Source organism: Diadema antillarum, unplaced genomic scaffold, assembly GCF_040938485.1.
Source record: "Diadema antillarum isolate AM-2024a unplaced genomic scaffold, OU_Dant_1.0 scf00000008, whole genome shotgun sequence".
NCBI classification, from domain to species: domain Eukaryota; kingdom Metazoa; phylum Echinodermata; class Echinoidea; order Diadematoida; family Diadematidae; genus Diadema; species Diadema antillarum.
This window is the reverse complement of record NW_027270897.1, coordinates 1,199,566-1,343,744: the sequence shown is the minus strand read 5'-3', so window position 1 is coordinate 1,343,744 and position 144,179 is coordinate 1,199,566. Positions and strand designations below refer to the sequence as shown.

At 38.1% G+C, this 144,179-nt stretch overlaps 3 protein-coding genes and 1 pseudogene across 3 annotated transcripts; 3 read left to right on the top strand and 1 right to left on the bottom strand.

Annotated features, from left to right (window-relative positions):
- Positions 1-12,740: 12,740 nt before the first annotated feature.
- On the bottom strand, positions 12,741-18,038 carry LOC139718425 (C-signal-like). Its single transcript, XM_071629899.1, has 5 exons — positions 17,913-18,038; positions 17,007-17,058; positions 16,004-16,191; positions 14,090-14,236; positions 12,741-12,974 (listed from the first exon to the last, which is right to left on the bottom strand). The coding sequence occupies exons 1-5, from the start codon at positions 18,036-18,038 to the stop codon at positions 12,741-12,743; spliced, it is 747 nt and encodes a 248-aa protein (XP_071486000.1).
- A 25,075-nt stretch (positions 18,039-43,113) lies between these two features.
- LOC139717742 (4-hydroxyphenylpyruvate dioxygenase-like) lies at positions 43,114-66,547 on the top strand. The gene is made up of 13 exons (XM_071629250.1): positions 43,114-43,152; positions 43,248-43,274; positions 43,446-43,508; positions 52,971-53,075; positions 53,548-53,599; positions 54,727-54,809; positions 56,700-56,789; positions 57,644-57,747; positions 62,408-62,485; positions 63,325-63,487; positions 63,864-64,052; positions 64,751-64,873; positions 66,324-66,547. The coding sequence occupies exons 1-13, from the start codon at positions 43,150-43,152 to the stop codon at positions 66,396-66,398; spliced, it is 1,155 nt and encodes a 384-aa protein (XP_071485351.1). The 5' UTR covers positions 43,114-43,149; the 3' UTR covers positions 66,399-66,547.
- Positions 66,548-91,966: 25,419 nt separating this feature from the next.
- Positions 91,967-118,718, top strand: LOC139718414 (uncharacterized; annotated as a pseudogene).
- Positions 118,719-137,350: 18,632 nt separating this feature from the next.
- LOC139718404 (uncharacterized) lies at positions 137,351-138,460 on the top strand. The gene is made up of 3 exons (XM_071629880.1): positions 137,351-137,630; positions 137,756-138,121; positions 138,312-138,460. Exons 1-3 carry the CDS (start codon positions 137,351-137,353, stop codon positions 138,458-138,460), a joined length of 795 nt encoding a protein of 264 aa, XP_071485981.1.
- Positions 138,461-144,179: the final 5,719 nt, after the last annotated feature.

Here is a 144,179-nt window from a genome sequence, read left to right as displayed (position 1 = left end):
AGTTCGAATCCCGTGTAGTCCTTGTGTGTGTGACCCTGATCTTTTACCCCCAATGTCCCTCTTGATCCAGGCATAAATGACTACCCGGCAATCACTTTAAGTTCTGAAACTCTGTACCCAGTATAACCAATTTACAGTTGTTCATATATATTATGTAAAAGTCTGAAAATCATCAGGAGGTCTCCTTTAAAAAGCAAAGACCAAGGTGATAACAGAGAAAAAAAAACAACAACAACACACAAATTGGAATTTGTCCAACTTCGTACACATGGTACTGAGCCTATTTTCAAGGGTGCTATCTCATACATGTACTTTGATATTTTGTAGGTCTATAAATATTAGGGAAATTACAGTATGCGGCATTTCCTCCCCTGTGATGTAAAATGCCAGTAAAGGGTATAAATTAGTTCGTTACATGAAGATTATTAGTGCGAATAGAAGCTAAATCTTTATGCTATAAGGAAAAGTATGTAGTATTGTGTATATGCGTATAAATCTATATCTACACTATATGCATATACAAGATAAACTTGCAAAGAAGCGGGGGTGGTTAAGAGAGCATTGACTAAACCAACCATGAGCACTAAGCCTATCCCCCCGCCGGAGCACCTCCATCCCAAACACACTAAAAACGTCCTTGCATAAATTATGATAATCGTTAGCGCAGTTTGTATACATCATCAGTGATGACTTCAATGACAATATAGCTACCAATACACTATATATACGACGTTTATATAGCAGTAACTGTTGTACCCGGTTGGTTTCAGAGCTCATTACGCTCGAAACCATTCACGGCTCGAAGAGTTTAAAGGGATGATAATATAGTATTGGCGGAGATGAAAATTGCATGGGCTTTTAAGTTTTTGCGAGATATCAAGAAACCACTTATGAAATAATACACCGCATACCATCCTAAGAGGAATTCAAAGTTTATTGGATGAAAATTGGTTTTAGAATGGCTGAGACATCCAGAAACAAAGTAAAAACAAAGCAATCCTAATAAAGGGTGAATCCCATCTTTTATTAGGATCGCTCTGTTTTGGATATCTCAGCCATTTCAAAACCAATTTTCATCAAATAAATGTTATCCCTCTTGTAATTATATGCTCTTTCACATTTGATCGGAGCAGGGAGGTGAGACTCACCTCCCTGATCGGAGGTTTCTCATTATCTAATCAAAAATGTTAGAAACCAGAAGTTAGGTCTCAACCAAAACTAAAGAATCCCTTTAAGAGCATCAGCTAGAAATTGTTCATTGAAGCAATTTCGTTTTATCGGTCGGGAAAAAGAAAAACACCCGTCGGATGATAAAAGCGATGAGCTATCAAAATGAATTCTTGGGGGCGAATGACAAGCTTCGTCAGTCTCGATTCAAGTCATATAATGGGAGACTCGCTGGGTCAACCTTATTCCATTAAAAAGCTTAAAGGGACATTCCAAACAATCTTTATAACTCGTTCAAAAGATATGTATTTTTAACATTTCTGTGCAGTCACTGCAGGATGAGAAGACTACTGCCGTTTATGACGTCACATGCGTAAAACGATATAAAGGAAATGTTAGGAAATACCACAAAATTCCAGGGTGTTTTTTTTCTTCAAAAGAGTATATATTCCCTCAAATTGTTACTGACTTATGTTAATGGTAAAACGTGTATTATTTCCCCTACTTTCTGAAAGAGACAAAAAGTGAAAATATGTTGAATTGATCTTTATAGTTCCTCTATATCGTTCTAATCATGTGACTTCAAAAGCTGTAGATGTCTTCTCATCCAGCGATGGCCGCAATGAAACTTCAAAGATTCAACTTTTTAAACAGATTGTCTGCTTTTCCTCAAATTTTCACTGATTTGTTCTACCATCATTGCTGCATTCTCTCAATCATCGTGTATATCAAGGTAAACTTGTCCTTTAACGCGAACACTAGAACTTGGACAGATACATCAACAAAAATATAGGTCTATTATTTAAACATTGAAAAATCGACTTCAAAGGCATGGAGATCCATGGGTGTTTTGATTGGCTTGAAGTCATGTTGCTGGGACCGTTCCGATAAACTATTATTTTCTTTCGGGGGGGGGGGGGAGTGAGGGTTGGTCGACTTTAAAAAAATGAAAACATTATTGTTGTTGTTACAATTACACTGACGAAACGTGACGCGATATTTTCTTTTACTGGCCCCAAATTTTGGAACTCTCTCGATGATAGTATGAAACAAGTTTTAAGTTTAAACACATTCACATTTAAACTGAAGAAGTTGTTTATGAATTCTTATATAGACACAGTGGCGTATCTAGGGGGGGGGGCAAGGGGGGCACGTGCCCCGGGCGCCACTCCTTGGGGGCGCAAAAAACGAAAAAAAAAAAACGAAGAAGAAGAAAAAAAAAAAAAGAAAAAGAAAAGAAGAAGAAGAAGAAGAAGAAAAAAAATGTCGCCCGGACCCCGGGGGGGGGGGGGGGGGGGGGGGGGTGGGGGCAGAAAACCAAATCAAACAAGATAAAAACAAAACATGATGATGACGCGGACAGAATTACAATGTTTATTGTGTTCACACAAGAATTCCATGTTTTATAAGCTGAAATACAAAAAAAAAAATTCACACATGCCATCGTTAGAAGGCAAAATGTTACACGGAGCAGCCGCTGCAATTTCTTTCGTTCTGAAGCGATCGCCGATTGGATCAAAGAGGGCGCCAACGGTTTCGCACATGGGGAGGGGGGGGGGGCGCAAAAAACCCCCACCAAATCAAACAAGATAAGAACAAAACGTAATGATGACGCGGAAATATACAAATTTCGGCTCACTCGCGCTTACTAATTTACAGTATTTTTTCAAGTCCTCAGTTTGTTGGTTTAAATCGTTATCTATAAGGCCGTCACTATATCTTGATTAGAATTGTAAGATTTAATAAGCAAAAAATGACAAGAATTCCATGTTTCGTAAGCTGAAATATAAAAAAATTCGGCTCGCTCGCTGCGCTCGCTCGCCAAAAATTTATCAAAAAAAAAAAGAGATAAGAGCAAAATGTGATGATGACGCGGAATAATATACTAATTTCGGCTCACTCGCGCGTACTAATTTAGAGTATTTTTTCAAGTCCTCAGTTTGTGACTATAAATCGTTATCTATAAGGCCGTCACTATCTTGATTAGAATTGTAAGATTTAATAAGCAAAAAATGACAAGAATTCCATGTTTTGTAAGCTGAAATACAAAAAAAATCGGCTCGCTCGCTGCGCTCGCTCGCCAAAATTTATCAAAAAAAAGAAGAAGATAAGAACAAAACGTGATGATGACGCCGAAATATACAAATTTCGGCTCACTCGCGCGTACTAATTTAGAATATTTTTTCAAGTCCTCATTTTGTTGGTATAAATCTTTATCTATAAGGACGTCAATATATCTTGACTAGAATTGTAAGACTTAATAAGCAAAAAATGACAAGAATTCCATGTTTTGTAAGCTGAAATACAAAAATTTTCGGCTCGCTCGCTACGCTCGCTCGCCAAAATTTATCAAAATCTATTACATTTAAAACACCCTCAAAAGACCCCTTTTAAGTGCTTGAAAAGGCATATCATGTGGACTTTTTTAAAAGTCCCTACCGGGATGGAGTTGGGGTTGAACACTTTTTCAGAAATTAGGAGCGCAATTTTCGCGCTTGCCCCGGGCGCCGTTTTCCCTAGATACGCCACTGATAATATAGTTGAATGAGTTATATTTTAATTAGCCTTAATTTTGAGCTTTCTTTTTTATTCGTCATACTCATGTTGTTTTTGATTTGTCTGAATAAATACAATACAATACAATACAATACTCATTCTTTTCTTTTATCTATTCCTTTCCTACATTACGTACATATATCTCGGTGATCCATCGCACCATGTGCCTCGCGTGTGCTGGTATAGACCCTTCATCTCTTCTCCTTTCTCGCCTTTTTCCTGTCCTCTTGTCTCTTTCTGTTTCTTCTTTCAGAATAGTTTCCTCTTTTCCTCTTTTTCCTTCACTTTTTTGTTTTTCTCTTTCTATCTTTCTCTTTCCAAGAGAGGTTACTTGTGTTTGTTTGTCCGTCTGCTTGTTTGTTTGTTTGTATAGGTCTGCATGTGTTGCGCACGTTGTCTAGCTAATTACTTTTTTATGTTATTTAGTCTTTTTGTCTACGAGGAGACTGCAAAATACAAGCTTAGCTTTTTAGCATTCATTCATTCATTCATTTAATTTTGTCACGGTACCGGGCTCAGCCGGCGGCTGTTTTTCAGCCAGTCAGTGAATGTCTCCTCCATTTCCTGCAACTTTAGTTTTAATTCAATTTTCATTTGATTTTGTAATGCGTACTATTGTTAAGGTCATGTATTTTTCTTTGTTACTATATTATACTGACGTTGTGTTATCTTGTGTATGAAAATGTTGTTGGAAATGAAATAAATGAAATGAAATGAAAGATGTTGTTTGAATTCCGACGGATTGAATGTCAAGTTTATTTGGTCTGCATGATTTCGGCATGATAACAGTTTACATGGGGTATGAGATTTCTTCAATGTGTCTTCCTCTGAACAAATATTTGTAAGATCGCAGTTGCTGATCTACACTCTTTTAACAAACATGCCAGGAAATTAGAATGTATATCAGCAGTTGCAATCTTACAAACTTTGACTGTTCAGAGGGAGAAGAAAAATTCATAATACCCCATAAAACTGTCTTCTTTACATTTCTGTTTTGAATGATCTCTTGCTTTCACAACAGTTGATATCAAGGGCCCTGATGAGATGTGTTGTAATGGCCCGGCCTAACGAGACTGCAGCCATGATATTGTGTGTATCATAATTATCCGGGAGGGAGGGCGAGCACAACTTTTATACACAGGTTATCAAAAAGCTACAACACGGAACCATATGCTGTAATTACCTTGCAACATAACAGCTTTAAAGTAATACACACGGCTTCAAGTAGGTTTCGACATCTTATTTTTGTATATACCAATTCTGTTTGACTATACCGGTTATTTTTAATGGTAATTTCTAACTAGGTGGCGGCAAGTATGCCTAACAAAAGATAATTAATTATTATGCACGGACATATCAACGCACCTGGCTCTTTACATAACCGTTGAAAGTGGTTTTGTTCTTTGCAAGCCCGCCAGTCATGGCTGCCATAAGTTATACAGTGCTTTGAAGTCGGATTCATCTACATTCACCCAAAGGAAAATCTGACGAGAGATTTGTTATACCCGCCTTCGATCATGTCAACAAGATGGCATACAAAAGTCGCACACCTATAAAGAAAATTACATCGTGTTCGGGAAAAGAGATGTATTACTGTATAAAGAAAGTCGTGTGTGTGCAAATCGTCCGTTAAAGTACGTTTGTTGTATATTTTTCTAGTAGAAAATAGGCAAGAGTTCCATTACAATGTATGATACCAAGAAGCTCCTTATTTATATGAGTACGTTCCCGTCGAACCCCCACAAAACAGTTCATACAGCCATTTCGAGCTCAAGCATGTCAAGGATCACGATAAAATGGTTAGGATTTGAAAAGAAGAGTTGGGGTTCTATTGATGAAGCACTCAAGCAATTCGGAATCCTTCAGAATATAGACCAGGGTTTGTGCTGGTGTTGGAGTATCAAGGAAGACTTTCCCCTTTCTCTCACCCCTTGTACCATCTTGTAGTAGTACCAATCGAAGAAAGGCGCGCGTCGTGCAATGAAAAGACTTGTGATAGAGAGTTACAATGGAAGGGGGTGGGGAGGGGGCGTGTATAGTTTTACGCTCCTTGATTCGGTCCGCGACGAAAAGGTTGCAATGTGTGCGCTGCTCGCAAGCCTCACTCGACTTTCTCGAGCGATCTGATAGAGAAATATAGCTTGTGATGAAAGACATGAACACACTACAAAAGAGAGCCCATCATTAGGTTTCCTTATCGTCAAATGAGCAACTCACCTTGTCTCTCACGAGTACTTTCCTCTGTGATTGCACATCCGTCAGTTGGCCACTGTTGGTTGCACACACAGTGAAGGGGCAGGGAGCCTCTGATATGGTAGAGAGCAGGCGTCAGGAGTATTGTCAGGTTTCTCCACACACCTACAGCTATCAAGCGTTTTGTCACATGCTGGCGTGCATGCACTCGTGCTTTATATTCCCTCGCAACAATGGTGTCTCCACATTCGTTGTGTAATCGATGACATTCATTCCGTATTAGAACTTCAATCGCATATTTGTTACCAGGAATTGCTCCTCACAAGGCGTGGTTGCGTAATTTCCGCTATAGACGCGTAATCCAGCTTCTCACGTGCTGTCAATACACTTTGTACCGATACACATGTTATGACAGAGCGATTACAGTATATAATCCAGTTAATTTCGTGATTAAATCGGAAGAAACTGGAAAAAATGAAAACCTGCGTTTCAATCGAAATTACACCCTATTAACTTTGAATTTCTGATTCAGGTTTGTATAGTGACTTCTGTTTTACCCTCCCCATTGTCCCAAATATAAAGGAAAAAAACGCGCTCACATATTTATATCATATGGTTGACAAACAATGATTATGTTACAAGTTTGGTTCTCAAAATGAAATCCTCGTTATGCGTTGTCATATAGTGAAATCTATATAATTGGCTTGATAGTATTCGTTCTAACCTAATATATCAATCGAAGGATACAACTAGAAATGTCGCTGAGGCGACTGGTATGCCTCCGCCACAATGCAAGATTCTCCTAATAGGTCTAGATAGTATACATGTGGACAATGTGTGATTACATTTTCACAAAATTGGCAAAATATTAAAATGACAAGTTTGTCACAAATGTGTTGAATGTTCACTTTCCTTGACCTAGGTTTAATCGGATGAATAGGAGAGCATGTATTTGGGGATATAAGGACTTTAACTTGACTTTGAACCATTCATAAGTTTCTTCATTGAGTAATTTTCAAGGTATAGAGAAAAAGCGCAACTTCTTTATTGAATAGTACATTGTTACCATTTTCATCTGGCCTTTGACCCTAAAATTCATAGGATAATCACTGTCAGGCAGAACATGCATAAATATGTAGTAAGTTTCAAGATAACTTGAGCCACTTCTGAGATATGGAGGAAAAAGTTAGTTCAGCACTTTCCCTTGATCTCTGACCTTTTGACCTTTGAGGCAAAAAAAAACCCAAACAAACAGAAGAAAATTTCCAGAGAATCTCTATTAGGTTATACACGCATACACAAAGTGTTTAAAAAATGATGATAATCCTGCTGGCATTGCATAAATATGGGGAAATAGTAAAATTTTGAAGTGTTGCCCTTGACCTTTGACCCCATGAACCCTAAATTCTCTAGATAATCACTGCCAGTCAGTACATGTATAATACTATGTTCCATGAAGATACCATGAACAATTTCCAAGGTACGGAGAAAAAAGTGAAGTTTTGATATTTTTACTTGACCTTTTGACCTTTAACCTTTGACCTCATGACCCCAAACTTTCACCAGAAAATCTTAATTGGGTAATGCATGTACACACTAAGTTTCAAGAAAATATCTTAAGGCATTGCATAGATATGGTGGAAATAGTGAAATTTTACGTATTTGACCATGACATTTTGACCTTTGACCTCGATCATGTGCCCCCAAAAGTTGATAGGCACAACTTCACCCCCTAATACACATACATGCCAAGTTTCATTAGGATACCTCAACAGGTTATTTAGTTACGCTGTCCACAAAATTCATTACGGACGGACGGAAGGACGAACGGACGGACGGACAACCCGAAAACATAATGCCTCCGGCACCACTTCGCGGCGGAGGCATAAAAAATGCAGTATAGAAATCACGTGTAGGTGGTGGTGTTACATGTTACATTATTGAGAGGAAAAAAAGGAGAAACTTGAAATGTAACTACGAAGGAATGTTATGGATCAAAATACGTATGTAAGTTCTGATAGAGCTGTTCTGCTATAGGGGTAGTATATCGCAAGCCTGGAAACAGGAAGGTTATTTCGAAAATTTGGAAGATTGCATTGACGAAGTACAACAATGCACACCTCAGTGGACGATGTTTGTATACTCAAGGACGGCGATTTAAACGTAATTACAGTGTATTGCGATAAGTGGCCAGAAATCGATGATTTTTTTTGTAGTTTAGCTATTAAGATCTCAATCAGAGACCCAATACTCCCATTCCTCCATAGCACAACCTTCATAGACCTCATAATTCATATTTATGCATAACTATACCTAAAGACGTTTAGGCCACTCCCGTCTGGAGTCCAATCCGTGTGTCTGAGCACGGACTCTAATGGTAGGGTCCATTGTCTGAGTGACCATTCACTCATTTCTAGGTCAGTAGGCCTAAAGTCAGTCTTGCCATCACAAGATGAAGCCTCACCGTTATTCATCTTTTCGTTCTGTCCGATTCTTACAATTCTTTTCTGGTTGACTTGAGACCAATCACTCAATGTAAAGATGTTCTAGAAAAAAGATATCGGCGTAGACAATCATAGTGGTTTAAATAAAATCCTTGCATTGTCCCTCAGAGTTTGTGACTAAGGTCTTGCTCAGGAAAATGGCTGGAGGATTGATCCTGGATTAAAGACTGGTTTAAGAAACAAACATTCATTGGTCGAATAGAAAAAGACCACTCCTTGGAACAACATCAGGAGGTTCGTAGGAAAGCTAACAACCTCAAGTAGCATTATAAGCTATACGTTTATGAATATTTATTCATTAAATTACGTTAACAGCTGTATCATCCAGAATTAATAACAACGTTTCTGGCCTACATACTCATTCAGACCGAATGTAAAACGCCATAAACTTTAATAACAACGACAACAAAATCAACGCCAACAAGAACAACAAGAACAACAACAACAACGAGAACAACACTCAGTATGCAGTATGCATGAAATACTTTACCTTGCACACTATCTGAATCCCGTGATAATTCAGTCTTGGAATGTTCTGAACAATTTTCTAACTAATTCCCCCCCCCCCTCCAAAAAAAAAAAAGAAAGAAACGTTCAAGACACAAAAATCATTGCAGATGGAGAGACTGATACCGTCTACTTCAAGATTTCTAATGACATCATTCAGTGATTCATATCGTTGTAAGAGAAATATGAATGAATGCATGAAAGAACGAATGAATGAATGAATGAATGAATGAATTAATTAATTAATTAATTAATTAATTACGATTTGCGTTTATTCGGTGTTCATATTTGAGGAAGTTACAACAAAGCTGGCACAGAAAGAGCTGAAGGAAATAGAATGCAACAAGAGCATGGGGCCTGATGAAATTTACCCAAGGCTTTTTAGTAATGGGGATCTAAATGTTTATTTATCAAGCTAAACCCTCTAAACCTCCTTTCACATACTCGTCACGTACCTATAACGAGTTGAAACTTGGAAATGACTATTCAAATAAAAAAAAACCAGACCTATATCTATTCGTAGTCATTATTCTATAAAAAACAAAAGACGTTGTTCATGCACATACAACGACTCTACACCGGCAACACCATCTTCAGAATAGGCTAATTGACTGGTTTAGAAACATAAAATTATTCAAATTCATGGATGTTTCTTCCTTTGTGACGTAGTAACGAGCTATTTCAGTAACCTGTGCTTTCAAAACACTTTACAATAGCTGGAATTCAATTTGCATATAGGCCTATTACTTGTTGCTATGTTGGGCAAACCTACGGCAAGCTTTCAGGTTGTCAAGATGAACCATCGTCAGAAAGGCATACATGAAATTTGGTTATATAGTATAAGACTGGTATGTATATTTACAGACTTGTTCAATTCTAATGCATGTAAAATGTACCACAATGACTATTCCTTAAAACAAGAAAGCTTGCAAGGTCTTGACTAAATAGATAATGCTTGCAAAGGGCATTCCAAGTGTTGAAATGCCTTGGATAGATGGATGGAAAATCCAAATTTAATTGCCAAGTTCCTATAGGAAAAATATTCCTAAAATTAATTGGATCCGAGTTGATAAAAGCAGAATTACATTGTACATGTAGTAACATAATTATCTTTTAGTCGAAATAAAAGTTATCCAGAACTTGTACTTGCAATGTATGTTCGTTCTACCAAAAGCCGTCAATGAGGCTCTGACATCACGCAAAAAAAGGAACGGTAGAAAGCAGTTCACTGCATTCCGATTGTTTGACAACAACTGGAGGCTCTCCAAAGCAGCAAAAGCAAGCTATTTACGAATTTATCAAGAAAGACAATGTAGCAAAGGCTCATTGTATCATTTCAGCTTAAGTACACTATTGAAAGAGCAACAAGAGTATCTATCACCATATAGTTTTCACTTTAAGCTCGATTGTTCTCTTTTGATAAAACATTCAAAGAAAAGACAATATTTTAACCCTTTTTACTTTTTTTTGCGTTACCTGTTTTCGCTCACGCTATTTTTAATTTGTGTATTGTAGTGTAAAATTATCACTCTCTCTCTATATATATATATATATCTTTCTCTCTGTCCTATAAGACACACTCCACTGTAATTTTCTCTTTTGAGTTGGTCCATGTTCTCTCTCTCTCTCTCTCTCTCTCTCCCTCTCTCTTCTCCTTTCCTCCTTTCTTTACCAAGCCACTCTTTCTATCTTCTTTTGTTTCTTTTGATAACTACATATTATGTATTACATACTCGTCAGTGAGGCCGGATTTGTGTATTTTTTTTTTCCTTTGAAGTTTGACAAGCATTTTCTACGAAACTGGAAATTGAGTGCGGTGATTGATCATCATAGTGAAGTAAAGAAAGACAAGAAAACTTTATGCAAATTTTTTTTATTATTATTTTTTTTTTTTTTTGGAAGGAGGGAGGGAGGTGGCGCAACCAATCTAATTTTTTGGCACGCTCTGAAGTGCAATGATAGCTAAGCGTGAGTAATTTGGAGAGAAAACGCGTATGCATGTGACCAGACAAAGATTTCGCCTAATGAAACAGTTTTAAAAAAAAATGATATCCATTATTTATGAAGTAAACCGAGAGTCTAAGTCGACACAAAATAACAAATTGGTTGAAATAGATCAGTTCGACTTAGAATTACAAGGACAGATCGTCATTGCAGTACAACTAAAGTACACAAAGATCCTATACTTCAGAGTTGCTGAACACGCTTTGGTCCTTCAGAGAAACAAATACGAGTTATAACAATAAAATCTCCACTTACTCAAGGATTCCAGTCGTATAGTGCTTACGATATTGTAATTGTGTGACAACTATACAGCATTCTAACTTACATAAGAAGTTTATTGTCACATTATGCAGAGAGCTAAAAGCGAGGATGTTTCGATTCTTTATTTCCATACGGTAGGTTGATTATATTCACTACTCTTTCAGACATACATACATTATGATGCAAAGTTTGCCATCTTGGAGAGCAGTAACTCGGAGTCGATTGCGTTTTATCCAGATTTTTACTTTCTCGACTAAAGGTGGCGTTAATCACACTATCTCTCCCTCGGTCTCTCTTGGGTTTATTCGAGAATTCACTAGTAGTGCAGAAAAGCGAGTTATGAGAATAAAGGTACAGTGTATTTGCAACAGCAAAAACAGAAAACCTCTGTAATTACATAAATCCCTGTCTTTCTTACAACTCGTTTTATACTACACGTAGTGGCGAATGAGGTATGAAATAGACGAAAAGAGAGTAAAAGGAGGGAAAACTCTGACATTGGGTAATCGTTCAAACATCATCATGTCACTATCAAGTACCGGCAGGTTCGAATCCGATGCTTGTTTTTTCACTTGGTGCTCATGATGAACGACGAACCGAGCATGCGATCATTATATTCTACAGAGTAGCAGCTAAAAAAACAAGACGATATAAAATGTATGCAGTGTTACATTTGTTTCAAGAAAAAAAAGAATCGATGTTTGTTTGTTTGTTTATTTGTTCGATTTATTTTCTTCTACATGATTTCATGCATGAATCAGAATTTTCAGTATTACCTCAAAGAAAACATCAATATATCATAGATTGCAACTGATTGACAAATTGCCCTACATCGACGTAAATAAGCACTGAATTGATCAGTGTTTTAGTAGTAGCCATGATAAAAAATCACGGGCGTACATACTCGAGCAGGATTCGAACCCACGACCTCCTGATCACCGAACATGTACGCCCGTGATTTTTTATCATGGCTACTACTAAAACACTGATCAATTCAGTGCTTATTTACGTCGATGTAGGGCAATTTGTCAATCAGTTGCAATGAAAACATCACGACGGAAGAACTTCATAAATTTGAATATCATAGATTACAATGTACATTATTCAAACCCTTGCCATTATTTTCTTTCTGTTAGAAACTCTCTACGATATCATGCAAATTAAGCGATTCTTTTTATATGCTTGTATTTTTGTGGGCTCTTATCATGACTAATATCAACACGCGTACAACCAGAATGAAATCGAGGAAAAATCTTTTAAGGGTCTACACGCTCTATATTAACATGTATGATAAATATGTACCTGGATGTCTAATGTTTCCTCACTTTTTATCAGTATGATGAATTCAACTGAAATGCAAGTGTCCCTTTAAGTCAGTCTTTCCATTTCCCAAAGTCATAATACTGTTCTAGCGCAAAACTATTTGCATAGACCGGCTTGTGTCTGTAGATTCTGTCTGTGAATTATGTCGAGTTGACGTGGTCGTGGTCGTTGTTGTAATTGAAGAACAAATAAAGCGTGATAACGTGTTGTTATTTTGCTTTTCTCTCAAAAAGCTAGCACAACGATAGGCAGTCCGCGGTTAGAGAGGAAGAGCCCGTGTTCCTTCTCGGAGACCGTGGCGAAGATTTCCAGCAGGCCCGAGACGGCTCCCGCCACGGTCTTCTTAGCGTTGCTGCCTCCCAAATCGGTCTGCACCCAGCCGGGACACTGGGAGAAGACCAGAATCTTCTCCTTCTTCAACACGATGCTCAGGCTCTTAGAGAACATGTTGAGGGCGGCCTTTATCATTTGGACACGACGGGACAAGAAAGAAGAAGAATGAAAAAAAAAATAGATTAGATATTATACCTTTTTTGACATTCCCCAAATCCAATACTTCAATAGATTATATACCAAACACATCACACATTGTATTTGAAATCTAGCGATGTGAACAAACATTGTTGCATCACAAAGTTCCTGTATGTGATAATGCACGGTCAACCCTCTTTGTAACAACGTCACGTGACCAGGGGAAATAAGGTCATAAAATCGAATTCCGGCAGTCATTGTGTCATCTCCCAATTCTTCGTGACAAACTGTTGCTTTGTTGGGTCATCAGCAGGCAATACTAAGAGGAATTGTCATCTTTTACGCATTTCATGAAACAACCATACTAAATTCGAAAACTGTTTTTTTTTAATGGATTGTTTATCATCGTATTGTGTACTCACTCGGGTCTGCAAGCTTTGAAATCTACTATTCTTTAAACTCTGAGATACCCCGTCGCTCTCTTCGACAGCGTAGCAACATGTTCATTAAAAGTATGATAATATTCTGTTCTCTGTTTAAATAAGCGTTAATTTCCTGAACTATGATAACCTAGTCGGCGCAATTTCCATCTAATTTTCTTGGGCGATCTAATTTGATACATATCTAAAGGAGTTAGTTTTTAATGAGTCCGCACTTCCCTCGGTAATCCATCTCGTAATCTATCAAGTCACAGAAATCATAACCATTGGTTTTGGTCTGAATCTTTTTATCTCTCATTGCCATCATTTCCTGAGGTAGAACTTTTTTTTCATCTGAACCCTATCTTGGTTATGTTATATGTTATGGTCGTTCATATCGGTAGCAGAGTTGTCAATCGCTAAATACACAACTGAAATTGACAACACATTTGAGAAGATAAAAGTTCCTGTTTATTTCTCAAAATGGCATTTTTCTATTTTCTTTCTGATATACATAATGCAGATGTACGAGTTCAAGAAGTTCCATATTTTTTCCATTTGTAAGACATGCAGCAAATTTAAGAGTTGCCAATTTGAAGGGTGGCAAGATGATAATTTCTGCAGTAAAACTGCACATTATAAGATCTTATGGGCTAATGCATATTCATGAATGTCGTCATTTACTTTGCTTTCCCTGTACCCGGGGAAACCGCCTGAGCACTCGGTGATGCCGCCCATGCCGGAAGAGATGTTGATGATGGCCGCTCTGTCCACGCTGAACTTCTTTATCGGGCTCCGCTTGGCCGCCAGTTTTAACAGGGGTAGAAAGGCCTTGCGGTGGAATTAGAATAGAACGTATATAGAAGAGACAATTATTAATTCTAACAACTTACAAAAAATTAATGAGCTGGGTTGGACGCTAGATGGCGCTACAGAATACACCTCTACTTGTATCATCGGCGAGGACAAACGCTCGCTCCAATGAGGTTAAAAAAAATCAATGGTGAATATTAATGAAGTGAACAGTTGAAAGATCATTTAAGAAACAAGCATCATGGAATGTCAATGGGATGTGAAAATCTAAACGGATAAGTAATCATGACAACGAGGAGGTTTTACGTAGGCATCAGAAAAAAATGAATCCATAAAGTGACAAGTTAAAAGGAAATTGCGGTGATGCTTTGATATCGGTCATCAGCGCGGTATCATAATACAAGAGGAGAATCCACAAGCAACTTAGGGCAGTTCTTCAAAATAATCGTCGTTCTGTGCTGAAAAGTCACATCTGAATGACCGGTCTATCGTAAAAATTAATGTTTGCTTGTAAGATACGTCGACTTTGGGATGCAGACCACTCTTTATAGATGTAACAACCATATCACATTTGGGAGAACAAAATTTGTATATTTAATAGAACCACCCTCAGTTATTTTCCTCTACAATTTATTTTGTTTATCATAGCTTGTTACAAGCGGAAGGTCATTTGCCAAGTCGTTGTTTGGCTGTTAAAGACCAAGAAGAGTGGGAATGTATATCTGGCCCGAATTATTCGCTGCTCCAGGGTACATTCGAAAACCACAAACGAGATAGCATCGGTCAGCGAATGTGTGCATCGAGGCCTATCGATATCATACGATCATCGGTAACGGTCGACTCCAGTTAAGATTCTTTGGCTATGATGTCTGTATACAGGGGATGGCTAGTAACTGATCAGTGGGAATCAGTGGGAATGCTGAGGGATGATTGTTCCAATCCTTGTGGGATTCATTTAAGAGTACATTATATATCTATTGTTGTGTGAAAATTATTTGCTTCAGAATGGTCTCATATTCAAGTAATGTGCAGTTAAATGTTTCCAGGTTAGCGTGCCTGGTCAGTGACGGGGCATTAATCTGCACATTACTTGAATATGAGACCGTTGTGAAGCAAATAATTTTCACATCCCTCAGCATTCCCACTGATTCCCACTGATCGGTTACTAGCCATCCCCTTTATATAGAGATCAATGATATTAGCTACAGTCCTATACACAATTCGTTATGGGGATTATCAAATAATGTATAATATCCGATCCGGGCCAGTCTTCCCACTCTATGATATCCCAACACTAGCCGGGTCTTTAGAGGGATGGTATGGTTTCGGTTGAGACCTGGCTTCAGGTTTCAAACTTTTTTTTTGGTGAGATATAATGAGTAATCTCTTATGACATGAATATGAAAGAGCATGTAATACCAAGAGGAATTCAACGTTTGTTCGATGAAAATTGGTTTTGAAATGGCTGAGATATCCAAATTAAGCAATCTCGATAATAGGTGGGATCCAGTTTTTATTAGGATCACTTTGTTTTACTTTCTTTTTGGATATCTCAGCCATTTCAAAACCGATTTTCATCAGTGTATATAAGCGTTGAATTCCTCTCAGAATGGTATGCTTTGTAATATTTCATAAGTGGTGTCTTCGTAACTCGCAAAATATTGAAAGCTGAATCCTCACCCTACCGATACTCTTCACATCCCTTTAAGTGGCTATAATAGAAAAATGAGAAGAAAAACTGCAAGAACAAAGAAAAACAACGGCGATCAGAAGCTGACGTCACACCTGCGTCAACATCATAGGGCCGATGAGGTTGACATCCAGTATGGTGGTCAACTCTTTCCTAGTGATCGTGTCGTACTTCTCTCGCGTGGCCATGCCCGCGTTGTTGATAAGGAGGTTGAGCCCCTCCTCGCCCAGGTGCTCCGATACCGTCTTGACAGCTGCCATGATCGTAGCTTCATTTTGGACGTCTGGGCATTCAAACAATTCGCGAAGAGGAAACATATAAATCTTATTTAAACCGAGTAACAACTCGAGCCATTGAAACGCAGCTTGGCGAGTTTGAACTTCCAAGTATTATTAGCTTCATGTCGTCATGGTGCAACCAAACTCTCAATATCACATATGAGTGTAATTATACATCCTTACACTATCACATCTTGAAGGAACTTGTAAACGTGAACATGTAAACTGTAGGTTAAAAGCTACACAACGTATCTCCACAATGGGCAGCGGAATATATATACTAAATACTTTTGACTGAAAAAAGTAAACAAAATATAGATAAAGAAAACGAGATATGCTTTTCTATAGATTACCACTAGGTTTTTGTTGTTATTTTTAGAAATGATAACCAAGACATTAAAACTAATAACGATGAAATATTTATAAGTCCTGATGTACTACCATGGTATGAATGGTTTGAATGTGTTTTCGAGATAATTCAGAATAAACAGGGTGATTTAGCATAATCACCGAAATTATGTACAAACAAAACATATTTTCTGTAAAGGGGGACACATTATCTGACTGAACTATTTGAAGCATCCTTGAAGGGTTCTTGATGCATGAGCCCAGACTACAGTATATTTCACTTTGCCCTGGGTTCCGCTATGTACATTTTCCTTTAGATTTTACTGGATTTCTTTTTCCCCTCGCTGTGTTTTTTTTTTCACTGCATATAGGACTGATATCCTTACCATACCATCGATATGATATACCCGCACAATGGAAGGACTTGCAAACTAAAACCAAAAGAAAAGAAAGAGTGAATGTATGTGCTTACCTATCTGAATAATCTTTACATTGTCGTTTTGGGCTGCTAGAGCTTGCAGTTCCTGCGGTAAAGAAAATGATAGGGGTTACATTGTAGAAAAGTTCATAGTTGATAGGTCATACGTGAGTGCTTGCTGTCAACATTGTTACGTGCGTATAGCTGCTTAAATCAGAACTTCTCCCTACTTCTTCTTTACATGTCTGCCAAAGTATTGAATATATAAAAAGTTGATTCTTGGCGTAATTGTAAGCATTTCTAACGCTTGTTTGGGACAGGAACCTCAAGTCTCTTTCCAGGCATTTGCATAACGACCAACCCAATGTTGGATGACTCGGGTTTTGTCTGATGCGTGTCGAGCGACTAGTGAAGCCGATGTGCAAATACGAATTGCGTAATCACTGTACATTTCAATAAAGCGGAGTCCTTTCGAGCATGTCGAAAAAGCAATTCAGCATGACTTGCAAAATGTTGTTTAGTCTCAGCAGGGAGGCTACCTCCCTGGTCTCAGCATCAGTAGTGATGGCACATATGCGCAATGTTATAAACGAAAACGTTTATACAAAGAAACTGCGAAATTAGTATTCACTGAATGATCAAAGATTGATTGGGCCGTTATGTGTGTTATATTGGTTCAAACTTATTTGCTTGACAGTAATCAAATCACAATCTCCTAGCAAGAGAATCCAACATTTGAAAGGTTTCAAAAAAGTGCATGATTTGACCTCATTATTGATATGCCCTTACTCGAGTCATCAGTTTGCCCATGACAGGCAAGTTCAGTACGTGTAAACGCATAATGGTAGACCCTATACCTACATAGGTGCTCTTTGCGTCTCATGTCCTTTACGCCGAGGAAGACTTGGAGAAAATTGAAGAGAAAACGATATAATTAATATCACAATGACAAGAGTTTACCTTTGCATTGTCTGGGTTTCTGCACGTGGCGAAGATGTGAGTGAGTTTCGGCGAGCGGCTGGCCAGCTGACGTACCAGCTCTAGCCCGATACCCCTACTCGCCCCAGTCACCAACGCGCTCTGCATGGCACCAGATGAAGACGTCGTCGACGATGCAATGAAATATACAAAAAAAAAGGTAAAATTATTCAAAAGTTAGGAAATCCCTTGCAGCACACAAACAGGTATGTTCATAAACCTCACGGATGACACTTTCTCTCTCGGTAGTACGATTTTTTAATACAATGACCTGACAAGAGGAGTACAACAATAAGAGGTATACGAGACGTTCTCCCCAGCGATGCTGAACAATGGTATCGGATGATGAGAAGGTTGTTTATCTCCCACCCCGCTGATTGTTCTATGAACACACGACTACTGAAGGGACGTAGTGCATAGTTTGCTGGTCTGACCATGAAGCTACTAATAGCCCCATAGTTTGACCAGGGAGGTGGAGGAGAGAGACAAAGGACGGACATTACCTCGCCCACTACCTCGATCCTTGGTCAGACCTCGACCGTGCATTAAAACATTTGTTCGGCGCAGTGAAGATACTGTTCTATCTCTATGATTCGTTTCTACGATCATCGAAGCCTTACTTCAGAATATTTATGACATTCATTCGAAATACTAAATCTCTTTAAGATTTTTCCATTGATCGTGTACAAAAAATGACGAAAATTCAATGTATCTGCCATTAAAGTCTGAAACAAGATGTTATTCCTAGTTTATTAACTTCAGAATAGTGATCAATTAGATATGTCAGGATTTGATCATCGGGCATAATTGCGTTTGAATGAAAAACTGGAAACTTCAAAATTTAATATACAAACTATATCACAAATGGCAACTTGTGAGGGGATGACATGCTGACGTTGCCATTTGCATATTCATATTGACCGTTCAAGAACTGTTTCCTGAAAAATTAGCGAAACTTCAAAATGTCATAACTTCCTTATTTTTCATCCGATTTTCTGTCAAATTTTTACCGTTGAACTCGTAAGATTTTACTCTTTTTTATCAGACTCATTTATATTTGGACTGGATTTACCCTTTAAGGAGATTGCTTAGTGGCAATCTGTGATAGGTGTCGTAAAGTGAAAACAACCAAGACAACGCCACTTTAGGGACTCTTCATAATCTGTTTAACGGCATTATTGGACATAGAAGAACATGAGCGAAGAAACCAAATACTCATTAGCTAAAAGGTAAAACGAGATCGTCTAATATAGCGGGGTTCGACGTTAACGGTGACCCGGTGGCCCAGGGCCGCTAATTTTTCAAAAAGGCTATCTTTTCTGAGCGATCAGGTAGCTGAAATTAATTTTTTTTTCCTTTTTTATCATTTCGGGTCAGTATATTTCTTTTTCGAGGCCACCAAACTTTCAAAGTTCAACATGTTAGTGGCCCAAACGGACCACCACAAGAAAAAAAGTTTGGATTGAGCCCTGCCTATATAGCCTATAATTGTAGTATCGCTACTCACAGAATCATGATTGAGTCAATTTAGTATGACGGATCGAGCGCCGTCATGAAGTGCAATGCTATATCATTATGATAAAAATCGAGACGAATATTGCGGTTTTATCAAAGTGTGACATTCAATTCAAATTCAATTCAAAGGTTTTATTTTCACTTCTTTCAACAGAATGTACACAAAGTATCAATTCGACATGCGTTTCAAGGAATGATACATAGATAGCAAAGAATAACATTTGTCAATAGTCATTACAAAATGAGGCATTTTTCATACAAGCATATTTATACATTCTGTGAAAAAAAAAGTGGAGGTACCCACTCAAAAGACTATGCTTGTACAATGTGGGCACCTCACAGGAGACATGACTGCAGAACGTACCGGGTTGTTATAGGGACACCGTGATCAGTATATTGCAACATTGTACTTCCATCTCAGAGGTGGCGATGTGGTCACTTCACAAGTCCCAGATTGAACTGTATGCAAATCTTCTCCAAAATTCCTCTTGGATATGAAATAGATGATATGTTTCCCTCGCGTTAAATCGTAGACACTGAGCGCAATGTCAGAGCAAAGATGATTAAAGGAAAATGAAACATAAATATAATGTGTGGATTGAGTGCATTCAACAATGTAAGTATATCCCATGAGTCATTAAAGGGGCTGTACAGTACTGGCTGAGAAGGGGATTCATGTTTTGAACATTCCTAAGTGAGATAATGAGAAACCTCTAATAAAATGTGAAAGAGCATGTCATTTTGTTTGTTTGTTTGTTTGTTTTTATTTCTGCATTCAATCAAATACAATTTGAATACAAACTCCAAAAAGTACAAAGACAAAGAATAACAAGTGCAGTGAAATAAATCGATAACAGTACATAAATAGATACACATAGGTGATTGCATTGAGCAATGTAGATACACAGAAACATAAAATGAGATATACAGTATTTTTCAGTAAACGACAGAGATCATTGAATTTTAAGCAGGATTCAACGTTTATTTGATGAAAATTGGTTTTCAAATGGCTGAGATATCTACAGAATTGATAATAATAAAAGGCGACAGGCCACATCTTTTGTTAGGATCTCTTTGTTTCACCTTGTTTTTGGATATCTCAGCCATTTTAAAACCGATTTTCATCTAATAAACTTTTTATACCCCTTAGAATCGCATGCTCTTTGACATCTCATAGAGTGATTTCTGAAAATCCTCACCTCAACCAGAACTGTGCACACCCTTTAACCCTATAAAGCCCAAGGGGGGGGGGGGGGCACATTGTGCCCCCTACCAGATTTTCATTCTCCACTCCTTCGCCCTTAATCCAATTTTAACCAAATTTAGTGACTTTTCCTAAAATCTTCTTCCGAACATTTTGATATATAATTTAGGTATATTTGATATTGCTGGTTGCCATGGCAACCATAAACTGACAACCATGTCAGTCAGATTTTGCGTATTTTTCTGTTACATTTCCAATTAACAATATTATAATGTATGAAAATGGGCGTTTCTTGGCTGAAATTTGCTGAAGAACCAAAATGTGAAGTAATTATAGCCCTGAAATGTTTTTCCTATTATTTCCTTTGTTTTTCTGTGACATAGGCATGAAACAATATATATAATAGAGATACTAGAAAAAAACAGTATTTTCCTAAGATTGCTGTTCTATTTTGTGTCATTTTTTTCTTCACCCAAGTTATACCTCTAATATCACTTGTTAATCACATTATCAATCTGCAAACTTAAAATTCCAATATTATGGGAATATGAAATAGGATAACTATGCATATACCTATCCCAAACAATACATCACAGGTCTCATAATGTATTTCTTTATTTTGTTATGAATAGCACCCCCAAGTGGTGACCTTGAGAAATTTCAACCATAACAAACAATGAGCTTTGACTTGCACATCATTTGTGGCAAATATGAAAAATATTGGACTATGATAAGACATATATACTGGGGATAAAGAAATTATACAGAAAAATCATGTTTTTAGCATATTTCCTATGTATATCTTTATATCTTGGTAAATAGCGCCCTCTATGGGTGACCTTGAAAAGAATTAAGCATGCGATCATGTAGAGTATGAGTTGCTCTAACCATGTGCCAAATATGACGATGAAACATAAAACAATAACACCCCCCCCCCCCTTGGGCCTCGGAAGGGTCAAAATAGCTTGGGCTTTATAGGGTTAATGGGGGCGCTGTGGTATAGTGGGTAAGACTCGGAGAACCCGTGTTCGATTTCCGCCCTGCTTACGTCCTTGGACAAAATGTTTTTACCCACCATGTCCCTCTCGACTTAGGTGTACAAATGGGTACCTGGCAACGCTACGGTACTGATAATGGCAGGGTTCTCTAGTAGAGCCGGGACAACACTGAAGAAGCTACACTGGACAAAGAAGACCTTATAATAATAATGATAATAATAATAATAATGATAATTATAATTATTATTATTATTATTATTATTATCATTATTATTATTATCATTATTATTATTATCATTATTATTATTATTATTATTATTATTATTATTATTATTATTATTATTATTACTATTATCATTAGTGTCATTATCATTGGTGAAGTTTAAGGAACATCGGACAATCAGTTGAAAAGAATTGTGAGTTTTGAAATTTCACGGTTTTACCATTCCCTTTTTTCTGAAAGCGGGAGTCCGATGCTTTTTCAATATCCTAGAGAAGTGAAAATGATTATTTTGAATTGTCTTTTCTCCTTATAACTGTTTTTATTCATCACGATGACAGAACGCCATGCATGGGTGAAGAAGCTAAGAGGAGACCAATCAGAGCGTGTGAGAACCGTAAAAAAGTATGTCATTGTAGTGTTGTTCATATCACGTCCGAGTGCCCTCATTTAATCACAATAACAAACTTACAATGAAGTAGATTGTACCTAGAAAGTATATTGTCCAACATAAATTGGGAACTTTCTTTGTGATCGGTCACACATTAACACACACAATAACAAGAAGATAAAGAAGAAGAAGAAGAAGAAGAAGAAGAAGAAGATAAAGAAAGAGAGAGAGAGAGAGAGAGATCGATCAAGAGGACAGAAGAAAGAAACATAGGAAGACGTAAGACAAAAAGGCAAGACACTATTATGTGTACCTCGGGGTTTATATCTGTCAATGCACAGAAGCCATAGCGAAATTCTCAGGTTTTTCGGAAAAGGGTTTCCGTTTGTACCTTTTAGGCAGATGTGATAATTAAGATGCACGAAAGAATTTCTGCATCTTGGATTGTCATCAGATGCTTTATTCAATTAAGGACGAGGAACATTATCATTTATCAAGACTGCGAACTGACAGTTTGACGGCATAACAAGCCTGCTGTGTATGAATCAGTGTGTACAATCAGTCACATTTTAGTCACAAAAAAAATCATGAACCAGAGAGGTGTTAGAAAAGGAGATACAACTCTTCGTAATTCATGCAAACACGTTTTGGTTCAAAGCGTTACAATGGGATGTCTAGCATTCCACTATACGCTTTGAAGTCATGCTCTGCACCGCTCTAGTTGCAAGGCGAAGTTCGGAGACGAAGAACGCATTTCACCTTTCGTTGAATTACAAGCTTTATTTCCCCGTAAAATATTAAATGAAATACTCGAATTAATTAAGAGTAGTTTAGGAAAGAATTCTATATTATAAATATGTATTTCTAGTTTCTTTGTAATGTAAAAATTAGGCCATCTTAAAAACCTAATATTTTTCTATAATGCGCACATTTCCGCATGTTATTTTTCTATCCTTTAATCTGGGATATTTTGATCTTTCAATAAAAGTACTCCGCTAAAGCGTGCACCAGCGTGCTTTTTAACTATTTGCTGTTAAAATTGTCAGTTTTACACTGCATTTTGATTCGCTGCTCCAATTCAAGGTACATAAATTCATTGTTGCCATCACATTGAAAGAGAGAGAGCGAAATGCAGTAGGGAAATGCAGTTTCTAACACATCCCTGCATGAACCGAAGTGTTTTATGAATGATAGACATGACGACCTGTGTCGTGGTCGTTACACAAAAACACACATTTACTAATTGTATACGCACATATTAAAACCCACACACGCACCTATTTATCAAATATACACATACGTATGTATAATGCATAATGCATGAATATGCGAGTATGTGCACGTATGCCTGTGTGTATAAACCCCTTCTCACTTTTCTCATATAAAAGGTGAAGTCATCTTCGACAGCTGCACTTTTCATATCCGACAACGCAACCAGTCCGGGCAGATGCCCCCTCTTTACCCAGATAGGAGTAATTACTCACTCATAATCAACCCCTGCTGATCTGTCACGGTTGAGTGTTAAGACGGAGCGGGGCTCCCCTGCATGAAAGAACTCCAAGAAGTGTCGGTCATGCGCAAAAAGTATCCGTTATGACCAGCAGTGATTATTTTATCTAACGGGTTTACGCTTACCACAATTCATCGGTAACTAAGAGCGACCTGGAAAACGTGAGCGAGGAAATTTCGTCCTATTCTTCTGCGACTGATAAACACTTTAATCCGTTCACTTGTGATTACGGAGCATCCTTGCCGAGGAATTAACCATTCCCTAATAGCGGCATCTAGCGCAGAATCAACACGCATGTTATGATATAGTAAGTGAGTTCCTTGATACTACGTATTCTGTATGCTACTTAGTGGACATGGATGCATGAGCGATTCACAATTACCCTCGTCGAAGTGCTCGAGGACATTCGTCGCATACTGTGACAGAACAAGTGCATCTTGTAGCTTGGCAAAATGCATTTCATCAAGCGCTACCGCAAGTCTGTCTTGGTATTAATGTTTCTTCTTGGAGTTACAAACGTGGTTTTCATACTAGTGGTGTATGGGCCTAGAAAAGTCGTTCGAGAAGATATCAGATCAGGTGACTTTGCCAGGAGTACGTATCCACCGCTGCGACGCCACGTAGTCACCATAAGCAAAACAAGTCATGTGCCTAGCTCCAAAGCTGCCATAATATCACCACCCCCATCGCAGGACCAATCGACGTCTTATGGGGATATCCGCGTGGCATGCGACAACGCCACATACATCATTGCCCTAATAGCATCACTCCCTGAAGATGTCGGGATGAGAAAGGCTATCAGGGAGACTTGGGGTCATGTGACAGCACGTCAAAGCCAGAGAGTCAAAATGGTCTTCGTTACAGGCACCGGGTCAGCAATTGTTGACCACGTACTGGAGACAGAGGCGATGGAATATGGGGACATCTTGCGTGGATCCTTTTTGCATGCAGATAAGGAATGCACCACTCTCCCAATTCTTCTTGGAATACAGTGGGCGACAAAAATGTGTTTAACCCACCGCTATATCTATTTTGGTCTTGACAGTACTGTGGTTAACTTCAAGAAAATGATTGAACGGTTGGAGTACTCTGAGAGACATGGAATAATAAGTAAGTGTTCTTGGACAGGGAAAATATCAGAAAAGCTTTCTGAACGTAAAAATGAATCCCCTCAAATGGCAGAATCAGATGACAGTCATCCTTTTTGTCCTGATAAAAATGGATATGTGTTAGACAGTGGTGCGGGAAACGAATTGATTGAGGTGATCAAAGATCCCTCGGTGACCCCAAGAGCCCAGGAACTTTTGCGACACTTAGCGCACGAAAGAGATTGGACATTTGTCATCGACAACGCCTACACTGACACCGAGTTCGTGAAACACCCGTGTGCATTTAGAGCTATGGTGACAATGAACGGACCGGAGAGTCGAGATGGACTTCTGCAAGCTTGGACCAATCACACTCGTCGGCTTCGAGAGTGTATCGACCCTGACCTGGACCTCGTCCTGCCTTCCAACGTTGACAACCGTCTCTATCTGCAAAGGGTTCTTGCTTCCAAGTTTGATAACTATGACATCTGCCACGACAAGTTGAGGGGCATCTTCATCATTGCCTTGGTCAACACTCCACCAGAAGCAGGCGAAACGCGAAAAGCGATCAGGAGCACGTGGTGCAAACAGCGCATCATTCTCGGTATGTTTATTCGGTGTGTGTTTCTCATGGGAGTCTCGCGACGCGACTCGCAGAAGATGAGAGACCGACTCCGACAGGAGTTTGTCCAATACGGGGACATCATCCAAGGAAATTTCGTCGATTCTTACAAAAACCTCACTCTCAAGGTGATACTAGGATTGAAATGGGTGACAAAGTATTGCGCGCATGCCACCTATGTCTACAAGGGCGATGCAGACGTGTTTGTCAACTTTAGGAACATCGCATCTCTATTGGTATCACTCAGGAATCGAAATGAAAGTTTTGATAAATTTTATATTGGCTTATTGCAATCTGCCAGTATCCGTTTCTCTCCGAGTATACCGGAACACCATTTGTACTCGAGGTACCATGTTCCCGACACCATGTATTACGGGCGCTTCTACCCACCCTATTGTAGCGGAGGCAGTTACGTAATATCCGCCGATGTCGTGCCACAACTTATTCAGGAAGCCTTGACAACCGTCATCATTAACATCGAAGATGCTTTCGTGGGGATTTTAGCGAAGAAAATCGGAATGACCCCCGTTGATCATCAAGGCTTTAAGAACTATGGCGGAAAGCATGATGTATGTTCCCTAAGAAATGCTATGACGGTCCATGGTGTGGGTAAATCTGAGCTGGTAAAACTATGGCGCGTTTACACAGATGCAAACATAGTATGTAAATTTGACTTCTCCTGAGCTAGTACTGAGTGTTGACAGTTTTGATTTCACGGAAGAGAATATATCAATCTCCCATTATAAATCTTCTTTTGACAGAAGTGAAATTGTGATGATATCTTATGGACACGAAACCACTTCTTGATATTAGTCGTGCATAGAGCATACAGGTTCATATCCACAGGTCATCAGCACGACAGTGGTCTGGAGTCAAAGGTCACTTCCTACCATTTCTGTTTGGTATAGGGGAAGGCGGGGTATATTGAGTCAATTTTTGCTTATGGCGTGTTACAACGAAAATGACTGATTTTCTTGCAGAAATTAATATTCTGCCATCTTATTTGATACTTTGGAAACATTTTGTAGCTATTTTTTACTTACTATCCCCATGCCAACACAGAAGGTCAGTATGACCTTTGAAAAAAAAAGACAGAGGTCAAATGGCTCAACTTGCTCCGCCTATGGGGTAAGTTGATTCAACATCTGGGGTAAGTTGAGCATTGATCTAGATAAAGATAAATGAAGCACAACAACATTGGATTTTTTTTCTTGAAATTATTTTTAATGTCAACAGTTTCAGCAAAATGATTACCTTCTGTTCTTCGTTGTACATGAAGTACTAGGTGTTTCAAAAAACATTTCCCACTTTTGATCATTAATAGTTCAAAAACTATTCATCCAATAAAACTTTCATTGATATGAGTAATAGCTGGATAGTGTACAATTTGGTTGGAGGTGATTTGGACGTGAAAGCATAAATCAGTTTCATTAAATCTAAGATTGATTTTGAAGTAAGGTTTCAGATTTTGGTCAAATTTTAACCCTCTGTACAAAAATTGAACTTCGCACTGGAACCAATGATGTGTATGTGAGTGTGTGCTGACAATGGCCCTGAACAATGGACATGCCTGAACCACCTGTTGACTAGGCGTCAGTCTCGCGCTCCCTGGCACGTGAATGCTTAATCAATAATTCATGTGGGTTGCCCTGGGCACTGCTAGTCTGAATTCATGCACGGTAAAGTGCTTGCAAACACCACATTTTATTCCAGCTGGCCCTCATTTTCAAATTTTGCTTCACATATCACTAAATTTTTGATATGAATAAGAATAAATGGTCTTCAGTTCCTCCTTTCAATAGAACTGTCTACTTAATTAAATAGTCTGACAAAATTTTCGCTTTTTCGATAAAAAGAGATCATTTTTGTTAAAGAGTTCAGCAGCATTTATCATTGGGGCGATTTGTTTCACAGTAGATTTATTCAAGGCTCCATATACACAAGTGTGGATTCTCTAATTGATTTTCTTTGCTTCCTGTCACCACGTTTATGATAGAACAGAAGGTATTCATTGTAATTTCGTTTTTCAGAAGTAGGGAGAGCACTGTCGCGACTCAACGACAGTATGTGGCAGGCGTTTGACTTTACACAGATACTGCCAGAGGCTGAATAAAGACTAGTTGTGATAGTGGAATTTCTCATGAATAAATAATGAAGCATTCATACCCTGGCCATTGTTCAGGACCATTGTCAGGGTTTAACCACACACTCCCATACACACCCATTGACCCCTGTGCAAAGTGAAATTTTGTACAGAGGGTTGAAAATAGAGCAAAGTCTGGAACCTAACTGTGAAATTAATCATGGATTTCATGAAATTGGTTTATGCTTTCATATTTAAACCACCTTCAACCAAATTGTACACTATTCAGCTATCACTCATATCAATGACAGTGTTATCTGATATATATTTTTTGAATTATCAAGAATCAAAAGTGGGAAATGTTTTTTGAAACACCTAGTACTTTGTAATTACCACTTGGTAACAAATTGAGTCACTTTCATACTACCATAGATTAACAATTAAAGTGAAGATCGTCAACTTGGTACGAAAAGTCAGCTCCATCCATGCTGTCATAGTTTCATGTCTGATTAAACAAACCATCTCCCACTTTTGACCACTAGCTGAAGCAAACTTCAAATATCGTTAATGCTGCGGCCACAGCAATGAATGAAATATTTCAACACTTCCGGTACTCAGTGTTCCTATTTCAATAACAAAGGGTATCCCATGTAGTAGACGATTGCCCCAATAAACATAAGGAAAGTACAAAACTATTGTTTCGTCTCGAGAAAAAACAAAATTTCGTTACTACAAGATTGAGGATATTATTACTTTGTGTCCCTGTACAGAGTTTCAAACAAATTAATTCTTTGAGGTAATTTTCGCAAAATCTCCTGTTCTCCCGCTTGAATTTCAAACTCTCCCTCTCTAGGCTAGTTGCGTGTCTCCTGCTAATTACGAGTTTTCTCCCTCCAAACTTTAGTTTTGTCGTCATAAAATATTCAAAAACATAGCAGCAGAGAGCATCTATGAAGATCATGGACCGTTTCTCTTGCATTCGTGGACATTATTAATTGTGTTCGCGCCATCAGTTTCTAGTTTTCTCAATGGGGGTCCATACAGCCGAGATATTTTTTAGTGCTTGGCAAGGTTGGAGTCTCTGCAGTCACGCTGCAGCTATTTACATGAATTCAAGGCAGCAACTTGTATCCGTCACATCGATTTCATTGGTCACGTGGGTAAGCGATGTCATCATTTCAAGATGATGATCTTATTTATGAGATAATGATCGTTTATTTTTCGTACTTTGTAATGTATATATGCTTACGAAAGAAATCCTGATTTTTTTTTTAGTTATGTTTGTTGGAAGAAAAATAAGAATGAAAATTATTGAACTGAATTGAAATTGAATCTTTCGAAATGGAAAGTGATCGCGCTTAACTACTGTACCGCAAGATTCGTTTCAAACATTTCAAAACATACCTGTAAAATGGTTCCATGAAATTTGCTCCGGCGACAATTGCTCTTATGAAAATCTGCACACTATGTAGAAAGTCAAACATAAATTCCACCCACTAACATAATCGTAACCACAATCCTAATCCCCACATCACACTAAATCTAAAACCCTATCACAACCCTAACCTTGACCCTCAGTGCTTGGAGAAAATAGGATCAGAGCAGTTTGTCACAGGAGCAAATGTGTCACCACCTATAGATAAATCCGACTTCAGAGCAATCTATAACTTATGGCGGTCATGACTGAGGGGGGCTTGCAAAGAAGAACAAAATCACTTTCAATGGGTTCAGTGCAATGAGCCAGGTGCGTTGCTATGTCAGAGCATAAATTATCTTTTGTTAGGCATATTTGAAGCCCCCAGTAGGAAATTATATTAAATAAAAAAACAGTACCCAACTGTTGGTGACGTACATGGCATTTTCTCCTGCCACATAGACTGGACTTTCACTTCAGATTTTTGAATTCTATTAATAATACTATGTACTAGGTGTTTCAAAAAACATTTTCCACTTTTGATTCTTGATAATTCAAAAACTATGTATCAGATAACACTGTCATTGATATGAGTGATAGCTGAATAGTGTACAATTTGGTTGAAGATGGTTTAAATGTGAAAGCATAAATAAGTTTCATGAAATCCATGATTAATTTCACAGCTAGGTTTCAGACTTTGCTCTATTTTCAACCCTCTGTACAAAATTTCACTTTGCACAGGGGTCAATGGGTGTGTATGGGAGTGTGTGGTTAACACCCTGACAATGGTCCTGAACAATGGCCAGGGTTTGAATACTTCATTATATCATGAGAAATTCCACTATCACAGCTAGTCTTTATTCAGCCTCTGGCAGTATCTGTGTAAAGTCAAACGCCTGTCGATACTCTCGTTGAGTCGCGTCAGTGCTCTCCCTACTTCTGAAAAAACAAAATTACAATGAATACCTTCTGTTGTATGGTAAACGTGGTGACAGGAAGTAAAGAAAATCCATTAGAGTATATATACACTTGTGTATATGGAGCCTTAAATAAATCTACTCTGAAACAAATCGCCCCAATGATAAATGCTGCTGAACTCTTTACCAAAAGAGATCTCTTTTTATCGAAAAAGCGAAAAATTTGTCAGACTATTTAATTAGTAGACAGTTCTACTAAAATAAGGAACTTTAGATCATTTATGCTTATTTATATCCCAAATTTAGTGATATGTGAAGCAAAATTTGAAAATGGTTGCCAGCTGGAATGAAATGTGGTCTTTGCAAGCACTTTACCGTGCATGAATTCAGACTAGCAGTGCCCAGGGCAATCCACATGAATTGCCCTGGGCACTGCTAGTGACAGGGAGCGCCCGACTGACGCCTAGTCAACAGGTGGTTCAGGCATGTCCATTGTTCAGGGCTATTGTCAGCACACACTCACATACACATCATGGTTCCTGTGCGAAGTTCAATTTTTGTACAGAGGATTTGACCAAAATCTGAAACCGTACTTCAAAATCAATCTTAGATTTAATGAAACTGATTTATGCTTTCACGTGCAAATTACCTTCAACCAAATTGTACACTATCCAGCTATTATTCATGTCAATCACAGTTTTATCGAATGAATAGTTTTTGAAATATTTATGATCAAAAGTGGGAAATGTTTTTTGAAACACCTAGTATGTATTGAGATGATCATAATGCAGTGCCTGACTCTATACAACTTTGTCAAAATCACCTTGTTGATTTTGCTGTACCTGAAATGCGTTTGTTTCAGTGTATGTTAGGCGTTTGCTTGTTTGTTAGTTTGTTTTTGTTTGCTTTTTTAAAAACTATTAATGTCGAGTTAGGTTTACTGCAACGGTACTACTGATGTACACAGCCACATGGTATTGCCTGTTATTTTGCCATTTTCATCAACCTTTCTGTCAAAACGCCATTCTACATTAAAAAGTTCGTTCGCTGTAAACCATGACAGCTGTGCATAATAATCGGGCACGTCCGGCCAGGGAGACACAATACACGTCATGTACTGTAAAACGAGGTAGCCAACAATCTCGAAATGCACGTGAAAGTTCTTGTCTACATTATATTATGTTCACTGAATGCCAGTGGCAATTCGCGAAAATGTCATGCTGCGAAAAAGACCGTCGGCTCCAATTCGAAATATTACAATATAATTTTACAATACACTGTAAATGTACTTTACGATATACTGTATATCGCGAGTGAAATGCCCCGCTTTCCGGCCTCTTGAGGTTTGTGAACTGTTGGGGTATCTATTGATAAATAAAGTGTTTCAACAGAACATTGTTTAAAAAAAATGGAATCGATGTTTGTCTTCACTATTCGTGTCTGTCTAGTCAGCTTGGTGTACAGGTGTCCTTTGTGGTGTGGTTGGAGCTACAAATAATACAATATCACGAACGACCCAACAGGTATGGTCCATGGTTATAACCATGGCTGATTATGCAGCAACCCCCCCCCCCCCCCCCCCATATGAGAAGGAAATCATTATGATAATAATAGATTAAATTATAAATAATAGGCAGTGCTTTCATATAGAGCCTTTTCCACTGGATACAAAACGATACGAGATGTCAAGAGATACTGCGAGAAGCGTTGTTAAAGGGATGATATAAGTTTGGGTTGAGATAGGGAATCAGATTGTATTTTTTCTTAGGTAATTAGAAACCATTTATATAACATATTCAAATGCATGCAATTCTACGATGAATCAAAAGTTTACATGATGAAAACCATTGGTTTTGAAATGGCTGAATATCCAAAAACAAATTACTAGTAAAACAAAGCGGTCCTTAAAGGGGGATCCATTTTTTCCGAGTATCTTGCTAGGATACTGACACACGGCAACGGTTGTAATACATTTTATTTAAGTCATGTGAAAAACATGCAACTACAGAAAATGTCAAGATTTGTGTAGGTATTAAAAGACAGACTGGATAAAGTATCACGACTATACATGCAATGTGTATATAAATAACCATACACTGTAAAAACATCGGTGTTAGATTTAACACCCATGGTGTTAAATCTAACACCGATGTTTTTACAAACTTCAATAGAGGACCACACCAACAGGTGTAGAAAATGTATTGTGACGGTGTTAAAAAGTGTTCACCTGACACTTCGTGGTGTTAATTTGACACTGTGGCTGGTGATATTTTTGAAACTGCGCTAGAGTTAATTCAATAATGACACCGCATGGTGTTGATTTGATATTGGTGGTGTTAATTTCAATGGTTTAACTTCCGTCCAGCTTCAATAGGTTCGGTGTAAAAATGGCAGAGGTAAAAATGGCAGAGGTAAAAATGGCAGAGGTAAGAATGGCAGAGGAAAAAATAGCAGAGGTAAAAATGGCAGAGGTAAAAATGGCAGGGGTAAAAATGGCAGGGGTAAAAATGGCAGAGGTAAAAATGGCAGAGGTAAAAATGGCAGTGGTAAAAATGGCAGGGGTAAAAATAGCCGGGGCAAAAATGGAAGAGGTAAAAATGGCAGAAGTAAAAATGGCAGAGGTAAAAATGGCAGAGGTAATAATGTCAGAGGTAAAAGTGTCAGAGGTAAATAATTATCATGTCAGTGGTAAAAATGTCAGTGGTCAGTGGTCGTAATGTCAGTGGTCAAAATGCCAGAGATAAAAATGTCATTGCTAATAATTTGGTTGTATAAATACAAGAGGACGAGGTAAAAGTGACAGAGATTTTTTTTTCTTCATGTTTCTGACACTTTTCTCGCAATACGCGCTTTTCGTGCCTTCTCCTGAAATAAAGCACGGTCGAGACGGGGGAGAAATATGGGACACTCATGTAACTTGAAAAATGCTCGGCCAGTCAACAATCCAATTATATCAATGAAAAGATGAACCTCGGTACACCTGAAAATGGACATATTAACCACTATATACAGCTCTACAGGTATCTTGTCAGTAAAATATCAAACTTACTATAGATCTGGTAGGTCCTATAGGTATTCTAATAAGTGTGCAAACTTCTGAAAATAAAATTGATTGATACAGACATGCAGGTATGAAAAATTCGCAGGGATCTCTTACTGTTTCTGTTACCACTGAGAGTAATTTAATAGGCCAGTGTTACATTTCTCCCCGCGGCACATGTAAATCCTATTTTGGTCATGATGGTTATCCAATTTCTCTCCAGGTTGTCTCATTTCTCCCCGCTTGATGTCCCATCCCCCCCTAAATTAGGGGTTAAACAAATCATTAATTTCACGAAAATGTTTGTATATATATAGGGATATCACTATGTACTCTACTATAAATTTCAGAACCTATACTACATAATTATGATTATGACCTAGTTTGACAAAATATTTTAAAAGTTACAAGGAATCTTTCATGATGATGCTAAAATGTCCCATTTCTTCCCGGTCTCCCCTACATTTTCCTGCATTTTTTTCTCACGGATAACCTCTGCGTTTTAATGGAAAGGACCAAACCTCCCACCCACCCAGCCGCCAACGTCTCTAAAGTATTGCAAATGGAGGATGTATATACAAAAATTGTCCAGAATGAAAACTGTATTCCTTCACGACCAGTAGGGCCTACGTACATGTACAAAATATTTCCCTCGTTTTCCTCACTTGCAGGTAGAATGCATATCGTCTCACCTGGTTTTCTTTCTGGTTTATTCGAAACATTTTCATCGGGTTATGAGATAGAGTGCATAAACCGTCACGTAAATGATGTACGTTATTATAAACATTAAAACGGGGGAAAAAAGTATACGTGTGCATAATGATCACAATCGATCTTTCTCAAGGCAGCACAAAAAGAAGAACTTATTCACATTCATAGACAGTGTGCGTGTTTGCATGATCAATATGGGGTTGGTTCATGCAGAAAAGAAAGTAGGCGTGTACTTATATTTGTCATGCACCCGGGGGTTGAATTGTTTAACTGTTGGTTTCCTTTTCACTGTGTTATTACTACATTAAATTTAGCATGACTCCAAAGTCTTCAAAATAAAAAATTCATGCACAACACCAGATCGTAGTACCCATGTTATTTCAAACTTTCACACCCTCTCGAACGAGGGAGGGGTAAATACCCCATCCAATGAAGACTTTAGACTAACATAGTGACAGCGAACTGCCTGCAAACAGGTTTTCTTCCATGGTTATTTTATGTTATTTTCTGTGACCCACGTGTATCAAAGGATATCCTTTTTGTGAGAAATTTGTCATTTGTATACATTTAAGGAGCCTTATTTTAATCAATAATGAAAAATAGCTTTAATTCATTTTCCATGATTACTTCTCATGGAGCAGAAGTGTTGTAATCGATCTCATATATCAATGCAGGACAGAGCTCTGAATTTGCTACACGAGCAAACCCCGGAAATGACTATTCAAACTGAACAGCTGATAAAATAAAGATTTCTCCACCAAATTGATTCTGATGTTATTTCAATGAAGAATGGATGCTCCACTCAACAAGCTAAACTACTATCGCATTTTATCCCAGCAAAGTCCTACAAACCTGCTGTTCAAATTTTTGGGGCCACCCTGTATAGTGTAAGCTCACAGTGATATTGTCGTTTATCTATTTGCATCTAATCATCAAAGTGCCACAGTTTTCGTAGCATTGTGGTCTTTCCAAGCAAGTGTAAATGGCCCTATAATAATAGTACAAACTCTGCCAAATTTAGCGACTTCCCAGGAAAACGAGTAGCATTAGTTCTCACCTTTAAACTGGAATGGTGCAATCTGTATATTATAGTCACTGTAAACAGTTTTTGAATGCATACATTATAAATCAAAATCTGGAAGTCAATCACGAGCCCCAAATGTTCTTACACTCCTGTGCTACATACTACTTAACTACCCCCCCCCCCCGAAAAAAAAAATGTTTGTGAATCTATAATGAAATGTTTTTAACGATCAGAATGGTAAAATCTTCGTTTGACACCTGGGTATATCTATATTTTTGCTAAAAAAATATCAACGAATTTTGAGCTTGTATATTTTTGTTACTCCCCTTTTGTAATTTCAGCTGAAAGATTCGTTTTACTTTTTAGTGAAGTTTTCTTACTGTTGTTGTATAACGAGGGAACAACGTCATTTTCGGAGGCTGAATCTACCAATCTTCACCAACACACCATGTTGATAAATTTACTACGTTAATCACAATGGAATCTGACTTTGGAGCAACAGCTAAGTTTGAAAGGCATCAAACATTTACATTTTTTTCGCCTGCAGATTCGTTCAACAATAATTGAAAGAAATCCCATGGCAAACTATCGGTTTTTACTCTCACTAGAACAGTCTATTGCTAATGTTCGTCTCCACTTTTAATAGGCATAAGTTTGTAAAGTGACCACAAAGTGTTCATTAAACTTCGAGATATTTGTTTTTGCGCCATGTGATACTTGAACAATGTAATAAAATATTTTGCAAGAGCTTACTTATGTCTGCCGTTACATCTGCTGTAGTTTGTTTTTTGCGTTTTGTATGTTTGCTTCTACATTATGTCGTGATCAGGCCTTGTGAGATAAATAGGCTCCTATACGAAACCTGAATGTGAGAAAATAACATAAAACAGGTGAAAAATTAGCGGTTTACTTCGACTATGTCTCCTTCACTTCTTTACACTAAACTGTTAGAAACTGGAAAATAATGACATTATACTAGCCTGGACGTGAGCGGAATTCGTTTGTGTAAGAGTGTGTATGTGAGAGTATGTATATCTGCGTATAGAAGTATATGTTTATACCAAAAGTAGGTTCCTGCGTGTGTGTGTGTGTGTGTGTGTGTGTACGTGTGTGATAACTTCATTAGGCGAAACAACGTAGGATACTGTTTAAGGGGTTTGCAGCATTGTTGGAACCTCCATTATAATGACAAATAATAGTAATAATAATAATATTATTAATAATAATAATAATAATAATAATAATAATAATAATAATTTCCCATAGGCCTAATAGGCTCTTAGCTGGTTTAATATTCCTCTGAAAAGACAGATTACGCCACTGCACTTGAATTAAACTCAGAATAATGAGAGTGATCTATAAAAAAAAAACCATAATTCCATAAATATTCTTCAAACCTGCAGTTTGGATTTGATAATTCGATAGATACACTTTGCTCTGGCTAGGTTATTATTCAAAACCTCTTCATACGTTTACCTCTGAAGAAATCGCTCTCATTACTTTTGACATTTTTACCTCTGACATTAACTCTTGACATTTTTACCTCTGTCATTAACTCTTGACATTTTTACCTCTGACTTTTTTACCTCTGACATTATTACCTCTGACATTATTACTTCTGACATAATTACCTCTGCCATTTTTACCTCTGCCATTTTTACCTCTGCCATTTTTACCCCTGCCATTTTTACCCCTGCCATTTTTACCCCTGCCATTTTTACCTCTGCCATTTTTACCTCTGCCATTTTTACCTCTGCCATTTTTACCCCTGCCATTTTTACCTCTGCCATTTTTACCTCTGCCATTTTTACCCTGCCATTTTTACCTCTGCCATTTTTTTCTCTGCCATTTTTACCTCTGCCATTTTTTCCTCTGCCATTTTTACCTCTGCCATTTTTTACCTCTGCCATTTTTACCTGGCACCCTTCAGGTTCGGACCACACCAACTGGTGTTACTGTGGTGTAAATGTGTTTACACATTTTTTCAAAAATCAAGTACTTTATCGGAAAATTCTTTATCGTCTTGTTGAAGTTACAAATTAACAAGAAGTGCAGTAACTAAGAATCTATTCAAAAAACAATTTCAAATTTTGAAATGACACCCGGAGGTGTTAATCTAACACCATGAATGAGCACCGGAAATTTAACATCAGCTCGGTGTTTCATATTCAATACCGGACTTTTTGCAGTGTATGTGTTTGCATGATATATTATCGGGCAATTTCAATTGCTAAAATTTGATATATACATGTAGTTACCACTTTACGGATGACTTCCTAATCTCACTTAGGTCCAATTAAACGGAAACCTCTTCCCTTTTTTAAATTTATTTCACTGTATGACAAAACCAACCTAATCGTGATTAATTGCTGTTGAAGTGCACATTGCCAGCAATTAGCTTATTACTTGAGTACAAGTTGTAGTATCCGAATTCCCTCAAATCCAATTTAAAAGTTCACTTTCTCAAAACAGGAAAGTGCTTTACCAAGATGTGTTCACCTCGTCTTTGTGTTGACTTTATAAAGATCGAAAACGATGTCACATACTTTGTAAAGACAAGTGAAATTTTTGTGCAGCATTTTATTTCATTTGTTTTATTTACCGTTTTCATGATTTCAGGTCAAACCTTTTACGGCACCGGGCATTCCCACAGAATTCTACACACAGTGTAGAGTTCTGTGGGGATTCCCAGAGCACAAAAACCCAGAGCCCTCAACGGCCAACTAAGTTGTACACGTTAACAAGAACCTTGTCAATGAGAACAGTGGCGTATGTAAGGGGGGGGGGGGGCAAGGGGGGCACATGCCCCGGGCGCCACTCTTTGGGGGCGCCGAAAAAAAAAGAGAGAAAAAAAAAACGAAGAAGAAGAAAAGAAAAAGGGAAAAGAAGAAGAAGAAGAAGAAGAAACTCGCCCGGACCGGGAAGGAGGGGGAATTGGAGGGGGGGGGGGGGGGGGAGAGAAAACCACATCAAACAAGATAAAAACAAAAAATGACAATGTTTGTTGTGTTCACACAAGAATTCCATGTTTTGTAAGCTGAAATTTCGGCTCGCTCGTTGCGCTCACCAGCCAAAATTCATACATATATATAAAAAAAAGATAAGAACAAAACGTGATGATGACGCGGACAAAATGACAATGTATGTTGTGTTCACACAAGCCATCGTTAGAAGGCAAAATGTTACACGGCTGCAATTTTATTTCTTTCGTTCTGAAGCGATCGCCCATTGGATCAAACGAGGGCGCCAAAGGTGTAGAACATACGGGGGGCGCAAAAAACCAAATCAAACAAGATAAGAACAAAACGTATAATGATGACGCGGAAATATACAAATTTCGGCTCACTCGCGCGTACTAATTTAGAGTTTTTTTTTTTTTTTCAAGTCCTCAGTTTATTGGTATAAATCGTTATCTATAAGGCCGTCACCATTGATTTTCTTGATTAGAATTGCAAGATTTAATAAGCAAAAAATGACAAGAATTCCATGTTTTGTAAGCTGAAATACAAAAATTTTCGGCTCGCTCGCTGCGCTCGCTCGCCAAAATTTATCACAAAAAAAGAGAGATAAGAACAAAACGTGATGATGACGCGGAAATATACAAAAATTTTCGGCTCGTTCGCTGCGCTCGCTCGCCAAAATTTATCTAAATTTATTACATTTAAATCACCCTCATCTATAAGGCCGTCACTATATCTTTATTAGAATTGTAAGATCTAATTAGTAAGCAAAAAATGACAACAATTCCATGTTTTGTAAGCTGAAATACAGAAATTTTCGGCTCGCTCGCTCAAATTATCAAAAAAAAAAAAGAGATAAGAACAAAATGTGATGATGGTGCGGATATATACAAATTTCGCTATAAATCGCTATAAATATTATGAAAGAGTACATAATTCTACGACGAAGTCAAAGTTTATTTGATGAAACTTGGGTTTGAAGTGGCTGAGATATCCAAATCAAAGCAATCCTAATAAAAGGTGGGACCCATTTTTTTTTTTATTAGGATCGCTTTATTTCACTTTGTGTTTTGATATCTTAACCATTTTCATCAAATAAACTTTGAATTCCTCTTAGAATTGCATGCTTTTTACATTTCATGAAGTGGTTTCTAAGTATCTTGCAAAAATATAAAAGCTGAATCCTCACCTCAACCAATACTACATGTATACTACATGTACTACATAATCATCCTTTTAAATCCCCTTGCATTTTCATCCGTGGCATTTTCCCCTGATATTTTTACTCTGACAGTTTTACCCCCGGTATTCTAACTCATGACATTTTCCTCTGACATTATTTACTCCTGAAGTATTTACCACTTTCATGACATATTTGCCTCTCACATTATTTTTTTACCCAGCGCCGAAATTACTCTCTCTAGGGTAGTCTACCCGATAAATCAAAGGGGTTACAATAAACTATAATAGATGCGTACAATGCGTCCATTATGCAACCCATGAATAAAATAATATATACTGGAAGTATGAGGTAACGATCAGCACCGAACAAATCCCCCACTGACCTCCGCAGAAATCAGATTACCAGTGCTTATGTTACTGAAAAATCAAAAGGACTAGATTGCATCCATTCTGGTATCATTATCATTATTATTATAACGTTACATTTATTATCATCATTATTATCATTATCATCATTATTACTATTACTATTATTATTTTTATTATTATCATTATCATATACGAGTAGGCCCTAATAGCTATAGTACAGTTAGTAGTATAGTTGAAGTAGTAGTAATTTTTTTTGTGTGTGTTCAATTTCTAGATGTTATTGACGGATATTTGAGTTAGAACTGTCACATCAACAAGTATTTGTCTTCTTTACGAAGTAGTATCCATAAAACTATTGGTATTTTGAATAGACTTGTGAGGCGTTTATTTTTCCCATATAACCACTGTGCATTTTATTAGTAAATTAATAAAGCACTATTATAATTTTCCAATCTGATATTGTATTTCTGCATGCGGGAAATGCGCATTGTATTTATTGAATAGAGTGTATGTTTTTGTATTTTACAAAAGGCTGCAGTACGTATAGTAACAATTTCATATCTTTTAACACTCACTAATTTACTTTTCTAGAAATTAAATAATACTCAGAGTTACTCCTCTTCACTCTTTGACAAGCAGCTAGTTTTATGTATAACACTCAAAAGGTCATTTACCTAAAATTTTTGCAGTTGCTATTGTTCTTAATACTTCGATCTGTATAAATATGAAACTCCGAATGCGTGCAACATATACTTATGTTCCGTTTTTATTGATATAAATATCTAAACGCAACATAAAATTTGTTGGTCCAAAATTATGGAGAAATATAAAAACAGATTTAAAACAAAGTTCAGCACATGTTTATCATCCAGAAGAAAATATAATAGCTGATTATAAAAAAATTTGCATAATGTGTAGACTTATATTGTCAAGTGTTATATAAGATGTCCCTTTTTCATTGGTATATGTTGTTTTGTCCCTTATAAGTACTAGTCCATCTGACCCTCTGGTTGTTACGTCGTGCATGTTCCCTTGCTGATTATTCTGTAATATCTTATTTGATTGATGACTGATAGGTCCTCATGTGTCATTTTCAGTGGTTCATTATTCTTACTCTAGGGCTAGCTGTCTAATGGAGTTCGGCTGTTCGATGGTAAATGGCCTAGCGCAATAATTGCGGTTCCTTTCCACATTCTCACTCTGGCCCTAAGCCACATACTTTAATTTCTTATGTGTACATTACTATTATGCCAGTGATCGTCTTATTCTGTACCGGGGAGGCCGCGGTGGGCTCGAGAGACATTCCACCGCCCTGTTCTGTACATAATGCTCTGATGAAATCCCACATTGATTTCATACTTTTAATGAGGAGCGGGAAAAAGTACAACTTGAAACTTGAAGTTGTTGGGCCTACTACTAGTATGATTAATACTGTCATGTACTACTCCTTGACAGTAGACCATGGAATGTCGGTTACAGTTCTTTATTCCGAATGTTCGCTAATCCGAAAATGATAGGGTTGATATAGGAGTTAAGGTTCGTAAGTACGCGCACTATATTTAGGCCTATAAAATGCAGTCTGTACATTTTCGGTTGAACGAATCTGATTTCATTTTCGGAAAATAACGAATAACCTTTGGTCCGACCAAGGAGCTTCAAACACCAAAAGTGTTCGAGATTAACGAACCCTTTTTCATTTTCTAGGTATACGGAATTTATGTGTTTTGGAATGACGAAACTTAGCAGTGGCGGATCCAGGAGGGGCGCACTGCCCACCGGCGCATCCAGGATTTACAGGGAGGCGGTTAGTATGCGAGGGAGCGAAGCTAGCGAGGGGTGGGGGGGGGGGGGGGGGGGGGGGGGGGGGGGGGGAGTTGGTGTGGAAGGAGGTGTCCCCCCTGGCACGGTGAGAACTTTTTGCATTTTAATGTTGTAAATGGTGCACTTTGATGCATGCTTTTGCGTGTTTTATCGACTTGAAACAGTCCCACTACCCAACACTAAATTGTTTAAGGTAGCAGTATATTTTGATATAGATTACTATTGAACAATTTGCCTACAAAATGTTTTCATTCAAATAAACTTCTTGTATTGATTCTTACAATGAATATTATGAACGCTGTCTGTTAAGCCATCAAACAGAAAAAGCATGCACACGAGGTTGTAGACAAGGGGTATTTCTCCTTCCACACGAAAGTGATTTTGCAATTTCAGACCTGGTGCAAACTTTTGGAGCAATACTTCTAGCCCCCCCCCCCCTCCCCATAAAAATAATGGAAATAAATAGGGTTTATTCAGGGAAGTGTCAATAGCTAAATCACGGAATTTAGCATCTCATTCCACGTGTGCATCATCCGTGTGTATGTACAAAGTCTAGTGAGGTAGAGGGGGGGGGGTGTGGGAGGGGGGTGCCACTCCCACTCGAGCTTTTGCGTTTTTAGAATTGAAATAAAGCGATCTGAAGCACAATTTTTGTGGGAATTTCGGAAATTGTCATCCCCCAAAGTGTACTAAGTCTATAGAGGGGACCAAGCAATGGGAGGGTGGCAAGATACCTCTCCCATATTCGAGGGAGGGTTTTTTTTTTCATTTTTGAACTGAAATAAAACAATATGGCGCACACTTTTGTTGGGATATGTGGAAATTTGTCAGAGAAGTGTAGCAAGTCTGTGGAAGCCGACAAAGCAGGAGGATGTGGGAGGGGATAAGCCTTATTCCACCTCCTATACGAGGGAGATTCCGTATTTTCTGATTGCTGTTAAACGTTTTGGTGCACACATTTTGTGGCATATTTGGAAAACTGTATATGTTCAAAGTGTAGCAATAGTCTACTTGAATGCATGGGAGGGGGAGGGGGCGAGCAGGGAAAAAGCGTGGGAGAGTACTATCCCCACCCTTCCCGTACGAGGGAGCTTTTGCCTCTTTAAAGTTGAAATTGAGATATCTCTTATACGCTATTTGATGGAATATTTGGGAAATCATCAAAAAAAAAAATGATCGGGGGAACTGAGCAAGGAAAGGGTTGATTAAAAGGGGATATAGAGCCTACCCCTTGCACATGAGGGTACTTTTGAGTTTTCGGAATATAAGTGATAAGGTCTTGTTACCTCGGTATTATTTAGAATTTTTTGTAAATCTGAAAAGTGTAGGCCTACTAAGGCTAGGGAAAGGGGCACAGAGGGGAAGGGTTTGGGAGGGGGCATCCCCCTCCCAAGCCAGAGAGATTTTGCAATTTCAGAAGTGAAATTCAACGATCTGGCACACACTTTGAGTGAAATATTGAAAAATTATGATTTTACTTGATAAAAGGTTGAAAGGGAGACCCGCTTCATGCACATGCATACAGTATACACGCAATGTTTCATTTTTTTTTTCCGCCTTCCAAATTCCCGGTCCAAATCTTGGGGGGGGGGGGGGGGGGCGACCGCCCCCATCGCCCCCCCCCCCCCCCCTTGTTAAAACAAAAGAAATGAAAGAAAAATGGAGGGGGGCACGTCGCCCCCCCCCCCCCCCCCCCCTTACGGAATTCTTGGATCCGCCCCTGCTTAGGAATGTTTACAGAACTTACTAGCAGTACTTATTCCATTTTCGGATTTAATTCGGAATAATTACTAGTAATCCATATCGAATACCATGCATGATAACGAAAAAAAAAAAATCTCACATTGCGCTCCGTGAGTGACTTTCACGCACACTGCACTAGTGCACTTGTATTACAAATCGTGCTTCAAGTGCACGATTCGCTTCCCCGAGTCACGCGCACGCGATTTTACACTCCACATCACAATTCCTAGATCCTCTGCTGACTTGCCATCCCCACTGTCACGTGTGTGTCCATACGTACTGCACAAGCACTGCACTGCACAAGTACTCATCGCGCGCTAAAGCTACTAGTGTAGAATTGGCGTTGACGAAATACGACAACCGCTCGACTACTCCGAGGAATCAGTGGCTGACGTACTGCGAAAGAAATGGTAAATAAATGACATTTTGCACCGGTTCCTGTGTTTTTGAAGTAGTGATGAATACTGTATTCATAACACTTTTCTTTCTTCTCTTTCCCTCACAGACTACCTACGAGAACAAGGGTCCCAAGGTGAGTTAATAACAGATTCTTTTACCCGCCGAGCTTCGTTTTCGTTCATTCTCTCTCTCGTCGTGCTGCATGTTTTGTACCGGTGTAGTGTAGTATTGCGCCGCTGACACGAAGAACACTACACAGCCAACCTTTTCTTGAATTCACCGTTTTGCATGGTTCTCGTTACAGCCGGATGCCGGCAGATTCGTTGCTTTCCATCACGTGAGCTTCTGGGTTGGAAATGCTCTACAGGTGAGTGATTTTGTATCATAAACATACATACGGATCGTACGTAATTTTCACCCAAGAGTCAAGACCCCTCACGTTTGTCTGTGATATATCGATACAAATGTTCATAAAAACAGGGGTTGTACGATGGTGGTTTGCTCATACAGCGCACACAGTACATACCGGCGAGCACGCAATGCGACTCCATCCTGTAATACTACGTAGACACCACAGTGTGACGGGGCCCAGGAAGTACGCAGCGCTGATTGGTCGCTATGGGTGGTGTGTCTGGGGGCTTGGCAAAGACCCATGTGTGGTTTATCACTGTACTGCATACTGGGCAGTGCTTAGAGTGGGATTTTTGCCTAAGTCTTGTGTTGAAATGGTTAAATTTTACTTTTCTTTTTCACGCACATCATCATGCACTAGTACGTAGTAGGTACTTAACCCCAGTACCTGTCTGTACTAGTAGTAGTAGCTAGCTGTCTATTTCTCAGTTGCTACACATACAATTAGACTAGACTAAGCTTGTTCTATACTATAGCAATGTAGCTATGTAGGGGCCCAGGCCCATATAGAGCGGGACTAGTACTAATAGTACTAGGGCCAGGGCAGAGAATTATTCTATGCAATATGGACAGGTGTGAACAGGTATGACTGATTTTAAAGTAAAACGATACATGTGTTGCCAATTGGTAAGCTACACCTGTATGAACCAAAATTATTGCCATAAATTATTATCACCAAGTGATTGCAGACGTCAGACAGTAATTTCATGTAGGATATCTTGCAGTAGGTTGCTGATTTTTTCTTTTTTTCCCCCATTCTTTTGTGTTTGTGTTCCCTGTGGTATGCAGGTCCATCAGGGTATAGTTTACCAACCTTGGTGATACACACGGTGTACACTTCAGTTGCATGGCAGTGGATATTTCTAGGTTGATCTCTCCTCTATTCCCTCATTTGGAGTGACAAATAAAGGGAGAGAAAAATAGAAAAACCAAGAACAAACGAACCTGTGACAACGTGCCAAGGAGAAATTGCTGCCATTTGCCCCACAGTTCAGAAGTGTCATAAACTATAAAAGCTGTTATTTTTGCATACAAATATTTTCGTGAATTACATGGTAAGAGGTCACAGATATTTTTGTGAATTACATGGTAAGAGGTCACAGATGTTTTTGCAAGATGTTGTTTTCACAATTTGACACTGAGGCTATCGTATGTGCACCACTGCCTCTCTGTTCACTCCATTTCCGCATGTTAAATTTGCAGCCCAACTCATCTGTGATTTACCTGTACCTGTGATGCAAATAATGGGATCTGAGCTTTACCTTACATCATATAAATCCATGTGTATGTACATGTACAACTGTATTTATTTGGGTGATGTGAACAAAAGACTCGCATACAGACCTTTGGTTCACAGACACATACATGTAGATCGTAAGACTTAAAAGCAGCACTTTCCTAGAAAAAGAAGGTACATGTATTGCTATTCATCTAATGGTAAACCTAGCAGAGTATAATTTTTATGCCTCCGCAACGAAGTGGCCGGAGGCATTATGTTTTCGGGTCGTCCGTCCATCCCGTTTTGTTTTTGTCGATATCTCAAGAACCGTGTGGTGGTTTTACATCAAACTTGGTATGAGGGTATATCCTTGGGGGATAATACTTTGTGTGGATTTTAGGGTCACTGGGTCAAAGGTCAAAGGTCACAGGTTATTTTGTGGAAAAAAAAATTTGAAATTTCATGATGTTTTTCTCCATATCTCGCAAATGGTTCAAGGTATCTTCATTGAACTTAGTATATATGCTTGTACCGATGGGCAGTGATTATCTAGGGAAGTTGGGGGTCATGGGTCAAAGGTCAAGGGGGTCAAAGGTCAAGGTCAACTCCTCAAAATATCACTACTTTTTAAAATGCAATATGCCTGAAGGTTTTTTTTTTTTTTTTAACTTGATGTATGGCATGTATTACCCAATATATTTTTTGGGGGAAGTTTCTTGCCAAAAGGTCAAAGGTCAAAAGGTAAAAGGTCAAGTAAAAGTGCTAAATTGCACTTTTTCCTCCATATCTCAAAAGTAACTGAAGGTATCATCATGAAACTTACATATTTATGCATGTTCAACCTGACAGTGATTCTCTTTGGAACTGTGAGGTCAAAGGTCAAAGGCCAGGTTTAGATAATGCTATTTTCCCATTTGATACTGAAATTATACTTTTTCTCAATACCTTGAAAATTACTCAATGCATAAACTTATAGTGGGGTGGCTTAGTGAAATTATCGTGACACGGCGGACAAAAGCATGATTTTTTTCACCAAAGGTACTTCATGATGTACCTTCTCCAAAAATAGGGTGCTCCAAGAAAATTGATGCTGGGAAGGAGGTCAGAGGTCAAAGGTCAATGACCTTTATTTGTGAAATAGGTTTTTTGGCTATTTCTCAGGTCAGGAATATCCAATCTGGATAAAACTTGGCAGGAAGAATATTGAGAACAAGTAAAATATTTTGATTGAATTTGGAGTGAATTTTCCAAAGGTCAAAGGTCAATGAACTTTTTCTAAAAATCATGTTTTTGTTTATTTCTCCAGGTAGGAAGATTCAATTTTCACAAAATTTGATATGAACGTTGTATAGAAGGTACCAAGAGTATAAACCAGGGGTCAAATATAATTGTTGATTTGTGCATTGCCATGGCAACCCAAAACTAGGGTCTTTAATTGAAGTTAGTTACAGGAGGCTATTTTCCAGTTTGGAAGAGATTCCATTTGAATAGGTACAACTGATCGACGGGATGTATAGAGGTTTGAAATACTTTTCATTAGTGTTAAGTGGTATGTTGCCATGGCAACTACTTCAATTATAGATTTTGGTTAAACTTAAAGGATTTTGAATTTGGAGAGATTTCCATCAGGGTTGGTATAATTGATCAACAAAAAAGTCGCCAGACAAAGATTTGTCACCTTTATAGCATGTGGGTTGAGTGAATGCAGCAACAATAGTAGAACACATCAGTGAGAGTTTGAGGAAAATTGGACAATCCGTTCTAAAGTTATGAATTTTTGAAGTTTCTGCTCATGCAGTCGAGGCTGGATGAGAAGACTACTATACCTTGTAATGTCACATGTGTACAACGATATAAAGAATGAATAAAGAAAATTCAACATAAATTATTTTCGCTTACAAAAGGATACTCGACTTCTCTTTCAGAAGGCAGGGGGAATAATATTACCCTTGACATACGTCAGTAGCAAGTCAAAGAAACTATGTGAACTTTATTCAAAAAGTATGGTTTTGTGAAATTCTCATTTTATTTTCCTTAGAATGTGCGCATGTGACATCATACACTGTGGTAGTCTTTTCATCCAGCCGCGACTGTGCAGATACCTTAAAAAATCATATCTTTTGAATGGATTGTACGATTTTTTCCAAGCTTTCTGTGATGTGTCCTACTAATATTGTTGTATTCACTGAATCCACGTGTGCATGAAGGTGGACTTGTCCTTTAAGGACAGATTCTGAAAGAGCAGACTGTAAGCTTTAAAATGATGTATCACACAATTCAAAGGGATTCCCCTAACCTATCTAAATAATAATACCGGTACTGGAAAGAAAGCACACACTCTGGATAAGTATGAACTGAGAAAAGAGGCTGCATTGTCTATTTTAGCGTTTAATCTTTACCAAGCTGTCTCATGTCATTATGTTCATCTTTTCTTCCCCCCTCCATTTTTAGCTCACCTGAGCCAAAGGCTCAAGTGAGCTATTGCGATCGCCCTTCGTCCGGCGTCCGTCGTGCGTCGTGCGTCGTGCGTCGTGCGTCGTGCGTCGTCCGTCGTCCGTCGTGCGTCGTCCGTCGTCCGTCGTGCGTCGTGCGTAAACTTTTTACATTTTCATCTTCTTCTTGAAAACCCCATGACCGATTTTCATCAAACTTGGCAGGTAGCATCCCTAGGGGGTTAGGAACTCAATTTGTTAAAATGGGCACCATGCCCCACCCAGGGGGCCCCCAGGGGGGCCCAAACCCCCCAAAATTAAGGAATCTGTAAAAATCTTCTTCTCTAGAACCAGAAGTGATAGAGCTAAGTTAATACTATGAGTTAGTACATTGATGACTGTAGTTTCAAGTTTGTTCATGGCAGAATCAGGGGTGCCCCCCTTGGGACCCAGGGGAGGGGGGTGGGGAAGGGTTCTAATGGGGCCTATTAAATTGTACATTTTCATCTTCTTCTTGAGAACTCCATGACCCATTTTCACCAAACTTGGCAGGTAGCATCCCTAGGGGGTTAGGAACTCCATTTGTTAAAATGGGCACCATGACCCACCCAGGGGGCCCCCAGGGGGCCCAAACCCCCCAAAATTAAGGAATCCGCAAAAATCTTCTTCTCTAGAACCAGAAGTGATAGAGCTAGGTTAATACTATGAGTTAGCACATTGATGACTGTAGTTTCAAGTTTGTTCATGGCAGAATCAGGGGTGCCCCCCTTGGGACCCAGGGGGGGGGGGGGGGGGGGTGAGGAGGGGTCCTAATGGGGCCTAAATTGTACATTTTTATCTTCTTCTTGAGAACCCCCTGACCCATTTTCACCAAACTTGGCAGGTAGCATCCCTAGGGGGTTAGGATCTCAATTTGTTAAAATGGGCACCATGCCCCGCCCAGGGGGCCCCCAGGGGGCCCAAACCCCCCAAATGAAGGAATCTTTAAGAATCTTCTCTAGAATCAGAAGTTATAGAGCTGAGATAATACTATGAGTGAGTACATTAATGACTGTAGTTTCAAGTTTGTTCATAGGAGATCCAGGGGTGCCCCTCTTGGGGGTAGGGGGGGGGGGTGGTTGGAAGGGTCCAAATGGGGGCCTGAATTGTACATTTTCATCTTCTTCCTGAAAACCTCATGATGGATTTTTGTCAAACTTGGCAGGTAGCATCCCTAGGTGGTCAGGATCTCAATTTATCAAACTGGGCACCATGCCCCACCCAGAGGGCCCCAGGGGGCCCCAATTCCCCCAAATTAAGGAATCTTGAAAAAATTGGGCCCTTATTGTACATTTTCATCTTCCACTTGAGAATGCCTCGTCAAATTTTGGTAGAGCTGTGAATAATTTAGATTAGTGACTGCGTAAAAGGTGAACTTGCGATACTCAGGTGAGCGCTAGACCCGCGGGTCTCTTGTTCATTTGAGTTTGTCATTATTGATTTTTTATGATAAGAACGATGCCACAAGGCATTGTTTCTTAAAAATGCTTCAACTGCTCCTTCAGGTCCAAAATCTACATCAATATATATAATTTTCCTGATCTCCTCAACATTTTCCAAAAATAAAGCATACACCTTTTATGCATTGAGTCCTCCTTTTTGTGGATAATTACAGGCCAAAACCCAAAATTAGTGCTTGAAAATTATTCTTAAGTGTGAGTTACGGATAGAAAGAACCTCTGTAAAAAAATGAATCTGTATAATCAATGTTAAGTATTGTTAATAACACAAAATATGAACAATATTTCTATGATAACATGTTTCCAGACTAAACCGTCCGAATTTATGCTTTAATGAGAAAAATATTGATATCTCTTTATATGTTTGCTTTGATTGCAAAAACTGTATATGGTAGGATGTCTTGTGATACAACAGGGGGGGGCATTTCATGAAGTACACTGTAGTTTGGTCAGATATTTTTCTGACAAACTGTTACAAACTACAGAAATCCTTGCATCTGATTGGCAGAGAGCAAATTTGTCCGACAACTTGTCGGACAAAATGCTTCATGAAATGCCCCCAGACCTACACATATTATGCATAAAATGTGATATCCTGAACATTTTTTTCAAGTCACTCTCCCAAAAGTGTATATATAGGACTTTAAGTTTTTCTTTTGTTTGTTCCTGGCAGATTACTAGTACACAAATGCTCCAATCCATGATGACCTAACGGAAATTAAGGAAATCAAAATGAATATACTGAAAACCAAAACTACAGATACTAATAACTTACTTCATTCTTCTCTCCCCACCCCACCCCTTCTTTTTGGTTTCTTGATATACTAGTAGATCTAGCTGACTTTGATAATTGTCATTATGTAACATCATCTTCAATTGACAATGCGATAAAACTTAACAATCATTTCATTATGCTGCTGGACTAATAGGGTTAGTTGAACTATATTGTTTTTAATGTACTATACTTTTTCCTCCTATCAATCACATGTATTTTGGGTGGAATGTATTTTGACATAAAGCATCATAGAATCAACCGCCTTTGGGGTCGGGAATTTTGTCATATTATATTGTGATTTAGATTCTGCTCTATGCCGATTTTGTTTTATTTCTATCAACTTTTTAAACTTCCCCATAGACTTTGTTCACCAGCCAACTACATCCCACCCTCTTTGGATAATGTGAACCAATCAAACATTGCTTTTACTTTTTAATAACATGTCTATACATAGCTATCAGAACAAAAATATTCAAGCCGCTTTAAGTCTTTATGAGTGAAATTACAAATATCAATATATTTTTAAAAATATTCAAATTGTCTAAATTCAACTTCATCGATGAAAACAAACTTTTAACCTTTTTAAACATTTGAATAACCCCCATAAGAAATAAGAAACATATAGAGAGGGGAAGTGCGGACTATAAAAATTGCTTATGGGAACCAGGTAATCCCTGCGCTAAACCTATGGAATTCACACAATCTTGGAGGAAACGGGTTAAATTTGTTAGGAAATAGGGCAATACCCCAAACCTTAAGTTCTCAATGGAATATGCAGCTCTTCTACTGGTAAACTAGTAGTTCTGGGAGAGAAAATGAGCTGTGACATAGTCCTACACCTGGCTCAGTCATTGCCCAAGATTTAAAGTATCTGAGCCAGAGTCACATGTCACTCTTTGCCATTTCTCTACAGGAGGTAGACAGTACTAAAAAGATCCTTTACCAGAAATTATATCAAATTATTTAATGAAAAGGTGCTTAAGAAAACTGGACTATTCCAACACACCTCCTTCAGGTCTGCAACACAGACTAACCACCTGTTACCAGAGGAAAACCAGTATTACTGTAAACATGCACATAATATGTCGTATTATGGGTCTGAATTTTAAGACTAGCAACCATGTACATTGCATTGCATTGTACAGAAACCTGGCGAATGCCCTGTGTATAGTCTTTGAATTCAGACATTATTGTTATGTACAAATTAAGGGCATTTTCTCATTTTTTCTGTTAGCGGATTTCTTGGAGCACCCCCTAATTTTGATCCTCATATATATACAAATGTCTGAGGAAAAAATGACACTTTTGTCCGGCGTGTCACGATTATCAGTATATTTGTCACTAAGCCACCCCACTATTATAAAAGGGTCAAAAGTCAAGTAAAAATCATCAGTTCCCCAAATACTTGCACTCTGACATTTTAATCATTCATCCAATTGAACCTAGTTCTAGGAAAGTGAACATTCAGCACATTTGTGTCAAACCTGTCATTTTAATATTTTGCCACTTGTGTGAAACTGTCATCACACATTGTCAAGACATTGTACTATAGACCTATTAGGAGAACCATGCATTATGGCGGAGGCATATCAGTAGCCGTAGCGATATATCTAGTTTATACAATATATTTGCCTGTGCATGTGTGGGTGTGTGTGTGTGCTATAACCATTCATTATAGTACTTATAGATATTTCGTATTTATATTAATCAAGACACCGTCTTTGCAATGCCTTTGTCAGTTTTTTATATATTATACAGTATATCTAAAAAAAATTACAATCGGATTTTGCGTTGATAACACCCAATATGATCAAACCGTCTAAATGCTACTTCAGGGTCTTAAAACATCTTAGATATATTTTGCAGAAAACCCCATTCAATTTGGTTAAGCGGTTACAAGGAAATGTGGATTGTTGTAAAGCATGTCATGAGTCTGATTCTTCCCAGTTTAGCACTTGGATGCTCTTGGAACTGCATGTGTAAACACCATAGACAGAGCTTGGAGGGAAAGGATTCCCGACATGCTGTTCAAAAACCCTCATTTCTCTTTTACCACTGAAGCAAATTGAATGGGGTTTTCTGTAAGATGTGGGCAATGAGTTATAGTTTCATACCCTGAAATTGTGTTTGAATTGATTCACTATTTTTAAAGTTATCATTGTGGAGAGTACTGTTATAAAATATGGGGGGACATACGGTATATTATAATTGTATGTACAATGTATTGGGTTTTTTTCTTCTTCTTCTTTTTTATGCCAGTGGAGGGCGAATTCCTGTATAACATGTATTCATTTAAACAGACAATAAAGTAGGCCTACCTTGTCTCTTGTATACAATATGTGGTATCTTTTCTATTAAGTAGCTGATCCTCAGACAGGTTCCTACAGATAAGGAATAAAGATTGTCTGTGTCTTAATGATCTGCACTTGATTAATTTTTTTTTTGTGTGTGTGTTTTAACCTTTTTAGGGAGGAGGTAAACATATACCAGTTTGGGGGACCCTTTGGCACATGAGCAGAAAAAGGGTCACTTGTACCAACACATCATGTACATGTACTAGATTTTTTTTTTTAACTTAATGAGTATGATGTAATGATTGAAAAATTCAAGTAGTCCTTATATGGTGCTTGCTGGCACAGCCATCTGACATTTAAAGTTGTATATTGGCAATATTAACAGAAAAAATGATTGTTGATACATTCAGTGCAAAATCACAAAATAATGCTTCCCCAAGTGTAAATTTATCGACCATGTCCTTTGTCCTTTGTTTGAACATGAGTGATGAATTCCATAGATTGTTACATCAGGCAAGCCTACAGTGTCTGCATAATTTCGCTTTTCAAACGAGTGATGAGCCTAACCAACTGAGAAAAAGAGAGGTCACTTGTACGCATGTGCACCATGAGTAATGGTAACTCCCAACTGACTTTATTGCTTGTAAATTTGCATGACTCACATAGTGAGCTGTAGGTAGCCACCATTAAAAGACAAAGCATAACAAAACAAAAAACAGAAAACAAATGACAACTACAAACAAAACCAGACCAAACTTTAAAAAAAATGTTTGATTTGATTGCCAACAGGAAACTGGGATGAATATCAGAGACAAAGTTTTGCCAGAATGATTAATTGTAATGATGAATGTTGACAGAAATATTGCAGCCAAAATAATGAATGCAGGCAACATAAATTCTTTCCAGAGTGGTGATGTTTCTAGATGCAAACTTTGGTGATCACATAATTGTCTTCTTTATCAATTTGCAATGTTCTTCATTTTCCAGGGGCAGATTAGCCAGCCAAATTTCTCTCTCTCTCCCTCTCTGTCTATCTGTCTCTCTCTCTCTGTGTCTTCAAGCCTTACAGAGCTCTTTTTAAAGTTCACAAAGGTTTATTTCTAGGTTCACAAGCTCAGTCCATTTAATGACTACCAGTAAATATCAAGTCTTCCTGTTTATGGTTATTGATATGACTTATGTGTCTGATCTCACCACAGGCGGCCACGTTCTACTGTGTTCGAATGGGCTTCCAGCCCTATGCTTACAGAGGCTTGCAGACTGGGAGTAGGGAAGTCTGCACTCATGTTGTGCGTCAAGGAAAGGTACAGATGCACCTGATTTTTGCTCCCAAGCCACTTTGCATGGATGCAAATCTATGGATTAAAAAAATAATAATAATAAAAGTTGCTTTGTTCCACCCATTACCACTGGATCCCTCATTTTGATAAAGAGGCCATGAGGCTTGCTTCAGTGAAAAACATGCAATTCATCATCCATAGAGCCTTTTGAAATTACTTTATGTGACAGTTAGGTTAATGGAGAGACATTTGATTGCCTTCAGACATTTCGTTTTTCATTTGCTTCTATATCTTTAAGCACGACTTGATGCTGTTGTGATTAAAAGGAAAATGTTTAAAGTGATTAGCTGAAGATTGTCTGATAACTGCAGTTATAAGCACATCGGTTGTATAATGTGCAATAAGAATTAGAAGATCAAGAAAAGTCCTCAAAAGCAGAAATGAAAAGTTTGATGATGGCACATTTACAAAATTACTCTTTTTCTTCCAACACCAGGCCATGTTTGCCTTTCATTCTCCACTCAACCCCTCTGGAGCTGTCTCTGAAGGTAGACACTTAAAGTTGTTGTTTTCATATTGCTCTGTGTGTGGGGGTGTGTGGGTGGGTGTGTTTGATAAAATCTTGGCTACCCAGGGTAGCCTCTTCAGTGTAATCATTGTCTGTGTATTGCCCCCTGCTGTTGTCATTGTCAATAGAGATAGATACAATAGATAGATATACACTGTAGATAGAAAGGTAAATAGAGAGATAAAGAGAGGGATGGGGGGGGGGGGGGGGGAGAAAGAAAGAATATGCATATTATATGTCTTGTGCATCAGGCATGAGAGCTCATTGAAAAAAACAACAACAAACAACAAAAAACCCTCATAGTATGGATGTCCTTTATCAAAACACCTGTGGTTTTTAAGTAGATTAAAAACACTAGAGATCACAAAAAAAAAGTTAAAAATCATATCAGCTTATTGTGCTAGTGTTCATTGAACACATGATTTCAGATGCAATGCTCTTGTACAATTTATGTATTACAGTGTATGTAATCATTTGTTTACATCAAGTATTTTTTTCAAACTACAACACCCCAAGATTATTCTGAATGTTTAAGTACACACAAAGCAGTGTACATTTGTATTTAACTTGTTTGTATCAGTGTGTACCTATGTCAGTGATAAATACGTCTGTTGAGAATGAGAAGGGCGTTAAGTGGTCGTGAACACTATGGGTTTAGTTGCAACTTAACGCCCTTATCATTCTCAGCCGACGAATATCATTTTCTTTATCAAAGTTCAATAGACATATGACAAACAAAGGTTTATACTACAAAAGTATGTTAAACATCCTGTTTGGATCATACTAATTTCGTGGACATTTGCTTTATTTTACAATTACCAAGCCAATACACCAATAGGAATTTGAATTACCTCAAAATGACTTAGATTTTAAAAAAAAAAATGAAAAAGAGAAAAACATAATTATCTAATCAAACATCCATTTATGTGCTTTTACATGAAAAGTACCTGTGATTTAAAAAAAAACAAACAAACAAAAATCAAATGCATTTGGAAGAAAATAAATTGTGCTTTATGCCTCTCTTTGTACCCCCTCCATCCCTCCTTTGTGTATCATCCAATACTGAAAAATATTGATAGTCTGTTGTGGCTTTTTTTCTTCCACCAGAGATGGGTCGTCATCTACAGGTCCATGGGGATGGTGTGAAGGATATTGCCTTTGAAGTGGAAAATCTGGCTGCCATTGTCGAAGTATGTGGACTTTTGTTGTTTTCTCATGTCTTTATTTTTTCATGACAATGTGGCTTGATTTACCATATTAGATTTTGTGTTTTATGCTTTGTTAGGTTGACTTGATTAGGCACTTTAGGTTGATTCTGTCTCTGTGGGGTAAAGGAAATACACAGCATGATTACCAGCATTGCACACTAGTATCCTATTACCATACATGTTGAAGCAACTGATTTGTTTAAGTCAGGAGAGGGGATAAATAAATTTACTGCTTTGATAAGTTTGCAGTACCAGATAGTGTACATAGAATCACCATCAGAAGATCAAAAGCACAGCAGAAAAGCTGGAGTTGAAAGTTGTCAGCTAGCAAGTGTTTGTGTATAGTTTTCATACCATTTTGATGCACTGTGTAAAATGTCCTATCAAACTTACACTTTAACTTTGGTGTACTGTATGATAGTGTATGTTCATGTGTGGGAGTGTTTGGGTACATTTGGTTAAAGCATCTCATCACAAAAGGAATCGTCTCTTCTTGTCAATTTTTTTTTTACACAGATTTATTGCAATTGCCCTCAAATCTTTCATTCAGTGTCTAAGTATGTTACCCTTTATACACCATGGTCTGCCACTTGTTAATATCAAAGCTCTTGAAGCAGTACAGTGTATTTACTACAGTGTTTAGGTAATTTTGGAAGCAGCTGCATTTATTGCTTAATCAAAGTACTTCTTTCCATCACACAAATGTGTATGATCAATCATATTGATGGCACAGAAGGGGGATATAAATTATGTATCAGAATTACTGGTACCTTTCTGTCATACAGTTTGTAAATATGTAATTCTTAGTACCGATCGCATGGCAGTGAATGATACATGTACAATTGTATGTACTATGCACACCAAAAATCATGCGGTTTGCATATGATTGTGAACAAATATCAACAACTGGCAAACAAACATTGACACACACACATACACACATATTAGCTCACATGTATGCAAATGTGCATATCTATGGCAAGAATTCATTAAGCTATCTTAAATACCATAAGGTTCTAACCTGTTGTAAGTTAACAGAGGTTACTTACAGTTGTACACTGTAATTGCAGTGGATGAATTTTTATGTGTACACTTCACTTCTCTGACTGCCGTGAATTTTTAGTCTGCAACATCTGAACTCTTTCTCAAGACTGGTGCTATCTTACAGCTGTCAGTGAATATCTAACAATACAAGCCTTTATTTGTCTTCCAAAAAATTTGTGTAGTTATCTTTGGCAGACTGCTGTTGTTTATTTAGCCGTGGAAAGTTTCCTTATGGTCTCTGCTTTCTTTCTTTCTTCACTCCTGGATTTACATTTGTACCTCTGCCATGGAGATTTTGTTTTTCTATTTTCTGCCAATGCTTCTCTGTTTGCATGTAAATCTATTGGCAATTTCATGCAAATTATAATCAGATTTAGTTAACATTCATAGGAGAGGTTGGAAATCTTCCAAGGCACAAGTGTTTAGGTTTTGGCAGTAACCTCTGACCTGGATCGTCGTCTGAATCCAGGAATGTTTTGAAGGATTTTTTTCGTGACATGATAGAGATTTAAACAGCTCTCAAATGTACCTAATCAAAATATGACCAGGATGCTTAATCAGAGAATAGAGGGCAACCTCAATGAGTCTTCATGACACTGCTAACTTTGATGCAGATATTGACAATATGCTTGAGCTCATGGTCCAGAAGAGTTAAATTGTGAGATATGTGAAAAACTTGGCAATAAAGTTGCAGCATAACATTGGGGAGGGGGGGGGGGGGCATTGGACAAAGCTGCCTCGAAGGGAGTCTGTTCTCTTGAAGCACTGTCAGCTGTGGCATTGTGACAGTGAGTCTAAACTGTGTTCACCTGTCTGCTTCCCATGTAGAAAGCCAAGGAGAGGGGTGCAAAGGTACTCAAGGAACCCTGGGAGGAGGAAGATGAGACAGGAGCAGTCTTGTATGCCCAGATCAACACGGTGAGATGTATTCAAATTAATGAAATTATTGCATTGAGTTGTTTTTGAATTGTTACTGATTGACAAAGTGCCATTACATTGATGTGAAAAAATAATCTAAAAAAATAGCACTGAAGTAATCAGTGTTTTAATTGTAGCCATGGTGAAAAAACATAGACTTACATACTCAGACTTCATTCAAACCAACAACCTCTTCCTACTCGATGGACAGGTGTCTTATCCACTGGACGAGCAAGCTTCTCCCTGACAGCCAGTGCTGGTTCTAATCTTTATACCACGCAGTGGTTACTCACTAATTATTCAAATCAAAGAATGCCTGTGAGCTTTGCAGTCGCGTACTGTGACTACCTTCTCTCTGTTAAAGGTTTTAAAGTGCCAGTGCAATTGAGATGGATACCAATTCATTTATTTTTTATGTTAATCTATTTTGTTAGCTGTGTCTTAAATATTGAAATGACATGATTTGGTGAGATTATTCCAAGGCTTGTACAGTGAGGGTCAGCTATTTGGAATTTTACACCGTAGTCTACTATTTTCCGTGGGGTATGATATCTTTCCTTATGTACATCCTGATAAGTAGTGAGTTGAAATCAACTTACCCACATCAAAACAAATGAATTCACAAGTAAGGAGTTTTGTTATTGATATCAAATATTTTCTCAGGGGAGAATATGGATATTTTGTTTGGTGTTGAGTGTCTTCAAGTGTCGAGCCACTGGGAGGCCATTGTCCTACTATATGATGCCTTTAATACATCCATCCTATTTCATGTCTATGTTTGCATCTCATTTTGGTGAATGTGACTGACTTTGCCATTCCCCCCCCCCCCCCAAATTTATATCTTATCCCGACAGTATGGGGAGACAGTGCACACTTTCATAGAGAGAAAGGGTTTCAATGGCCTCTTTCTGCCTGGTTACAAGCAGCCTCTATACCAAGACCCTCTGCTAAAAACACTGTGAGTATCTGTCACTCTGTTTTGTTTTTTGGATACATTTCTAGATATGAAAAGTTTTAATGCAAAACAAGCTAACTCCATTCTTGTTAGGTTGAGATATCTGTGATTTAAGCTGCTAAAACACAAAGAAAATAATCAAATAATATGGGATATTTTTAATCATAACTTGTAGAATATTCCTTGTTACACTGTATGTTACAAGTGAGGTTTCATTGGAACAGTTCTATTTTGTTCTATCTGAAGATGGACACACTTTGAAATGTTTGAAAATGGCGCTTAGCCCATTTTACCATGAAACTCTTCATATGTATCAGATCCTAATGACAGGCATCAGAACCAAAAGTGTCTGAGAATTTGTGTGCATACATGTGTATTTGTGTGTGTGTATTGTGTGTATGAGAGTGTGAGTGTATCTGTGGATCATCATGTGGCGTGGGCTGCTGATGCATACATTGTATTTTGGTTAAGCTCTGCAAACATTTTGTAAAGGTCCCGTCACGCTAGAGCGAATGCCCAATGAATGCCCAAAGAATTCAGAAAATATGAAGATACTTTTCACATCCGTTGCTAATACTAGAATAGTTTGTAACATGTTTAACATTCTTTGTATTCATTAGCTATTTATAGGGATTCACGGAGATACAGTGGAGATTTTGGACTTGTTCAAAATTAAAAATTGGCTCCTTCGTATCTGTGCAAATCCCTATGAATAGCGAACGAATATAAAGAACATAAAACTTGCTAAGAACTATTCTAGTATTAATATTCATGAAATTCCTGACATTCTAATATTAGCAATGGATGCAATATATCCTCAAATTTTTTAATTCGTTTTTGCATTCGTTTGGCATTCACACCTGTATGACAGGGCCTTAAACAGCAAGGACATGTGGGAAAATGCATACCTCTATGAATATTGTTGAATTATAATTACTACTTGAGAATAGCAAGTAGCCTACGTGTAGGTTGTCATGCATATCATAACGGGGGGGGGGGGGGGGGGGGGGGAGAGACACACCTACACACACACAAACAAACACACACTCACACACAGTATGCACAGACACAAAGCAGTAAATGTATTGCTTGGATGACTTGGAATTCCCTACTCTTACTTCAATGTCTTCTGCCATTGCTGTTTGTGAAAGTGACTGGTACATACCAGTATTTTTTTTCTTTCAGAATGGATAGAATGCTGGTATATGCAGGATTATTGTCAATACAGTGACCCACCTTACATATATGTAAGGGGAACAGGGTAACCTGCGTATGACATATAATCAATCTCTCTGCGATATTCATGACAAGACATGTGAAATTAAGCAGCTGTACAGTTGAAATAGTTTCATTGTGTATTGCCATTTCATGCATCTTTTCATTACTACTATCATTTTGCTGGCAGTCTGTGATAGTTTTATCAGGGAGGTGGTTCTCTTCCCACCCCCCTAGTTTTATAGCCCTCTTTGTCTCATGACCACAACTATGTTGGGGCTTTGGTAGAAAATTTTTGGGCTTACCAAGTATGTAGAAAATCTTAGGTCTTTTGCACACTCAAAAGAAAACAATCACACACACACACACAAAAAAGCCCTACCTCAACAACTGCTGAATAGTGTTTGCTCGAGCATGAAACTGTGCAAAGGATTTGACTTCTCGTAATGTTTGGAATGTGCATATCAATATTCATGATATCCTCAAGGTATTTTCAGCAGGGGCATGAATGAAAATTGACTCTTGTAGTTGGACCAGAGAGGTGTTAGAAAAGGAGAGACAACTCTTTGTAATGATGGCCGGCCCCCTTGTGATCTCAGCCGCAATGCGCGTGTTCGTTACAAAAACTGGCACACACGTCACTCATGATGCAATCTATAGGGCTGTGTTGTTAAATTTCAATAAATCGCTTTATTTTATTTCATATGAATTGATTATGTGAGTTTATGCATAAAATTAGAATTTGGCTGGAAATCATTAAATAAAGCCCCCAAACTTCAAATTTTTTTGCTTGAGGACTGTTTGGTGAATTCTGATTTAATTTAGGTCAAAAAAATTGGTATCAATTTTGATTTCTTATGTATTTTATTGTTTTTATAATTTCTTATGTATTTTGTTGTTTTTTTATTTTATGTTTTTTATTGTTTTTTCAATGGGAATCATTGGCAACACTATTTCAATCATAAGAAACATAAAATCAATTGTTTTTAATCACTAAAAGTAAAAATGATACAATTACGAATTTCAGATGGAAACCTGATTTGCATTGGTTTTGTACACAAAATCACGTTTTTGAGCAATTTTCAGTCTGACATGCACTTACATAATGTTGCGTAACTTCGAAATCGTGTACCTGGATGTCGCAAATTTGGTCTTAAAAGTTGCGCAAGGCTTCAAGGTAAATAGTCATGAATTGCCATGTGGATGCGTTCTCGCTTTGCGGAGATGTCGCGCGAAGTGTCAAGGGGGGCCATTATGGCCTCCTCCCCCCCGGTAAGTTAGGGTTAAGCAATAAGTGTTACATAGCCACATGACCAAAACAGCCCCATTTTGGTAAATAGTAAATTAAATACCTTGGTAGATAGCTTTAGGATATTGAAATAGTCACAACTTTATCATATTTTCCTTCAATTTTGCTCAAACTGCTATTGATCTCATGCATCAGAATCACAACATTCATGTAAGGAATGGCTTTTACCAGGTACGGGCGTTTGGACTGTAAACATATATGATTTCCATGTACAATCAGAAGAAACAAAATGAATGTAAAGTAATTTGATTTGATGAAAAACAAAGTCTATTGAAACTGTTCAGTGTAAAAGATATTAGTTCCCTGGTACATAGAAGCATATGAGTTGTTATTACTTTACTACTCATACATACTTACAGAATATGAATATATACACAAATCATATATTGTATGAACTAAACATGCATAAAGAAGTAAGTGCAGATTGAAGAAGAAGAAGAAAAACAGTGACAGAAAGGGGATTAAGCTTGTTAAAGGCGATGCATGAGTACAAAAATTTCCTTGTGGTAGGCTCTCCCTGGAATGCATGAATGATCTGCACACAGCATAGGAGCCAGTGGAAACCATGGAAGCCATCTCCTACATTGTACTGTATACAACAACATTATCTAGCAAGGGCAGTTTGTGGTCAGTGAAGTGGCTTGATAACAGGGAGGTGGGAACAGCACCTCCCTGCTTGATAATCACAGCAGGTGACTGCTGTATGACCCTGAGTGCCATGTCACACATGACTGCAAACTGTTCATTTTCTCAACATAGGTGCATAGATAGATTCAAGCATCATAATATTCAAAAGAGTATTTTATGAGCGAACTCTCCACCACGTAATGGCTTTTATAGCATACTGTCAGCGAGACATCACAAATGTGCTGGTATCATTTTTTTTCCCCTTTCTAAACTGCCTTTGTGCAATCATGGTCTGATGTTTAATACCAGTGTAAAGTCTAAACATACATGTATAGTTTTTGTTTTTTGATGCAAAGTCAACTAATCTGGAATAAGTATGCACCCCCTTATGCATTACAAAAGTAGTCATAAATGCTTTGAATGGACCTTACCAAGGATATAAATCCATGAACCGTGTATTCTTATCCACTGTTCTTAACGTTCAGTATCACAAATGCAAATATGTAGGTGTGGGCCTTTGGACTTGAAAATATCCTGTCTGTCTATCAACTCATGGGAAGAAAGAAATGATAATTTATTGCCAATTGATGCAATCAGGAATGAAGTGAGACCACTGAAACTGCAGGGCGATAGTGATGTAGTCCTTCATTATGTAGACATTCATTCAGCATTGTTGTTTTCACATTTTACGAACACATAATCTGTCACAGTTTTTACACCACACACACATTTAGATTGTTACATGAATCAGACAAACTGAAATCTTCAAACATGGCCACGCAAACGAAAATAGACACCACTTGACAATGATTATGTGCAGCTGTGGGAAGATATATGCCTTTAACAAAAACAAAAGCTGTTAAACAAATGTACCAGGTAACTGAGGTTAAAGGCATAATTTACCATTTGCAGATGAAACAAAAACCCAGCATTAGTGCTTTAGAATAGTTCTAAAATGTGAGTTATGGATAGAAACAACCACTGTAAAAATTTGAATCCGTATAATCGATGTTAAATATTGTTAAATACACAGAATGTGAACAATAATTATAATAAAAGTGTTTCCAGACAAAACTGTCTACAGTTACGGTTTATTGAGAAAAATGATATCTCCGTATATTTTAGGCTTAAATTGCAAAATTTTATTAGGGATGTTTTGTGATACAACAGACCTACACATAGATGCATCAAATGTAATATCTTGAAAATTTTTTAAATCACTGCTCTCAAAGGTAAACAGAACCTTTAAGGTAACATCGGAATGTCACTCAGTGAATGGCAGTACCAAGCAGGATGATGGTCACACTGGCAATTTCATGCAGAACTTTACTGCTCGAGCATTTCAGCCAGAGACAACACGCGTGGCAGTGATAGAGGGAGACGGGAATATTGGAATAGAATGGTGATATGTTGACATATTTGCAGAGGGAAGCTGTAGTACTTTTTGAGTGCCAGGTCAAAGGTCAGCCTGTAGTGATGGGTTTATCACTAGTCTCTGTCACTCTCTTTCAGTCCTGCCTCTAACATCGAATGCATCGATCACATCGTTGGCAACCAGCCTGACCTGGAGATGGACAATGTCGTTGACTGGTAAGCTGCCAAACCACAAAAAAAAATACATGAATGAATAAAATAAGTAATTAGATGGATAGATAGATAGATAGACATATAGATAGATTGATAGATAGATAAACAGATAAATAGATAAATTAATGAATGAATGAATAAGTAAATAGATACACTGTAAAAAGTAGAATAAATAGATAAGATGGATAAAGAAATGAATAAATAAACAAACAAATGAATAAATGAATAGATAAATAGATAGATAAGTAAATGAATTCAATCATGAAATGATGAAAAAACTGCCAAAGTCAAGCAAATATGTGGTGCTATGGTGTGAAAAAAAAAAACTTCTTCCATTGTAGGATTTTCATTATGATTGTACTTGTACTGTTTTGCAAAATTTTTTGATGGTGCGGTGCACATAATAAATACACTAGTAATCATCGTGTTAACCTGGGGTATTGTAGGATTGCCTTCTGATTGGAAGCCTGTGTTGTAGCAACAACCTCCCAGAGGAACAAGAAGACTTCAAAATTCTTTCCCTCGGTCAGAATAATTGATCTCATGTATTCCGTTGCATGTTTTCTTTGGTGGGAGTACTGTGGTTTAGTGGACAAGGCTCTAGATTTAACATACAGCAGGTGTGAGTTCAAATCAAACCTGGTGCTAGCATTCTTGGACAAAGCTTTATTTACCCACTATGATGCTCTTCACACAGATATCAAACGTGACTGACAATGCTTGTGCCATAAAAATTTCAGAGCCATCTTGAAGAGCATCACTAACAGTGAATACACTTTTAAGGACAAGTGAGATAATACTATCAGAATTATTTTTCACACAATGTCTCCAACCTCTTTCAGGTATGTGCAGAACCTGATGTTCCATCGATTTTGGTCCGTGGACGATTCCCAGATCCACACATCGTACAGTGCCCTCAGATCAGTCGTCGTCACAAACTTTGAAGAGACCATCAAGTTGCCGATCAACGAACCAGCCAATGGCAAACGGAAGAGCCAGATACAGGTAAAATTCTTGCCAGCCACTCTTTTCTGCTCTCAAGTTTGTCCTTATACCTCACTCTCTGCAGTTTTTCATTGTTACATAATGTGATCATTTACCCTAACCCCTTTCCCGTGACATAACAAGGATAGTGATCTTAAAAACAGTCAGTGGTATGACTGCCTCAAACACAAAAAGATCCTGCGTCAAATCTCAGTCGGACAAGCTGACATAAATATTTCAGTTTGGTTTTATTTTTTAACTCTGCCGCATCTCCTGAATTTGGAGGATCCACCATATGCCATATGTACAGAGTAGGTTTGACCAATTTTTGCAAGGTTGATTTTACTTGCATACAAATGTTCATGTGTGATGAAATGAATCTTGGTTGCCCTACCAGGAATACGTGGATTATTACGGCACCGCTGGAGTGCAGCACATTGCCCTACACACATCAGACATCATCAATGCCATCAAGGCGCTGAAGGAGCGTGGGATGCAGTTCCTCACCATCCCCAACACCTACTACACCAACCTGAGGGAACGGCTCAAGTCCTCCAAGGTCCAAGTTACCGAAAGCCTGGATGTGGTGAGTTGCTCACAGCTCTAGGGGGTTTCTCTTTAAATAGCATACACAGCAGTGGATCTGACCAGTGCTTTGCATACCATGCTGTATACACCACGCTGTGTATACCATACACTTGTACTTTCTACACCATGCTGTGTACACCATGCTGGTTACACCATGCTGTGTACACCATGCTGTGTACACCATGCTACGTACACCATGCTGTGTATACCATGCTATGTACACCACTCTGTTTACACCATGCTTTGTACACCTTGCTATGTACACCATGCTGTGTTACACCATGCTGTGTTACACCATGCTGTGTTCACCATGCTGCTTGTACTACTGGTAATTATAAATTGCTCTATGCCATGGATACCAATGTACATGTGCTGCAAGTACCACATTTAAAAACAAAGGCTGGTGAGTGAATGCAGTTTCTTATTTTATGGACACATGGTGTAGGATACATTGTTATAGGAACTCTGCTCATCTTTATCAGTGCCTATTTTAAAAAAGAAACAATGTTCAAATTTCAGGGGATTTGTGTTGTTTTTTGAGGTTTTGACAATATCATTATGGTAAGCAGTGATCAGTGATAAAGAAACGTGCTGTTTAAACATCAGTATATTACCTTTTATTATTCTTGAAATCATTATTATCATCGTCGTCATTATAAACTCTTGATTGTCTCCCACACACACACATACACACAGCTGCAAAAGCTGCACATTCTGGTGGACTATGATGACAATGGCTACCTGCTCCAGATCTTCACCAAACCTGTCCAGGATCGTCCCACTGTCTTCCTGGAAGTGATCCAGCGCAAGAACCATCAGGTAATAATGAGCCCTGTCTTCTATACCCACTGATCTCTGTGGGAGGTATCTGGATATCTCGTAGGCCCATTCATGCTGTACAAACACAAGTGAAGCTGCCATGCCACCATGTCACCAGGCACACTCTGTTGGGATTTGCACACATTTTCAAACAGAGACTGTGACCAAGATCATGTGATGTCGTGAGCTCCATACACGTATGTATGGATGATGTTCGTGGTAAGATGGTGGCGCAGTGGCTTCAAAGCGATTGGCTAATGAGATATCTTGATACCTCCTGTAGAAATCAGTAGTCAAACCCCTACGTCTGTGTGCTGAGAGTCAACAATGAATTGACCTCTGATGAGCTCTGCTCTGCAACAGGCTGCAGTGATATTCAAATTAATGATTCATCTGTCCTGTTGTTGTTGTTTTTTTCTAGTGCAACTGAATGACAGATTTATTTACGTCGATGAAGGGTAATTAGTCAGTCAGTTGCAATGATATTGTCTGCAGTGAAAAAAAAAGAAGGAAATGAAACTTGTCACAACAGATTACGTATGTGTAAAGTGCCATCAAAAGGAATTAGTCATTCCAACTCAACCTAGAAGAAAGGTCTAATATTGACTAATTCGCAGCAGGTAAATGAGAAAATCAAGTGAGATACCACTCCTTGTTCAAAATCACCTTGTAGAGCAAACAGAAATTAATATTATGTTAGACAAACACCAAAGAAACTTAACAAATGTTACAATTTCAATGCATATTCACACAGAATATATGAGATCAATTCTTTTGACTGAGGGAGAAGAATTTTGAAGTATTCTTGTTCCTCTGAGAGGTTGTTGCTACAACACAGGCTTCCAATCATGAAGTAATCCTGCACTTCCCCAGGTTAACATGTTGATTATCATTGCTCCTTAATTATGTGCGACGCACGATCAGAATATTTTGCAAAACAATACAAGCACAACCATGATCGAAATCCTACAATGGAGCAACGTTTTATCACATCAGAGCACCATGTCTTTGCTTGAGTTTGGCAGATTTTTTTATCATTTTATTATTGTATTTATTTCCTCATTTATTTGTTTGGGTAATTTATTCCTTTATCTACATTGTATTTACTTATTTACCTCTTTATCCATCTCTCTCTCTATCTATCTATCTATCTATCTATCTATCTATCTATCTATCTATGTATCTATCTATGTATCTGTCTATCTATATATCTATCTATCCACCTATCTACGTATCTATCTATCTAGTTATATATCTTATTCATTCATGTATTTTTTTGTGGTTTGGCAGCTTACCAGTCAACGACATTGTCCATCTCCATCTGTCATTGTGTTACGGCTGTTTATCTAGGTAGATTTTTCCTTCCTTGAAGGTTGGGGGGGAATGCATAAATTCTATAATATTCTGTGTTAATGTTGTTTTATGAATCTGGCTGTGTTTCCAATGCTAGGGATTTGGTGCTGGGAACTTCAAGTCCCTGTTTGAAGCCATCGAGCAAGACCAAGATGAGAGAGGCAACCTGTAGGGAGAAGGGCGCCCCCAACCAGCCGAGGGATGCCAATCTCCAACACCTCTGTCATCACAGCGAGATGGTGGCGTGAGGTGTTGTCACGGCACTACACACAGCATGATATTACTGTGCTCTCCCGTTTCCCCTTCCATTTTGTTCTTCACCTCTTCCCCTCTCACTTTTGGGTGTTTAGCTTCACTAATGGCTGCCACACTCAGATTGGCTGTATCATTGAATCCCATTTAGTGTGTGTGTGTGTGTGTGTGTGTGTGTGTATGTGTGTATATGTGTGTGCCTGTGTGTGGGTGTGTGTGTGCGCAATCATAAGACATGTTTAGCAGCTCTCAATGTGCCTCAATAGGCCAAGTGCATGAAATGCCGCAGAGATTTTAATGGGTATATATTATGGTCATATGTGTACATATTCATGGAAAGAGTTATCAATGTTAACTTTAAAAAGTGTATTTTATTTCCCCCTTATTTTCATGACTAGTTCACTCGAGTGTGGACTTTGCGTCTGATCTCTCCAATTGATCGATAGTTATCTGTCTGAGGGTTCCCAGAACCTGAAGGCTGATGATTGGCAGCTGCTTCATGAAACATAGAATGCATGCATGGTTGTACCAGTTGTAAGTTGTTGCATTCATTATATGCTACTGCTCTCTTTGTTTGAAACTGACTCTCTTTGTGACACATGCAAGTTTTTCAAACTATGTTGAAGACTGGTACAGCAGTACTCATAGTTAGAAACTGGCACCAGTCTACTTGCAGGTAGTTTCTCAAAGAATGACCAGGAATGATTAGTAAGGATTATTCAGAATTCTGGTCAATTTCTCCTGTGTGGTATTCACAATTGATTCACTTCTGTATGGTCTGGGCAAAGAGCAATAAGCATGTACTGATATGTAGAATAATTCCAGTGCCCTCCCATGCCACTCAGTAGGCATTATGTAACAAATTAAGTACTGTACAGATTAAACTGGAACAACATATCATCGTAATTAGCAGACAGCATACGCATGTTATGGTGTTGGTTTCACATGCAAATCAAAATCAAGTAATTACATGTATAATCTTAGAATGAAGAGGTTAGAACATAAAGGTCTTGTTTGATTATGACGTGTAATTTCTTGGTCATTTTGTGCGCCCAATATTTGCTGTGTGTGGAAATGATCTGTCTCCCTCACAGTAGTGTTTGCCACTGAATAGAACAATCTACTAGTACCAGTAATCTCTGCATTGCATCATGTACAAGTTTACAGTTTATGAGTTTTTGCTGTTGTAGTGTTTTGCAATATAATTATTCTCCTTCTTCGGCTTCTTCCACATGTATTCAAAAGTGTTTGAGAACATTTATTGTTCATTCATTTGCTTTCAAAACTGCACATTTGTTAATGTTTTTAGCCCAGTGAACTTAGCCTGTTACTGAAATACAAGAAGAATTGTTATCAGTAGTTCTTTATCTCATTCTAAATCATATATCTTTATTTTATTTTATTTTATTTTATTTTATTTTATTTTGTTTTATTTTATTTTGCATAATTTAATTTTTAAGTTAATGGCTGACTAGCTTGCCTTTTGAGATTCATTGCAGACAAAGCAAAATAAGAGAAAGTTGGTTTTTTTGTGTGCTGTTTATGGACATTTTTTTCCCCCTTGGTAAGGAGATTTCTGTCTTTTGATAAGGCAGCAAGTCCTGTACACATACTTTGTTAGTAATTCTTCAGTTTTCTCCGCATATATTCCAAGTAAAATATCACCTCTTTCTGTAGTTGGCAACTTTAGTGTTGATTTCCCTCAGGCTGAAACAAATAAAGAGGCACACCCCCTTGGTCTGGAATAAACTGTAAAGCTGTGCCCTCAAGTTATTTCCATGTCATGTTTTGTGTAGTGACATTCTGCAATATCAGCTTACTGTCTCAGCAATCTGCTGTGTAACATGTAAGGCATTCAGTCATTCTATCTTTCACATTTCTTTCTTAATGGTTACCCCTTGTTTTCTCTGCTTCTTAAATGTTCTCTTATCAGAGTGTTTGGTTCTATGGTGTCATGTATTCTTTTGGGCCAAAAATGAAGCATCGTCTGTAGGATTGACTTTAGTGTCATGTTTGAACCCTGATTGGATGGAAGAAAGCAAATCATGTCACTCAATGTTTGCCATGCCAAAGAAAGTGCCATCCTGCCCATTTTGGTCCAGTTTCAACCTTAATTTTCCTTGAAATGATTCCTGCTTTTAAAAATCACCAAAGTCAGTACTGTAAGATATTTATGTAATGTTAAATCAAATAAATTCCCGATGACTCTGTTTCGGGGGTGGGTCATGATATTCTGATAGGAAATACGTTTATCGAAAAATGTGGCACTACATCTGTGAAGAGATCCCATCTAGCCAAGCATTTTTTAGGTCCATCTGAATATTTCTTGGTGTTTAACACTTTGATATTTTTTGGTGGCAAGGATTGAACTTGTGTGTCATTAGGGAGCATCAAATTCTACGAACAATTTTTCAACAGTCTCTAGCTTCCCCAAAGAATTGTATTGAAGTTTTTGAAAGCGGCTGGGTAATTAAGTGAATCCCTATCTGTTTTACAATATTTTGCCAATACTTAGCATCTAGCACAGATGTATTAAGTTTTCTTGACACAAATGGTAGTGTAAGAGAATCAGTGAGCTAGTATGCTTGATTGGGTGACAGGGAAGTTTTGTTTAGGTGTTAACTTGTTGCAAATCTTGTATGAAATCATTTATAAGCACCTAGGACTCTTCATCAGAGGTTTTTATTTTGTTGGTTAGCCACTTGGGTATCATGACAAGGATAATTGATGTAGTGTGTTCTACCCTTTATAGGTAGAAGTGGTCAGATCACACTGGATTTTTCTGACTTGAATCAACTATTGTTCTTCCTGTTCTTATTTGATATGTGGCTTGGGTCAAATGCAATGTCTTTGGGACGTATTTGAGTTTGTTGTTTGCTTATAATGTAGTGTGACTATAGTGTGACCATCTTCCTGAGCATTACAGTATTACATGCCCCTCAGTTTAGCCACTTGTAATGAGTGCAGATTGGCAAAAAGTTTCTCTTTTGTCCTGGATGGTCCAGGTTATGTGGGAATAAAAATCTTTGTGTACACATAGAGATTGAAGTAACCAATAAAGTTCATGTTCTTGAGAAAGATATCTGTTTTTGTGTGATATACATGGAGCCATGTTACTTGATATCGCTACGTTTCAAATGAAAGATCAATGCATACCTAGTCTGGCATGAAGACCATCTGCCTGTGAGCTGGATGGTCCGAGATGCTGTGTCTTTGGCAAAGGCGGTGAAGGGTGCATTTTGTGGAAGGTACTAAAGTTGATAAAGGGTCTGGAAACCAGACTAATGCATAACTGATAACTGGTCAGTGCATGCATGTGTTGTGTGTGTGTGTGTGTTTGTGTGATGGCCGTTTTATTATATGGTATCAGATCTGCCCGGGGGTATCTGTGACTGTATTATGTGTGCAGTGTATTTATGTATGCAGTATGTTGTGCTTTCTATTTGTGCAATCATGTGAGGTGATGACACAAAGACTAATTGCCTTTGGTTGGTTGGTTGGTTGTTTGGTTGTTTTTGCTTCTTTTTTTTTGGGGGGGGGGGGTGTTCTTGTTTTGCTTCCATTTGAAAAGAAATTGAGGTCTGTTACAACTAAAATTAAAAAAAAGATTGGAAGTCTGTGAACATGTACAGTATCATGCTCTTTTCCTTTTTAATCATCTTCATCTTCTTTTCTTCTTGTTCTATTCAATTCTTTGTGTGTGTATGTATGTGTGTGTGTGTGTGTGTCATTCTTGTACATCTATCAATTTCATTCACACTGTTGTATCAAAGCATCCTAACACAAGTTGCGCGTTCTGTGTAACTTCTCGGGATATGCCGTCCGTACTGTTGGCTATCGTGTGCCATGTAAATGTACCCTGTATTTTGTGATTGATCTGACTTGAACAAATATATCTGAATTGAATGGAACTGAAATTTTAAATTCTCCAGCCTAATGGATGATGCATTAGTTTCCAGGTAGTTCATCAATTCAGACACTCATTCGCAAAATAACTACACAACCACTTGAAGCACATTTTTGCGTGCACAGTAAAATGCCCGCTGGCAGTCAAGGATTTTTACCCCGAGAATGAAAATGATGTTCCCTGCCATTTAACATTTGTTTTTGTTTGTTTGTTTGTTTGTTTTAGTTGTCTGTTTTGAATTCGTTGCAATCAAGCAAACTGTCATTATTATATAGCGCCATCATCGACAAAGTTAGTCCAAGGATGTACCTTGGCGGTCAGATCAATACCACAGAACTCTACACACGGTGTAGAGTTCTGTGGTCAATACTGATCTCTGTACTCTATTGAGTGCAAAGTGTCGACATCGGTGGCCTGGAAGGAGCGGCTTGGTCGGTCCATTTAATTTGACTCGAAACGGTCTGAATGATATTTCGCAGCGATCCCGATTCGAGAAGAAAATAACGCTGATGAAGGGATGTAATGATTAGCGCCGTCAATTTCTGCCCGTGTGAAACAGCGGTCCGTTGCGTCGTGTCCATGCATCTGGCTCTGGTTTCGTTGAACAGCTAGTTTACTTATGTTTCAAATGATATGATGGGTGTTTTTTCTTTAAAGGGAACGTAAACCCAAAGAGCAATGTGGATTGAGTGAAAGCAGTAATATTACTAGAACACATCAGTGAAAGTTGGGCAATCGATGCAAAAGTTATGAACTTTTAAAGTTTTGGTGTTGGAACTGCTGGGTAAGGAGACTGTTGGAGGTTATGACGTATGAGTGGACAATATAAAAAAATATAAAGGGAATCCAATAAAAATTCATTTTCATGAAAATTACATATTCCATCAACTTGATACTGACACATGTTAGGGGTAGCACTTATTCGCCCTGCTTTCTAAGAGCGGCTAGTCAAGTACTCTTTCATTTTGCTAGAAAAGTGAATTTCTGTGGAATTCCTTTTATATTTTCGTTATAATTGTTGTCCACTCATACGTAATAACCTCTAGTAGTCTCTTCATCCAGCGGTTCCAACACCAAAACTTTAAAAATTCATAACTTTTGCATCGATTGTCCGATTTTCCTCAAACTTTCACTAATGTGTTCTACTAATGTTACTGCTTTTACTCGATCCACATTGCTCTTTGGGTTTGTGTTCCCTTTAAAACCTTAGTAACAAGTTTTAAAGCTATCCTTACATCCAAACTTCTAGTCGCACTTTAGACGTCTTAATTGTTGCCATGTCAGGCAAGCCTAGGGCAAGCTTTCTGGTTATAGGTTTATCACCTATTAAAACATTAAAGAAGACCTCCAAATGCTTTTTACATTTGAACTCTATGATTGGTTACACTGGGTGCAGAGTTACAAAATCAATAGTGATTAGGATAAGGATTAAGAATTTGCTCTCAAAATTCATAGCAAATTACAGTGAAAAAGGATGAGGATTAGTGATTGGGATAAGGATTAAGAATTTGTTCTCAAAATTCATAGCAAATTACAGTGAAAAAGGATGATGATTAATGATTGGGATAAGGATTAAGAATTTGTTCTCAAAATTCATAGCAAATTTCAGTGAAAAAGGATGATGATTAGTGATTGGGATAAGGATTAAGAATTTGTTCTCAAAATTCATAGCAAATTACAGTGAAAAAGGATGATGATTAATGATTGGGATAAGGATTAAGAATTTGTTCTCAAAATTCATAGCAAATTACAGTGAAAAAGGATGATGATTAGTGATTGGGATAAGGATTAAGAATTTGTTCTCAAAATTCATAGCAAATTACAGTGAAAAAGGATGATGATTAGTGATTGGGATAAGGATTAAGAATTTGTTCTCAAAATTCATAGCAAATTACAGTGAAAAAGGATGATGATTAGTGATTGGGATAAGGATTAAGAATTTGTTCTCAAAATTCATAGCAAATTACAGTGAAAAAGGATGATGATTAGTGATTGGGATAAGGATTAAGAATTTGTTCTCAAAATTCATAGCAAATTACAGTGAAAAAGGATGATGATATCGCAGCTTCACTTCAAGAATGCATGATTGTGTGCTCATAGAAGCACAACAAAAGGAATAGGGCATGCATAAATTCTGCGCAGGTGAATTTGTTGTGCAAAACAGTATGGACTTACACCAGGTGCTATATTTCTTTAATATATGTGGGCCTGCTATGTCATCATCCATGTTCAGTGTAGATGGTATGCTATGCTGTAACATGCCAGGAGACACTTATGATGATAGCCGTGTGCATCTCTATAAACAGAACCTGGTTCTTCTTGAAGAGAAGGTTATAATTTATTAAAATTATCAGTGATATTTGCCCCTTCTTAATGAATACTGATTACCAAAAAACAATGTCCAACCTTGCATCGCACTTTCCAGCGATATCTGTAGGACCTTGCGGTGTTACTGTTTTAGTACTTGTCATTATTTTACAGAAAAGGGTAGGGACCCATACTAGCATACCAACACGCCAAATTCCCAATCATTTTTCCTCCCCATCTACGCCCCCTTCCAGGAAAGGATGTGACAGGTCAATTACTGAATATAAGATTAGACCCGAGGATAACGACATGGTTCAAGGTTCATTTTTGATCTGTTGAAGAGGTTTACCACAGTAATGTACTAGTGGGACCCACGTTGAAGTTTTGCGATCACCATTGCGACAGTGAATCAAAATAGGACATTAATCTCATCGATTGCCGCTGAAGGTGCTAAAGGTACCACGCCCTTTGTGCCCGGCATCGTCGTGATTTAATAAGTATACAGTTGAAGATGCATAGGACGGAGTGAACCCGGTGGGGTGCTGTTCGTTATTCCGAAGGTTCGCTATTCCGAAGGTTCGTTATTCCGAAGGGTCGTTAATCCGAAACACGCAAATTCCCTATACCTATAGAGGTTCGTTAATCCGAAAATGAAAAAGGGTTCGTTAATCCGAAAATTTGTGGCGTTAATCCGAAGGTTCGTTATTCCGAAGATTGGTTAATCCCAAAATGAAATTCGGAACAATGAACCTTCGGAATAACGAATCTTAGGAATAAAGAGCCTTCGGAATAACGAACCTTCGGAATAACGAGCTGTAACCGGATCGGTGAGACTTGGATGCGCCAGTTTACTGTGGAACTCTTTAAACCCACGAACGCAGCGAGTGCACTGTTTCCAAAGTTGAACGAAAGCACCCAATTCTCATCGATCCATGAAATAGGCCTGTGCATCATTCGTTTTGTAGAGTGGGCCCGTAAAATAATTCATGAAATTCAACATTTTCCCTATCATAGGTTAAGTACACCCACAAAGCTTGAGCCATGATTTTACCGGACGCAATGACCAAGTTCATTGCCACTGAGGTAATATGACTTGTAACGTCAAAAATTGTTGTAGAATTAATGTCATTTTCATCGTGTTTAATCGAAAAAGATCATGGGAGCAGTAGGGACCTAGAGACTCAGTGGTACAGTGACCCTTTGTCAGTTTGCCGTAAGTCAGTATGGTCCTCTGGAAGCGTATGGGCTGTGTGATTACATAGTCTTCGTCCCAAGGTTGCTCGCTCATGCAATCTCAAGCACGGCGAATTACGTTTTAGTGCAGCTGCAGACGAGTTGTCTTTTTCTTTTAAGTGTTAAGTGTTATTGAATACTGACAAAGGGGTCTGGAAATGTGTAAAAGTTACAAAAACAAACAAATAAACAAACAAACAAACAAACACACCATCAATGCGGATGATTTCATACCACGCATCAGCAAATGTCAATATTATTTCTATTTAGATCAGGTATATAAAATGAGGTGGGGACACATTTTCGTAAGTTATGACAACGGGTCCTTCCTTCAATATAAACCAAAAAGCATAGCCGACATGCGTTTGTGATCAATCTTATATTTTCCCAGTATTTAAATATTATCGATGTATTGAATAGCTCTCTATTACGTCATCAAGGAAGACATCCTTTAAATTTGAATACTGCAGGCGTATTGATAACTTGGTGCGAGTGGAAAATGAGCTACATTTTGTATCTCTATTGGCCATGGGATGTGGCAGGTTTCAAATGGCATGTGATTCATCATATCACGCTTTCAGTCTGTCAGAGCAATTCAGATTTATATTGACCGTAATTGTGTATTGTTTAGTCTAATTTTTGATTGCATCTGTATGGATGTTGTATGTATACGCGGTTATAGCCAGCCTATTGCAGAATGAAAGAGAAGGACAAACTATTGAATTGTCCTGATCGAGCACATCGTGATAAATCAATGCGTTCAATCGTGACGAATTAGTAGTTTTCTCCTGCATCTGAAAGACTGCGATAAATATCAGGGCTAATTTTGTGTTTCATTTGTTGTTGGTTTTTTTTTTCGGGAAAGTATTTGAACTATTTTATCTAGGGTTGCGGATCATTAATGTTTTCAAATAGAAGGCCTTCTACACTAATCTTATGCTTTAGAGATAAGCAAACCCACGTAGACCGTAATAAAAATGAAGGCTTTATAATACGCCTAGGTGTATCATAAACTTCAGTGATTATTACATAAGTCTGTATTTTTCTGTAAACGTCATATATACCTTTAAATAGTGAGTCAGATGTGATATATCTTCTCAGTATACGGACACTTCTTATAAAGATGATACGATGTTTAACTGCGCTGGCTTTAGATATTTAATTGTCTTCTTTTTAACAGGGTTTTCCTCATGAAATTAATCACTTTGTAGGGATTTTTGTTTGGTTTATTCTGCTCATCCCTGCTGGTCTTAATTAGGATTGCAAACACAAGCCAGGCATCGCTCAGTCAATTTAAACAGTTACTTTTCTGAAACTTCGCCGAAAATAAAGCACCGCAGAGCGATGCCATGTCGCCATCAAAAGCCATGTATCGTAACTGTGCGATAAACATCTATATTTGGTTTGTATTATGGGCGCACACCATCAAAAAGCTCGCTTTGAGGAACTCTACCATCTCGTCGCGCTTAAGTGCAGCCGCCGAATGGCCGCTATATCAACAGCTTGTGGTGGTGTCATAGTTGGAATCTAAACCTTCACAGAGATAACATTGAGACACTCGGTACATAAAATCAGAATAGAGCGGAGCGCGTGTAGTTATATAGATAAAGATTTGTATTCTTTGCATGCAGGTGCTAGCAGTTTAACTATGATTGTGAACCCTTCCCATGAGCTGTACTGCAGCTTCCTTGAAAATTATTCCAAGACTTCGCTGGGAAAAAAAAAGAACAATATGAAATTAAAAGAACTTATGTTAAATTTACAGCTTCAAATTTCAAATAATGGTACGAAGCAACATCAGTTCCAGTTCAATACAATTTTCTGAAACAACTGATCTTTTTTATCCTTTTGTTACCACAAAATGTACCTTCTTTTGATGCTTTCAAAAAAGAACCTCACAACCTAACTTTTTAATTCAAATTGACAATATGTTATATCTTACACTCTGTTGTAACGTAATACATGTAATCTGTTTCCACAGTGCTTATGAGTATCTTTTTAGTTGGAATGAGCGCTTTATAAGAGTCTCTCTATTATCATATTATAAAAATGTGATACTTGAGAGTGGAATAATTGCAATTGAGAGGGATGATTTCAATTCAACTATATTTTATTTCAATCAAACAAAAAGTATCATTATATTTAGTATACATTTGTCATTTCATATTGTTGAACAATATTAGGAAAAAGTCATGAAAATGATACAGAATATTTCATTTGTTCAAGTTACTGAAATATGATAGGTCCCTATATAGACACATAGGCCTATACATTTGTATAATATAGGCCTACTTTTTTTTAAAAGAACATAACAACAGTTTATTGCTTCCAATTACACTTATCACAGTCTACATGACGGTCTACGTAAAATGTTTATCTTATGATGGGACATAGATATCGCCCGAGTAAAATGTAATATGTGAAACTTTTTGTACACACCCTCAAAATATTTACAAATTTCTATGCGTGAAGCGAGGAACGTTTTACTCAATGATGAGCTATGAAATCAAATTCCAGTGCAGAAATAAGTTTATTCTCCCATCAGTATACATATAGGCCTACATTGTAGAACTTAACTAACGGTTCATCTTCTATTGTGTGTTTGTGTTTGTGTGTGTGTGTGTGTTTTGTTCTGTTTTTATCTCTATAGATCTAAGACTGGCAAATACTGAAGATGAGTTATCTCGGCCTGAGATCGTGAATCAAAATTTGGCGTAAAGATTTGGTGTTGACACGACCCCGAAACGTGACGCCACAGTATAGGATGGGCACAAGCAAGCTGGTAAGTTCTGTCTCAAAGGGTCTGCTCTGTCGTCACTACCATACTACTCCGACACCATTGAAACACAGGCATGCAAAATCAAACAGTTATTTAATTCGATGATCCTTTTACAGCTGGAACTTTGATATCTTTCTGTGTGTCGACGTTGTAATAAAAGAAACAGCAAATTGCAACTTTTTGAATTGAAATGACACTCCATGTTCATGGTGAATAATCATCGTATCACATATATAGTAATTTTTTTTTCTTGCATGATCAGTGACTTAGTAAAATACTGCAACCCACATTCACCCTTTGAAGTGACCGCTTCTACGTATTACGTACAGCGCTACTGTTGCTTTGATGGAACGGATACAAGTTTATACTCATTTATTCAAATAAAAGCAGTTACAATTTTGTATGTACGTCAACCAATGTCAACGGCAGACTTTTTAGGCAATGTAACACCATACCTTCAGTTCATATTCGTATTTGGTAGAGGCCCATCATCACAATTTTTGAGAAAATAAACGACACTTTGAATTCCGTAAAGTTCTAATATCTCTATTAATGTCTCATTTTCAGTGAAACATCTGCAGTTCTATCTGATATTTCACTATGTTCGGAAAAATTTACTTGAACATGGGTGTCGAAGTGCTCTTTGTGTACAAAGGGGCATGGATAACCTAAGGCGTTCCACCTGTAGCAATGTTGAATATCTCAAGCTACGGTAATACTGGTATTAATGAATGATTGCAGCTATAACGTAGTGTTGAATGTGATAACAACAATGATAATGTCTATCAACAATAACTGCAATGCAATGATCATTGACATGGTGACGAGGTGAGATTGCTCATGATACAGAAAATGATATCTATAGCGATATTGACTTCAATATCTGGTGATACTTTGACATGACGAAAAACCATATTCTTGAAGATAAATCAATACTTCTAAAACGAGAACATATTAGACGGTTATCACCTCCGTTCTTGCAGCACGATAAATATCGATTGAAAACGGATGGGTATTTTTAAGAAACGAATCGTACACATTGATATAAATGTATATCACCGCTGCTGTGTACTAAAAATAGTTGTTTAGACGTTCCACGAAACAGGAAGACGACTTTACTGCGTATGTGTGCTGCGATTTCAATGCGTTTGTTGAAGAAAAGATAAAATCAACCTACAGTATGTATTTGGCAAGTCGTATATCCACTGAGTAAACAATGGCTCACATGATAAAACCACAATCGTTGTTGATACATACTTTAGGCATAAAACTGTTTCTGAAGTAGGCCTAGTTGGAGTGTATTGAGAAGAGATGTGAGCGAGTTCATGACATATTTCTTTCGATTTTTTTTTTCTATCCGGATATAGTGAGTGTCATACTCCAACTCATATACAAAATGTCATACTGGGATATCAAACATCAAAATATTCGTTCATTTTGCATTTACGTTCTATTCGTTTTCCTTGTGCTGTATGTACAGTTGGGTCGTATTACCTGTCGCCCTCATGGTGATTGCCAGACAGCCTAATGTATTTTTCTACTGGGGTTGATGACTTGAGTATTGCTATCTATTCAGGGTGAACTGTCAACTTTAGTTTGATAACTACTGAAAGCCAATACTATTCGAGTTGAGTGCGAGTTAGTTGATGTTTTGTATGCTTTATTTTATGAGGTTTTTTTTTTCTTTGAAGGTGGTGTGGCAAATCGGGCTATATGGTTGGAACATTTATTCGTTATACAATGTACCGCACATAAATTGTCAACATCTCATCCATCGTCAACAGAAGACACAACATAATATCTTAACACCCAGATAATTCTACGCCCAGTTGAGAGACACCAAGCACGCACGCACACACACACACACACACACACGCACACACACACACACACACACACACACACGCCACAACAACAATGGATTAAAAAGATCTGAAGGTTTGGGCAGCATGCGTGACCCCCGTCAACAACCTTTAAAACTTGTAAAGATGAAATATAGGCAATTGGTGCTTCTAAATTATAAAAATATCTCTGGCTCAACTTTGCCCCGTTGTTATCTCAGCAGATAACATCAATAAAGCTGCACGAATTGCACAGAATGGTTTCATAGTGCACGAATAAGATAATCAACAACAGCACCCAAGTTGAATGTTATATAGCTACTGTTTGAGGTTGCAACACCTGCACATATATAGCCAGAATTAGCTGGCCTTGTGGTGCATCAACATAGCGTTTTGCAGATGCATGGATTCTTCTAACTCACCAATTGCTCACGCCAACAACTCTTATTTCCAAATTAATCCTACGGAACCTAATTCTACACATTTATCTCATACAGATCCTTTATTTCATCGTTTGAATACTTTGAAGCTTCATGACATCCACATTTTACTAACAGGTATATTCATGTACAAGTACGCAACAAATCAACTTCCCTCTTTATTTCATTATATTTCACTTAAATTCGAATATACACACCGTTCGACAGACTTTCACCTTGTGAACCCCAAAACTGTTTTAGCTCAGAAATCAATTAGACATTGCGGTCCCGATGTCTGGAACAATCTACCTGATCAATTAAAGCCGTGTACTTCACTTTTTTCCTTAAGGCTCATCTAGAAAAGTATCTGCTATCGAAATAAGTTTCCAGTTAGTTGTCTTTGATCAATGTATTTTTTTTCTCAAGTCTCAGTCAGCCCTGACCCATGCAAAATGTTTTTCGATTTTTTCAATTCCCTCCCGTTCTTTTCTTTGATAATGACTTTACAGCAGGGGCACCTATTTGAATATTGTATACCTTCAGTAAAGCACATACCTTACCCCCAAAATATGCATACTGTGAACATTCATTCTCTCTTGCACTGTCACTCGCACACACCTACACTTCTATTGTCTGTTATACCAGTAGTCAATGGTGCTGCGTGCTTTTTTTTTTCTTTAAAGCGCCAATTCACTGTTTTTCTTTTCCGTTGTTTTTTTTTTTCTTCTTTCTTTAGCAAAATGTATTTCGTGTATCAAGATTAAGAGTTTTATGAGTACATTTATAATTGGTGTTGTATTATATTCGTATTACATATATAAAATTAGATAGGGCCTCATCCACGTCAAGCTCTGCTTATGATGACGGTCCCCTGTATTGATTTCTCCTTTGTTCATGGATACAGTATGCCTTAATATGTTATTTTGATTCATATGTCACTACAGACTGATGCTATTATGAAAATTATATTTTATTGATTTGTATGTTAAACCCTCCTTTTTTTGCATACTCTGTATCACTTTGTTTTCATTTGTTATTGTATTTGGAGAAAGAAATGCAGAAATAAACCAAACCAAACCAACCTCATCCTTATTCTTACATGCACACGGTGATGAATGATCGCGATATCTCAGAAAGCCCATGCAGTAGTAAAGGAAAATTATGATGATTTTGATAGGAGAAAGCTTGAAAAAACAGACAAGTAATTTGTGATGATGGTATAACATTTTGGGAGCTGTCAATCATTTTTTATTGTTTCAAAAGACACTACAGAAATTGTACATGTCGAATGAGTGATATGTAACAAAATCAAATAAGATCACATTAAAAAGACTACCCCCATGATAAGGTATAACGACCTGGAACTTAACAATACTGGAAGTGTATAGATCCGTCTCGTGAAAATACGACTCATAAATACTAATTTTACACACGATATGAACGTTAGAATAAGGAATATCCCCTACCCACTTGTCAGGTATTGTTTTTCCACACACAGGTGCGAATTGGCCTTGATGTTTGGAAGACTTGTAACAGCGATTACCATCTTGTAGCAGCGACTACAACTAAAACTGGTACCAAACTGTGAAATAAACTGCTGTATTCTGAATATCGTGGGTTTTTTTTCCAAACCTTGTGTGAAGTGAAGTCAGTGAATCAAAACCATGTAAGAACATTTCCAAAACTAGGTATGAAACTTCGAAACAAAGATGACAAATAAAAGCATTTCCAAACTTACTTTTCAGCTACAGCTTACTTTTATTTGCATTTCAGACTCTCTTGGTGGAAAGAGTCCTCCTGAGGTTTGATGGTACACAATGACTCAATGTCAAGAATGTGTAATAAGGGCATAAGTTTAATATTTTCACTATTCCCAATACTTCCTGGCTCAATAGGATGTACGAGTGATCACAGATTGTATTACCTAGCATATGTTTGTTTTATCATGTGATATTGCAACAACAACAACTACAACTGCAAATAAAGGTGGTATATACATTGATGGTTGTATATGTCTTAGTGTGTTTTGTATATAGCCAGACATAACATAGCTTTTGGCAGAAGGGTTAAAAAAAGATAAAGGAAATTAAAAAAAAAGACAGAAGAGAGAAGATTTTAACTATGTTAACCGCGTCTTTATCATCCGGATTTGTTTTTCTTTTTTTAAATTTCGAAACAGTCAATCAAATTATAGAGTTTTTACAAATATTTCATTGTTTAAGTTGTTTGTCTAAGGAGACAGAAAACTAAACAAACTAAAAATAAAATCAATGAGCGGCATCGTATGTGGAAGCTGATGCGTATGAAGATTAGAGAGAGCTCCATTGTTAATTCTTGTGAAAACAGCGATGTCGGCAACAGGCTACTTTCAGCAACAATCTAAGCACATCTGACACGGAATTTTGAGCTTTGATCCTTGGTGCGTGTTTAGTTTTTCTCCTCTGTTGTCAAGATGTTTGAATTTTCATGCACCGAATGCAGTGAGGGATCCTAAAGCCATAAACGCATTTTATAGCTTTATTGAGCGAGTTTTATTACGACGAACTTATATTTCTAATCCACGCACCGACACAAATTTTAGGAAAAAGGAAAATCCTCTTTGTTCAAAATGTATACAATGTCAAACTCATCAATGCTCATTTACTTAAGCTTTTAATTACTTCATCTGTATTACAATGCGAAATATTACACTCTTGGTGTATACAATATCAGATTCAGATGCAGATTCATCTTTATTGATCTATGATAGGACATAGAAATATTGCTGTCATTGACATTTGTACAATCATGCAAACACATTGCACAACATAGTTACTTGCTTCCATGACAGTTACAATGAACGTTATGAACATAACATATAAATAAATCAGCTAAAAATGTCCCTATGATTAATGTGCCTCCGTTGTGTCACATAAGAGGTGACACTTTAACATGATATCGTTATTCAAATAATTCTTCCTTTTGAATGTATTTCCAATTGTCATGATTCTCGACTCAATGATGATAAAAACACTGAAAAGAAATCGTCTGATCGGTACCAAGAAGTGTATATAGAGTCGGGATGAACTTTTCCGCCCATGTCGTATCAAATCTTCCCTGCGTCATGGGAATCTTAACGCGCACTATATATATTCAAAACGATATCAACCAAGATGTTTTGTTGTTATTATTGTTTGTTTGTTGTTATTGTTGTTGTTGTTTTTAGAGGGAGCACAAAATTTAAAAAAATTTAAGAGAAGATCGATGAATGAAAGACTTTCAATTGTTGATTAGTGTACTCCGCGAGGGGCTCGCTGAAAATTCGATCTGCATGTACGCCAGTTCTCCGTCGGGCTGATTTTTGGGGACTCATCACTCTTTTCACGTGCTCCGACATTATTGTACACAGAGCACACTGGGTATTTTCCTCATTTCACTACAGAGCTCGACCGTAAAGACTGACTCCAGATATCCTATTCATGTCGGGGATTCTGAGAATTCTAAGACAAAAATTAAAAATCCTTTCATAAAGTACAACTTGCAATCAATACAGTGGTGTATAACAAGTTCATAGTCAGGTCATTAGCAAGTAATTTCGGTTGGAATAGAAACATTTCGCAGCAAACGATGATAGCTAAACTATCATGTCAAAGCAATCTAGCAACAGAAATTCAGTGAAAGAGGTACCGCAGTGGTAGAAGGACAAACAAATCAAAGATTTTTTTTAAGGTAAATGCACCACGAATTGGAGTGAATATGGAAGAGATTGTATGTCCATTGTTTATTCAATGTATAGTATGTATCATTCTTATTTTCCTATATAATGTTATGGATTATAATTGTTCAAGCAACATACATCTCATGTCTTAGATATTAATATGATGTACATTGATTCATAATGATTGTAAAATGTAAGAAAAGCAGTGGAAAACTACTATAACTATGTGCCAAACTCTCATTGCAATAATAACACCCAGTCCTCTGTCCCACAAGGAGAATAATATTCCATGTATGATTTCATTGTTGATGAAAACTGATAGAACTTCTTAGCATTGTGGATTTTTGCTGTAATGTTTTATTTTCAAAAAGTTTTGTTGAGAATGATCACAACTTTCATAACTTCTTCCACATATTCATCTAAAAGATTGTTTAAACAAAGTTGCTATTTGTAAGTAACACAACCAAATTTCTTCTGTGATGTCTAATCATTCCTGCACATAACAGCGATTTGATTGATATTTCGGCACCCTGCATAATAATTCCGGTGAACTCATATTGTGGGATATTGATATATGTATGCTTTATGTTACTTTGCAATGTACATTATATACCTGTGTTTTCTTCTGTTTATACGCTTTGCTATTCAATTTACATAATTATGTTATGCTCATCAATATTATTCAGGGCCCCAAGGAAGACCACTACTGATTGGTGAATGGACTACCCTGACAAAAGATTAGAAATAAATAAAAAAATGAATGATAGCAATCTAAATATGACAATAAGTCATTATCACTGCCATCATTACGCCTCTTAACGTTTATTGACGCTATGGTATGCATCGAGGTGTTTATCAACAACCATAATTATATATAATAATATTTCAAGACTGAGTTCAAAACGACGTGATCAGCAACTGAAATTTATTTTGTGAGTGGTTTTGTAACCATGGGTCCTTTTTAATAGAAGATGGAAACTGGTGAAGGCAGCCATTAACTGTCGGAGTGTCAACTAGCATTCACCTCAATCAGGGACGATTAATTATGCAAAACCGGTGATTAAAAGCGCCTGGAATGTTTATTCTGCTGGGTGTTTTCGGTAGAGGTACAAAGTTCGGACAAAGCGGGATCCATTTGAAACTTAAAGGTAGTAGCACCCGTTAATATTTCTGAACCTTGAAGACATTCTTAACACCTTGCCGTCAGCGGCATTTCGCCACATTAATTTCGGCAGGCTGATGCCACCCGGACTTAAAAATCTCGAAAGAAAAAAGAAGAAGAAAGCGATTACGTCATAAAGTATCTTTCACATGTATCATCCCAACTTCAAAAGTTTTGTGCAATTACTGTAGAATATGCCGTGTTGCACTTTTTTCGTTTTTATCACATCAGGGTTTTTTTCCTCCTCAAGATAACGCGAGTTACACCCATAAAACATGAGATAAGAACTGAAATATGCAGACATCCACTTGTATATCGTTATATCACAGAGATCAAATTGTATAAAGTTGCTGTAGATACGTATAGATTCTGATTGTATGGACGACTATAATTCAAGCACGAATCTCTTGATATACCCAGAGAAACCAAAACACCAGTCTAATTTGCCCAACAAGATATTCTTATTCTTCGCTGTTCTTCACTCTCCATTGCTATTTTGATGATTAGTGTGCATATCTAGACCAACGGACACTTTTTTTTTTTTTTTGCTGTCATGTTGCGTTTTATATACAATGATTATAAAACTTGAAAATCGTGTTTATATAACTTTGTCGTACAAAAACTCTCTGTGCAAGACGCTATGCCTGAAAATTGTGATTTCAGTTTGATATATTAAAGGTTTGATAAGTATAATTTTTTGTACACAAAATAACAATATATGGTCATATTATGTTTATCACATCGATTGTATAATATATATATCTTACACAATACGAGAGCTATCTAAAAGACAAACAGCAAGCGAAAAAAAAAAGAATCAAGAAGAATGGTGCGATTTTTGTTTTCATTTGAGTGTGCTTGAATGTCTTACAATGTTATACATTTAAAGGGACCGTATAGTTTTGGTTGAGACCTAATTTCAGGTTTCTAACATTTTTTTGGTGAGATTATGAGAAACCTCTTATGAAATATGAAAGAGCATTTAATTCTATGAGGAATTCAACGTTTTTTATTTGATGGAAATTGGTTTTGAAATGGCTGAGATATCCAAAAAAGAGCGATTCTAATAAAGTGTGGGACCCACACTTTATTACAATCGTTTTGTTTTACTTTGTTTTTGGATGTTTCAGTCATTCCAAACCCGATTTTCATCAAATAAACTTTGAATTCCTCTTAAAATGGTATGTTCTGTTGGTACACTGTATATAAGTGTTTTCTTGGTATCTCGCAAAAAGTTAAAAGCCCAATTCTCACCTCCACCAATATTGTACCATCCCTTTAAGTTGTGATATAGGAGAGTATGATTCATGACCAAGCTGACAAACCCTGCTGAATTGATTTAGAACTAAATAAGTTATGATGCTGTGCTGAGTTACAAAGAAACAATCATATTATATCGTCTGCTCTGCGGTATACACAGTATCTCCTTGTCACGTATTCAGGCATTTATATCGAGCAGACTTTCTTTTAAATTGGTAGGCCTATAAGCGTTTTTGTATTTCTGCTAATTCTACAAGTGATATTTATTTTTGAAAGATTTTAAAATGTGAAAAAAAATGAAATGAATTCAAAAGTGGAATAGACAAAGTGTTGCTAAAGTATGTAATAAAACATTTCGAAGGTATATGTGAAATGAACATGTAACGAATAGCTATATGATAAACAATTTCAAACACAAAGGTCACAGCCAAAAAGTCTCAGGATAACCTTAACACTCGAAAAGGAGACAGACACATGGGACAAGCAATAACAGTGTCAAAATGAAAATTATCGGATACGTTTCAAGATGCTTTTGAAACTTGTTCAAGTTTTCTCAACCGAATACACGCACCACCCCAGCCCCCCTCAAGCGGCGCTCCCCGCATCCCAACAAGCGTGTCTTTGGCGTAAAGAAGGCGAGACGGAGCAGGTTGATTTGGCGCGCACCGTCCTCATGGTAAATCTCTCTCGTACGCCCCTGGGTCTCGGGCCACATTGTCAATCATTAACCCCTCGCAGATGGACTATATATGAAGAGTATAACTTGGGATTCGTGCGTTTAGATGTTCGACTCATTGATTCGATATGTTGTTTGTTTAGGAGTTTAACATCGCCGGCCTGCGTTTCCCTTCTTATAAACTTCTTAAACACCGAGAATAGTTTTTATTAGCACCATGCAGCAAAAACTAAAAAACAAAACAAAACATGAATTCGAATATTATGCCTGTGAATAAAACAATTGAAGTATAATTGAAAGTTGCGTACCACAAAGTTTGACACTTTCAGTTAAGCCTACTGTAATAGTAAAGATCATAAGTTAATGTATGAACGTAAGTAATGATAAGATCGTTATTCCGTCCTGTGACCGTCCATCGAGATTTTTAAAGCAAATTTCGTTGTATTTTACACCTAACAACTGTGTGGAAGCACGAGTCTTAATGCAACGAAGCTATCTTTTATACGTTTTGTACTTTGGCAAGAACTGAGTTGTTTTTAGACCATGTATCTGCATAGAATATTTGTAATTCAGAGTGTTTGAACACTCAAGGATTAAAGGGCAAGTTTTAATAGTGTTTTATCGTCTTGGTGTGTTTTACTGTATAGTCTATATAGTAATTCGTAACGTCACAATTGTTTGCTCTTCTTGGCCCAGTGCATACTGAATCGTATTACATCCTTCATGGGATATCCATGTTGTCACAACGTATCATACATTCGAAACTTGGAAGGAAGGAATATACTGCTGATGAGGTGAGCGATATCAGCAGAAAACGCATATCTAAGATCTACTATGTTACAGACCTCGCCACTGCAATGAAAGGTATTCGGTGCAAGTTATTCATAACATTTGCAGGAATCATCATATATTTGATGAAATCAAATCAAAAATTTTGAAACTCGTTAACTGCCGTTAAAAAGTCATTCTTTAACAGTGTTTTGACTCGATTTCAAAAGTTGTGAAACTTTTCTGACTAAGCTATGTAGTGATAATAATCAATAATTGTGTGAGGAAAGCACTTCAGCATACAAAAGTTTTGAGAATAAATGATTTCACTATCAAGAGTATGACTAATTGATTACCATAATGATAAACCGTTTATTGAATTGCTTGTCCTAATATTACTGTCTAATGGTACTAATATTACTGTCTAGTTATGGGGTATGCTGAATCCAATCACTCACAGACTTTCGCTTAAAAAAGAACAAGGAATAAGCATTTATCTTCAACCCTATTTTTCTTCATAGCTTTTACACAATATCAGAGGCACCCTATATAGCATCATTATGTAGGACCATTTTTTTTTCATAAATGAAATATTGTGCCTTTAATAGCACATCCATACTCAACGTGAGATGCTGAATAGGTGAGTGTTATGAGTGAATGATATCGAAACTCTTCAAAATGTAAACAGTGTAATTACTTTTCGCTGTTGAAATCACACAAGCAGACAGTTTCGAGACCTTCAAAAATGCTGTATGAAAGAAAACAGGTGAGGGAGGTACCAATGATGATGTCTAAAAGTGAAATATTGATAGCTCAGGTTTATAACGAGATGTGATAACTGTCAATCATGACAAAACTGATATTACTGCGAATCACTCATTATTTTCAATCATCGTATCCAACATCAATCTAAACTCCCATGGTTTCTGCAATGCATACCTTAACGAGCCATTCCGAGCCTCATACGATATAAATGTAAGCTGAAGTTTTGTGCATGTGGTAGTCTGGGTTAATTATAAAAACGGATATTGGCTATCTTTACAAAAAAAAAGAACGATACAAGGTAGTATCGTTCATTTTCATTCGCATCATGTAAGTTCTTAAAATGATATTGAATTACTGCAACATTGTTATTCAAAAAACAAACAAACAGTCAAATTGTGTAGCATATGCAATCAGTCACCGAATTTGCCAGCAATCAAACTTTCACTCTTAACAGACGAAAAGAATTCGTTGGCCATTGATGTCCTTTTCTGACTGAAATACACCTGGAAAACGCTGGAGTTAACAAAACAGATAATTTCTCAAATTCAAGTTCAATTTATTTTAGCCTTCTCATATCAGTTTACACTGATAATACTATGAACACAAATTTTGTACTTTTTATTTTGTAAGCAAACAAAAGAATTTACTATCATAAAATAATACAAACACACATTATAGTTTTGATGATAACTGGTCAATATCGAAGTTACGGTTTAGGTCATATAGAGAAGTATGACGGGACACACACACACACCGACATAAAAGCAAGCTTGTTTGCTTTTATTGATATACATGTGTACTTTATTTTCTGGTCGTTGTGACGCAACGATTTTTCTTTCATCATTATCATGAGCCGGAATTAATTAGAAATCTTATTCTTTCTATGAATTCGATCTTGTCAGTTTTGTCCAAGTTTCAGGATACGCAACTTATCCAAATTCATTCCCATTATATTACATCTGTCATCCCTACGGTACAAATCACACATCAATTTCAATGACGAGCTAAGCGGATAAGCTTTCACAAAAATAAAGAAGAGTAAGGATATGACAAGCAGAAAAACAAAAAGCAATCACGGGATCAAGTAGAAGATGAAATAGAAACGGGCTTGCCTGCCAACAAGTTAATTGGTAGAGAATTAATGAAAGAAGCACGGTTGCCATCGGCTGCATGTCGTGAGGGGCGGTGTCACTTTGAGGTCGATAAACAAACAAAACTCGCCAGGTGGACTCTATATAGTGCGCTCTTTGGGTTCCTTGACGTGTAGGATACATAATATATAGTCTAGGTGATTTCAATAAAAAAAAAAAGCTTTTCTTCTCTGGTACAACTCATCCTCTCCCTAACATAATGTGGAGGATATGTCAGTTTACAAAGATATCTGTGAAGCGAAAATTCAACAAACAACATTGTACTTAACATTCTGAAACACTGTCCTTTTTATACTCTATAAGCATGTCCATTTCAGGAATCAATCGGTATACTGAGATATAGAAGCTGCTTTTACTGTGCATCTAAGTTTCTTGGTAGCCTCGTTTGGAGCACCACTCCAGTAAGGTAATTAATATAAGTAATATGATTAGAATTAGGGTTTAGGATTAGGGTATGGGTTAGAGTAACTTTGATCTCGGTGTCTTAGGCTAACCCTAACGGTAATCCTAATAAAGCCACCTTAATTTAATCATAGAACTTGTATCAATTTCCTTTCTGGAGTTGTGCTCCAAACAAGGCTACCAAAAGTCTATGTGGCTCACACCCGGTAAGCACTATTTGGGCACCCGTCCCGCCTCATCGTGAATATTCATCACGCAGTAAGATACTGTACTAGTAGATGGCAGAACGCTGGATACGTGCAAAACGAAATGTAAAAATCTCGAAAAATTGAATCAACTGGGAATGTTAAAACGTCTCGCCGGGAGATGGAAAAATGTTCAGTTTTGCCGAGAAATGTAAAAACGCTGCCGGGAAATGATAAAATTATGTATTTCCACGGTATTACGAATACATGTAGATGATGAATATTCATGATGAAGCGGGACGGGTGCCCAGATAGTGCTTACCCTCACACCCACGCCGAGTAAAGCTCACCAATAGCAGAGCTGTAATAGAAAGCGCCCTCACCGATTCAAAACAAAAGTGGAAGTAAGAGGAAACAATGATAGTGACATAATACTAGGACTACGTCAGACCACTAAGAAGAAGAAACCTTGAAAGAAGGAAACTATTTCCCGTTGACTAAGGTAGCTATGCACTTCCACGCATTGCGTACTCCAAAGTCTTGAAATGAATCTTTATCAGATTCAAAATACATCAGGCTTGCAAACTCATGTTTCCGAATAATGATTTACCTGCCTTCGAATTCATATAGAGCAGAGATAGATTCTAGTCGAGAATTAATGATATTAAACAAACTGAAACCTCATCGCGCTTGACTTCTTCGCACCTGTGATTCCAATCAAAGAGGAAATAGTCTCACGTTTTAATGAGCTACTGCTACTTCACAAGACTACTATAGTATCGCAGACACACTCTCACATATCGCATACACAAACATACAAACACTCATAAGTGAACGCATGTTTCCTCTTACAAGTTTTGCGTCTTTTCGAGAACTCGACAACAAAAAAATCACATCAAATGTCAATGACGACAAATTTAGTACCCAAAGCCGAATCAAAGAGGAAATATACAATTGCTGAAAAAAAAGAAGTTCATAATGTATAATATTTATATCAACTAATAGGGCGTCTCCGACCTATAGGCATGATCTTTTGACTTTTATGACTTTTGAGTGTTTGTTTTCATTTAAATCATTTTGACGTTTTGTCTTCTGGTGGCCTTGAGACAAAAAGTATTACTTTAGTGGATTTCAAAAAGTTGTTTTTTTATACTTGCTCTAGCTTTTATTTTTGAATATTTAAACAGCAAATACATAATATCCATGCTTTGATAACATAAAAAACAACAGTGCACAGTAGGCTTACACCACTACATGATCGAAAGCAAGAAATTACACACATTTCATATCAGGAACCTTAATTCTTCACGTATAATATTGATTTTTGTTAAGGTTACATATCATTAACGGTTAACAGCCATAGGGAATTTTGGTAAAGTGTCGTCACAATGAGAATAATAATAATGATATTTCAGGCTGTGCTGAGACCTCTAGTATACTGTTGGAGCCACTAATATCAGAAAATCATCATGGTATTTTCGAATGAATGTTGGAATTAATAGGCAAAAAAGTATGATAATTTTTTCCCTGTGTTGTGTTTAAGATATATTTCTGCGTCTACTTTGAAAAAAAAAAATGGGTTGAATCACGAAAAAAAAACCCTGAAAATAACGCAACAGCAATTGTTTGCTGTGAGATGTAAAACTAAGCCGTAACACATCAGCTTCAGTACAAAAAGAAAACCCTCCATAACCCCATCTATAGAATTCTTTGGGAGAATAAACTGTATGGTTGTCAATATTACCCTGCAGTCCAGGATGTATGTGTGCTTGCATGCTGTGTAAGTTAAGAGTGTTACTTCTTGTAAAAGAACTTGCCGTGGCCTGCAATGTATCCATTTAGAGGTGTTTTGTGTGTGTTGTGTGTATCATTGTGTGTGTATGTGTTCTTTGAATACATAATGTTTGTATTTAGAGGTAAGGGCAAAAGTCACCAAAGAAAAATGTAACGTAAAAACTACTGAAAGTACCTATTTATGTGACAAGGTGACAAAGGAATTTACCCCCCCCCAAAAAAAAAAAAAAAGACAGAACAGAACAAAAAACAAAACAAAACAACAATAACTTAGAGAACCTAATTCGTTATCAAATCGGACGCACTCGTGAAACGGGAGGGGGACGAGAGATAATAACCGCACATAATGTCTGTGCAACAAAGAATCATAAATATTGTGAATTCCATTCATGTATACTGAAATCAACTGATTGTCCATAAATTGTTGTCTTCAAAAAAAAAAGAAGAACGCTTTAGTCTCTAGACATCCTTAAGACTGCTTTGTCAAAGCTTAAAGAAATTAGTAGGGCAGAATGCCGACAAAAATATCAAGTCTTGTGCCATCGAAATATATAAATTGTGTGGAAATATATATTCTAGTAACTTTTCCTCTTTCTGTTTAGAACGAGCACGAGCTGGTTGTGTAAACATTGTCGAGTTGTGTGTACACAGCGGGAGAAGCCGTTCACCAAGGCACCAACCCTACGATACAGCTGGGACTAAGGCAAAATAACATGTCTCTAGCTTTTTTGCTCCGTGACGCGCAGTAGACGCAACGGTCACAAAACAGGTTGCCCAGTTGGCCGCTGGCTGCTCTTTCGTATCATATACGGTTGGATATCGAGCATGATCATCCCTATGGGCTGCGACAATACTTTGTGATTAAAAATGGCGGGAATCTGGGAAATACATATTAAAGAAGATTTCTGCAATTTTGTGACATTCCTCGGCCCATATTTGGTATGAGCTGGTAGGTTGGTATAAAACACTGTGTTGCCTTTTTTTAACCCCTTCGGCTACGTGTGTTGTCATTGAAGGTAGAAGAATCATATCCGGTTTCCGCCGTCTTTCTATACATATTTTATTTTATCGTCTCATAAACAAAGGTTCATATCTGAAACTAAAAATGGATTTATGACTTCGCTTTTGATGTTCATCAAATCATGCCCGGAAATCTCACTGAATTACAGCGGGAGTTGATTCACGCTTTGTTTGATTCGGGCCTTAGCCCCGACGATATACTCTGCGAATTGTCGGCCGAAAGGCTTCGCGTGGATGACGCCGAAAGTACAGAGAAAGCCGCCAGCAACGCCATCGACTGCAGGCCCGAATCTCTGAAAGTTTACTCCTCCCCGACCACCATCGCCTCTTCAGCTATAAATGAGGATAAATCGGATGAAACATTGTTGTCGTCTTCTTTGACGGCAGCCGGTGAAGAGCTATCCTTACAACAAACAGATTTGAATTCATCGGACCGTAGCCGCGGGCTCACCGTCATCAAAGTGGAAACACTGCAGCGAACAATAGCCTCACACGCCACAATCCCTATGTCCAGCGCCGCCGGAGCAGCCGGCGAGCAAACCACACACCAAGAACATTTGGACTCCCTTGACCAGGTGACGGATTTTGGGTCAGTGGGACCCGATCCGGAGGTGGTGATCGAAGAAGAAGAAGTAGAGGGAGAAGAAGAAGGTGTGGTCGGGGACCCGGAGGCTAAGCAGGTTTTAGAAAGCAATCTTGGGGGTCAGGAAATGCTACATACAGAGGACGGGATGGTGGCGAACGCAATGGAAGAAGGTGATAACGACAGCAATTGTACCAGCATGTCGGACTACGCAGACGGGGAGGAGAGCATTCACGATTACAGCCCGGAGGACCCGACAAACCCTTCACGATGAAGGACCAGCTGCTAAGGTGAGAGAATACAACAGTTACATCTATTCTAGACCCGCGAATGTCTACGTCTACTCAATCATTCGGCAAAAATAAAATTCATCGGATCTTATTTCTCATTTTCACAAATGATTTATTTCATTAACAATTCCCGGTTATATTTTAAACCGTTAACCAGATAGCCAGGAGCTTAATCAGCTTAGGACTAATCGATGCTAGTTATTAACACCCTCAGGTTGCACTTTGCATCTGTCGGGGCATCGAATCGTCAATAATTAATAGTTAATTACCTCCATTGCCCCAGGCGATTGATTAGAATCTGTTAATTTGAGCCTGGTTATGTCATCTGTAAATCATTAAAACAATTCAAAGATTCTTATCAATTACATTTGCAGTCTTCTTATCTATTTTCAACCCAAGGCCAATGAACACTTGGTTGAAACTTGACTTATTAATAAGAAATCATATTCAATTACTATAGGAACACAGCAATATAGATCAATACAACGGGGGTCAAGCTTTTACCTTTCCATACTATTTTGTGATAGGTTTTTTTTTCCCTCGAACTTGGTCTTTATTTCAAATTGGCTTGCAATATAACCCGCAATATAATAGACTATGATTTTACAAATTATGCTTGAAATCATGCGACCTTATATGGTTTCCACTCGTTATAGTGAAATCTTTATTCTTTCTGAGATAATGTTAAAAACTTGCATTTTATGAAAGTTATTTCTACATTTCTTATACTAGTGATGGCATTATCATTTTCTGACAAGGGTTATCGATGAAAAAGAAAAGCAACGGACTTCAAACTTCCAGGGAGTTGTAACAATCCTCAATTCTCATTTTTTTAAATATTCTTTATTCACTTGTATTCATCCAGCTAGGAGACAAATTGATTTCCAATATTTCAAATTTATATTTCCAATCATTATCTTATCTTTTCAACAACTTCTAATCGTATCATTCTATATTTCTCTTGCTGCCTTTATATGCATCAGTTTGAGTAAAAATCGAAGAAAAAAACCCTAGAAGATTTTCTGATGTAATTAATGTTTAAAATCCATTTTCCTCTTAAACACCATTGCTTTGTTGATCGAGAACAAGAGTTTTAATGATCAAAGTTCAGAAAGTGTATAACAAACCTACATTTAGATTTAGTGATTTCTTTCTTGTGCAATTCAACACATTTCGAAATTTCAGAATCTATTCCACTTTTCAACAGAACACAAGTTAACAAGAAATGCAAATGAGAGGACGACACAGTGATATCAACTGGCAATTACCATTCTTGTAAAGCAAATCTGCTTACCATTGCAAGAAAAGCATAAATTTGAAACATGTCCAGTGAAAACCAAAGAGACCAACTCAAAAACAGTGCTTGTTATGTGCGAGTCCCTCAAAGAAAACCCAGATAAACAGATGAGGAATATGTGTTTATGTGTCCTACATTTATCTTATAATATATTGTTCCAATTCATGCAACCTCTGATCATCCTTCTTTAATGTTTTTTTTTTCTTTTATCTATTTCATACTGCGTCACTCCTAGGGAATGGAAACGATATTGGGAACATTTTTATTTGTTTGATTTTTGGTCGTTATTTGGGGTAGGGTCATGTTGATATTTAATACTTGGTTTTTAGAAAAAGCACGGAAGAAAACGAGGGCTACTTGCCGTTGCAGTCTTTATAATATTCAATTTCCGTAGGATGCATTGTGTGATACGCTATTATCAATGGGTCCAACGCTTTACACTGTTCTCGAAGAACTCGATAATAAACATTCACAAAGCAGAGTAAAACGTGTGTATTTTGGTCGGGGAAAAGTCGACCGTATATTGCTCTATTGAAACTAGTGAGTTCACCGACGTCCCAACGAGGTGATATATGATGCAGCCATTATTACGTCCATGACTCATTAGGGAATCGGCCCTGAAGTATACAAACCCTAGAGGTGTAGACTTCGCTGACATCATAATGACAATTGTCAGGTTTCACATAAAAGAAAAGAAAATTCAGTATAAAGTCGACCAACTTACTCATCAATATGCACTTGCACACCTGAAAGCGACAGCTGATCCAATCTGATATGACTGATTCAGGCATCTTTTTTCCCCTTTCTTGTAACAGTTTATTTTGTATTTCAGAGCACTTCTGAAGAAACGGAGATAAACATTCTGTGCTTTAACACCACGTGTAAATTTAGTTTGCTGGAAAAACTGTCAATGACATAGCTCCGGAAAGAATTGTTAACACAGTCAATACACTGTACTCCGTTTACCATTCGGCATTAGTCACGTCCCTACCTTTTGTCAAGTTAAAGTCTGGATCCTAAATTGGGCTTTTCCAAGTTGTTATTCACAACTTCTCATCTTAAGAGTGTAGGAACTGTAAAGATATCTAAAGTATAATCAAATCAACTTCAAACTAATGAAATGGATATCAATATTGAAATTGCTTTCCATCTTGATACACATACATAGAAAACGTATGAAATAGAATTTGATTTAAAAAAAGTAGAGTAAGGGTAACAGGCCATCTAACAAACTAAATGCAAGTAAATTTATGGATGTGTATTTCCGAAGAACTTAGTAACAAACTTATTCTGTCCACCTATTCCAACTAAATGCATGTAATTCGTCATACCAAGACGCCAGTTTGCAGTCATTTCATGCTGCCTTGTGATAGGGTATGATTCTCCACAAGGTTTTTAATTCAGTTGTTAACCTTTCTCACAGAGGTGTGCATAAGCCAGGTTTTCTAATAAGAACATTAAATATTTGATGGTCGATTAATGACGAGAATGACAGGAATTTTAAGAATCGAAGTAAAAAATATACCATTAGATTCCCACTCTTGTCAACTGGCAATTACCTTTACTTTCCACTAAAAATGTATATACACCTATGGTGTAAACTTAACTGTACTATTCATTGGAAATATTAGCGTAGCATCAAGTATATCATGTTCATCCTTATATAGCACATTAAATTCATTACAAGACGAGGTACAAGATCCTCCGAAACCTTTGTTGTCGTTGATATATCCTCCATTTATCGTTGACAAAGTACGCACAAAATAGTAGTATCGCAGTTAATTCGAGCTCATGTTAAAATTAACTTAATATGACTTTGCACAGTTTGTAGAATACACCGAAGACTATAAAAATGGTTCTTTCTTTCTGTCCTTTTTTCGGATGACTTGCTGTCATGTTAAGCACTGCTCAACGGTGCCCCTAATCTCATTAATTTTCAAATAAAGAATGAAACTCTCACTTTGTTCTGTACTTTTTATATTACCCCATAGACAGGCAAGAATATCCTTTGAAGGTTTCGTATAACTACCTACAATAAAGAGAGGAATAGAATATAGATAAGAGCAAATATTCATCTTTTACAATGATGCTACACGCTTGCTCAGCAGATTTTATAATCACACCAGCGCAGTGAGCTCCCAAACCACAACATAGAGAAATTATGTCTTACTTGAAACAAATTTAACACGTAAATATAGTTACTCATAATCATGCACCGTCAAAGGTGCTGAGGAGAATGAGAAAAGTTCTCTTGTCATTTTTTTTTTGTTATAATTACAAAATAGAATAGTCTAAAAGACAATTGATTCTTATATATTTAGCTTCAATTGTGAAAATAACAGCGTGGAAATAAGATCAGCTGAAAACAGTATCTCAGCTGAAAAGAATATCTCAGCTTTGTAGGCACACTAGAACCAAAAAAAAAAAAAAGATACGATTCGATGTGCAAAATATTTGTCTATGTCGGTTTGAAAAGAAGCAGATCAGACAAATATAATGCTTATGCAGTACAGAAGGGTCGTAATGGTATATCGTCGTAAATAATTATGTAACCAGCATTTATCACGTATAATATCGTAATAGCACTGATCGTTGTAGCACACGCCTTACCAAGACAATAGTGTCTGCATGAATATTGATGGTCAACAAGGCAGTCCTATACGTCAAGGGGAAAAATGCAATAGTGATATTTGAAGTATTTGTGAGATATTCCAGCGTAAATTAGAAATCCAGTCACATTGAAGGTTACTTTCCTGATATAAATCCGGTATCGATATCCTGGAGGATCAATATATCGCTGCTCCATCCTTGAATTTAAATGTCCAAAAACATATCGATGTGAATGGATTGAAATAGAGTTTGAAATGCGAGTCCTCACAGATGAAATACCCCTCGACCAACTGCAGCGCTTAACGCATTTGTTTCTGAGGGATATCTCAAGTAAAGCACTTCTTATTAATTCTTAACTTACTACAAAAATCTGATTGGGGAGGTTATAAGTTATGAGCTTAATGCCTGGTTATTTCATAACTAGACCTACGTACCAAATAAATAAATGATCAACTTGGTATTATGGCTTAATTGCTAAGAACATTGAACGGCGTTGGTAGATCATTTGCTAAGTTTATAACTTTATCGGTCCTGTGGCTGGATTGATTTGTGGCTTCGCTCAGGGGCGTCAAGATAGTGCAGAGATATAAAAACTAACACGACCGTGATAACTGACGTGCCTAAATATAAATTTGCTTCGAAGTGTTACTTCCCTGAAACAAAATCATTGATGTGCCAGTTTTTCCACGTTTGCCCATTAAAGGAATGTAGACAGAAAACCGGGTATTCATGTCAAATCACACACATAAGTCACGATGTTGCACTTGTGAAATTTTCATTTGATTATTGTATCATTTTGATTTTGCTAGAGGTGTCGATTCAAGCTTGGCAACGGAACGTGTTTCTTAGATCAAGACTTTGACCCTGTATCCATTAGTCTCCTTCTTATCTTCCCATCTGCGCACAGCCACCAAGATCATGGAATGGGTCGACCCATGTACAATTCGGCCGGTCACACACCAGGGGACATCGCCAGAAAACACCCGATATTATGCAAAATTGATCTGATTTAATTTATATATATTTTTTTTCCCTGTTCACATCTTTGGGACAAGTGTGTTCATGGCTTATGTTTGGGAGTACTGGAGTTTTTTTTTTTCCTGAATTTCGTTGATGGTATCACGATAGCCTAGTAATGAAGTGTCATATCTCTCGTCATTCGTCACACAGTGAACAGAAAACATAGCAAACTTTTCGACACAAATTTAAATTCATCAAACACAACGACAGATATGGCAGAGTGTAAGTGATCGCTTTGTTTCTAAGTAAACGAAATAGATCGATGCGTTTTGCATTTCAATACGCCATGATTATCATCAGGGTCTAGAGGATACAGCATTTGAAAATCTTGTGCTGCAGGTGGATTGTCTGCAACATTAATACAGGAAACTTTCAACTCTAATCAATATCTGTGAAAAAAATAATCGCATAGGTTTGTTTTGATCAGAGAACTTAATTTACATCTCCTCTAAAGATGTCCTAAATACTGAGTATTCACATGAAAATGTTGTTGCATTTGAATGTCTTCATCGAGCACAACGCAGCATCCATGAAAAAAAAAATCTTGTACAATACTGCTTTAACTCTTTCATTAACGACTGTTAGCAGGAAAAGATTGGCGTTTCTTTTTTTTAATGATGTTTAAAGAAAAAGTAACAGACGCTAGAAATTAATGATTTATAGCAACAAGTAGCATGCCACTGCTCTGTAACCAACAAGTTAGATAAATGACCTCCCGTAGATCGGCCATCAATACAGTACCAAACCACGTATCTCCCATTTCCCGCACAACCCTGGCCCATTAGCGCTTGCTTCTTATACTCCGACAGGCCCTATTTATCGATATTTCTGCCACGAGAGGTAACATTGAACTGGGATAATTCGGAAGAATTTAAACTTTATGATTTTTTAAATAGGCCTATATCATCAAGGATTGATGATATCAAGCTTGCTGAAAACGTTTGAAATTAAACTTGATTTTGGTGTATGGTAATCATGATTTATTTTCATTGTGTCTGGACGTAATAGTTTCAGCGCATTTTCCTAATATACAATATATAGCCTTTCATGAATAATTTGAGGCAGTTTCAGACGTAATCTGAATTTGTGAGCCTAGTTGAACTTTACATGCTAATTATTATCGGACCATTGCACAATAATTACATTTATTAATTATGCAAACCATGATGTTGATATTTATATCATTAAAATATCTCAAAAGTATATCAAAAATCTCTCCTATTGTTCAACTTAATTAAACTATACTTTATTTCCATCCAACAAAAGGTAGTGCATAATATACGAAGTACATATTTTACACAATTGTGGTTGAAAATTGTAAGATGTAAAGGTAATGAAGTGCAAAATAAAATAATGTATGAATTGATACAACACGAAGTAAACAAAACATACTTTAATGCGTAGCTTCTCTTATTGTATCGTATATAGATGGTTGTTTAATTATGTCAAATCAATAATGCGCCTAGCTGTGGAATCGCCGGGAGATAAGTCCAGTGGTTTTAGAATATACTGGAAACCGGATTAAACAAGAGCCATGATCAATTTGTATGTCGGCTATGAAACAACTTACTCTATATGACCGGTTCATAATGAGATTGGTATATAATTATGTGGTCTTACATGAGATATTTTGAGTAGTTTGTTGAGATGGAAAAGGACTGCCAAAAAGAAAAAGATTACAAAGGAAGGGCGAATTCAAAGTCTTATAGTTTGCATGGTATCGCATATAGATCAGGCCCGTAACAAGATTTTACGATAGGCATATCCCACTCAACACACTAGACGTGAGTCACTGCCTTTTCACCGGCTTGTCTGACGTAATGAAATTAGGATTTATCGTCAATCAAAACAATGTCCTTTATTTACGATATAGAAGACCTCTCGTATTGTCCTCTACATGTATAATATTACATAAAAAGAGTTCCCCTGTAATTAAGACTACGATCGTGCTGCCCAACTTTGTGTTCTGGCCTTTTTAGACAAATATGTGAACAAGATAAAGTGCGAATGACGATCCCTCGCGAATTAGATGCCTCTTTTTCTAACGATTCCGAAGAGTGTGTCGCTGGCGCTCAACTCGGTTTGTAAGGTCATCAAGAAGTTTAGCACGTTTCTAGTTGTCTTCCGCTATGATAATCCACTGGTTACATTACCTTTGAGCTAGTCTAAACGATGCCGCCCTATTATGTATGCCTTTAGGGCTGTTTAGAGCTATCGTATGTTTTACAAATAGGATTTGGGCTGGATTGCTTGTTCCTAATCCGCCGCTTACGAGTGGTCTTTCATGGCAATTCTTACAAGACTTCGTATTAACGACCCCTCTGCCCCCTTCTTGTACTCATTCCTTTTTTGTTCATTTTTTTTCTCTCTCTTTATATGCGGGCAACAATTCCATTTCAATGATATCATTCTGCTAGTGGGCCACATGGTCGGAATCTTGTTCCTGTTGTTTGGAGGTCTGTTAGCTCACCAAACATTTAGTCCGCTTTAGGCTTTGGGCAAACAGAAAACACTTCACTCTCAGCTTTGCGTTGTGCGGGTACTTTGGACCGCGCGGTTATCAATCCGTCTACTCGTCGCAACAGATAGAGTGTTGAAATTAGGGTTGAAAATTAACAGAAAATTAAACCCTACCGTGCGATCTCTGCAAATGTTGGGAGGCATGGAATCCCTTTATTAGCCTATTGTTGATAAGTGTTGAGCCACGAACAGAAGTCAATTTTAGATTCAATACACAAAATCGTTACTTTTTTTGTTACAGCAAACTTTGTTGGGGGATAGGTGCGCGCGTAGTTTGGGGAGAGAAACCAACACGTCTCGCGCGCTGCGGACGAGAGTGTTTGCCAATGTACAAGGGTCATGCTACGCCACCTTGTGTCTCTCACTGAGTCACTCTCCCCTACCCTCTCCCTCTCTGTCTCTGTCTGCCTATATAGCTTTTTCTCTCCCCGTCTGTTTTCCTTCTTTTCATTTCATATCACCGCTCAACCCTCATATTCTTTTCTGCCCGGTATTTGCTCGTCATACAGCCAACAAAGTCATTACTGGGGCTCTACTTTTCATCGAGACATGCGGGCCAACTTTATGGGATTGCTCGAGCGATAAATTGGGCAATTTGGACGGGATAAAGGACAACTTTGCTCAATGGAGTTTATGGCAGTTTGACACTCGCGGCCTGCCAGGGGCTGTGTGTTCGCTGTCATACAACGAGGAAGCTGTTAAACTTTGAATTTGAAATCTTGAAACCTTCTGACTCTGAATTTTTTCTCTCCGAAAAAGACAAATTCAGCCTCATATAAATAATGAGAGTGACACTGATAATGTATAGTCTAAAATCCAGCTCCTCACATTTTTTCTTTGAAGAATCTATCGATTTTCTTTTGTACTATGAACGTTTTGGCAAGTTGTTTCATTAAGACAGATAAAAGCTTTTTTTACTACGTATAATGGAAGTATAAGAACTACATATATATGCCTGGAAAAAAAAAAGCATTTCTTAATGTCGCAACGAGACGTTTTTATAGTAGGACCATAGGATGATAGGTTCTATAACGATGAGTTAACAATAATCCTGCATCCGAGCGATTTTGACTTCGATCCTCATAAGGTAGATTTGTCCTTTGTTCACACCACTCTCATCTTCAACATTCCCTGACGTCATCATTTAAACCGTAAACCAAGAGTTTCCGAAGCGTGGTTCCGCTATATCTTCCATATCTATACCTCATTTTTTACACTCATATGATAAAGACAAAATTATGATGATAACCCTAAAATGTTCAGTTACATAATTATTCTTGCTCTAGTCTGAGTCATACAAAAATATTGATATCACGATGTTTCATTATTTTGATCTGGACACTTCTATACAATGTGACAAATAAAGTTAAAGACTCAAACATGTGAATGATAATAAGCGGACATAACACGAATTTCGTCAATGTGAAAAACAATTTTGCTTTGTATATTTCAGTTGTTCAATTAATTAAGTTCAACTGAGATTTATTTCCATCCGTTCTCAAAAGAGTAACCAAATATAAAACATACATTACACAATTGTTATCTTACCATTTTCTAGAAAATACATGATAAAAGCATCATTAAGTATATTGAACTACACACACAATTTCGTTAAACAACCAAAAATAGCAATGTACACTTGGGAAGTGGCCCTCTGAAAAGCAGAGCCTGTAAAGCGGAGCACTGCTTATACATGATTTAAAAAAAAAAAAAACACTTTTGAATTTTTATTCAAAACAAAGAGGACAAAAAGAGGGTCCTTTTTATCATAACAGCAGACATGATGATTCGGGGGAAGTTTTATTGATATTTGTCCCTTTTTCTTTTATTATCCACCCATTTGCAGGCAGGACCCCTGGCAGGTGGCAAAGATGATAAAGATGTACATGCAGCAACATAACATCCCCCAGAGAGAAGTGGTAGATGCCACGGGGCTCAACCAATCACATCTCTCGCAGCATTTGAACAAGGGAACGCCCATGAAGAGCATAAAGCGTGCCATGCTTTATGACTGGTATGACAAGAAACAGAAGGAAGTCATGAAACGTAGGTCAAACACATCACTTCATGCACTTTATGCCTTCAATACTACTGACAATGATATTACGCATAGTAATATGTCTCTTGCTTGAATCATGAATAATGTATTTAGTGCTATATCAATTGCCGCTATCACTTAGGTCCTACATCGTTTTGATTCATTTTATTCAAGAGTATAATGTATTACCAAAGTTGTCACCCCACCGTAGTAAATTCTTCAAACATTCAATTAATCGCATTTTACAGCAAATGTTTATAATATTAACTGCTATTCTTTACTTTTGTGGAGATTGTTGGGATGGGATAATAGTTTGTTCGTTTTTCTGTTTCTGTTTTGATCTTTTGTCATTATTCGGGTTGAGAAAAATGTTACTTCCGCGGGGATTGTAATATACGGTATTATTAAGAACAAAAAAAAAATGAAAGCATGAAACTTACTCCAAATGAAATTACGAAGTTTAGTTGAATCCCCATGCGCTGGTATCAATTATGATATATAACTTTTTTCAAATAGAAATTCTTGTGTTTTGGGGGAAGGAAATAGCTCCATGATTAATAAATCAAAACTTTTGGGAAAGCGGTCAATGTATTTGTATCAGTATTCCTTGTTTGGTATAGGTTGCACGTCACGGCTTCAATGACATGGAAACAATGATGAAGTAAAACTTGCATGAGTGCAGCTTTATCATGTGTGTGTGTGTGTGCGTGTTTTTGTGTATGTGTATGTGTATGTGTGTGTGTATGTGTATGTGTATGTGTATGTGCATGTGTATGTGTATGTGTATGTGTATATGTATGTGTATGTGTATGTGTATGTGTATGTGTGTGTGTATGTGTATGTGTATGTGTATGTGTATGTGTATGTGTATGTGTATGTGTATGTGTATGAGTGTGTGTATGTGTATGTGTGTGTCTGTGTCTGTTTTACTTTTGTTAATTTTGTTCAATACAATGTACGTGCTTGCAGAATTCACCAACCCCGACACTGGTCACTACGTCTTCACCACCGAGGAGAACCCGGCGAAGAAACAGCGGAGAAATCGCTTCAAGTGGGGCCCTGCCTCACAGCGAATCCTGTACCACGCCTACAACCTGAATCGGAATCCGAGCAAGGAGGAGCGAGAAAGTCTGGTGATCCAGTGCAATGCGTGAGTTTCGAATTTTGGAATCCCCAAATGAACTAAAAAATATGAAATCCATAAAAAAGACCCACTTGATTCATGAAGATGTCTAATGTCTCGTAATGAAAATATAACGTAATGTCCTCGCTTATTCCAGTTACTTACATTCAAACATTCCATGCATAATACATTGTTGTAGCGATATTAACTGCCCGGATTGAACTTCAACGAAACAATTCGTATTCGGAGGTTATGTTGCATGGCAGTTAATTATTTTTTAGATTAAAAAAAAAATGTTGTTATTTTGACTGAAAATATCACAGTATTAATTCTTAGAATGAAATCATCCAAACACACGCATAATATGCACATCCCATGTATGTAAGTGCATGTATGTATTAAATGCAGGTTTGTGTTAATGTATGAATGTATATAATTAAAGGGTCTACAGAATTTTCACGTACGAGACACTATAATCACAATCCATCTTTATACATCTAATGAAAAAAAAAATGAACGAGGGAGAGAAAGGAGAGAGAGAAAAGACAGACTCTTCATAATTATTCGGTGACATTTGCTGTATCACAAAGTTTTTTCGCTGTATCATTTCGAACAGCACTTGAAAGTAATGATCATTAGTTATAAACGAATACATATTGGAATATCAATAAGGATTAGTTTGATTAGACCATTGAAGTTATCAGGCTCTTTCCGGCTAATGATGGAGTGGGGTTTTATTTCTTCTTCTTCAGAGTCCCTACCCAAATCTCATTTGCGTGTGTGTGCGTGTGTGTGTGAGAGTGTGTGTGTATGTGCGCGCGCGTGCGCGCGTGTGTGTGTGTGTTCATTTGTCTGCGTGTGTGTGTCACCAGTCTGTGGGGAATCCTGAAATGACGCCACCATCGTCGGTGTCGCAGTAACCCAGATTTTCGGCAAATCCTTAAAAGTGCCCCGCCCTGCGGTTCTATCATCATTTAAACAAACGACCATGTGTCGCTATACAGATTCGATTCGTGGGAAACGAAACATACTCTCCAAATAGAATGACGGAATTTCTATTGTCGGTGTCTATGGCCTCTAGACACTTTCATCCCGAAGAGACATTCGTTTATACCAAAGACCCGATTCCGTTTCAAATATCACTGAATGCTTGTTCCGAATTCAAAAGGCATTGACTGTTTACATATTGCTTGAGTGGCTGACAGATCAAGTTTCGGATAAAAAAGAAAAATCAAACCAGCTAAAAGGAAATGGTTTCTATCTGTGTTTCAAGAAGTTTACAGTTGTGAATTGGGCCATATAACGAACATGAGCTCTTTATGCAGGCAGTAAATTTGCACGAGTACACGATACGTGTAGAGATATAATATTTAGTGCACCTGTTTTCGAATATTTTTAAACAATTATTGGAACGAAAAATGAAGCTGGTTTGAAGCAGACAGATGGTTAGAAAATGTGTCGCATTACCTCTGCTGTGTTAATTATTAAAATGTTGTTACAATTGCACAAGTCCATGTCGTAACTTGAGAAGAGTAGGACAACGAATCGTCTAACGTTTGTTCTTTGAGTTCAACGCTCTCTACTGCATGCATCTTGAAAAGATCCTCTTGGTATCGACTTTTGGATCGACCAGCGAGTGTGAGAGGTTGGTTTGATTCAATTCTCTTAAGACATGCTCTCGATATTCTGTTTCGTGATTGAAGTCGTATTGCATTACCCCATCTGTACGGAAAGCCAGTAAACACTTAACAAAAGTATATAGGCAAGTATGTTCCCTCTCTGTGACGTATTAATTCACACTGAGCTTCAATGTACGTATACATACACAATAAGTCATACACACGGACATTTTGAGCGAGAGGGGGAGGGAAGGAGCGCATGAGTACACGTCTAGATTTTTTAGTTCAACAATCTGATATCACAAACCGGCATTGTAATTCTGAGGTTGAATGTTCACATAGCCAGTTCGTAATTAGCTCATGTACACATTGGTACAAATTACCTTTCTTTTTTCTCAGTTGGTTAGGCATTTCACTCGTTTTACAAAGCGACAAAATACATAAGCTTGCCCGACGTAACAGTTTATGGAATTCATATTCAAACAAAGAATGAACTTTCGTTTTCATAGACCAGGTGACCAGAATGGCCAATTGACATTTCAGGAGCCATGCATTTCATTGTTTTGTATTGAATGCATTGACAACATTTTCTTTTGATATTGCCAAATACCAGGCTTGCTGTCAGGTGGATGTGCTGGCAAGCACCATCTATATCAATATAAGGATACATGAATAATCATCACATCACAGATGCTTATCTCAGTGAATTAACAAACCAAAATGCCTGTTGGTACAAAAAAAAATGACCTTTTTCTGCTCATGTGCAAAGTGGGACTACGAACTGGTCTATTACAAACAGTGATGATCACATGGAGGATATTTGAAGCCACTTCCCCCTTTCTCTTTTCTCTCCCCCCCCCCCCCCCTCTATCCCTCATGATAATAATTCTCTTGACTCTCTCTCTCCCTTCTCTCTCCCTCTAATATGTCATCTCGGTCAAATGCGATAAAATATATACACCGATGTTTTTAATGACTATTTCCTTCCGCGTCAAATTTGAGCAACGAAGGAACTATTAAATGGGTCCGTCGAAACATTGATAAGTTAACGGATATGCCAGGTTTCGGTCATCGAATCTTTCGATTTCTATGCCTGTCTTGACGTCGGGGTTTGATGTTTTCGCCCACAGAAAGCGCTGCCACTGCCACGCAATCCAATTTGCTAGCCATTAGATACCCATGCAGTATGTAGTGCACACTCAGCGGACTGAAAATTGTGGTGTGACGAAAGTGAAAAGTTTTTACCTTCAAGTCAGTTTTGTTCTTAAGATACCTGTGGAGAAGTGAAACTCATGTAATTGTGATCTTTGTTATATTGAGCAACTGTCATATGCACTCAAGGCTGGTCATGACATTTGCGAATACAGTCAAACCTGGCTATATCGGCCACCCAAGGGAGACGAAACAAGTGGCCGTTGTAGACAGGTCTTTAGCATTGCTTTGTGCCAGGGGAATTGTTTTCAGTGGTCGGATTCGGCAGGTGGTCGCTATAAACAGATGACCGCTTAGGCAAGTTTGACTGTATCGATAGACCTTTAGGGGATTGTTTTGTTTTGTTTGTTTGTTGTTGTTTTTTTTTTTTTTGTGTGTGTGTGTGTGTGTGTGTGTGTGTGATTTTGGTGTTTCCCTGAGGCTCTGAAGTCAGATCAAATTTGCCATTGATGTTAGGAGGTAAGAGACAGTACGACAATTCGCCGTACTCAGTAGTGTAGGGGGTGGGGTGGGGTTGAGGAGTGTATTGATATTGAAAAACCGATGTCGATAACGATATTAAAGATATTGATGAGAGCAAAGAACGAAGAGGTGGACGAGATAGTAAAGGAGATGAATAGAAAGTGTGAAAAGCTAAATGAAGGAATGTATTTCTTCAATAATTAGATAATTGAGAGGGCTGTAAACCATCATGATTATTGCCATCACGTAACATTTTCGATGAAAAAAAGTATACTTCCGTTAACTATAGCCGGAGTGGTCCTAGCAGAGTTATCTCTAAGGTTCATTCTTCCCCACCTTCTTCTTTCTGGTGTGTGTTAGTTGTGTGAGTATGAAGTGTGGGAGTTTTTATCGATACCACATGGATGTACAGTGTATAAACATCAAGTCCATAGAAAAATGGTGGTTTCCATGGCGCATGTGTTGCGAAAGCGCGAGGGGTCACTGTGCCACTCCGATCCAGCCCCGCAAGCCCTCGGTGCAAAGTAGCCCAACCTTGGCAGCCTCCTTGAAGTCGGCAATGCGGTATTCAGGCCTACGTGCGTGTCGTGTTGTGTCGTATAATGTCGTGTCGTGTTGCGTCGTGACCTCATGCAACTTCTCCGGGCATTATCATGCGTCTTTTATCACGGATTTATTTTGATGTTCCCGTATACAGAGAAGAAAAAGTATCAAAAACGGTCATGATTATGGGACAAAAAACAATGGTATGTCGTGTTAGCACATCTGGGCCCTGTTTTATGAAGAGTTAGAATTGATTATATAATTGATTTCAACTGTAAGTCTATGACAGCCTGTGTGGTAAGGAAATTTAAAATCAATTTTATCTTTTGATAAAACAGGGTCCTAGTATTCAAAGACATAGCATTGTTCTTCATTCAAGCTGCCTGTGCAGATCTTAAGTTTCTTCCCTTATTGTTTTATCTTTATTATTTCATCGCTAAAAGTTAATTGTGGCACTGGAATGTTGCTTATGGGTGCGGTATGAGATATGGCGGAAACTGTGTGCACGTCTCCCCCATCGTGTAAACCGCAATGATTTTGACGTGAAATGTCGTCGGCCCGAGGTTTACACAAAAGGTGATTACATCGTGTGAGTAATACGGAAACACGGGCGTGCGATGGGTGGTACACCCTCATCAATCAAAACAAGTTCACGTCCCGGGATATAAAGATGACGTCATAATGAGCTCATCTGTCAAGCTGGTGTGACATCCCGTAGAGCGTGTAATAGTGCCGAGCTGTATCTACACCAGCGGCCCTATGTGATCAAAGTGGGTTTTTAGTCATTCTATTTGATTGGAAAGTATTCCTCCAATACCACCTGAGAGTTTTGTCGGAATTATATCAATGTTAGTGAGACTCCACAGCAGACGAACGGACCTGCAGTAATAACGTTACATTCGTGATTTATAGGACAACACCCGGACTCAGTGTTAGTGGCAAATAAACAAGATTTATCAGTCGTTGAAGACTAACGGTTCTTACTATAAGGTCATTCATTATGTCAAAGTGAGAGAATGGATACGTCAATTTGGAAAGATAGATTGCCATGAATGAAAATGAATGTACCATCACATTTACAAACATATTCGCAATCCGCAAGTACAAATAAATCGACATTGCTGCAACGCAAGCACATCAGACATAGGAGCGGTACAGCCCATCTTTTCTACTGCTTTTGTGTTATTATCTATGGCGTTGGCTGCTGTCCTTGTAGACGTGATTCGAAGATTAATCGAAGGTGTTTCATCATAACTCTTCTCTTGAGAACATCACCAAAAGTTTTGTCTCGACAACATAAATAAATAAAAATCGTCAATCTCATCACCGCCGACAACCAGCCTGGATAAAATCAAGACGGCGCTTTGAGAAATCTAAAACTATACATGCGCAGAAGATAGCAAGAAAAATGCATAAGCAGTTGTAGTGGACATTGGGAAATTATCGCTCAAGTAATTTCATTTGCGAAATGCGTGTACTTTACAAGAGAAAGCAATTAATTTGGCAGGTTGGTTGTGATTTGTAATCTATTTCCCCCCCCCCCATTTTTCGCACATTGTTCCTGAGTAAACATGGACAGTAACCGTAGATGTCATGTATGTCCTATCCTTAGGCCATGTTACATGCTTGTCCACAAGAGTCCATTTCAGTAATTTTCAATTTTGTGACAGGAAAACGCTGTCATGTTTTCGGGTTTGCTGCTCCCTTTCATCGGTGTTTATTCAGAGACAGTTGAGTCTGAAAAGGCACCTAAGCAAAATAAGACCGCAATGAGGGAAATGGTTCTTTTGTCAGTGACGATGCACGATTGCACAATCGCCATTGCACAATCGCCATTATCCAAGCTCCTGAATGTACTCATTAAGATGCACGAAATCAGGTGGCGGCGGTGATGATGGGATCAAAGAAAGACCTTCGTTACTAGTCCATGTGTGTAGTATATAGGTCCATGGTTATACCGTGTCCCGGTAAGAAGTGAACAAATTAGATAGATGGATAGATAGACAGAATAGATATATAGATAGAATAGACAGTCAGATAGATAGAGATATAAGAAGATAGATGTAGATGAAGAGATGGGTAGATAGATATCTTGCTGGTATAGATAGATAGATAGATAGATAGATAAACACATAAGATAGATATAATAGGGAGATAGATAGATAGATAGATAGATCCATAATATCTTCTGCTTTCTGCTCATATAAAAATGTTTACCTGCCACTTTTTCACTTTTTTATGTTCCGTTTCTCTGGTAATAATGTCTATTGGTATCGGGAGCTATAGGCATGATAGGCGCACAATGTCTTTTTCCCATAGCAAACATAACAACGCTTAGCATGTGCAGGAAGCACACTAAAATTACACTTGATCCGACCGACTTCGCAAACTTCAAAAATTCACATTTTTGTCATCCATTTCATAAGGCCCTTCTCGCGTGCATACTCATTTCAAGACTATACAAGTTTTTTTTTTCTCAATGTCTTCATGTTTGCCAAGATTTCTTCTATGTCTTTATTCTTTCTTGAGAAGAAATTGTGCGTGATTATAGTATTAACAGCCTGCTCATTTTTACACGACACCCTTGAAAACATGGTTCCAGATGCCTATAAATATATAAATCAATAATGATACGTTTTCGCTGTAAATTCCAGCAACCATTACCTCGAAATATAACATTTCGATTTCAAAATGGCGAAAAGAAACATTTAAAAAGGAACTTACCTGTCCAAGAGAAGCCAGACAGTATAATCATTATGGTCTTCAGCCAATCAAGTCAATGATTAATCCACAGTCTGAGGAGGGCTGAACAGGTGCATGGATTCGATCGAAAAGTTAGCATCGTTCTCAAGTATCGCTGTATTAGACAAGTTAGAGATGACGCATATAAAAGTAAAACCAGGTAGACGTATAGCGACCGAACCACCTGTCCCTGTGCTCTATCATTATACCTTGGTAGGTATCGGAGCCATACACTCGCTTCGAATTGGGGCTTTTGATTGATAACCAAAGAAAGGATCATCAGGCCTTTTTAGGCAAAACGAAACAACAAGAAGTGTAAGAACAACAACAAAAGACAAAGAAAAAAAGACTGCACATTATTATGCCCGTCATCTCCATCCGTTTTAAACAACAAAAATATCATGACCAAAATCATAAAAATGGGTTGCAATTTTTGAAGTGCAGTATTAACAATTTTCAGGGAAGAAACGGTTAAAGTAAGAAACGCAGTGGTAACTGCCACAAAACAAACTTCATTATTACACGAGTTGTCAAAACGACAACCAGCAGTTCGGAAGAAAGATTTAGAACCCATACCTTATTTATAAACCACAAAGAATGGCGGTAATAGAACAGGGAATAAGGTATAGGTATAAAATGATGGAAAATCAATAAACGTCACTTTTACAAAAGCTATAAAGAACACATGGACCTTCCTTTTAAAATATGTACAACACCCAAGTATAATAAAGGCCTACGTATATTTTTGTCAATCCTCTACAACCCACAGGGCCGAGTGTGTCCAAAGGGGCGTGTCCCCCTCGCAGGTGGGAGGCTTGGGTTCGAATCTGGTGACGGAGGTGCGGGTGTACAACTGGTTCGCCAATAGGAGGAAAGAGGAAGCTTTCAAGAACAAACTGGCCACGGACGGAATGACCCTCAACTCCCAGACCAACGTCAACTTTCATCACTCAGGTAAGAGAGGGAATACAAACTTGATTTTCTGGACATTTGGGACAGCGGAGTGACTCGAATGCTTTAGCTAAACCTCCGAGATAACCGGCTCAGCTCTTTCTCATAATACATGTAATAGAATAAGATTGTTCTCATATTATTCGATATCAACGTACATACCTACATATCAATAACTTTCCTTCATTTTTGTTATAACAATTAGGACTAAGGTAAGTCTAATTCTGTAATCGTTGTAATATTGAACTGTAATTACTTCACATGCCATGTCTTTCAATATCCTGTTGCACTACACACAGGCTTGTATAGTTAATAGCCGCAGCGTTGAATCCTTAGTCCTTGAAACTCGACCTAAACGGTGCCAAAAGGCTCTCCTGCATGTCAAAATAATTTAATGTGCAAAAATTCCTGTCATGAAGGTCTTCACAATCTCTGCGAACCAAGTCATTGTTGTGTCATTAAATGTTGAATCGTTGTGTTGTAGAAATATGAAAGCTCATTTTGACCATGCACAAACATTCAATGAATATAATCATTCCCTCTGTTCAAGTCAACAATGTAGACCCTTATACTACAAAACGAGTACATAATATTTGCTGAACTTGAGACACTCTTGGCCCGATCGTGTCATTTACTGTCCGTGAAAACTGTCACAGCGACTGCGTTTCATTAGAATGAATATAATGCTGTTATTTTTTTTCTGAAGAAAATGGTATACTTTATATACATTCAATATTTTGCTAAAAAGCTGTTCCCATTAACGTAGGCCTAATAAGATTTACTGGTCATCCCAGCTGTTTGGTTCCTTTGTTGTAGGACCATAACCCCGATTTACCATTCTTATTGTCATGAAACAAACAGATAATCGATGATCATAATGAGTCAAGCTTTTTGCTTATTGTTGGCAACCATTCTGTATGGAAATTCATAACGCATGCCATTATGTCACAGATGTATACAGTGTAATGAAAATTGTTGAACTATTGTTTGAAATATAGCAATATGGCGTGTGGTACCATCCAGTATTTGTTGTTATTGCTGAAAATAAGGAATGTAAAGTGATGCCATACGGAGAATGAGTAAACCAAGTCAAACCAAATCAAATCAAAATCTAGTAATCAATTCAAATCAAATCGAGAGTTAACCACAGTACGTGAATCACTGTATTATTCAGTGTCAGGTGTGGAAACAAGCCCGGTGAGTAGCGTAGCGGATGTACTGATCGGTGATCTACCGCTGATGGGCCAGGCTGGGGCGGGTCTCCAGCCAGCTGTCGCCGTGGCTCCGCAAAACCTGCATCACTCCAACACCTCCATGGCACTGGCTCAGCTGCACGCCCTACAGGACAGCGCGGTGCTCGGCGGCGGGGGCACCGTTACCGGCGGCTCGCCCAGCATGCAGATGACCATGTCTTCTCAAGCCATTGGGGCGCTGAAGACAGACGGATCAACCTTGGTACGTACGTCGAACTTTTAAAAAAAATATTCTTAAATTCCTTACGTTTCACTTCAAATCTAACCTCTTATCAATTCATGCAATCACAAGTATTCATTTTTGCCCGTATTGTTTGTTGACATCCATTAACAATGCCTTTGATTCTTTTAGGCATTCTTAACTTGTAAGCTTGTATCAAACTTCAGAACTTTGGCAAATCATTTTCCAAGTATTCTGAATTTTACCCCTTCACTCAATTTCCATTCCTTTCTGACAAACAAACAAAAAAATCTAAGATTTTTTTAACCATTTCTACCTGCAAGGTCCTATATTAGTTTCGTGTCGTAATGCGATAAAAAAAAAAGAATAATAATAACTGAATTCTAATCACTATGATATAATAGACATGAAGTTAGATTCAATTCATCTTTTTCAATAATAAAATATACTGACCATAAACCAATGATCTTGGCATTCACTGCGTGATTTATAAATGAATACATTGTATGCCTGTCGAGGAGTTTGTTACAGGGAAAAGAAGAACACAAACAAACAAATATATTGTAGCTCAATCCGCGCAACATAGCCTACAGGTGCATTGGCGCAACCTGATTTATTATGATGTTAATATCATACGGTATATTATACGTATAATGCCTGTAAAAGTACGGGATGACTTACCAACCCACTCGTGGAAATCTAACTTTGATGTGAACTCATTATTTGATCGCAAGAATACATAGGCTGATATAATGAAAGCAATATTCATACTATACCACCACTAACTTTCGCGAAGAGAGAGGGAGAGAGAGAGAGAGAGAGGGGGGGGGGGATTAGGGAGGGGATTATAAAAAAAATCCTGACGGAATGCACTAAAGCAATACAGAGTGCAATTCCCAGTTCGTTGTGAGAGGTCCTTCGAAAGTAAAGATGGACAAAAGTGTATTACACAACATAGGAGCGAGCGAATGATCACAGCATTAACAGGTGAATATTTACCGTAAGTAACGGCATTGACCCCATACCCGATCAACTATACCGCGGAAAGAGTAATGTGGGGCAAATCTGTCAAAACGGCTTCTCTTCAGAAGAATATAACTCCACCTATTGTGACGATTATTTTTATCACATGAATGTTTAAGAATTTGCCGCCAGGTACTAGTAAGACCTCATCTCTGAATATTGACTCTGTTTTTCGTCTTTGTGTCAAAAGGGTTCGCTACAGTCCACAAAGTTACCGTCGGTGAGTAGCATACAGCGCGGAGGGTACACCACCCGCCAGCTTCTCACCGCCGCGTCCCCGGGGAACGCATACGGCCACATGGGTCAGCAGCCGAGCCAGCAGCTCTCCTACCAGGGCGTGGCTCAGCAAGCCAACCACGTACTCCTGGCCCCGCAGTCTGGCGGTGAGTGACTCGTAGTCTTGGTAACGACACCATGTATATAGGGGGGAGGAAGGTAGGATTGGATTAAGGGAAAGAATATGTAATGTACGCCTTCTCCTTCTTTATTTCTTCTTCATCTACTCCTACTTCTTCTTCTTCTACTACTTCTTCTTTTTTCTCCATTATCTTTTTCTTCTTGATGATATTTTCTTCTCTTCCTGCCTTTACTGGACATTATGTTTTCCTGCCGTTTTGACAGCATCTGATCTCAAACCTCTTCCAGTCTTTTTCTTCTTCTTCATCATCTTTTTCTTCATCATCATCATCATCATCACCACCATCATCATCATAAGCATCTTCTCTGCCCTGATAATATTTCCTCCTCCTGCCTGTACTGGCCATGATGTTTTTCTATTAGATTTGAGAGCATCTCATCTCTAACCTCTTTCATTCTTTTCTTCTTCTTCATCATCATCTTCTTCTACATCATAATCAGCAGCATCTTCTTCTCCTTGATAATTTTGTTTCCTCTCCTTTACCGACAGATTTTCCTTTCAGGTTTGACAGCATCTGACAGCCCTGTATTTGATCTTCCTATTCCCACATTGTTGAGAAGTGTAACTTTTCCTCTTTTATACCCTTCTCCATTCCCTGTGAAGTTTTCATTTTATTGCTATAATCGGTGGAAAAACTGTCCTCCTCAGAATGTGTCCCACCCATGCACTTCTTTCTATCTTGCAATGTTGGAAATCATTTCTTGCATCCTGGAATTTTTTGTAGTATAGACCTTCACTCTTAACTGTCTCCTCACATTAAACATGTGGTTCTGCACACACTCTTCCACAGTGACATAACCAGTCATGTGAACATACCTCCTGCATCCCTATTTAGCTTTCAATTCCAAACAACAGTTCTCAAGTCTGTATTCTACCACATGCATCACTGTGCTAATGTGCTAATAGCTACAACTCACTTCCAAGTTGATCATAACACACTCATACACACAAACACAAAAACAACTACAAGTTTTTTTGAAGTGCTATGACTGTCCACTGTTGGTGTGTTTTTTATTGTCAAAGGATATATGTAAAGCTTGGTGATTTTAGTCCAATGCCTGTGTGCTTTCATGAATATATTCACTCAAAGAACAAATATATTCACTCACATTTTGCTTTTCAATTCAGTGTGACTTTCTATAGAGCCAATTTGCTTGAAGTTTTTATTTGAGGCCTAATTGGAACATGTACAAAATGCTGTACCACAGAATTGATTCCCCAAAATTAGAGAAGATTTTTAGGTTGTTTTTCCTAATTCCTGAGTGGTTGTGGACTGTTTTAATTATCAGATGGCAAGAAGATGGATAAATCAGTATATATGCTTTCATGAAAGCCTTGTCAATCTTGTCATTATTGCTTCATTGCACCTTAGATTTCAGTGAGTCGTTTTGCCAGAGTGACAGGCTTTGACAAGATTTTGGGTTACACATTAATTAGCGGCATATCATCGTGGATGAAATGGTTGATGACTTGTGCTACTATCCAGAAACGTCTGAGTTAATCTTCATATAGCACTACGTGCAATATATGGGCACGGCATGAACAAAGCGCTGCCCGAAACCCGCTGGCATGGCAGCGCTTATCAGCAAGCGTATGTGCCGTACAAAGTACAATCGCAGAGAGAACAAACAAACAAGCTGCGGAGTGGCCAAGCGTTAGTCTCGCTCTGCTAGATTACTCACTGAAACAGACATTGTAAGGGATGCAGACCTGGGTGATATAAAGAGTATGATTTTCTTGATTGTTTGATGCACACTTTGAGGTGCAGTTTTCAACTTTAAACTTGCTATATTATATTTGTTGTGTGGATTATATCTATCGCACCATCTCTCACTCCGTGTAAGTAAAGGTCCTTTATAGGCACTGCTACATGACCTTTAATTTGGGCTTTAGTTCTCAATACTGTCATCAAGATTTTAGTTGGAGAAGACCTATATAGGCCCTAGATAGTGGAGTTATTGAACATGACAAATGTATTCCTTCCTGTCATGCTAATATTTTTAACACGATTCCATCGCAATTTTCAACAATTTAACCCGTTGAGGACGAGTCCCGAGTATACTTGGGCAATAATCTATGGGAATTACTTGTTGTAGCAAAATCAACCCATCCTCAGCAGTTAAGATTAAGATGTGTGGTACCAGTATTTAGTTTTTGCCAGTTAGGGTTGATGTAATGAATGCAATATTACAACATGTTAATGCATGAAAACAGTTCAGAGTAACCATGATAATGACCCTAAGCTGTATATCTTATTACAATCTTGAAGAAAATGAAAGCAGTTTGCAGAATGTAGGATTCTATGGACCAAATCATAAGTCCATGAAAGATGTTTAAGACAAACATATCTTGAATGTCGCGAGACTACAAAATTTCTTGTTCTAGAAAATGTTTACTTTTCAACATTTTTCCAATTCTTCTGATATTCCTGCCACTTCTGCTTACGTGACATTTTGTCAATCAAAGTAATTTCTCCTATCTTAAAATGTTTCATAATGGTGGTAATACAGTGTGGATCTGTCAATTCACTTGTTGTATATCAACAAATGTTTGGACTGTATTAGTTGGCAGAGCATCCCGTTACCCTTGAAGATTCTGAACTTATCAGCTATACTGACTTGTGTTGCTGGTCCTATGTACACAGGTGGCATACATCAAGACACAGCAACTCGTCTTGGCAACCGCAGCCACCAGACATCTGCTACCATGCAGGCCCTGCAACAACACCATCAGCCACAGTCAACGCTGCAACGAATGATGAGAGGTAACCAGCAACCATCCCAGCAACCCCAGCAGCAACAGCACCAACAGCCTCAGCAACACCTTCACGCCAGTCAGCTCAACGCCCACACCAGAACGGCACTGAGTCAGCTGCAGTCACAACACCTGCAACATCAGCAACAACAGCAGCAACAGCAGCAGCAGCAACAACAACAACTGCAGCACTTCATTGATCCAGGACTACTGCAGCAAATTACCCAAGGTTGGTTGGTGCACTACCAGTTTCATCAGTCCAATCCCAAAATGGACGCATGTGTTGCCTTTTGATATAGGATCCTACTGTGTATGCTATACATGTATATCCTATACATGTATATCCTGGGCCAGTGTGGGGGTTTATTTTCAAGAATTTCATGAGTTTGGGCTATCCCTAAATTTAACAACATGCAAACATATTAACTCCGATTCTGACATGTGCACGCATACATTTCTGTGTTCATTACTCCATGATCATGGAATTTAACGCTTGTGAAATTGTTGGGAAGTCCTGATTCATGAGAAATTTAACTCGCTGAATACATGGTGTTTACAGCACTTGAATTCTGCCAAAGCGTACCCTTGATTTATCCATGTAAAGAGTGGCATATGTCAATATTGGCATTAACTGGAGTGGCATCCAAGGCAGTTGTTTGTGGAAGCAAACACATATATTCATATGACATATCTGTAAGCTGTTCTGTGTCATTTGCCATCTCAATCACAGAGCACATGTGGTGCAAATGATTAGATAATTGAATGAATAGATGAATAATTTGATTACCTGAGAATGTATAGATATATTTCATTCTTATGTATGCTTGTGCTTGTCCTTTGGTTACTCATCTGTTTATTTTGTTAATACAAAGTATTAACATCTGGAGGAAAATGCTCATCATTTCCAAAACTAATTTCAGCAGTAGGGGCTTGAATTGGATGTCAAAGTCTGGACAGACACGATACATCATCTATATATTGTTCATTTCTTTTTCCCCAGCCATCAACTCTCAATCACACCAAATCCAATCTCCAAGCCACCCTCATCTTGCCTCCTCTAACCAACAACAACAACAGCAACAACAACAACAACAACAGCAACAGCAACAGCAACAGCAACAGCAGCAGCAACAGCAGCAACACCAGGTGGTGTCTCAAGCCGTAAGCCAACAACTCTTGCCTGACTTCACCCTGCCGCTGAGCGCCATCACGGCCATCACCTCCACCAGCCACATGAAGCTGGACACCAGCGAGCTCCAGGCGCTGGTCATGACCAACTCCGGGGCCAAAGGTCAGGGGTCGGTGGTAGAGGGCAGCTCGCACGCCGCCGCGGCAGTGGCGGTGACGTCGTGCAGTAGCCTGATGGGATCTGGTAGCGTCAAACATGTGACCCCCTCTTCCTGTGCCAGTGAGGCTAGCAACAGATCAGCAGGTGAATTTCAGGGTTCTTTTTGTAACACACTTTATTTCTTCATATATCATAAAACCAAGTAAATATTCTTTTGCGAGAAAAAAAGAAGTCATCATCTTAGTTCATGTACATTGCTAGGAGAATGTTAACAGAATTCCTCCAGTGTTTGACTTTCAATGTTTTTGTTAGTCTGTGTTTTTGGGTACAAAATTACCCACAAGTTGTATTATCTACAATGAGTCCTGTCCACTGTGTTGTGTTTTCACTAGTTGGGTATGGATAATTAAAGCCCTTGTTTCTTATTCCAAAATCAAAATCAAAATCACAACAAAATTTGTCATTGTATTTCATTGTATGAATTTTCTTTCACATGTTGAAATACCATTGATGGAGAGTATCTTTTTCTATAATTTCTTAATCTATTCAAATTACCCTTGATTAATGTGATTTTTAATCACCTTAACCACCTTAACATAATCATGGTTTTGGGTGAATGCCAATTTGTTTACACTTGTTTAGAAATTCATATACCATTTCTACCATTTTTGCTGTATTTGGGACTTCATTTTGTATGCTCAGCATATTCACACTGTGGTACCAACATGCTAATTTTCTTCTCACCAGGTATGGAGCTGCCAAGCCGTGTGCTAGACTTCAGCGCCAGCATGGCTGAGAGTGCTGTGAACAACACGACCAGCCAACTTCACACAGATCAGATCAAAAGCGGCGGTGGCGGGGGTAGGAGAGATGAACACACCACTAATGCCACACTGGAAGGATACACCGTGGCGACACAGGTCCCGGTTACCGTCAATGGAATCTAGCAGCAGTTCGCATGCCGCGGCATCGCAGAGAAGCGGTTCTGAAACTGCAGGTCGACTCATCAAGGCATTCGTATCGCTTTATGTGCATGAACTGCAAGCAACACAAAACTGCAGAAGAATTACACCTTGAAAGTAAAAGGAGGAATTTTTTTTTTTTACCTCATTGATTTCTTTAAGAACATACCATGACATGGTGGTCTGCAAATAAGTGACAATGACCTGAAAAAATGCTGATGATAAAATGTTTGCCTCAAGAAATCATAATCTGGCTATGGTCAAATTATGCACAAGAGGTCAGGGGTCTCATAAATGACATTTCATTATTTGTGACAAAATGCTTCTAAGAATTGAACGATTTACAAGAATTTCCATTATTGTGTTTGACAGTTACCTGGGTACAGATTCTTGGAGCTACATCTGCAAGGTAACCTTCCCTTCATTGAAGGGGTTTAGAGCAGAATACCTGAAATAAACTTACAAATCTTAAGCTCAAGGAAGATGGAATGACTTTGCACTCATTGATTTTGAAACAATAAGCAATCAGTGTGGTTCAGTTCAAAGAGAGTCATATCTGGCTGCTGGTTTGATGCACAGACAAAACACATATTTTATTATGTCACTGCATACGAGCTTTTTATTCTTTTTTAATTTGAGGTTTATAAATGAATGGTATGTGCTGTCTTGTTTTTGTTTTATTTTTTTTAACAAAGGATATCAGAGCTTTACAAATATCCCTGCATCACATTGGTTTATATCACACTTTGAGTTCTAAAATGTGGGGACTACTTCCCATCAGGACTCACAGTATTTGTTTCAAGTGACACCAATGCTATTGGAAACTACTCAATCAGTTTTTGCATACTAATCATGTTAAAGACAATAAAAGAAAAGAAAACAGGAATAACAACTTGTTAAAGTGGTACATTGATGGAGTCGGGTTAATATGTTTCTTCTAAGATACATATCATCTTTGATGTCAAAGGCTAATTTCAAAACAAGAACCCGCTTTTGTGCTTGCCTGTAAAGGACATCAAACTCTACCTTTAACATATCAGGTCAATCATATTGAATAACGGTGAGAATCTTTACGTGATAATGGAAATGATTATGGATCAAACTCCCAAAGGAGTGGAGTGAGGGCACAGAAGGAACGTGTTTGATTCCAGTGACAGGGATGGCTGTATGCTGTCATGTGCTCTGAGCTTCCCAGCAGCGTGGTGGAAAAACACTGCATAAACACTGTCATCATTTGTAATGTCCGAGAATTTTTGTCCATGTTATGTCACCGATGAGCGAATCGTGATGAAGAAGTGATACACTACGAGCCAAATTAAGCCATTGCTGCTGAGTTTTTCATCATACACATTAGTACTATAATGCTAAAGCGACTTTGCCACTTAAAGATGCCCAGAGATCAAAGGGAATTAAAGCTTATCACATCTCCAATGCAGCCTGCAATTCACAGTGGACTCCATGTGCGTGGCCCCGCTCATGCAGAATCTCTAGTAGAGAGGATCGTGAAAGATAACTATGGTGACACTCGGCATCTTGGGTCATAATCTTGCTGTCAGCCAGTGGCCACTTTTCAAAGGATGACACACGATCAACCTACAATATTGTGATTGTAGGTTTGATGCACTGAGATGAGAAGAAGAAGTGCTTTGGGACCTTCCTTCAAGAAGCACAAATAGTTTGATGACTTTTTTAGCAACTCAACTTCCATTACTGCATCTGGGAGGAGAGCTAGCTCAGCGAGTGATGGCTAGTTGGGCAAAAGTTGTTGGAAGCGTTAAACCAAAGAATGCTGCGTGGATCTTAATTCAAGGACAAGTGTGATCCGATTTTGAAACCTAGTGATTACTTCCAGCTGCTGTTTGAGTATTAAAAATCAGAAGCAAAATGATTTGATTATTAGTGACTCCTGAAAATAGTATGATTGATCATCAACTATTGTGGAAAAAAAAAATCATGTGGATTACAATGCAGGTGCACTGCAAACCTTAAGACTATCGAAGATTGACTTGAAATATGTGTTAATCCGCTGATTGCTGAAACCAGGAGAGTCGATGTGTGGAATCTATGGTGGATTTCAGAATCCTGTTGGAATCAGGTTAGGATCGATTAAAATCACGAAGACACAGCAAACAGACAACACTGGCAATATTGCTTCATGATTAAGAAGGATATCATTCTCAGTAAGAAATGAATGTTCTTGTAGACAGTTGATTATTGTAAGGATGACAGCCACATGTGTAAGAATTATACTGTTGAAAAGAATTTGCAAATTCAGCTTTATTGGTATTGGTGTGTTTTCATATGTATCCATGCTGTAATTTGTATACAATCAAAATATGACATGTCAGTGTTTGTCACACTGCCAAGAGTTATGGCTTAGCTGGATGAGGAGGAAAGGCATTCATATTAACCCTTTCTGTGCTAGGGACCTTGGACAGTGTGTACAAGACTATTGGGTTTTCTGCCAGTCAGCACTCCAAGCAGGCAAAGGATTAAGAAGTATTCATAATGTAATCATCAATTCATTTTGGAGAAAGCTGCCATGTATTCTAAGATCCTAATGTCAATGTATCACCTAGGGAGTACTGCTATCAAACTGCTCAGTGGACAAACTTTATCAAAAAGTCATGGATGGAAATGTAATAATGCAAGTTTAAAGAATCAAATACAACTTCAGTAAGCCAGATAGACCATACACACACACGCATACACACACACAAAAACCCTCTGTGACATTCAATCATCAATTTGTATGGTACACTTATTTTATGCTTCTTTTAATCCATGGACTACTGTATATGCCATATATTTCGCGAGTCTAAATTTTCACGAATCGGGACTTCCCGACAATTATGCGAGTGGTTAAATTCGCGATCGTGGAGTCCTGGGCTGAACGGAGAAATGTGTACGCGTACGTCACATTCATGTCGGCATCAGAATCAATATTTTCGCATGTTTTTAATTTCGTGAATAGCAGCTGACTCGTGAAATTAAAAACCTTGTGAAATATTTGGCGTATATAGTACATTCAAGCCATGGATTTGATTTTAACACCTTTGTTGAGTTTAGGCCTATGCATTGCATATCTTGTGTTTTGCAGAGAGGTTAAACGATGAGCCACAAAAGTAGAAATACCATAATTCATGGAATGTTGAGCTTAATTCAGGGGACGTTACTGTGAGGAGGGGGAGAGGGAAAATATATTTCAGTCTCAAGAATTCTACTATTTTGGGCCTTGTTCACATCCCCATGAATGGTGACCCCACTTGCTTTGTGTTTACCATGCACACTTTATCTGACAGGCCTGCAAGTTTACCTTTTAAGTGTTGACAATCTATCGTATCTTTCAACAGTCTCTCTCCCTCTCTCTTTCTCATATCTAAATATCACAATCTCTTTGTCATCTCTCTCTCTCTCTCTCTCTTCCACAAAGTTTTGTGTGGCTAGCATGTCTGGGAGAGAGCAAACTTGTTTCATTGCAGGAAATAAATGGCGATAGCATATTTGCCTTTTAGTGTTGTACTTGTATGCTCTGGGAGAGTAGAATGGCATATTAGCAGGGTCAAAGGTCAGAGATTTGAGCTATTTGACCGCTGGGGTAAACAAGAAATATTTCGTATGCCATTCACTTATTTAAAAATATGACAAAAGTGTCTTGAGCGTAATCTTGAGATGCTACATGAGGAAAAAAGGGAATTTTGAAGAGAAGAGTGAGGTTAAAAAGAGTTGAAAGGGGGCAGCATGTTACACTTGCCATTAGCCATTGGATGTGAGTAAGTGTTTTCATTCAATTTTTATCTTTTTATACGGATTTTGTCGTACTTAGATATGGTTTTTGACTTGAATTGTAGATTATCTCGTCATGAATTAATCAATGTGATAACATGCAGTGTGATTATCTAGTTTGTAACTGATTCTGCTTTGAGAAAGTTTATGTATTATTGAATTTATTGAAGGAGGTATTCACAATTTCAGCTGCATCAAACTTTAACAGCATTAATATGGTGTCAGTACCTACACTGTATAAAGTATGATTTTGCACACCCATATGTGTGAAGTTAGTGTGATGAACTATCAATGGAAAAGCAGGAAGTCATATTTTTCACATGTATTCTCTGGCATGTACTCACTGCATCATCTGACCATCTTAGTGAGAGCAGTCAAACTTCAACTAAGATTGCATTTGAAAACAAAGGAAAACAGTCTTCTGTGTATTTATACCTAGTGTTTAGAATGTTTAACTCTATATGTGCCATGTTCGCACACCAACAGCCTGCCAAGTTCGCATATTCTGCTCAAACCCACAAACCCACTCAAACCGATTGATTAACTGCTAAATACCCCAGTGCAATGAAAGCATTTCTTGTGATTCTATTCCTGCCACATGTACAGACTGTAGTTGGCATTTTATGTGGTGATTGACTATGAAGCGGTGTTCCATACTGAATTTGCACGTAAATTCTAAGTTCCTGTCACTGTTTTATATCAATATGCAAAAGTCATGCTTTTATAATGATGTTGCTACTGGTCATTTGAAAGAAAAAAAATCATACATTTGTCATACAATTTATATCAAAGCAAAGCTTGGCATTTTCTCTTCACCTTTGCTCATTACATGTCCAGGGTACCACAATTTGTAAAAGTTACTTAGATTTAAAAAACAGTGTTTCCCAAAGCATGACTACGTTGCCGTCTCAGAACGATGTGGCACACATGCAGGGGGTTTACACCATCGCACATAAAGAGTTTATAGACTTTGTCTCCCTTGGAAAACTTATCAGTTTTTCTGTCCTCTGAGAAACAAGAAAAAATGCTTACGGTATATGTCTACACTGATATCCAGGTGCAATACAGAAGTACTCGGTGGATAGAACGTATGGGTTTTTAACTTCATTGTTACAAATTGTCAAAGTTATTGACTGTGAGCTGACACATGACCAGGCATTTCACTTTGCAAAGTAAAGAGATGGTCAGCAATGACCGGTCAGTAATAACTTACAGGAAACTGTTGTAGTGAACATACAAAGTAAATACACTTGGTGGACTGGGGGAGGGGGACCCCAAACATTTTACACTTTGATATTCAAGAACAGGCATAAAGTATGAGTTATTCATAAATTATTTCAAAAATTGTGCTGCTATTTCATCTAAAAAAAATTATGCCTCTCTGGTGATATGGCATTACCAGAATAATTAATGTTTTTTTGGTGAATTTGAACTGCTGCATCATTTGTTTCAGACTACCGGTTGAAGAGTAGTTCTGAGTACACTCAAGCAGGCATCTATGGGAAATGCATGCCATGGCAAAATCAGCTCGTGCTCAACAGGTTAAGAAAAGAATCCCCACTTGAGGATCATTGCTACTAGCAAGCATACTGATGTTCACTATTCATGTACTATCTTCTCCCCAATTCATTGCCTCGTGTTAAATTTTTGTATCTATTCAATAGCTCAGGTTAATATGTGAATGTTTTGTTTCTAAGTTTGTATTTTTCCTCATCTTGTATTGTTCAGTGCAAGAAATAATTTCAGTCACTTAATCTCTCTTATCTTTTATGTTACGGAAGAGTTGCCTCTGAAATGGTAAACGCATTTAAACATCCCAAAAGCAATATTACTTGCCAATCAGAAGGGGGGGGGGTATTCTCGTTCTCTTTGTCCAATTTCTGGTACTCAAAAAAGACTAGTTTACACAAAACATGATATACGATTATAAGCTACAAGGGAAATATTAGAGTACATCGTAATCTTCACATTTGTCAAGTGATTTTGATTTTGATACAAAATACAATCTATGGCGATAGATTTTTAGGGCTTGTTATTTTGATGACTTATGGAGTGACGTTTTGTTATGTTTGGGTTTTTTTTTTTCAAACATAGAAACACTCTTAATGAATGTACCTAATTGACAAACCAATGACTTTCAGTACTATTGAAAATTCCTACTGATTTGAATTGAAATGTATATATTTGCTCATTTCATTATATCTTTTGATTACGTTACTGACAATGCCGTTTTCATAGACTTACTCTGTGCTTTGTAAATGAAATATACTTGGTGTAAATATTTGTAGATACCATATTTATGAATGGATTGTGCGTTTGTTATCATGAACGTCTGTGCTCTCTCTTGGATTTGTTCACATCCCAAAGTTAAACCAGCTCCCACTTAAATCCCGATAAGGTAGTCTCTTCCAAGTGGGATTGTGTGCACCGAGTCGGGAGGAACGCTGGTCAAAATATACATTAAATGTGTCAATGTATGGAAGCTACACACTTGTTACTGTTTGTAAAATTGTTCTCATCTATCTCTTGTGGTGTCATTTGCATGAGGTGTGTGAAACCTGTGATTGAACATATATACACACAAACCATAATTTCCCTTCCTACTGCAACACACTTGCTTTCTGGGTTACATACATGTACATTACAGGTCATCTAAAAAGTGTTTAGCACATGTATTTTCTTAATTTCCTTGCGCATATACACTGCGTGGTGGTGGTAGGGAGGATGAGTGGGATGATGATACTATGATGATGACGACGATGATAATGATGAAGATGATGATGCCGATGATGATGATGGAAATTATGAGGGGTGTGGTAGATGTGGTGGTAATAAAATGCAATCAGGCACCTTAACTTCTAACATTACTAGTATGCACAAGCACTTCTTAGGAAGCTTTTGACTTTCCTTTCCAAACAACTTCTACAATCAGAAGCATGCATTTCTGCTGCAACAGGCTATTAACTATTTGAGGACGAATCCCGAGTATACTCGGGCAAGTGTCTGTGGGAAATGCATGTTGTAGCAAAATCAGTCCGTCCTCAATGGGTTAAGTAACTAATTCATCACTCCCATGAAGAAACCAGCACAGATTGTTATTGCTACAATTCTGCACAATTACACTTTGCAGCTAGGTTACACACTTCTCACTTGCACAAAAAAATGGCTGAACCTTACCCAGCATTACATCCTGGCAAGTGTTGGCATGGTGACAACATTCATGAGTAAAGTAGAGGAATAAATAAATAAACAATCAAAAAATACATGTATCTATTCGTTCACATATTGTCGCTGGAGTGACAAGACCTTTTTGGTGAAAATGACTTTTTTTTTTTAAATTAATGGTCAGATACGTAATAAGTTATTAAGTGATGTCCTGTCCAAATCTTAGCTGTCTTACTTAAAAAATGAAGCCACCACAGCATGTCAAAGGAAAGACTATCCCATTTGATGTAGTGCTTTGGCTGCCATGTTTTTTTGCTCTCCTGAACATTTGACATTTTATAGATATGAGGTCTTGTCACCCCAGCGACGATATGAAGACTTATGGACATACACTGTATATGAGTATGTCAATATATGTAATTATATATTGATAGGTAAGAGGTAAGCGTCCACTGTAGACGAACTGGTGTATATCTAGTTCATGTTAGATTAACTGTGTATCTTCAATCTATAATTATGACCACTTAACGGTAACATTACCACACCATCATAACAATCGACGTTCAACCTTCAGGCATTCAACAATCTTTTAATTATTGTACCAGGCAAGTTTACCAATAATCACAAATATTTTGACCAGAAATTATCAGTTATGAGACAATTTTAATTCTGTGTTTCAAAATTGAAATTTGTAACATGACAAACTTGACAATTTATAAATTTTTACATTGTAATAAATTTTTAGGTTATATGAGTGCATACTGTAACTTACTAGTGTACTGATATTCTGCATGTACCAGCATACTTATTATTTTTCACGACACAATGTGCTTACTTAAGAAATTCCTAAAGGGGTTCACTGATGGTTTCAACTTGGTTCTATGTTAACTTATGGTATAAGGTGGTTTAAAAAAAAAAGTATTCACCAAAATGAAATGGGTTTGTTCGTTTGTTTGTTTGTTTGTTTCATTTCCTTCTGAGAAGATGGTTAGATAGCCAATATTCAGCTGCAATAGCTGGTTTTCCATGGGGTCCAGTTGGATGTAAGGCGGGGCCACTTCACCGGGTTAAATACACCCTGCTCTTTCCGATGAACAAATGAAGCTGGATCATTCATGTGCATGAATTGAGACTCTCTCACACTTCTGTAATAGCAGACATAAGTCTTTTTTAGGAGTTGTGTGTTCATCTGCTGGTGTTTTGTCATCTGTGCAAACACTCAAGATATTGTTAACCATTGTAAAGTCCTTACTACAGGTGCACATCACTCAAGGTGTAAATGCCCAAATTATTTGTAGGAAAAGTTAACAGTGGATAATATTCTGCAAGAGGCTGTTCAGCTGAGAAGCCATGATGTAAGGTTGTTTTTGCATCATAAAGCAAGACAATGTCTTCAAAATACAATTCAAATTTCACAAAATGTTATAATCAACAGCATGCAGTATAAGTATGAAAGTGTCCTATGTTCATAATTGGAGATTGCAGAATACTCACTTTCTATATAGGAATGGATGTTATTTACTTATGAGAATTGGTGTATTTGTCTTTCACATCATTCTATTAGAGCACAAGCCTAATCAACTGAGCGCATTGACATCGTAGAAGAAGTGTTTGGAGATGATGGTGATGAAGATAAAGAAGGTGAAGCAGAAGAAGACGAGGGAAAAGGCAAAGAAGTGGAAGCAAAATATTCGCGCCTTCACAAAAAGATTGATTCCGCTGACGAAGCCCAGTGGTGTTGGCTTTATTTAATGTCTGACACTATCATCAAGGAGCTGGCAGCTGCAGAAGTAAAGGTAGCAACGCGAGCACAAATATTAGATTTCTTTCTTCTTCTTTTTTTTAATGTGGAAGGCTTAATCATAAGTATGCTTTTTACTTCCAGCATGTTTCTTACAAGACAAGATGATAAAGAATTCAATCATGCAATTATTTCCCCTACACACCTGCACAACTGCTTACAACTTGTTGCATATGTACAACTTGTAGACTGTATTAAAAACAAGTATTTGATGGATACGAGAAGGTAAGAATAGATGCATACAAATATGTAGATGAAAATGAATAACTACAGACAGAAATAGAATTAAGCAGTTTGAGGCTATAGAGTATATTTCCTATCTTTAGAAATGTTGATATATGGTACAAAGAATGAAGTCAGAGAAATGTTTGACTTCAGTTCATCTGTTCATTACCAGGGGCGGATCTAGCTTTTTATAAAGGGGGGGGGGGGGGGGGTATGCGAGGGAGTGTAGCGACCGAGCCCGAGCAAGCGGAGCGAGTGAAGGGGGGGGGGAGGATGTGGGAGGGGGGTGTCCCCCCTCCCACAGTAGGGAGAATTTTTGAAAATCTGTGTGTGAAAATGGCGTTTTCTTGCATCTAAAACACCACTATTTTTGGTATAGAGGTCATTGCCAAATAAAAAATTACAAGTTTATAAAAAAAGATAAGATTTAAAAAAGAAAGTCGCCAGATTTTTTTTTTTTTTTTTTTTTTTTTTGGGGGGGGGGGGTTACAACCCCCCTAACCCCCCCCCCCCTAGATCCGCTTCTGATTACCCATATTTTACATCTAATAGAGATATTTCATGCATGAATAGAAAAAAAAAAGAAAACAGAGAGAAACAAACATTTGAGATCAAGATAAGAAATTTTGGGATGTAAGCTTGCTCAAAATTAATATATATGTTAGTACCGTATAGGGATAAATCCGGATTGCAAACTCTGAGAAATATTGTGTAGCACTCTCGCCCGAAGGTCCTCCAGGCGCTCTTCGCGGCGTTCCGCGACGTGTGTTTGCAGTTTACTAGATGGAGGTCAGAATAAGATTGACAACTTAGAGAACCACAGTCGTTGGAACAATATCATCTGGGGTGTTTGACTGGAGAGTCTGAGAAGGGAGAAGCTATACAGAGAGCACATTGAAGTGGGCCGCAGGCCAGACGGGCTGCGACCAGCAATCGTCCCCCGCCCAGACGGAGACCCATCCAGGTGTGCTTTGGATCTTTCCTGCAGAAGGAAGCTGCGAGAAAATCTCTTCTTGAAGCGTTCAAAGCAAAGTCCTACACCCATGGAGCGGTTACCTCGAAGATGTTTGTCTCCGATGATTTTTCAAAGAGGATCCAGGAACAGAGGAAAGAGAAGCTGCCATCATATGGATCCCTTTAAATTACTGAAAAAAGAACATCAGGGAGAGTAAAGTGCAGAGAAACATCCAAGGAAGATAGGAGTCGTCTCCATGCCAACCTTGTTTCGCTGAGAGAATGTACTCTGCATCAAGAGTGCTCTCTTTATTCTGGGAGAGCTATCACCAGTGCCCTGTCATTTGAGGTGATAGACAACATTGTTGAAGAAATAGACTACATTGGGAGTAGTGAAATTCTTCAGACGAGGTATATAGCTATTTTATCGACACAGCTGTCTTGTGGGAAATTATCGTTGCCACTGTCAGACCTCCTTCTGCTGAAGTGATTCAGGAAAGTCAAGAAATACTTGACGACACACCTATTGAACATGAAGATGATGTGCCTCATGAAAAAGATACTGATCTCTGAGGACATTTACTATATTCATCTGATTCAGATTCATAGACTTCTGTGTAGTTACAGGTCATGGTAGTATTTTTAAACTACATGTATAGTTAATCATGTTTCTTGTACACCATTTTCACAATTAGAACAAGGAAAAGTAGAAATTACGCGGTGCGTAATATATGTCCCCGCCGAAAGTAGCATTTAGTAGCAAAATGTACAATATAGGTAAAAAGATGAAGGTCAAAGGTCAAAGAAGTCAAAGGTCAAAATTCTATGTAGAAGTTTTAAAGCCCTCACCTAGTGCCATCACATAAAGCATACGGAATCGAAATCGGGTTAGAAATGGCGAAGGAGTAGCATTTTGTAGCCAATGTACAATATAGGTAAAAAAATCAAGGTCAAAGGTCAAAGAAGTCAAAGGTCAAAATTCTGTGTACAAGTTTTGAAGCCCTCACCTAGTGCCATCACATAAAGCAAACGGAATCGAAATCAGGTTAGAAATGGCGAAGGAGTAGCATTTGGTAGCAAAATGTACAATACAGGTCAAAAATCAAGGTCAAAGGTCAAAGAAGTCAAAGGTCAAAATTCTGTGTAGAAGTTTTGAAGCCCTCACCTAGTGCCATCACATAAAGCAAACGGAATCAAAATCGGGTTAGAAATGGTGAAGGAGTAGCATTTTGTAGCAAAATGTACAATATAGGTCAAAAATCAAGGTCAAAGGTCAAAATTCTGTGTAGAAGTTTTGAAGCCCTCACCTAGTGCCATCATATAAAGCAAACGGAATCAAAATCGGGTTAGAAATGGCGAAGGAGTAGCATTTTGAAGCAAAATGTACAATATAGGTCAAAGGTCAAGGTCAAAGGTCACAACTGAAATTCTGTACAGAAGGTTCAAAGCTCCCATGTAGTGCTATCATATAAAGTAAACAGAATCAAAATCGGGTTAGAAATGGCGAAGGAGTAGCATTTTGAACATTTTGATCACACACGGACGCACACACGGACGGACACACGGACGGACGGACACACGCTACGACACACGGACGGACGGACACACGGACACACACACGTACGGAGCCTGTTTCATAGTCCCCTGCTCGAACTCGTTCGGCGGGGACAAACAAGAGGCATAACAACTCAACCTGATTCGGAGTGAGATGTAGCCATAATGTCTCATACCAAAGCCACATTCGCTAAAGTAAGCCAGTGGGAGCCACTCCACAGGGTGGCTCTTCACAGGGCACCTCTGCATCGGTGGTTGAGGACTCCATCAAGGAATGTGAGGCCCTACCCAGCCAACCACCCGAGCCCACCACTGGAGTCCTGTAAAGGGGCATTCTTGACTTAAAGAGCTTCCTAACCACCAAATTGTACAAACTATCGGCTGAAATGACTGGTATCAATCTACGGTTTGATGAACTGAAAACCACTGTTCATTTCAACTTTGACAAAACTTCAGATATTGAAAGAAAAATTTTGCCAGATTTGAATAGTCTCTTAAAGAAAAGATTTCAACTTTTGAGAAAAAAAAAATCATTTTCATGGAACTCCACAACAGGAAATCAAATCTACTGTTTTATGGTGTGCCACAGAAAGAAGAAGACGTTTATGAGGTACTTCAAGAAGCATTTGCAGCTCTGGGTCTTGGCGACGCTGCTGCTTCCCAGATTGCGATAGCCAACGCCCATAGGCTTCCACAGCAAGAGGAGGAAGCCCAAGCAGCTGGACAAGCACCTCTCCCCGTCATAGCATGGCTCCCCTCCATGCACAACAGGAAAAGGATTCAGGCAGCCTTTGAAGACCAGTAGAAAAAGCAAATGAAGGAGCAAACCGAGCCCGGCTACGCCCAGCCGCGTATCACCATTTGAACTGACCTACCACCCGTGAGGAAAGCCCGTCGTGTAGTCCTAGTGAAAGAAGCCTACAAGCTGCACAAGGAAAAGGGGGTAGCAACAAAGACTTTTATGAGGGGGATCAAGGTCCATTTGCAACAGAAGGAAAGAGGCACCAACAGGTGAAATGATTTTGAGGGGTAGCTCAAACCATCACTGTAAGTAAATTTCACCTTCACAGCTAATTGAAGCATCCTAAGCTCGATCTCCACCTACTTTTTTTTTAATTCTTCTTTTGTCTTTGTCGAAACTGAATTGTTAGAACTGATGCAATGAAGAATGAATGCTGCTAAGTCAACCACTTTGGATTTTTTGGGTTGTTTTGTCATCATGCCAAAATTGTAAGTTGAGACTTTCATTGGATGAGCTACTAGTAAAAGGAAAGTGAGTTATCAAATGCAATAATGTATAACAATAGATAATTATAGAATGGGTAGCGAGAATCCTGAGAGAATCCTGAGAGAATCAAGAAAGAGGGGCCTCTTTCTCATCTTAAACTGTCTGGGCATCTTTCTGATATCATCAACCTCAAACTTGTATTCTTCCTGGGCCACATCTTTGTAAAATGAGCTCAGTCTTCATCCTTCAAACAAGAAAGCCAACCTATCTGCAAACACAATATTCCACTTTGACTTCAGTGACAATTACCAATTTGTCCCACAGGATGAAGTACAGAGTGGGTATTGGAATCAACCGTCTCGTTCCCTCTTCACTTTTAGAACATTCACAGCCATGACATCAGGAGTGAGCCAACTACTATCGTCTCTGACTACATGCATCACAATAAATATGCTGTTCATGTCTTCTTGAATAAAGTTTTTGAATCACTTTCGAAGAGAGGAGTCACACTGAACTGCGGATTGGACACAAGATATTTCAGAGTGATGGTGCAGCCCAACATTTCAAGCAGGGGTTCACGCTCTGTTCAATGACTTAGATGGATGGGGATGCTGAGTGGAATTTCAATGCAACGTCCCATGGCAAGGGAGAGGTTGATTGCTTAAGAGGGACCTGCAAGTGTAGAGTTCAAGAGAAGGCCAACGCTCAAAGAGTTGATCCCCAAACTTCTCAAAAGAAGAAAATGAAACCGCCAAGTCCTATTCGGACAGAGCCAGGAATAAGGAGGACAGGAAAATCCAGTCCATTCCTGGGACCATGAAGAGCCACTACTTCAAGGAAGTGGAGCAATACATCATCGGCTGCCAGACCGTGTCAGTTGATGTGACAATGCAGAATTTTCATTCCTTACACAAAAGATTGTTCCACTAGCTGTGGTGGACAAAGAGATTGTAAACCCTAAAACTGCCACATACAGACAGTAAGAGTGGGTCAAAGTTCTGTATGACAACAAGCAGCATGTCAGAGTTGTCATAAAAGTCAATTTGATTTGATTTGATTTGATTTGATTTGATTCATTCTCTGCATGCTATTTTTTTCAAATACACCAACTTTCTGCAATTTCATTAACATTATATACGGTAGTACACTTTCAACAATCATCATCGTTTTCATCAATTACACACTACATCTGTAATATAATTACATGAGTTACATCTTAATTTGCAGACAGAACGATTGCCAATATCATACTATGACATGCATGTCTACCACGTGACCAAGGTAACAGCTGCTGACACTGCGATCGGTGTGGAGCTGACAACCACTTTTCCCATGGGTGCCATCTGTGACTAAACCAGGAACTGGGTGAAGGCTATGGGACACATCATGAAGGCCAGATGTAGTCCTTAAACATGGAACAAGGTTCCCCAGTACAGAGAATTGTCCAATTGCAGGGTGCTACATAAGCACTTGCCCGATTGCCCAGGGCAAGTGAAAATCAAATTCGGGCAAGTGTTTTTGAACAATGAGAACTAATGCTTGCCCGAATTGGGCAAGCAAAGTAATGGAGCCACCCTTTTTTCACTTATTCCCCCCCCCCCCCCACAAACCCACAAAGTCAACCATACAGAAGCCCAAGATAATGGCTCTTTAGTGATGCAAGACACTTTATATGTCATTTCAGCAACTTTCCAACACTTATGTGAAGAAGCCCCAGTGCAACGTAACAGCAACACTTCATCGGACCAAGTTTCTTACTCCATTGTGATTAAACATGCAAATTGATGTGTGCTGTTTATTCAAATGATTGTGTTTTATAAAGCCCTTGACTAACAGATGATTTTCTTTATTATTTCCTTATATTTTGGACGTTTTTTGAGGCAAGCAAAATTAATGTTTGGGCAAGTGTTTTGCAGCAAATTTGACAATTTTTGATATAACATGCATGAATGTGTATTGTTTTCTATGTTCCTCTGATTGCAGGCCTCTGCAGAAGGATCTTGCTAGGACCGTCATTCTCCATAGCCCTAACTCGGCATCAAACATCACTGCACACCTCAAAGATCTGACTCAGCACCTGGATGTTCATGTGAGGATCCGGAATGGAGTTTCTACACTGTTTCTCATTGTTGGCAGAGGCCTAAACTCCAACTCAAACCATGCTGTGAAAGCTTTCTACAACAGCCGAATCTTCAGAGCCATGTGCCTCGACGCCATGGTGGTTTCTGTGTACTGTCCCAGTGATTCAGCGATAAACCCCATGGAGCATCTCTGGGGCCCCTGTACCAAGGCCCTGACCAACGTGTACTTGCCGTCCACCCTCTGTGACAAGGATCAGCCCCCATGTCACCAGGGCTTCACAAAACCAGAGAAGAAGCAGAAAGAACTCGCCGTCTTAAATGCTCCAATGATGGACATCAAGGACATTCGCTGGCGGCACCTTTCGTTTTCAGGCAAGCAAATGCTGGTCGGCATAGAGCCCAGCAGTGGAGAGCAACAGCTATAAGAAGCAGACTACAACTATATCAAAGCCACCATCGGGGGATCAGCCAGGACACTGCGAGGAAGCACCACTGACGAGGAGTACACCTTCATCCTCCAGCACATGGACAGACGCATCGGATGTATCATCTTCACAAAGTGTGACAGCTGCGACCACTGCACACAACACCCTCCTTCACTCAATGCCAACGACCTACGCATCTTCAGGGGATTTTCATCACCATCACCATCTACAGCATCACTGGGACTCTTTGTCACATTTGTGGAAGCTCTTCAAGCACTTTGCGTACCACCATGCCAGCATATGCCCCTGTTCCAGGAGAAGGGTCTTGGTTGGTGCACCTGCGATGGATGCAGCTACTGTACATCTTCATCAGCAAGACAGATGTCAACGACCAGCAGCTGAAGGTTCACAGGAGTTGATACTACATCGTTCTCACCTAGAAAGTTGTTGCTGCGCATTTGCCAGTATTAAGAGATACCGGTGTCAAACACTGCCAGCTGAAGGTTCACAGCTGCTGATATTGGACTGTACTATACTGACATGTCTTGGCATCTGGTCTAGTTATTTGTGTTTATACCAAGAAATACATGTTCTTCCAATGATATATTACGGGTCTTGTCTCATTTCTTGATTTGTTGAGAGATAGAAAGGGGATTATTACAATATCAGTATTGGTCAAAAAGAGTGCATCAAAATTTGCCTGAATCCGAAAGTGTGAATGTATCTGTGCGTGTGTGTTAGATAGAAAGCGGATGCGCGAATGTGATATCGATAATATTTAATATACCAACACTACATAAACCACACATAAACACAAAACATGACATCATTGTTAGGGCGATTCATACAAATCATTATACTTTTTTTTGTTACATCTGTCTGATTATCAGTTGTGTGCTGGTGTGAGATAGCAGCGAAGACAAAACAATCCCACATATTTTAAAACAACTCATACAAAAAAAAAGAGAAAAAAACCTGCGGACCAGTAACTCCAAAGCGTAAAATGTACTTTGATTACGCGAAAAAAAAGTTTCAGTAACTTGAATGGGTAACTGCCCAATTAAAAATGATTTATAAGAAGTTACAACCAGACATGAAAATTTTCTGTGGATCCGCGGTGATACGCAAGTTAGACTCTCCCGGAAAAAGTCATTCCGTCAAATATTGGTGTATGACCAGTCTTTTTGTTTTGTTTTGTTTTTAGTTTTTTTATAAACCAGAACAGTCACAATTGTGTGTCATCTTTATCAGAGTTATGAAATAAAAGGTAAACTTAGGATTCTTGACTTTTTGGTTTTTGGTAATGGTAGCATTCCTGAGGGATAATCATCCAAACATGAGGGAGGTGTGTGTGGAAACACTGTTATATGTGATGCAGAAATCAAGTATTCAACATGAGGTCTTCCCGCCCTACAGGATCACTGTTGGGGCAAGAACCACCAGAGCCAACTAAAGTTGATGAAGTCTAACTACAGACTTGATTGTCAACCGAAAGGAGGTGAGCAACATAAATATTTGTAAAAATTTACATGATCAAGACAATAGTATAAATCCAGTTGAAGGAATGTAATTGATGTAGATCTAGGATATTTTATTACCAGATTATCCTAGGTTCTTCGTTCATGATCTCCTGTGTATTGAACACTACAGAATAAGTCATTCCATACATTGGCTTTATTTTCACCATCAAATATCTTAACACCATCCTTGATAGTAGATGATGATATCATGAAATGTCTATGGTAATTGAAGAATTTTTGGGGGTTTGCTCTGAATCTGCTGCACCAAGTTACTTTTGTAGTTTTGTTTGGCTTCATGTACTTTTTGCTTTACTTCAGAATCCAAAAGATCACCTTGCAATCGATGTGCATATAGAGTATGAACTTTGACATGAACTCTACCTGCTCATCTTTTCCTCTTGACTTTTTTGATGGATTTAAAATTAGTCTACAGTGGCTGGTGTCTCTGGTTGACCTTCACCAGTTTGTATTGAACAAATTTTTCAAGGCAAACAAAATATTTCTTCTTCAGAAAATCCCACTTTTGATGAACAGTTTTCTTGTCAAAATTGGTCTTCCAGTCTGTATATTGGATCTTAGAATTAAAGCTGTCATAGTCTCCCTTGGAATACAGCCATACCTTTTGAGGTGCATAACTTATTCTTGGAACTGGAACTGCTGAAGTGATATGACACATACAATGATTACTCATGATGAATGTATCACTCACTCCTGCACTATATATAAATAAATAGATAATATAAAAATAATAAAACATATATAAAACATATATATCTATCATGAGTGAATTCAGCATCTGGCAGTTTCATCTAGTCAAGTTTCTGCCACAGCACTAATAAACATCAATGTTGTCATCATTTAATAAGTCCTTTAACTCGACATACTTATTCTTTAAGCTGCATGAACAAGCTTTAATGGGCTGAATTCTTAAATTGTGTTGTGCACATGCGAAGAAAAATCCTCGTAATCTTCCATTTTTGAAAGGCAATCCGATCATAAAAACTATCCCAAACTGATCTAGAAGTACTTAAAAGCTATAAACATGAAACTTGAGAGAAAAAAATTATCCCAAATGATGAAATTTTAAGAACAAAAACTGTAGCTCTGTGTGGGACTACTGATGTGAATTTTGTTGCCCAGTAACATTAATATCTTTAGAAGTCCAGTTATTGGATTTGAAAATAGAGATGATTTAGCCTTAAAACTGTAGGCCCTCTATCAGTTTATGTGTACGTTTTGTAAGTTGTATAACCAAATCAGATGCTAAAATGATACTGTCCTTGGTTTTATTGCTGAGGAAAAGTTACCTTATGCTATTGCTCCAAAACTTATCAAACTTTCACAAGAGCTTGCTTGATGTGAACCACTAACTCTAATTACAGATAAACCTTCAACTTCAAGTTCGAGCTCAAGTGTCAATGCCGGTTCACCTTACGGGCTTCATCCCATAGCTGGTCCCTAAAATGTTCCTCATCCTTACACACCAGCCAGACAAAGGTCAACAAACCAAGAAGCTACTGTCCTTGGCTTTATTGCTGAGGAAAACTTACCTTATGCTACTGCTCCAAAACTAATCAAACTTTCACAAGAGCTTGCTAAAGACAAGAAAACACTGGAAACAGTTTCTCTTTTGAGAACAGCAGCATCATACAAGATGCAGCATGGGTTGGCGAAGACATTTCACGATGAACTTATTTAGGACTTAAACACATTTCAGCCTTCAATATCGATGAAGCAACTAGCAACAACACAATTAGAGTTTTGCCAGTGTTAGTTAGGTATTACAAACCTTCTCAGAAAGAAGTAATCACATGTCATTTGAAGTCAATCAGCTTAGTACGTATCAATGCTGAATCCATGTATGAAGCTCTTGTAGACATGTTTGAAGAGTTCAATTTACCTTGGACAAACTTGCTATTGATTCTGATGGACAGCTGTGCAGTCACGCGAGGATCGAAGTCAGGCCTTGAAACACGAATCCGTGCCAACAAAGCACCTCATCTGCTGGATGTTGACGGGGATTCATGCCATCACGCCCATAATGCAGCCAAGACACTTTGTGAGCCGTTTGGATATCATTTGGAGGGCCTCATCAAAGACTTTCACACAGATTTCATGTGGTCAGCAGAATCCCATCAAGAAATATGCCAAATTTTGAGTATCAAATACATGCAACCACTTAACTACAATGCACATTGTCGGCTCAGTGTGTATAACACAGGCAGTGACCTCCGCCGCATGTTTGATGCTCTCACCTTATTCTATTTTGGCTTTTTGTCAGAGGAAGAGCTGTGACCGGGATATACACGAAACATAAGTTGAGTAAAGAGGCACGTCAGCAGGTGGTACAAGAAAGAAAACGCTGCTTAAACAAGTCAGGAATGACAAAAGAAGGGACAGAAAGGAAGAGAAGAACAGTGAACAAGCTACGAGTATTCATCTGCAGGAAGACAACGGAACTCCAACTTTCCTTCTTTATGTCGGTATTGCCATTGTTACAAAAGTATGCGAAAACATTCAAGATGACAGAACCTCTTATCTTTAAACTGAATGACTACCAAGCGGAACTCCTGAATGATTTTCTAGTTTGTTTCATCAGACCACAAGTGCTGACAAAAGCAGAAGTCCTTGGTGATCTTGATGTTAGAAGTAAGACGAACTTGCTACCCAAGAAGAAGATGTTTGTGGGGAAAGCTGCAAAGGACTTGATAACTGATGATGCAGCGACTTGATTTTAAATTCTTGGACAATGTGCAACAAGCGTACACACCATGTACAGAACGACTGCAAAAGAAAATGCCCCTCAATAATCCATTTTTGAAATGTGTATCTGCTATAGACCCAACAGAGGTGCTGAGGGGACATTCAGAGACACTTCGCTACCTGCTGAAGCTGACTGACTTTGCCAAGCATGTGATTTCTGATGCCCAGACGGATGAGTTTGAGCTGGATTGTAGACGGTATGCAGCAACAAAACAGGCAGTATGAAGTGGTGTTCCTCCGAGCGGGGAGCAAGAACGCACCTCAATGGCTAACAAAGTTGCACCATGTGGAGGCTGGGACACCAGGTCAACCTACTGTATGATGGAGAGGGAATTGGCCAAGGTTCTCGTTGGCCTGGTACACAAGATCACAGAGACCGTCTGCGAGATGACGTACAAAGATGGAGTCTTGTTCAACAAGCTGGAACGATGCAAGGAATTCTTTGTTGACGCTGTGGTGGGAGTTCAGACCTAGCAAAGAGGTGCAACGAATAGTGACGCTCCAGTGTTTTGCCCTACCCAAGGTTCTCCTTGGCTGGGTACACAAGATCACAGAGACCGTCTGCGAGATGACGTACAAGGACAGAGTCTTGTTCAACAAGCTGGAACGACGCAAGGAATTCGTTGTTGACGCTGTGGTGGGAGTTCAGACCTAGCAAAGAGGTGCAACGACTAGTGACGCTCCAGTGTTTTATGTGTTTTTATATATGTGTTTAAGATAATGTGGACTGCTATCAAGAGAGCTTTGTTTATTCATGTACTTAAAGGACAAGTTCACCTTCATAAACATAAGGATTGAGAAAATGCAACAATATTAGTTGAACACATCAGTGAAAGTTTGAGGAAAATTGGACAATCGATGCAAAAGTTATGAATTTTTTAAATTTTTGTGTTGGAACCGCTGGATGAGGAGACTACTACAGCTTGTGAGTCATATGCGTACAACAGTATAAAGAAAATATAAAAGAAAATTCAACATATTTTCACTTTTTTCGCATAATAAAAGAGCAATTGACTTGCCTCTTTCTAAAGGCAGGGGGAATAATATTACCCATAACATTTATTGGTAACGAGTCAGGGGAATGTGTACTTTTTTTCAAAAGATGGAATTTTGTGAAATTCTCTTTATATGTTCCTTATATTGTTGTACGCATGTGACATCTAAGTTATTCATACACTGCAGTAGTCTTCTCATCCAGCGGGTACTGCACAAAAACTTCAAAAATTCATAACTTTTGAACGGATTGTCTGATTTTCCTCAAACTTTCAATGATGTGTTCTACTAATATTGCTACATTCTCTCAATCCTTATGTTTATGAAGGGGAACTTGTCCTTTAAGTATAAATATAATTTCATCTACCGTAAGAGTTACCACAGGAAAAGTACAAATCACCTCAAGAATGGTAATGCATACACAAGGTGATCTTTTAAATCTACGTCATAAAAATGGTGGAAGACCAAACTATCTATAAATAACTCAAACGTGAAGTAATGATTCAGCTTTTACTATGGTGATGACTTAAGTTATATAAGTACATGTTCATGCAAAGTTGCAAGAAAGTCTTTCATGTTTTCACGCAAGATACTTGTTGTTTTAGCTTGTTTTAGTGAGCTTAGAAGGAGAGGTAAGGTTGCTATGCTAATTGGAGAGGTTCAAATAAGCAGGTCGATATTGCGTTATTGTTTATGTTTCTAATTGTAAGAGATACAGAATTTTAGAATCCGGTTTTGGTCATTTCATAATGTATGAGAAGACATGCTCTCGTCAAGGGACTGACTAGTCTTAGGGAGGGGCTGTGTAATGAAATGAGTTTAGAGCACTGGAAGTAGGTGTCTCTGGTACGTCTAGTAGGACGTACGTGGCGTGCGGTGACCCCGTGACCTTAAAAGTTGTAGTGGGGGGCACGGGTCGCATGTGGGTTTACTCTTGCTTGGGCAGTGTGAGCGAGCAGTTGTTAGCTGACTCTCCACAGAGGTGGACGTGGTCCGTGGTGTGTCTCCCCGTGCTTTGTTATGTATTGTATACAATATCAGCTCTTTCATGAGAGGTTTCTCACTATCTCACCAAAAAATGTTAGAAACCTGAAATTAGGTCTTAAAGGGATGGTACAGTATTGGTGGAGATGAGAATTGGGCTTTTAACTTTTTGTGAGATACCAAGAAAACACTTATGATATAGTACAGAGCATACCATTTTAAGAGGAATTCAAAGTTTATTTGGGCAATTCCACGGTAACTCGCGTTACAAATAATGGGTACATTTTGGGGATAATGTGCCAATATCTTTGTAATTGGTAGGATCTACAAGTTACTTTTTTCATCATGGGTTAAGTAGACATACACCAACTAAATGAATCCAAAAAGAAAAATAAAGGACAAACATGTTGGGATTCTTGAATCATTTAATTTCGGTAACTCGCGTTACACAAAAAGGACATGGTCAATTCTATGAAGACCTCTTTTTGGAAAGTCTCCTCATACTAGACAATCTTGATAAAAGTTTTCCTACCTTGAATTGATAGTGGGTTAGGACTCATAAATTAACAATATCAGAGTTGAGTAACAATGACCTGGAAAAATGTAGGGAGCCTTTATGTCGGTAACTCGCGTTACGGTAACTCGCGTTACATTATGTCCACTAACACAGGGTGACACAAATTGATGACATACAATTGTTCTGATGGCACTGAATCTTGTGTTGAATAATCTGAGAGATGCTTATTTGTGTAGATAGTAAAACGAATATGTTAAACAAATGTTTTACTAATAAACCCAATAGAAGAGTGTGTTTAAGACTAATAAGAGCTTCACTCCTCATAGAGACCTTGAATATGTTTGAATATATACTAGATGATATAGGTGTATTATCACATTGTAAGTTTCAGAGTGTAAAGATGAAAAATGTTGAAAGTCTTTTTAAAACAAAACATAAAAGTATCAAACCCTATATACAAGTTTACGAAACAGCTTACAATCTTTCAAAAATTCAAATCCTATCTTTGTGAGGAGTGAAAACTAGTACATTTCTTTGCAACTGATTGACAAAAAGACCAGTTCGTAATTCCACTTTGTGCATGAACAAAAAAAGATCATTTGTACGAACAGGCATTTTGGTTTGTAAATTCACTGACATAAGCATCTGTGATGCGATGATTATTCATGCGATCCTTATCTAAATGATGCTTGCCAGCACATCCACCTGACAGCAAGAATGGTATTTTGCAATATAAACGGAAATAAGCTGTTACTGCATTCAATACAAAACAATGAAATGGATGCCTGCTAAATTATAAACTGATGGGAGTATTCTGATCCCCTGATCTACAAAATGCAAGTTCATTCTTTTTTTGAACAGAAGTTCCATGAATTGTTATGTCATGCAAGCTTATGCATTATGCTGCTTTGAAAACAAGTGAAGTGCCGAACCAACTGAGAAAAAAGAAAGGTCATTTGTACCAATGTGTACATGAGCTACAGTGTATACGAACTGGCTTATTACCCTACATCGACGTAAATAAGCACTGAATTGATCAGTGTTTTAGTAGTAGCCATGATAAAAAAGTCATGGGCGTACATACATACTCAAGCAGTATTCAAACTTACGACCTCCTGATCACCGGACAGGTGTCATCTCCACTAGACCACCGTGCTTTCGCCCGACAGCAAGTGCTGGTTCTAATCCTTATAACATGCAGTGGGTACTGCGTAATTATTCAAATTCATGAAATTCTTCCGTTGAGATGTTTTCATTGCAACTGATTGACAAATTGCCCTACATCAACGTTAATAAGCTCACTGAATTGATCAGTGTTTTATTAGTAGCCATGATAAAAAAATCATGGGCATACATACTTGAGCAGGATTCGAACCCACAACCTCCTGATCTCCGGACAGGTGTCATCTTCAGTAGACCACCGAACAAGGATTAGAACCAACACTTGCTGTGCTTTATAGCATTCTGTAATAAAAATTCTGTAATACTGATGCAGGCAATTCAAAAGATAAATCTAATGGTCTCATTCACTGCTGGATACATGTACAGTATGCAGTGAAAGCCAGGCTAGACTCTTCAATGTGGCATGTGATCAGTGGCCTTGATGCTAATCACAGTTTATTAGGCTGCCCTCCTTTGTTTCAGTCCAGCATAGTGTGTATAGCACTGCATTTGATTGTTTTCACCACAATCTAGCTCAATTAAGTGCTAAAATTTGCTTATGTTGGGGGAAACTTGTGTTTATAGTTGGTAACTCGCGTTACATGCCGGTAACTCGCGTTACATGGTAACTCGCGTTACACTTTTCATTGACATTTTTTAATGTGATAACAGTGTTTATTCAAGTCAACATCCTGTGTACAGTATCAGGGTGTGATGAATTTAGAAAATTACGATTCCCAACAAATTACCTCCACTGCTTCCTTCAGAATGAAAAATATTTCTTGTTTCGGTAACTCGCGTTACATGGCTCAAGGGCTGAACTTTCACATGTGGTGATTAGAATTTTCTGAAGGTGGCATAAAAATTTCCTCATGGGAGACTGAAGTAGAACCAATTTGCTTCTTTAAAATAAATTAATTGAAGTGCTAGTAGAATTTTTCTATTAAAAAAAAATTATATCAAGTTAAGCATGCATTTTAGCAATTCGGATGACTGAAAAATTGTCTTCAACATTTGTAGCTGTTTCTCGGGAAATATTTGACCGATTGATATAATTCTTTGAGTTTCTTTAACTTCAATATATGGGTAATACATAATGAGTAATTCTTTTGCAATATGATAAAGTTGAAATTTCAGTGCCATGTCCACATTCCCATGGAATTGCCCATTTGATGAAAATCGGGTTTGGAATGGCTAAAACATCCAAAAACAAAGTAAAACAAAGCAATCGTAATTAAGTGTGGGTCCCACACTGTATTAGAATCGCTCTTTTTTGGATATCTCAGCCATTTCAAAACCAATTTCCATCAAATAAACGTTGAATTCCTCATAGAATTACATGCTCTTTCATATTTCATAAGAGGTTTCTCATTATTTCACCAAAAAATGTTAGAAACCCGAGATTAGGTCTCAACCAAAACTGTACGATCCCTTTAACCAAAACTACATGTATACGATCCTTTTAAGCATGAATTCCGCCCCACCAACTCTTCCACCAAACCGTTATTTACTGGAAATCATGTCCAGTGCCATCATTCCATATAGGAATGTTCCTCCCTCTCTGAAAAATTTAAGGGTGCTGCCACGAACAAGTGCAAGTTTTCTTCTGAATGGATGAAGACAGTTGGCTCTTTTATAGTAAAAGGAGACAATGTTCATTCATTCCATTGCACAATATGCAACAGGACAATATCATGTGGCGAAGTCTGCAATTTGGACCTATAATAATGAGCATAGCTCAAAGGATTAAAGTGATAGTTGTAATTGAAGGTATATTTCCTTTTTGTCTTTCAAAAGAAGTAAAAAATAGTCACATAAGTATGCACCAGATCGCACCATTAAGAGCTAAAAATTGAAAAAGCGCCCTACCATAACAGGGGGGACACCAACACAATAATGATACAATAATGACCTTTACTCCATTTCACCTGTGGGGCCAAATACAGAAACTGGACTAAAGGCCATCATTGTGTCTTATATTCTTCTCAGAACCCCATATGACATGGCTTACATGAACACACACACTGAATAAATAGCCAGTCATTGGCTGCTGACACCCGTTGCTTTGCATGATTTGAATTTGTGTTATAGAGTTAAGTATTGTATTTCTGAATTCAAACAAAAGAGGTTTATGTCAGTTGATCCAGCACTCAATTTTTTGTTGGGCTAATAATTTGATATTAATCACATTTTTCACCTAATCACTGTCATTTGCATGTTCACGTCTCTTCTATTTTTCAGACGTTCAGACTCGCTGATTCTAGTTGATGACCACATTCAGTTGAAGAC

Bases quoted from the DNA above. Each gene is read 5' to 3' on its own strand.
- LOC139718425 (XM_071629899.1), bottom strand. From the start codon at position 18,038: ATGCAGAGCGCGTTGGTGACTGGGGCGAGTAGGGGTATCGGGCTAGAG. The intron at 14,237-16,003 runs GTGTGACGTCAG...TTCCACCGCAAG, and splicing joins GCCCTATGATGTTGACGCAG to GCCTTTCTACCCCTGTTAAA. The intron at 12,975-14,089 runs GTAAATGACGAC...CAAATGATAAAG, and splicing joins CCGGGTACAGGGAAAGCAAA to GCCGCCCTCAACATGTTCTC.
- LOC139717742 (XM_071629250.1), top strand. The intron at 43,275-43,445 runs GTGAGTTAATAA...TTCTCGTTACAG, and splicing joins ACGAGAACAAGGGTCCCAAG to CCGGATGCCGGCAGATTCGT. The intron at 64,053-64,750 runs GTGAGTTGCTCA...ACATACACACAG, and splicing joins TTACCGAAAGCCTGGATGTG to CTGCAAAAGCTGCACATTCT.
- LOC139718404 (XM_071629880.1), top strand. From the start codon at position 137,351: ATGTTTGAAGAGTTCAATTTACCTTGGACAAACTTGCTATTGATTCTG. The intron at 137,631-137,755 runs GTATCAAATACA...TTTTTGTCAGAG, and splicing joins AGAAATATGCCAAATTTTGA to GAAGAGCTGTGACCGGGATA. The intron at 138,122-138,311 runs GTAAGACGAACT...TATCTGCTATAG, and splicing joins TGGTGATCTTGATGTTAGAA to ACCCAACAGAGGTGCTGAGG.